Source organism: Ixodes scapularis, unplaced genomic scaffold (genome assembly GCF_016920785.2).
Source record: "Ixodes scapularis isolate PalLabHiFi unplaced genomic scaffold, ASM1692078v2 ptg000178l_1__unscaffolded, whole genome shotgun sequence".
In the NCBI taxonomy this organism is placed as follows: Eukaryota; Metazoa; Arthropoda; class Arachnida; order Ixodida; family Ixodidae; genus Ixodes; species Ixodes scapularis.
In genome coordinates, this window is record NW_024609927.1 from 1,245,410 (window position 1) to 1,389,588 (window position 144,179).

At 46.5% G+C, this 144,179-nt stretch overlaps 1 pseudogene; it reads left to right on the plus strand.

Moving 5' to 3' along the window:
* The first annotated feature begins 21,411 nt into the window (after window positions 1-21,411).
* LOC120842859 lies at window positions 21,412-87,597 on the plus strand (annotated as a pseudogene).
* The last annotated feature ends 56,582 nt before the right edge of the window (window positions 87,598-144,179 follow it).

Here is a 144,179-nt window from a genome sequence, read left to right on the forward strand (position 1 = left end):
TTCTCATTGTTTCCCCGTGCGCCGGAAAATGGCCTTTCTGTCCATCGGACCTCCCATCCGAGGAAGGAAATGCTAATCCTCCATCCGTGGGTTCCACAACGCTGCTCCGAACTTGTGAGATAAGGTGCTTGTCTCCGGGAGGGCTATAAGCCCACGGATTATCGCCGAGGACCAAAATGGCTGCTGGTTTGTCGGCGAGTGGTACTACAAAGGGTGGCGTCACCCTAGCAAAGCGCACATAAAGGCTCCCTAGAGGAGCTTATCTAATGTGAAAAAAGTATGCAAAGAAGATTGGTCTTTAATTCTGCACAAATGAAAAACCGTGGTGGAGAAAAAAGTAATGAAACGCAAGGCTTTAAAATGTTATACATTCAGAGTTTCAATAGTCAGTTCGACTGTGCTTATGCCGCATTTTTAATAAATAAGCTCAATGCAGAAGCATTCAACGCTGCTCAGAAGCATGTTCACCCTGTTACTGATTACTTTGTGAATGCTTTCCACGAACATATGTGAAAGTGGCCATTGTTATTGTTATGCTGCCTGCCATTGACCATGACGCGCCAATTCACTGACACCCTTTTCATAAAAAATCCTGCGTTCATCAAGGCGGTAGAGACGTCCCCTGCTAAGTGAAATGAGAAGTTATCCGCAACTGGTACCTGTCAAGGTAAAAACAGTAAGGCGCTACCGAGATGACCTTACAGTGCCGATTGCAATTTTGATCGTTAGCAGTCGTTAACAGGACAGGGTGAGTAGGTCTGTAAACCAAACCAGAATTCCCTGAACAATAAAGAAGGATATTTTCTGGTTTCCATTTTGCTTCAGATCAATTATGCTAATGCAACTTTCGTTTACGGAAGAACTGTGTAATCACGGTTGACTATATTCAAAGATTGTTTGCTTTTTTTTCGCTTTTTTTTCAGGGTAGAAAAATAAAGACGGCAGTGAAATTGAGAAACCTATTGTCGGAAATGAAAAACTCCGAAACAAATAGCGATCTTGGAAAGCAGTTAAATGCTGCGTGCGAAAAAAAGCTAAGGCATAGGTTTACACGTGACAAGGCTCTACGCTTTTCATCTTTTCTTCAAGGTGATCAATATCAACCCCATCTTCAATCTCACAGTCAACTGCCTTCAATGCTGCTTCCTTCAGTTTGAGGATATTCAAACTTTCTACATGCTTAAGCATAAGCATGTAGCAAGCTCCATTATCTCTGAGGCAATAAACTTAAATTTTACATCGGCTTTGAATCGCTCGAGCACTTCGCCAGTTTCTGCAAATTTGTTCACGAATGTTACAAAGTCGGAAAGAACTGCAACTGAAGCTGCTAGAGGAGATAATGGCTTTCAGGTACAATATTCCCCAAAGCACCGTCAGGAGAATTTGTTCGTCCTGGATAACATTCGTGGTCGAATACCTTGACCACACTCCCGTCTGGCCTTCGCTACAAAGAGTAGACAAGTACAGGCCAGACGAATTTAGAAACAAATACCCATAAATCGCGCAATTCTGGATTGCACATAAGTATTTATTCAAAGTCCCAGCGACATCAGAACACAAAGTGACACGGTCCCGTCCTTTAAGTACCACAACACATCAAAGGGCTTAATTCCAATCACACCAAAAGGGTTCGTATGTTTTGTGAGTGACGTAGCACAACGTATAATGTATCACCGCCGACTATCGGAAGAGTATGGTGTCTATGAGGCTTTTGGAGCAGGGGGATTTTGTCATGGCCGACAGAGGCATTGCGATTGCCGAAGACCTGACAAAACTCGGGAACTAGATGTTCCACCTTTTCTGAACGGCAAACCTCAGCATTCTCTTCAAGAAGAAATTGAGACACGATCAATTGCCAAAGGCTGGGTGCCCGTAGAGTGCGTAATTGCTGAAATTAAGTAATTTTGCATACTCAGGTTCACTTTCCCGACCTCGATGGTATCGGTGCTGAATCCCATCTGGAAAACGTGTACTTTACGCTGTGTATTTTTATAAATGATCATCTGTCAGAAAGAAGTAAATGTTAATAAGAATCTTTTGAACTGTGACACGGAAATCTCGTGGCGCGGCTTATAAATGTCTCGCATATTTTTGTCGGTTTCGGTCTTCTTCAAAACCGAATTCGCGTTTCTGTATATAGATATTTTCTTTCTTCAAGTTCGGTTTTTCGGTACTGGGACAGAATTGTTTCGAGACTTAAAGCGTTTCTCGAAGTCGCAACGTACCTGCTCCGTATTGCGCAATTTTACTGAAAAAAAAAAAAAAAACGCACATAGAAACATTTCACGGAGTGGAATAGCCAAAGTTATTGCAGAACCGAAAATAAATTAGGACTGTCGCAGACTTGTCCAGCCTGTTTTTTCTTTTTATTATAAACGGCTTCGATGCGATGTTTGTGGTCTCCACTGATTCCCAGAAGGCTAATCTCGGTGTTTGCTTCTCGTGGTTTATCAGTATATGTCGAAAACACGGAACTCTACTTACGACGACCGCTACATAAAATAGTTCAAAGTGTGCCATAACGAGCCTTGAGCTGAGAAAACCTTCAGGAGGCAGCACGTTGTGTTTTTATCTTTGTCCTATTTATTTGTGCTAATGTGTGGTAACTGCCCTTTCGTTGTTTTTTTTCATTTTTTTTAAGAATGAAAAATAAAGATATATCTGAACTTAACACGAACACACCTGAAATATTTTTCGATAGTTTTCTTTCTTTATTGGGGCGGTACAGAATGAGCATGGAAACTCCTCCGCAAACGAAGAGAAATATCTCAAGCTAGTCTAGACAAGCTTCGAGACCTCATGAAACGCTTAAGCATTGATTAAAGCTCACAAACGCAGTGGGTAGTCTATAAATAAGGTTTCAATTGTAACAATTATAATTACCACGCAACTGCACCAGCTTTCTGTCACTCAAGAGTTGGAGAGGCCTTTAGCATGATCCCTGACAACGTTATGGAAGATTTCTAAATCCCTAAACATTTTCGTCACATACAGAAACTTGCTGAGTGGTATTTTTGTACAATTGGTACGCCTGCACCACTACGAACCACAAAAGTACACCAGCGAAAACCACATAGGCTATTTGTCCTCGCATCTAGCAGTGAAAATTGTGTACTGGTTTTCGTTTTTTCATGAAGAAAACATCTTAGGCTCTGATGGCTTCTGGTCTGAGTATACTGTGCTGCTTTGCTTCCACAAGTGTTTCTAGTTTAATCGGGCCACACGTTTGGCTTTCCTTATCATACGTAACACCGTCGGGAGATGCACCAAGAAACTGTACGTCAGTAGTTTACGTACAAGTCCTCTGTAAACACGTGCCCATTCTTTAGCGCTTAGTATCTCTCAATAGCTTACTGTTTGTAAGAACACCCTATTCTCATGTACTTCGTGGGAAGCCAGATACATTTTCGGTACACCGTCGCGATGGATTTCAGGGCGATTTTCAGCCCATTTATTTCCCCAAACTGGGAGGCAGCTATTCCTGTGGCCCGCTCGGCATGCCAAAGATCTTTAGAGCGCTGCCCATGTGTTTGAACCTCCATATCTGGTGGGTGCTCCACCGCGATGAAGTGGAGAGGTCAATACAGGATGATTCGAGGAGAGGACAGGCTCTTTAAATCGACCGCAAAATTCGTTTTCTTAGCCTATCGCGCTACGACTTTGTGCAGCGTTGCCCACTGATGGTGCACGTCCTTTTTTTTTTTGTAAAATTCGCAAAGTGCGAACTTACCTGAGGAAAAAGTAAAGAAAGAAAAAGGCTTAGCTCCTATGGAAACGCAGCAACGCCACCGGTCTTCAAGCAACACGGCGCCATTTTGTACGGGAGACAAGAGATGGCGCAAGCGGTCGCGACGCCAACTGCCGCCAACAACAGTTCGTTGTTTGCGAAAGATGCCGTCTTTCGCAAGCAACGAACTGCATCCTCTTGTTGTTACCGGCCCTGTTTTTGTTTCTGCGATTGTCGCCGCCTGCGGAACGCGCGCCTCTTTTGAGTCGAAGAGATTGTCTGCCAAAGACGCCGGGTCTCGGCGCCGTATGCTCGTTCGTTGGCGGCGTACGTTGCGCTATCTCTTGTCTCCCGTGCGAAGCGGCGCCGTGTTGTTGGAAGACCGGTGGCGTCGCAGCGTTTCCATAGGAGCTAAGCCTTTTTCTTTCTTTACTTTTTCCTCAGGTAAGTTCGATATTTGCAAATAAAAAACAAGCACCATCTGTGAGCAACGCTGCACAAAGTCGTAGCGCGATAGGTTAAGAAACCGAATTTTGCGGTCGATTTAAAGAACCTGGCATCTCCTTGAATCACCCTGTAGATGGGTGGAGCTCCTCCCACAAAACCGCAGTCGTCAACTTCACTGGATGCTGCACCAATAAAATCACGGGTGTTGGTTTGAACATCTTCAGAAACGGTAGGCTATGTGCCTCCCTAAAATATCTGCCTGCACTTCTTCTTCTTCTTCGAGGAGAACCCTGTGTTGCCATCCTACTTGTGTAGGGCGGCATGAATTTCTTTTTGAAATTGACTATATTTTATGTCCACCTTCTTGGCTGCATCTTTTCAAGGTTTTTGTTGTGGAAAAACATTTTTGGTAAACTATGTTGTCATCAGAGTCCCCGCTGAGGTTCCTTTGCCAGATTGCTGGGGAGCTTGAGTGCACGTAATTTCATCAGGAACGTACAAGTGTCCACAGCGAAGTACATGCAATCTGAACCCTATTAGAGCCACACATGCTTGCGGACACGAACCAAACCAGAAGGGCAAGTCCCGTGGCCAATTTCCTCACAAGGACGTGCGAGAGGTGCATTTTCGTGCTTGAACGTATTCTCGTACAGCGAGGGTCGTCATGTACCGCAATAGCATGATTGAAAATAGCTATCGACGAAACAAAGGTCTTATAACACTGGAGTACTAGTCTCAGTGGCTTTTCTGTAGGTTGCTAGCGAATGCACGGAGTGAGCCAGTACGGCGTTCAGCGTACACAGTTCGCCGTTGCAGGGAGTTCTCTCACTTTACGTACCAGCATAATCGGAATTGTTTCGTTCTTGGTTGCGTCCGATATGTAGCAAGGAGAAGAAAATTGTACGTACTGCATCGCACGTAAATGTGACGCAATCCACGACAGCATGAGCAATGGCGGTGCGGAGACGATAGGAGACGACAGGCGCAGAAGTCAGCGCAATCGAAACCGGAACTACCCGTTGACGGTCTCCGGTTCCCCTAGTGCACCTGAACAGCTAGGGGCGCTGCTGATTCGCATATTGTCTATTGACGCGTGCCATAGTAGCTTCAGAGCCGTGTATTGGGAGGGTATGGACATTTATTGGTTTGAATATACGAGTATCTGGTGGCCAACCACAGGCAGCGAAACAGCCCCCAGCGGTGGTTTTATGCTGTAAAAGTGAGACTTGAATGATTTAACCCGTTTTAGTTTCGCTAGAGTAGAAAGGTCTTAGTGACTGAAAACCCGGCGCGTATGAAGTGGTCGTGACGTTCCTTATTCAACGGTAGAATAAACGAACCTGCCCTCCAAACCAGAGCAAACTGCGTAGTAACGATCATTGAGGCTGCGAGATAGAACGCTTCTATTTCACGCTTTAAATGTCGTTTCCCATAGTGCGAGGTCGAGGTCTGCTGATCGGTCTACGTTGTGTCGCACTTTTAGTTTACGCTCTAACCTCGGAGAGAATATTCGAATCTGACGGTGGCCTTTACTCCTCCGGTTGGACAAACTCTCCCAATATGAGGCCCTGAGTAGCTTCAGCTGGCACCACATCCGCCGTCCAGACAGCGCAACTGAAAAACTAATAAAAAAAAGAGTCTTGGTCCCATGGCACCCGGACACGCGCTCTTCACGCTTGGAGACTATGATCTGAGTTTGACTGACACTGACTTGAACACCGCATCAGACACCTTTCCGCTTTAGTGCCTTCATAAAACTGCTATTGCCATCGTTGAAGCAAAAATCTGGGGTCAGTGAGGAAGTAGTGTATAAGCAGCATGCCTAGGACAAGTGCCAAGTTCTGCATGCTGTGGTACACCAAGGAAATGACATTAAAAAAAAGGAAGTTTCCATAGGGAAGCAGGGAAAACCGGGCCCGCGACAGGCTGCCATTAGACGCAGAGCGTGGAGCCATCTGGTTGCGCCGCTTATAACTAAGACGATGAGAAAAATATAGTGCAGTTGGCACCCGCGCTGTGTTCGAATATATATGTATATACAGGGTGTTTAAAAAAACGCAGGCCATATCGCTCCTGCGAAAACTACTCATTGCAGCGAAAAAAAGCTTGTGGCGTTTTGGTCCTGGGCCAGGGATGACAGCGCAACCTCTGCTGCGCTGTCATCGCGCGACGCAGCAGAGGCTGCTGGCACTGTCTCTCCACGGGGCGCGTTGCCGCCGGGGCTGAGATGCGCTCTGATAGCAAACCGAAACTTAAAAACCCGTCCATTTTATGTAGTTTTTCAGAAAACCGTAAAATGCTTCGCGTGCCTTCTATCATTCCGCAATTTGTCGATTTAGTGTTTTTTGATGATGCTGAGCAATTTTCTAATTTAAACCATGCCCTTAAACACAATATTAAAAAGTTAATTACGCACAAAGAATTAGCAACTTAATTATCCCAGACTTTGATTATTTTCCTAATGAACCCCTGGCCCAGGACCAAAACGCCACAAGCCTTTATATATATATATATGGGTGGTTTCATCTCAAATCGTGCAGGCAAAAAGGGTCGAATTTTTAATTTCGATGAAAAAAATATATGTTATGGCGCCATTTTTAAAAACGCAGTCGCCGCAGACCGCAAGTTCGTCGGATTTTTGTTCGCGACTTATGAATTTTTAAAGAGGCCGCGGCGAAAAGCAGTGTTTTTCACACCCGTCGTGGGTCGGATGTTTCGCTTGATCTCCCGCCGTGGATTTTCAGTCCACATTATATTATCTTTTTTAAAGCACTCTATGGACACATTTAAAAGGCTCCAATACCATAAAATAATTTTAGGCGTTTTGCTTTTTTTCTGTAAAAATGTCAAAAACGCCCCCTTGGTCAATTGTTGACGAACTTTGACAATTAATTACTGGCGATCTACTTGGGTTACATCAATACTTTTTATGTCCACGGAGAGCCCAAAACACGTTCTTTATATGTATTATAAAATAACTTGGTTGTATAAAATATTCTTTGCGGTACGTTTACGTTAATGTTATGTGAAAACCAAAAAGTACCATTTTTGAAATTGATTTTCTCAAAAAACCCATTTTTTATTTTTTTTATTTTTTTGTTAAAATGTAGATGTGATAGTTTTCTATGCGAAAATCAAGTCTAGAAAGTGTATATATTGTTTGTATGTTTTATATTTAAGCATCAATATCGTACAAAAACATGTTTTTACGGCACGAAATGGACTTACGAATTGCGCGTCTTCACAAGCTTGGAAATAGTTTTTTTTATTTTTTTCAACGTTCCCACATAAAAATGAAATACAGTATTTCCACCCTGTTATATTTATTGATTATTTAAATTTTATTATAGGCGGCAAGCTACATTGGGAGGAGTTCCAAAAAGAGAAAGCAACACTTCTTAACAGACCAGCAGGTGTCGTAAATTTTTAACGTGTAGGAGTCGGCAGACGTCGTATTGATTCGGGGCCCTCATTGGCCTGCATGAACGTCCCGCCCTTTCGGAGCCAGCAGATGACCACGACCTTTCGCGCTCGTTGTGTTAGATGGGACGGCCCGTGACAGTAAAGCGAGCAGCGCACCCTGTGTCACGAGGAGTAAAATGGTACGATTGTGTCGTTGACGCGGCGAACAGTGACAGCCACCCAGGAGGAGTCAGTCAGAGTATTGCACAAGGGAAAACAAAGGAATCGTTGCCTGAAAGGATGAGGACACCATGGCCTTACAATATCGACGGTCAACAACTGTTCTGCCAGCCAAAACAACGCCGCGTGCGCGCTAAAACCGGCGGCGCGGGACAGAAATCCCACAGACGCACCCACGAAGATGGGCCGGTTTCGTTAGGGATGTGGGGAAATTTGAAACCAGCCATCCGTGCATGCGTGAAACGATACCGCCTGTTTGCCCCAGCTTCGAGCGCCCTATCCTTACCTTGAAACGGTCGTGCTGTCTCTCTCTCTCCGGGGAGATCCGATAGCACCGAAGGGTTATCTATTAAACTTGAGGAAGAAAACGAGAAGGGGCTGTTTAAGTTTAATTATCCCCACCAACCCGCTCATTCTGTCCTTATAAAGGGCTATCTCTTTTGGAAACAGCAAAGCCCGGAGACTGACATTAAAACGAGCGTGTTGGTAAATATACTTGTGTTTGTATTTTGCCCGGAGACTAGTCGGGTCGAAGTCAGCCTCCTTGTCAACTATAACCGTTTGTGAAGAGTGGGCTTCTCCCGAGATGAAAAGTCAGCGCCGGCTGATGTGCTCTTTTGAAAAAGGGATGGGGAAAGAGAAAGTTTGAGTAACTGCAGAAACTACCTCGAAAGCTCCTCTCCCGATATGAAGCTTCAGGCATAGTCTCGGCTACCTTCTCGCGCATCGCCTGCTCGAATCTATTCTTCACTTTCTTTCGCACAGCCACTGTTCCTCACAGCCGTCGTGGATGTGCGTAACAGAGGGAAAAACAGATTCGAGCATCATCTGGACACCGTCCTCCTGCCAGAGTTCAGTGTCGTGGGACCGACTCGTGTGTGTTTCTTCGTCCCGCTGAACTTAGTTTCTCGGGTGCGTTTTTGAACGTTTTTTTTTTTTTTCAATGTTTTCTTACTAACTGTTTGTTAGCACTGTTCAGTTGTTGGGTTTATTTTGTCATGGCGTAGCGGCCTAGGCGGTGATGTAGAGAGCGTGTTCGCACGCATTTGGTTGCGTCCCATTTAGGGAATGCCCGGAGGAGTTGGTTTATCTTCTTGCCATGTGCGGCTGAGTTTTCCCGTCTTTATTAAATTATTGATTTTTTTGTTTTGTTTTACCTTTACGTGCCGTCGACTTCTTTGTCTGACTCTCCACCAGGCATGGACCTATCGTCTTGCCACCACTCCAACCTAAATACTTTATTTTTTTAACGCAATTTTCGTTAAGATCGCAGTTGGGCAATTTAATTCCTATTTATTTATTTTTATTTCCTACCCCTCTCCATGACACACTCTCTGTGTGTTGCGGACCGTTTCTGTGTCACCACTTTTGTGTATTACGGAAGTGAAAGGACATTCCCTGGTGACCTGTGCGATGTGCGGTGAACAAACCCCCAGTGTTTGGTTTCGGAAAGAATTGTATATAACATATCGACGGATGTGGTGACTTTCTTTGTCTCAGTAATATGACAGCTATTAGCTAGTCGTGCTAGTTTACTGTGAAAGATTTATAAATCGAAACAATACAACGTCTGTGCCTTTTGGTTATTCAAAGTCTACAAGGCCTGCTGATTTGGTTAGATATGTATCTCGTGGTTCCCGCTCTTATCAAAACATACATAAATATTCAATACCACAAAATTCGTTTATAATTGATTACAAAATGCAGAAGAAAATTCAAGAAAACTTTTTCACAATTCATAGAGACAAATGGGTCGGAATGTCTGACTTGGGTCTTGCAAAACAAAGACGTTTTTTTTCCGATATTGAGGCCTAAATATAAAACATACAAACAAAATATACACTTTCTAGACTTGATTTTCGCGTAGAAAACTATCACATATACATTTTAACAAAAAATAAAAAAAATAAAAAATGGGTTTTTTGAGAAAATCAATTTCAAAAATGGTACTTTTTGGTTTTCACATAACATTAACGTAAACGTACCGCAAAGAATATTTTATACAGCCAAGTTATTTTATAATACATATAATGAACGTGTTTTGGGCTCTCCGCGGACATAAAAAGTATTGATGTAACCCAAGTAGATCGCCAGTAATTAATTGTCAAAGTTCGTCAACAATTGACCAAGGGGGCGTTTTTGACATTTTTACAGAAAAAAAGCAAAACGCCTAAAATTATTTTATGGTATTGGAGCCTTTGAAATGTGTCCACAGAGTGCTTTAAAAAAAGATAATATAATGTGGACTGAAAATCCACGGCGGGAGATCAAGCGAAACATCCGACCCACGACGGGTGTGAAAAACACTGCTTTTCGCCGCGGCCTCTTTAAAAATTCATAAGTCGCGAACAAAAAATCCGACGAACTTGCGTTCTGCGGCGACTGCGTTTTTAAAAACGGCGCCATAACATATATTTTTTTCATCGAAATTAAAAATTCGACCCTTTTTGCCTGCACGATTTGAGATGAAACCACCCATATATATATATATATATATATATATATATATATATATATATATATATATATATATATATAATATATATATTACAGCTAAACCTAGTCACGTTAGAACGACAAGCAGGTACGGACAACATCGTCAAGCCTTAAAGGCGTGCCGAAACGAAATATTTGCACTATTTCTTTGATAATCGTGGCCTAGGTTATGCCGGCAAAACAGAAACACCAGTCTAGGTTTGTGTCCACAAGCTTCCGGCAGAGAAGTAAAAAAAAAAAAACAATTTAAAACGAATTGACACACTTCAATATTGAGTCTGGTGACAGTCTGTGAAGGTCCGTAGAAATGCTGCCAGGTCATGCGTTTCTAAAAACCAGCCCTTGTTTGCGGTAGCATGGCTCGCTCGCCGAGTTGCATAATCCTGAATGCGACACTGGCGAGGAACACTCTAAAGAAAAAAGAGTCTAAAATGGTGTATCGTTTACACCCTTTGTCCCATGTAATACACCCCAATACTTCAATTCGACGTACAGCGCCCTACTGTCGAACAGACGGCCCGAAAGTTTACGAGGGGCTTGATAGCCGTGTGGTACGTACAACTTATTAAAATAGCTAATGTAGGTTTTAATGACAACAACAAAAAAATAATCGGGGTTTTCTTGACCCTACTGTAAAAACACGCTGTTTTCTTTCTGGGGCCTTCGATACGTCCTTTAGCTATTTAAACCGTTGTACCCCACGGCTATCAAGCCCCTCGTAAAATTTCGGGCCGTCTCTTCGACTGTACGGCGCTGTACGTCGAACTGAAATTTTGGGGTGTATTATAAGGGACAAAGGGTGTAACGATACATTTGTTTACACCCTTTTTTTCTTCAGAGTGAACGCTGACGTGTCTACGAAGTTCAATATCTTAAAGCTTCCACACTGCAACAAGGTGGAAAGTTGGGCGAGTTGGTTGATGGTCATATTGAATGGGTTAAAACAGCGCAGAAAGACGAAGGACCAGTAAAAGAAACCACACAGACACAGCGCTGACTTACAACTGAAATATTTACTGCTGCACCATTCAGCAAGTAAACTTGAAGGAAGACAAACATAAAAGCAATCGCCCCGAAAACACGTCATCCTCCACTCAAGCCGACACGTGGCTACACGTATTTCCCCGCCCTTCTGATAAAATTCATTTCATCACTAACTAGAGCAAGTGATGGAACACTAATACACTGGCCTGCGTCATGGTTGGCAATAAAAAAAGCTTCGTCAATCTCCCGAGCATACTTATTTTTATGTCGGGCTAAAATCTTAATTTTATTAAACACTGGAGAGCACGCACATCTGTCACAGTGGACCGCTAGGTTGCCAGACGGGGAGGAGCGTAAGGACAGAGAATGTTCTCTCGCCCGGTCGTTAACACATCTCCCCGTCTGCCCAATGTACACTTTTCCACAGGACAATGGAATAAGGTACACCACCCCACACGCGCAGGCGACAAATGGGTTGCGGTGCTTTACTTGACACTGTGTACCCACGCGGCCACCTCGATTCACGGCTGCACACAGCCGCCCCAACTTAGCTGGAGCCGAAAACACAACTGGCACGTTGTACCTACTGGCAACCTTCTTGACACCATGGGACACCTTGTGCATATACGGCAAGACCACAGGTCTTACCGTTGGTTTTTGTCTTGCCTCAGTACTAGCAGGGCCTCTAAACACCTTAACCAAGGATTCCACGACGCCCATGACAACTCCCAAAGGGAACCCGGCATTTGACAACCTCGTGACTTGCAACAAAAAACTGTCACCACACCTATGGTGGCATGACTTAAACAAGGAGGTACGGAGACTGGACAGTGCAATGGCTCTCTTCACTGTCTTAGAGTGCGCGGATTCATAAACTAAAAGCCCCTTTTTAGACCTAGGCTCATAGGCCCAACACAAATGCGAGGGCTCACATCGAAGATTGATATCTAAAAATTGTAGGGCACCCTCAGAAGTGGTCTCAGCCTTAAAGTTTAGTCCCGGAGAACAATCCGTAAATACATGTAATATCGAGGCAATCACACTTTCAATGTCTGTGTTATCGTTGCTTTTCAGCACAATCAGGTAGTCATCAACATACCTCAACAGGGCAATTGCTGAGCGGCTGGACGATAGGGTGGTCAAAGTGTTGAGGTATGTTGATGACTACCTGATTGTGCTGAAAAGCAACGATAACACAGACATTGAAAGTGTGATTGCCTCGATATTACATGTATTTACGGATTGTTCTCCGGGACTAAACTTTAAGGCTGAGACCACTTCTGAGGGTGCCCTACAATTTTTAGATATCAATCTTCGATGTGAGCCCTCGCATTTGTGTTGGGCCTATGAGCCTAGGTCTAAAAAGGGGCTTTTAGTTTATGAATCCGCGCACTCTAAGACAGTGAAGAGAGCCATTGCACTGTCCAGTCTCCGTACCTCCTTGTTTAAGTCATGCCACCATAGGTGTGGTGACAGTTTTTTGTTGCAAGTCACGAGGTTGTCAAATGCCGGGTTCCCTTTGGGAGTTGTCATGGGCGTCGTGGAATCCTTGGTTAAGGTGTTTAGAGGCCCTGCTAGTACTGAGGCAAGACAAAAACCAACGGTAAGACCTGTGGTCTTGCCGTATATGCACAAGGTGTCCCATGGTGTCAAGAAGGTTGCCAGTAGGTACAACGTGCCAGTTGTGTTTTCGGCTCCAGCTAAGTTGGGGCGGCTGTGTGCAGCCGTGAATCGAGGTGGCCGCGTGGGTACACAGTGTCAAGTAAAGCACCGCAACCCATTTGTCGCCTGCGCGTGTGGGGTGGTGTACCTTATTCCATTGTCCTGTGGAAAAGTGTACATTGGGCAGACGGGGAGATGTGTTAACGACCGGGCGAGAGAACATTCTCTGTCCTTACGCTCCTCCCCGTCTGGCAACCTAGCGGTCCACTGTGACAGATGTGCGTGCTCTCCAGTGTTTAATAAAATTAAGATTTTAGCCCGACATAAAAATAAGTATGCTCGGGAGATTGACGAAGCTTTTTTTATTGCCAACCATGACGCAGGCCAGTGTATTAGTGTTCCATCACTTGCTCTAGTTAGTGATGAAATGAATTTTATCAGAAGGGCGGGGAAATACGTGTAGCCACGTGTCGGCTTGAGTGGAGGATGACGTGTTTTCGGGGCGATTGCTTTTATGTTTGTCTTCCTTCAAGTTTACTTGCTGAATGGTGCAGCAGTAAATATTTCAGTTGTAAGTCAGCGCTGTGTCTGTGTGGTTTCTTTTACTGGTCCTTCGTCTTTCTGCGCTGTTTTAACCCATTCAATATGAACTTCCACACTGCTTTTGAAACGGGCATTCCACACTATCAAGATCGCCGTCCTTTGCAGACGTGAGGTAGGAGCTTGATCTGAAGATACGGGGACCTCTGCCAAATCATACATACCACTAACCCCCCCCCCCCCCCCCCCCCGCCCTCCCCCGTTTTTCCTGGATACGCTGCGAATAGCCTGCTCAAATGTCGGCCCCAGTGAAGACCTTATAGAATTCAGAGCCTGCAGATGTACCCATTGATAAGAACTGGCTGATATTTCTACTTCCTGGTTCCCTCAAGCTACTACTTCTGCGGTGTGAAACTTACCTAGTTAACTTAACATTCTTGGCTCATACAATTCCGGCATGGCTGTGAATTACATTATAGGTAAGCTATGAATAAGCTGAATGGCGTAGAGTCCCCGAATATTACTACTAGGCGAGATTGACGCGCGCTTACGGCTCCACGCTGCAAGGCTCGAAACTCCAGTACACTTGGCCGTGCAGGAACTCTTGACGTTACGCAAGCGAAACGAATTTTGCTTTTTACTTGCCGACTTTGAATTAAGGAGTAGGGAGCCCGCACTGACGTCATTTCATTTCTGTTTACATGTAATCAAGAGCGGCGTTCACACGACGGTGTCTTTGGCAGGTTTAAAATTGCTGGTGCAATCCTCACGAGCACCAAAAGACTACAGGTCCTTCAGAAGTACCTTTGTTTGCATAATTCGTGCGCTTGAGGTTGGTCGGTGTCGGTTGCTTATGTTTGCCGCTCTAGAGGGACTCGGGCATGTCCTCATTCAGTATCACATAAATATTTTTTGCAGTGATAGACGGTGACAGGTTTAATCGCGCATTCACACGGCCGGTGTAGCTGAGTTTTCGAAGAGGTTTCGGATACGGTTCGCGAACGACTCCGTTCACACACACCGAGAGGCGGTTGCCGGACGTCGAGTGGCGGTTGGAGGTCTCTCGGCGATCATGCATAATTTTTTGCCAATTTGTTTTAGCTTGGCAACCCTCTTTTACAATCCAAAAGCCCCTTTAATTCGTGATCCAAAGCCAAAATTTTGCTATTTTGGCATTGGGAAGACTTTTCTACGAGATATTCCCACGCATCACGAGTTCAGGCAACGGAAAACGAGACATGGACGCTCAAAACTCGCCTGCAATTCCATTAAACCTCGCCCTCAAGCATAGCTTACCCTTGCTGACACTAAAGCGGATGACACCGACGCTTTCTTCGCAATGAACCCTTCCCGCATGAATAGCTGACTTTGTTTTCGGGATAGCGGTTCAGTTTTCCTTCTTTGTTGTTAGCTCTTATCATTTCCGGAGTTGTGAGCGGCACTAATGGACCGCGGTGAGGGGGAATGCGTTCGGTGCCAGCCGGTCGTGGCTTCGTTGGTACCGGGCTCTAATCTGGTGACACGCTCGTTGTTCAAGTCTATTATTACTTTTTGATTACAGCGGAGCTGGTGAGGGCTTGGTTCCCCAGGATTGTGTCCGGTGCCAAAGAAATCTTGACACAACACTCTGGTTACCGTCGTCGCTCATAGATGGCGGTAGCTGTCCAGATTTTCTACTATGGCTCGCCGACTTGCCAACGGCCAATACTCGATTCCCACCATAGTACAGCTTCGATGGTCTTCCTCCGTCACCAAAACAAAAAAGCTGAAAGTTTTTTTTTTTGTTTTTTTTTTAGATTATGCTCGCGTAAACGCCGTATGGATTACCTGTGCATTGTCTAATGCGTAGACTTTATTTCGTGACTAGGTTCTCTTTATTCATTTTGGTTGTAGTGAACGTTACAAGTCGAGCTAGCGTAGGTACCCTGCCAGCTCAGCGATAGTGTGTTGGATACGCAATCAGGCTAACAACGTCTCTATCGGCCTTCTTGGGCGTCATGCACGGTGCCAAAAGCTTTCAGAAGTTCACGCGAGTGTCTTGGTGGCTACGAAAGCTAAAAATTCGCTCGATCAGGGGGGTTTTGACGTTATATGGGCAAATACTAACAAGGAAGCTAGGCACGGGCTTAGGCAACGCGAATAATAAACAAATTCTTATCCTATCCAAATCACCAGAGAAATGCCCATTAAGACTACTAGTAAATTCTTTTTGTGGCGGATTCAAGTGACGGACGTGAATATCACGTTGATTCGTTGATTTTTCTGCTGTAACGCTAGGAGTACCGCGCTGTGGACGCCTTACCAGTGACAGATTCCATCTAGTTTCGAAGGCTACAGACGTACCGTTCGCGTCGCTTTGCGACTGGTTGCCGCTCGCGGATTGCAAACGAGGTTGGGGCAAATCGCTCCTGAAGCGGTTTACAAAAACACTCTCCAACCGTGTCCAGTGTGAACGCGCCATAAGGTCCCATTAGACTATAGCACGACCAATCTTAATATATAACAATATGTGGCATGTGTGGGCACAGCCCGGTGAAGTGCAACATGTGCTGGTTTCCTTCTGCGCTTCTGGTGGGAGGGAGGTATTTTAGTTAAAATGATTTGTGTGAAGGACGACAAATATAGAGACAGAACGTTCGGAAATAGTTCTGCTCGACAGCGAATTGCAGAGCAAACTGTCCTACCATTAGCGAGAAGTTCGCAAAATTCAATACGGAAACAAAATACACACCCACGGTGGTGCATGTTTGAATAATAATATTTTACACCTAAATAAACAAGAATAGAGACGCTGAGTCCATGCTTGCACGAAGTTGTCGCGAATGCTTGAAAGGAACAGCGCACAACATAAGTTATACTTCCTCACGAGACTCGCGATGGCGCGCCCTTGTATCCCAGAAAGCTCGAATTCCTCGTGCGCTTGGTTGGCGAGGGGAAGGAGGCGAAACGTACAAAAAAACTAGTGATGGACCGAATTTGCCCAACTTCAGATTCGGCAAAGTTCGGTACATGCCGAACTTTTGAAGAAATGTTCGGCAGAGATTCAGCAAATATTCGGCAAATATCTGCGCACGCGGGAGAGCGCGACGGGGCCATGGATTGGAAATCCATGCTATGCAGTGGTGCGGTTACCGTCGTACAGTGTAGTACAACCCGCGATTACGGCAAGGTGTGGTGTAAACAACACGGTAACTCTGCGTTTGCGATCGAGTGTGGTTCTCTTCTACATTTTCTGCTCAAGAGCAGAATACTGGAAAATTGGTTTACGCCGTCTACTGCGCAAGTGGCAAATGATGCGGTACATTTTGGATAACGTGATCTCCATTTGACCTTTCCAGTTATGCGACGAGGTGGTTCAAACATTGACTGACAATTATATTAAAGCCGTCCTCACAATCATAACAATCCTCTTTTCTGCACAGAAGTAGTTTCTACCAAAACAAAATATTATTGCTTTCTCAATTAGCGTCATTTTCGATTTTAATGTGTCTGCATAAAACTAAACACAAAACTATCATTCTCGACGTTGCACATCCGATATTTCTAACTCTTCCCTTCTTCCAAGACGTCTGTGGGTGTCCTAAGACACGAAACCGGCATTTTGAACGTAAAAACCTAGAAGCTGCGAATATGGGACGCAGTTTCATGCAAAGCTGACGTCGCGTGACTCAAATCGAACAACATGCATATTTGCAATAATATTGTTATCTCTTCTGGTGAAGTCTCAGCAAACGTTGCATTCGTTTCCGCGCGCGAAACGGTTACTCCAGAGAAAGTGAGAACGCAGTGTTATTGCCTCTATTTTAACAATGTAGTACAAATACCTGCCTACTTGCCCTGATGAGGCGTCAAAATTGAAACTCTCGTAGCGTGATTCGTGACTGCGGCTGCTCGTACCTAAAGTCACTGGATCCTGGGAAAGTAGCGCCATTGCCTTCCCTACCTGCTAGCCGGACACAAAAGGATACAAACATACAGGCGACCCAAACCTAGCAAGGCGATTGGCTAATCAGTATATGTTGCCATGGAAATCGCCATCTTGGTCCATTTAAATCTTCGAAGCTTCCAGAGGGTCGTTCTAAACCAGTCGCGACAAGATTACCATGGAGCATCATCGTACTGGAGGGCTTTCTTCGCCAATATAAGGGTCCTTGGCACTCTGTATGCAATCAACTTATTATTCATGCCCATCTCCGTGGATCTCTTAAATTTGTATTGTTCTTCTTGCGTATTTAAATACGGTAAACCTATTTTTCAGTGCCTCCAAGCACCGACACCGCATCTGGTGGTGGTGCGAAGGTGTACGCTTGTTTGGCCGGTGTGTGGTTAGAAATATCTCGGTATACAATAAAACACTGCATAAAGCTACCCGTCACCAGCGAATCTAGATCGGCTCACCAAGAACGGAGGGGTCAAGGAGAAATAGCTTATTTCACGGACCAAGATGGCGACCACACGGGGAGCTTGGCGTTACTTCCCCAGGATCCAGTGACTTTACTCGTACTGAACCTCATTGCCGTACCACTTCTGCAAGCAGTGACTAAAATGGCCAGTAATCACACAAACACGACACCGATAGAGTTATTTTGTAGATTATCACCTTATTTAGTTATAACTTTGTCAATATGACTTAGATGCTGCATTTAAGTTAAGAAGAAAACTTCATAAAACTTTTTTTTTTCGCCAGAAAAAAACTGGATATCAACGTTAAGTCTGGTAACAATGTAGTTTTGCCGAATCTTTAAAGTTCGCAAAAGCTCGGCTTTGCCGAATCCGAAGATTCGGCGCCGAATTTTCGATTCGGCAGAATATCGGCCCGTCACTAAAAAAAGGCCAAACATTTACTCACTTGGCGGCGTGACGGCTGGCGCCAGAGCGGCGGAACACGGCAGGGGCCGCGGCGGGGATGGAAAAACCTTGCAACCTGTGCGCGAAACGGGTGCCAGCGCGGCGACTATGGTCACGGCGAGAGTTAGTTCTGAGTGATCGACGTCGGAGAGTGCGTGAGTTTGAATTCGAAGGGCGTGATTTTGGGGTTTCGGTGAGTTCGGGGGGAAGGGGGGGGGGGGGGGGGCACGTGAGTTCGTGAGTTCGGTGACCTCATAAGTTTGTTTAGTCTATGAGTACCGCGATGGGCGCGGGTTTCTGAGTTTGGTGAGGAGCGTGAGTTCGTCAGTTAATGACTTCATGGGTGCGGACTTGCAGATGAGTGAAGACGTGAGCGTGACGGTGAGTGAGTTTGCAACTTTTTATACTTAGCTTGTTCTGAATCACTGAGTTCAACCAAAATAGCCGACCTCTGCCAGTGTCGAAAGACCACGCCAAACCACCGCGAAGCCAGCCGGAGCCGAGGAGTGCAGTTAAAATAGCAGGCAGCTTTCCTTCTTTCTCATTACTCGTAGAGAACTAGCCGTGCAAGCTAACAACGGCATTACGAAGCGACGGTCGTCTCAGCTTCCCTGGATATGTAGGAAGTTAGACTCGCCCTTCCTCGCCGGTACACGCCAACCCTCACCGCGCCTACGGCCCGTCAGAAATATCTTGCCAAGCCAAGCTCATGAACTCACCTACCTCATGGGCTCGCTTCCCTCACCGAACTCATGAACTCACCGACCTCACAAACTCACGCCCGTTACCGAGCTCATAAACTCACCGGTCTCATGCACTCACGCCCTTCGCCGAACTCATGAACTCACCCAACTCACGCTCCTTAGTCACATTCAAACTCATGACTTTTCAAGAACTTCAAACTCACTCGCCCTCACCTCACGCGAAATCGATGAAGTTGAGTGAGTTGAGTGAGTGCACTAATCAGTGAGTTTTGCCGAGGTACGAATTGGAAGGCTGTAGTGATTAGGTACGAGTGCTGTAAGATTGCAGGGCGTGTCCTATTATGACAAAACTTTTTACTTTGTAATTCCTTCTTCTGTGTTTTTACAAGCAGGCGCTGCAATTAAATTAGCTGTAAAGTGAAAATTAGACAAAAAAAATAATTCCAAACTCGCAACAATATGTATTTCTTAATATTTCTGTGCTTTTGGGTGCCTTTGTATTGACCCACTATATGCGAACGCGCTGTTTCCAAACAAGCCTCCACGAGGTGTGGGCAGTGTGCAAGAGCAGAAACCAGATTCGCGTCAAGTGAAGCCTCTGCACATGCGCCTTTCCAGTCGCAACGCCACCGCAGTGGTGCGAGATCACGGTCGCGGATTGGTGTAGAACCAATACGAGCCATTTTGACGTCTGCACCTTTCTCAATGAAAGAGGCCAGCGTCGGGCGTCCGGGCGACCTAGGCATCCGTCGGTTGCGAGTCCTACCGACGGCGATCTTACATTTTCTACGCCTTTCGGAAGTTCACGAACTCCATACAAACAAGATCTTTGAAAAAGGGCAGAGAATATAGCTTCGAGGGTATTTGCCTTCGACATAACGGACCTGCTCCAATGAGTGAGGAAGCTTCCGACCAACAGCAATCAGTTAGGGGCCGGGCGGAGCTTTGCCTCTCACATGACCATTCTCCCCAACCGAACTTCATCTTTTAACGCGAGACACATCCGCATAAAATACTGCCCAATCCGACGTGCGAACTGTCGGAATGGCGGTCGGTGGCGACGGTTATCGTCGTAACGGAGCCTCGGACGGCGCCTCCGCCCGGCTCCGGCATCCGACCAACTTCCACGATATTCGCAGCACTGTTTTCCGATTTTCGGAGGGCCACAGCCAATGCCAGCACAGATGGCGCGAACGTCTTGTTCTCACGTGGCATTTAGACTAAACTAAAAAGGAGGTGCTACATGGCCCGGGGAAGGGGAAGTAGTGGTGCGCGGTGCGTCACTGAAGTCGTCGTCGTGAAGGAAACGGACGTCATGGAGTTTGCCCTTGCGCACAAAACGAGCTCCTGATTTCGCGCACATGGCAAGCTGGCCTTCTGGGACCGATCGAGGCCATCCAAACCCGAATATTCTCCATTACACCTTACGATGGACAGCTGTGGACCTTCGAGCTATTCCGGTGCCCTGTGAGTGTCACATGAATCTCGAGACAGGCACAGCAATGCGTGGGGTGCGCCGTCACTTGATTTGACCGCAGTGCTCGCTCTGCTGGGATGGCCCCTAAGGTCCGCAGCGGTGCACCGTGCTAAAATGATGTTGAGCAGAAACGTAACTTCATATAAAATCTCAAGACACGCACACTTTACTGGAATATAATTAAAATAAAACTCTGTTTTAAAGTCAGAAAAACCAGGAAGGACGATGTAAGTATTTTAGGTTTCTAGGCTAGGTGGCGCAAGCTACTGCTCGTTATACATACAGCCATTTGCGTCCATCCATACATCCAGTACAGTGTAACCCGAAATCGGGCGGAGCTGTAGGAAACGACGCCGCGACGCCGACGACGCTTCCGGGAGTATATGCATCTCGAGCTGTCGACTGCGGCGAGTCTGAGCAGCCATCTTGCCGAAAGTTGGTTGGCACGTCGGATCGGACAGTTTTGGGTCGGACAGTGCGTGTCCCTACACGCCTTTCGTGCGTGTAGGGACACGTTTTGGGTGACTTTTAGGCCATATTAGGAAGTTTTTGTAGACTGTTTTTCCACCTCCGCAACGCTCTCCGCAACGGAGACGCCACTGGTACACTTGCGGGGCTCTAGCCTTGCCTTCAGAGTCCCAGATCTAATAGGGGGTTGCGGAAAGCGTTGCGGGACAGCGGAAACCTTCTACAAAAACTCCCTATTGTCTTCCTTAGTTATCTTGCCGCCTAAACAGAAAAAAAAAAGCGTTAGGTTTTTCGTGCATCGGCAAAGATATGCGGGGTATTAACCAGCGTAACCTTGTTTCACTGTGCTGCCGTAGAGTCTGAGGACTCTTCAGGAAAACAACAGATTGGGAGCCATGGACCTTAACGGAAATCTCTTCCTCGGAATCGGCCTCTATGCTCCACGCAGAGGCCCCGCGTACGACCACTTGGCATACCTTCTTGAGTAAGTCATTATTTCGGAACTGACGCACGTCCTTCCATTTTATTTTATTGTTTAGTCTAAGGCATGCCAAGCTTTTATTCGATATTGCGCTGAATTTCACTGTTAATATCTCAGACTCTGTAAAAGGCTGCGGTCAAATGACGTGGGACATCGCATCGCAGCAAATTTCTTCCGAATACTTTTACACTTTTACTTGATGGTTGTCACTGATATCTGTTTAGACTTCAGTTTGCACGGAAGCAAGAGAAACTACAATTTTCTTGGGAACGAATGTTTCTTTGTGGAATTGTTTTATGTCTGCATCGCGTTTTCAGCTGCGGCTTACAGATCATGTGCCAATGTAGCAGATTGCAATCATTTTAAATACTTGCACCGTATTGGAAAAATGGTTATATTGTCACGGGTGGTGATTCGTGACCAATAAACAAGAAATAAACAGAAATAAATAAACGTTTAATGTGGCGAACTTGTGCCAAAAATAAAGAAGGAAACAGAAGAAAGCAGAGCGTCGCGGGCGTCGAAGTCGGCGTGTCAGCAGAATCGAGCGCTGGGGCGAGACTGACTCGACAAGGTCGCGGGCGGCCTCTTATCTAGAGTGCGTCGCTATCTCGAAGATTCGGCGAAAGCGGTTCGAGCGTCGCGTGATCGGGGCGAGAATGAACACGCACTTTCTAGAAAACAAAAGCAGGATAAATGATAGAAGTTACGGGCGGTACATGAATAAACGGGAGCTTTCTGGAGGACCGCGACCGAGCGTTGCTTTCTCAGCCTTGCGCGCGGCATTACTCCCCCCTTTAAAAGTGCATCGCCCCGATGCAGTGTAAAACAAATCAAAATAAAAAAGAACGATAAACTAAAGAGTCTTTTGGAGCACAAAAGGTCCACAGTCCTATCGAGCGTAGTACGGCTTCAGGCGCACGACGTGGACGACCTCAGGTCGTGGTGGGCGGCGTGACGATGTTCGTGTTCCGTCGGGCATCACCTCGTAGTTCAGATCCCCGAGTCGACGAAGCACTTTGTAGGGTCCAAAGTAACGTTTCAGGAGCTTCTCGCTGAGACCGCGGCGGCGAATCGGTGTCCACACCCACACCCTGTCTCCGGGCTGGAAGTGGACGTCCCGACGACGAAGGTTGTAGCGGCCAGTGTCGACACGTTGTTGAGCCTGAATCCGAAGTCTGGCGAGCTGACGGACTTCTTCTGCCCTTTGGGCAACCACCTGGGCGTCGTCACTTGCGTCGACAGCCACTTCGTGGGGTAACATAGCGTCCAGCATTGTCGTTACCTTGCGCCCATGCACCAGCTGAAAGGGTGTCATTCCGGTGGTCTCTTGCACGGCCGTGTTGTAGGCAAATGTGACGTACGGCAGCACCTCGTCCCATGTCTTGTGCTCCACGTCGACGTACATGGAGATCATGTCGGCGATGGTCTTGTTGAGTCTCTCCGTTAGCCCGTTGGTCTGCGGGTGGTACGCCGTGGTGTGGCGATGGCTGGTGTGGCTGAGACGAAGGACTTCTTGCGTCAGCTGGGCCATGAATGATGATCCACGGTCTGAGATCAGGACTTCGGGAGCGCCGTGCCGGAGGACGATGGATTCAATGAAAAACTTGGCAACTTCCACAGCAGTTCCGGAAGGAAGGGCTTTCGTTTCGGCATACCGCGTGAGATAATCTGTGGCGACGATGATCCAGCGATTTCCCGACGTCGACGGCGGAAAAGGGCCAAGTAGATCCATTCCGATCTGCTGGAAGGGTGCTGTTGGCGGAGGAATTGACTGCAAGAGTACGGCCGGCCTCGTCGGAGGTTTCTTTCGTCGCTGGCATTCATGACATGATCGCGTGTACAGGTGGACGGTTTTGGGGAGCTTGGGCCAGTAATACTTTTCACGAATACGTGCCAGGGTCCGGCTGTAACCAAGGTGTCCGGACGTCGGGTCGTCGTGGCAGGCTTGAAAGATCTCCTCCCGAAGGTCGGTAAGGATTACCAGCAGCCATGGCGAGTTGTTGTTCCCGAAGTTCTCTTTGTAGAGTACACCTTGTCTAATGGCGAAGGTCGGCAGCGCTCGTGAAAAAACACGTGGCACGGTACTCCCGCGCCCTTCCAGGTGCTCTATTAGTGCGCGCAGCTCAGGATCGTCTCGTTGACGCCGGGCCATGTCGTCGATGTTCACTGCGCCCAGAAAACACTCGTCGTCATCGTCGTCGCTGCTGCCGGAAGGTGTTGCGACGGGAGCTCTGGACAGGCAGTCGGCGTCGCTGTGCTTGCGGTCTGACTTGTAGACGACGGTCATGTTGAACTCTTGTAGTCGGAGACTCCACCGCGCGAGGCGTCCTGACGGGTCCTTGAGGTTCGCAAGCCAGCAGAGCGAGTGGTGGTCCGCGACTACCCGGAACGGGCTCCCGTATAAGTACGGACGAAACTTCGTGATTGCCCAGACGACCGCAAGGCATTCTTTTTCAGTCGAGGAGTAATTTCTCTCCGCCTTGGTCAATGTCCGACTTGCGTAGGCGATGACTCGCTCGGTGCCTTCTTGTACTTGAACCAAAACCGCGCCAAGCCCTGCGTTACTTGCGTCCGTGTGAATCTCGGTTTCCGCATCCTGGTCGAAATGTCCAAGAACAGGAGGAGTCTGCAGTCGTCGCTTCAGCTCGTCAAATGCCTGCTGCTGTTCATCGGCCCATTCGAACTTCTCGGCGTCCTTCGTGAGGTGTGTGAGCGGTGCGGAAATTCTTGCGAAATCTCGAACGAAGCGCCGATAGTAGGCACATAGCCCAAGGAACCTTCGGACGGCCTTCTTGTCTCTTGGCGCTGGAAATGCTGCGACGGCACGAGTCTTCTCGGGGTCTGGGCGGACGCCTTCGTTACTAACCACGTGGCCGAGGAACTTCAGTTCGTCATAAGCGAACCGACACTTTGACGGCTTCAGGGTGAGTCCGGCGGTCCGTATGGCTTGGAGAACTGCTCGGAGTCGTCGCAAGTGCCCGTCGAAGTCGCTGGAAAACACGACGACGTCGTCGAGGTAGACGAGACAGCTCTGCCACTTCAGTCCTGCCAGTACGGTGTCCATGACACGTTGGAAAGTTGCTGGCGCCGTGCACAGTCCGAAGGGCATCACTTTGAACTCGTACAGTCCATCCGGCGTGACGAAGGCTGTCTTTTCTCGGTCCCTTTCGTCGACTTCGATCTGCCAGTAGCCGCTCTTCAGGTCCATTGATGAGAAATATCGAGAGTGGCGCAGCCGGTCTAGAGTGTCGTCGATGCGGGGGAGTGGGTAGACGTCTTTCTTCGTCACCGTGTTCAGCTGCCGGTAGTCTACACAGAACCTAAGCGTCCCGTCTTTCTTCTTAACCAGTACGACTGGAGAGGCCCAAGGACTGCTTGAAGGTTGAATTATGTCGTCGTTCAGCATTTCTTGAACTTGCTCCTGGATCGCCTGCCTTTCCTTAACGGAGACTCTGTATGGCGATCGATGCACAGGGCGCGCGTCGTCCTCGGTAACGATGCGGTGCTTTGCAACGGTGGTTTGGCGCACCTTCGACGACGTGGCAAAGGAGTCGCGGTATTCGGCGAGAAGGTTAATCAACTGTCGTCGTTTCGGGCCCGGGAGTTTAGGGTCAATGTCGAGCTGCGCTGGCGACGCACTGTCTTGCTGAGGTGGCGAGAATTCGTCAGTAATGGCGGCGACAGCGGCGGAGTTTTGGAGTTCCTCGACCTGGCCCACGGCTGCACCTTTTGTGAGGTGTTGCGCTTCGTTTCGGAAGTTCGTGACGAGGACCACAGTGCGGCCATCCTAAAGTTCAGCAACTCCTCTTGCGACGCCTATTCCTCTTCCCAGAAGCAACTGGAGGCTTCCTTCGAGCAGAACTTCGCCGCAGAAATCTTCGGTGATCCCGACGGGTACGAAAACACTCGACCGCGGCGGTAAGTTAACGTGGCTGGCGAGGACTCGGACCGCAGATGACGTCGCTTTGGGTTCCTCCGGTGGTGAAACAGGCTTTCGCAGCGTCAACCGGTTTGCTCCGAGGTCGATGACGGCACCATACTCGCAGAGGAAGTCCATTCCGAGGATAACGTCCCTCGAACAGTCTTGCAGAACGACGAACTTTACAGGGCACGTCTCACCGTGGATCTCGACGCGAGCGGTGCATCGCCCGATTGGTGTGATGAGGTGCCCACCGGCGGTTCGTATTTGAGGTCCATCCCACGGCGTCGTGACTTTTCGAAGGCGGCGGGAGAGCCTCCCACTCAAAACTGAGTAGTCTGCTCCGGTGTCCACGAGTGCCGATGCGTCGTGGCCGTCGATGATGACGTTTAGGTTGTTGGATACCGTTTCAGGAGCGTCGTTTCGGTCTCCGGTAGCGTTCGAGTGGGGGCCCTCCGACGTTCGTGGAGGATCTTGGCGTCGGTCGTCTTCGGCAACTCCACCTCCAGGGGTTGCCGCGCCTAGTTTCCCCGGCGTGGAGCAAGGGGCGACAGGCTTTCACGTCGGGGTCGGTGCATCGGCGAAGCTGGACGTCGTGGTGAAGGCGATCGGAACTCTCGGCGGGACGCAGGCTCGGGGGACTGGGGTCGTCGCAAGTACTCGTCGATCTCCCGAGGGCGTTCACCATACCTGGGACGCGGGTCGCTTGGGTGGAATCCGCGCAGCCCGAGTCGTCGGTATGGGCATCGGCGGTACACATGGTCAGCTTCCCCGCAGTGGTAACACAGCGGGCGTCGGTCGGCCGTCCTCCAGACGTCTGTCTTCCTCGGCGCAGGTCGGTCTGGGTGAACGTGCGCCTGATCTTCCTGTCGTCGGGGGTAATGCGGCGTTGGGGCGTCTCTTCGGGGTGGCGACGTGGCTTGGCGGCGGGCTTGCGGCGGTCGTCGGGCCATTGCGGCGTAGCTCAACATCGGTTCCTCCGGTGCCACCGTGGTGACAGGAACCTCTGGTTGGAGCGCCCGATGCACTTCTTCGCGCACAGCCTCGGCAATGGAGAGTGTCGCTGGACGACTTGCGGCTGGCAGCAACTGGCGGAGTTCCTCCCGGACGACCTCCCGGATAATTTCGCGGATGTCCGTACCAGGAGCGTTCTCGCCGCCAAGCAGCGCGGTTGCAGCGACACTTGGACTTGGATGTCGCTGGTAGTGGGAAGCGCGCGCTTGGAGGGCGCGCTCGATGTTTGTCGCCTCGGTGACGAAGGCTTCGACGGTGCCCGGCGGGTTGCGCACGAGGCCTCCAAAGATGTCGTCTCTCACCCCGCGCATGAGGACCCGCAGCTTCTTGTCGTCTGTGCCTCGTGGGTCGGCACGGGCGCTCAGGCGGAGGACATCTTCTACGAAGCTTGTGACGCTTTCGTCGGGGCCCTGCGTTCGAATTCGGAGGAGATCTTCTGCCTTCTCCCGTCGGTGTAGGGTGGCGAACGTCCGCTGCAACTCGGCCACACAGATGTCCCACGACGTAAGTGAAGCCTCGTGATTCTCGAACCAATGCCTCGCAGTACCCTCCAGCGAAAAGTAGAGGTTCTGGAGGCACTGCTCCGCAGTCCATCCGTTGTGGCGCGCCACACGCTCGTAGTGCTTGATCCAGTCTTCGACATCCTCGTGGATCTCGCCGTGGAAGGGTGTCGGCATACGGGGAGCGGCGGGCAGGTAGACGATGGCAGGAGCGGCGGGCGTCGGCGACTGGTTGGCCATCGTTGGCTTTGTTGGCTGCTTGGTCCTGGGCGGCAGAAGTGCGTGTTCCGGGGGTAGACCTCGGATGCGGCGACTTGACCGGGTCTCGATCTGGTCTTCGTCGGGTCCTCGGGAGGCTGGGTCCGGACTTGTACTGCGGGACCTCGGAGGGGTACGCGGCAGGGGCATGCGTTACCCAGCACCTCCACCAGAATGTCACGGGTGGTGATTCGTGACCAATAAACAAGAAATAAACAGAAATAAATAAACGTTTAATGTGGCGAACTTGTGCCAAAAATAAAGAAGGAAACAGAAGAAAGCAGAGCGTCGCGGGCGTCGAAGTCGGCGTGTCAGCAGAATCGAGCGCTGGGGCGAGACTGACTCGACAAGGTCGCGGGCGGCCTCTTATCTAGAGTGCGTCGCTATCTCGAAGATTCGGCGAAAGCGGTTCGAGCGTCGCGTGATCGGGGCGAGAATGAACACGCGCTTTCTAGAAAACAAAAGCAGGATAAATGATAGAAGTTACGGGCGGTACATGAATAAACGGGAGCTTTCTGGAGGACCGCGACCGAGCGTTGCTTTCTCAGCCTTGCGCGCGGCAATATCTTAGAACTTGCCGTTTATTTTCAAAAGTTGTTCCTTGGATATTACTACTTTTTTCATGTCGCCTTCGCCCAAGTCACGTGAACGAGGCTAAAATCGTTCAATCTTGTTTCACAGTAGCCCAGTCGTGTACACCTGCACGAACAACTTTAGAATCTGGCTTCATTTTGCGAACGTACGCTCACACTTGAGCTGTCTTAGAGGAACACTAAAATCCGCTCAAAAAACTGCTAGCAAATGTCGCGTATGTCCTTAAATAAGCTGTGCTAGCAAACAATATTTTTATAACAATATTTGACGCGAGGTTGTTTTTAATAAGGGACGATTCCTACGCATGTTTTTATTTCGAGATTTCGACTCTGAGAGATAGTTGTATATTTCAGGAATCGCTCTAATATGTCTCACGACGTAAAGATGTTTTTTTTTCTTACGAATTTATTTTGTGACTAATGTGTCATCTCACAAAACTTCAAGGGCAACTCCGGTCAATATTGTTTTACTAACATGGGATCACAAATGCTTTCAGCTAAAAGAGTACCCCTAAATTGCAAGGCACGCATATTTTTCGCGATTGTGCGTGTAGTCTTATAACTATCACGGCTCAACGTTTAATTTCAGGCGTCTGTGGCAAAACCAAAACTATCTGCTAGAAGAATGGCAACACTGATCATCAGCCATAACGCGGCGACGTAACGGCACAAGGGTGCTGCGCCAGTGTTCTTTGACTAAGAGTTAACCCGCTTACCGTTCGCTGAAGAGCAGTTGATTGCGTCTCTAAAATTGGTTTTAAAAAAGTTCACGGCTTCAAATTGACGTAATATTTTGGTTGTCATAATATTTTGTGGTAATGAATTTTCTCGGGTGATGAATACGGGTCACAGTTCGCAGGCTTCCTATGTGCCTTTAAATACAGTATGCACCAGTAATACCCTGAACTTGAGCACACGCGTGAAATACGCAAAATAAGAACTCCCCGGGACGTTCGAGAACTCACATGCTAAGAAACCGGAGCTGTAGTCAAAATAAAGAAACATGACGGCACGAGCGTTTTTGCTGACTTGAGGGTGGCGCCGCACTATTGCCGCACGAGTAAATGAATCCTCCCTTCTAGAACGTGCACGATTAGCATCACGACGCACGTAGAGAATTCAGTTAAGGATATTGCTCTACGCGGAACGATGAGCTTCCATCTCGCCGACAATCACCACCAATGGCATCTTTTTCAGTAGATAGCAGAAATCGCGGCAGGCATGCAACACTCGCGGGTGACCTCTCAGCAGACCATTAATTGGGTTGACAGAGCATGCCTATTGAAAAATCCACCAGACCGGTTTGGTGTGCACTAGTGTTTTCTGGCGTTAACATCAGGCCGGTCTGTTTTGTTCTGGCGCACACATCAGGCCCGCCTGGTGTGTTCTGGTGCGCACACCAAACCAGCCTAACGTATTCTGGTTTGCCCCCAGAACACGTCAGGCTGGTTTGGTGTGACCGTCGCACCATCCTAGTGTGGTCTGCACACCAAAACACACTAGGCTGGTCTGATGTGCACACCACAGCACACTAGAATGGCATGATTAGTGCCACTAAATAAGCTACGCTTCAGAGTAACGACACTTGGCCATATTGTGTCTTAAAATCATGGTTGCCAGTTATCTGAAGCATTATCTGAAATCATAGGAAACGCTTTTCTGTCCTCCACAAATGTTTAGACAGTTCGCGGCAGAGCAAAGCAATATTACATGACCTTCCTAACACCGAATCTAATGCTTAGGAAGTCGCACTTTCGAATCATGGCGATCGGCAGTTGCGTCTGCTCTGCATACGAGCCAAAATGGCGGCGCCCACAAGAATGTAGGGGAACGGAGTGCCGATACTCTAAGCGCACCTTATTTAGTGGCTCTAGGCATGATGTACACACTACGCCACACCAGACTGCACATATGTGCAGTCTTATTTTCTTCTTGCTTCGTTCGCCGCACGATAGATTTAGGTGACGTGCTTTCGCACCGCAATTGCATCGCAGTGAAAGGGCAGAGAGGTTTTAAAGGAAACAAATTATAAAAGAGTCCGCGTTTTCTTAAAAGTTTTATAGCGAAACAATTTCTTGGGTTCTTCACTTTTGGGATTTTTCACACATTTTACGACGTGCGGTTGATGAAATTGCATTTGAAAATCGCTTCATGGAACCTTTGGTTCCTCCTGAAAGGCACATCTACCTCATCGTTTTGGCGTCTTTCATACCGGGTTGAGTTGGGAATGTTTCTGAGTAATTTGACCCACAAACCATAAGGCCGCCTGTCCGGACGGCCGTATGCGCAACATTTTCTGCTATTTGTCTCCTCAAAAAACGAATTTCTTTAGACATGCGTTTAGTTTTCGTAAGCCGGGACATATTGTATTCGGAGCACTACAGTTGATTTGGATACGTATATTGGAGCAAACTTTCCATGACAGTGGTCGGTGATTAACTCTTTCAGGTGTGTCGGGCAGTGTTGGGCAAGGTAGTGTGGTCGCTCCCCCACGCGACTTAAAAAAGCCCCATATCTCCTAGGGGACAGCAACGGCCGCATTGAAAGCCGCTCTCTTACCTGGTCATGGAAGGACGTGACAGGGCAGCGCTGAGCATCTCGGTTAATTTTATTTTCTAACACTGATTGCTACACTTCCAAGAACGATAGACAAGCGCGAGAAATCTGTACGAGTTGCGATTTTCGCTCCTTATCATTAGTGTCAACGGACAACAATCATGGTGGGAGTAAAAACTATAGTGGAATCTTAGAGTTGCCTCATTGTTGATTTAAGACACCGAAAATTATTGTCAGATACTGCTCTTATTTCAATACATCAAAAATAAATTAATCCGAAGAAAAGAGACCTGGGAAGTGTTCCGTCAATCGTGCAACACATTTTGTAGCGCACTTCTCGGGAAAGGGTTCTATTCACCTCCATTCCTAGAGTCATATTTGAATTTCAACAGCTTACTTGCTGTTACCTCACAGAGATGATCAGCCGCTAAAATGGGTGATAATGAATTAGCTGAAAAATTACATTCTCATCATAATATTGACGTCTATAGAACAATATAACCTGTCTTGCGACAGCATAAATGATGTGAAGCGTTTAAATAAAAGGAAGAGAGAGCGGAGGTTAGTGATTGCAGCGCTCATGCACTACAGCTACTTAAAGGCGTCTGTATGTCAAGTACCGAATAAGCGCCACGCCAGAAATTTTCTCTGCAACAAGTAGGTCTTCAACATTGATCACAACTCAACAAACGACACAAAAGGCCATAAAAATAAGAATAAACTTTCTATTATATTTCTTCGTACTTTCTAGAATCTTAGCAAGGTTTATCAAAGTCAGAATCTGCTAATTTGTATGCGGGATAATATTCTATCTTGTTTACAGTACCATTATTTCTCAACTGATAAAATTTGTTGATATTGCCGTTTTGTGTCTTACGAACATGCATTCTTGGCTACAGATTCAAACCTTGTGATAAAAATGTAAATGGCCGCGATATGCGAACAAGCATATATTGAAGTTTGGATACCTTGTGATGACACCTAGAGGCGGTGAACTGGTACTGCGAAATAGTATTTGCCCATTTCGTCTTTTTCTTATATTTTAATGCACGCCTTACAAACGAACGTCGAGCACTATAATTTACCAAGTTCTGCGCGTACTTTCAAAATATACCAATCATTAACTGTTGCAAGTTTCAGATGTAGAAACGTAATAGTGATAGAGAGTGCTCGTGCATTTCCTTCCATAGAGCCCATATTTCAAAAGATGTGTCTTTAAAAGAAAGATGATATTGGTAAAGAAGTACCACGGATATGCAAAAAAAACTCATTTAATGTACAAGTCTTAAACATTGGAAGGAAATCGGTCCAACCCTAATCTATGTCCATTTGTATTACCGAAACATGTACTGCCGAAAACGCCATTTGTCACGTGTTCCGAACGACCTAATTTTAGATTTATTCACACCTATTTTATCTCAAGTTGACTGCCATATCCTGTTTTATACAGGGGTATATATGCAATATTTTTTTAGGAGTGACAAGTGCTGTAATAGCAATTAAGACACAGTATTATATTGTTATTGTTCATGGCCGTCGTGGAGCATCAGCCTTTAGAAAAGTGTTTTCGAGGGACATTAGTATCATTTTAAAGGGGCGACGCAACGATTTTTGTATTTCGCGCAAATACCGCTTAGAACGGATCCCTGACGTTAATGACCTGTAAAATACCCGTTCGTTTTTCACCACACGCAATCGAAGTCGCAGAAAAAAATAAAGAAAAACGAGAAAAGTTCACCCCCGCAACTCGCAGCCAGAACAAACGGCCACGTGATCTGGAGCCGATTATATGCCGCCAATGTTGATCATAGCCATGCGCTGGGGTTGGCAAGGCGCAGGACAGGCGCTACGTTCCAGACATTGTTATGGTTCGGCTGTTTTCGTAATTGCAGCGATTGGACACAGGGCACTACCCGAATGCTTCTCGTGCTATAGATTATCACGAGCTCAAATCGAGTGCCCACGCAGTGCTCGGGTCCAATCTATGAGCCGCATTCAAATATCGTCACTGGGCGGTACTGCTACCGCCCAGCTACGTCATCAGGTTTTTCGAAGGAGAGATTGAATGAAAACGCTCGGTTTTGTCCTCGAAATTACAGCGCAACAAAGGAGTTTCTTGGCTAGTGCCGTTGCGTGCGAGTGTCCTTGAGTCCCACTAGTGCCAGTAAGCTCGTGTAAAGTGAAAAACATTCCAATTGAATATCGTTGCACCGCCCCTTTAAACATGGCGTGTGTCAACATGCTGCAATGCACGCTCATTGAACTCTCTTCTAGAGGACTTTAAAAAATAAGAAGCTAAGTAAAGCTCCACCTTTAACGGAAGTTTTTTTTTTTTCTTTTTTTTTTCCCCGTCAATAGATCATCGGTATCTTATGAGCTACCAGAGTTCGCGTGCAGATAAATCACGCCAAAAAGAAACCAGCAGGCGGGCAGTTGGCCGAGCTTCTACCGCACTCTTAAAGAGTAACTCCGATCAAAAGTCGAAACAAAATAAATGACTGGTATTGATTCAAAGCAACTAAATACGAGCACTGCCAGAGTGGGTGACTAATACAATAACCCGATCAACTCTAAAACTGATATCAAAGCTGCTACCACCAGGCTCTGTGCGGGCATTAGACAGGCTCGCTCTACTCTGAAGCAATCCTGTGTCCAGCCCTCATGCTCGGAATCAAGAAGGCCACTTGCTGGTTACTGCAAGTTATTTCGCTATGCCTTTCTGCTTCGCGGATAAAAGAGAGCAACAATAAAGGCAAGTAGAACAAGGACAGGGCAAAACACCCTCGTAAATTTTTGCCGTTCATGTTACTTTCCTCTTTCTTCGTAACCTTACCAGCTCTCTCTAATTTGCCGTTTCTCATTCATCTTCAGCCGTCTCAGTGGACTACTTCAGCTTGTTATGTTCTGCTTTAGCGGCAGTCGTTTGGAAGTGCTCGTTTGCGTAAGCGCACGAAGATAACTGGTTTCCTGCTCGCTTAAGTGAGGGTGCCGAAGTGCTAAGTGCTTGCGAAACTAGCATCTTTGCCCAATGCCCAACCCGCCTTCTTGTGCCTCTGTTGGCGCAAACGACCCGCTGGGCCACCCGAAGGCGCGTTTTCACCATTTCCCCCAAAACTCCAAGGTGAGATAGACATGGGTCAACGAGGTTCGTCGAAGAGATTCGGGAGGCCTTGCACTCGGAAAACTTTACAGGCGGCCAAACGCGAACTGAGAAGCTTCCCCAACGCTTCTGTAACGTGATTTACAAACAACCAAGATTGTAGTTCTTCTCAGAAGAATGGGGTTCGTTCTGAGCCTTTGGAGCAGATCCGTGGCCAATTTTGCCGCTGAATGAATATCACCTATTTATCGTAGCAAACTCGCTTTTCTGCCGGAATTGTGCGTTCATATTTTTTACGGATGGCTGACTCCTGGGGAACAGAGCAGTAAAATATTCATAGCACCTTACCTGTCTGATGGTAACCGCTTCTGCATGTAGGCCAGTCGTACGGTTTGCAGAACCTTGTTACGAAATTTGCGCAGCAATACGGCGCTGCAGTTGATCACCAGGGTTGACATCTTCTAGAGCCAGTAGTTTCGGTTTCGCAGTAGACCCCTGAAACAGAACTCTGAGATAAAGATATCTAAAGAACTACATATGATTTCGAAAAAAATATATTATACCTGGCAATTCATGGACACTTACCACGGGGAAAAAACTGATCGTAATCCTAAGATCAAGAAAAAGTACCTGAGTTGCACTCTAGCATGTCACCGACTCTTGGTAATATAGAGCTATCACCACGTGTCCTAGAGGACTAGCCGGCTCCATAGTTACTTCACTGTGTCTGAACATTGCACAACACATTTATTAAGATGACTTAGTAGGACTCATATTTACAAGCTAGCTGTGCCACTGGCTGGTTTTTAAATATCAAAGGAATCAGGAGCTTTGGTACAAACAAAAATACGTGAGCACGTGCTCAAGCAAGCGCGGGCACTCTCCCGACTGAAAGAACTAGATTGTGCTGCCACCAATGTGCTGCAAGGACCTATATTCGGCTACACGAGTGTCCCTTTTGTGGGTTTTCTGGTTTATGGCTTGGCCTCCAAGTTCGCTCTAAAACGCTTCTTCCCTCTGCTTTCTCATGCGTGCATTGTTTCAGGCTGGAAATTGTTTCAGTCCGTTTTCCGCAAAGGGGCGACAGTCAATTTTAAAATGATTGAATGGGTCTGCAATTTTATTTATAAAAATTTCAAAATATTTGCAAGCACATTTTGAGACTCATAGGCTGTACAGCATCCAGTTGAACACCTAAACAATTTTGGCATCCTCGTTTGTTTCTTCCACCAGGAATGCGCCGATCGATGTGGTGATCCTCCGAACTCATTTCGAAGATTCTCTCGGTGAGCCTCACTGCATTGTCATCGGGCCGAACGTCTACGAAAACCCTTTGCACAAGTATGAAGTGTCAATGGTGAGACATATGCCTGTAACAAACCCGTGGTACTTCTTTAAACGCCTTAATGATAACAGTATTGCAGCAACCTTAACTCATTGATTTCGAGTATGTACATCTAAGGAGGGATTGTTTAAATTAGTTTCAACGTTATGCCGCTCGGAAAAGAAGTTATCACACCCGTTAAAGAACGCAATTTCAGTTCCTGAATTAAATATTAAACAGAGATATAACAAAGTTGTACCTACTTTTTTTTTATTTTCCCGGTCAAATTTTTTGGGGGAAATTAAGTGCGTGTCGAAGTCACGCGATGTCACATTTGGAGATTGATGAAGTGGGAAAACTAAATTGTTTTATGGGTGAGCTGCCGTGACTTTGCCAGCTAGTTTTTGCGAGGAAAACAAGCTGGCATTTAAGCCGGGTGATGTCAATTTTCTCGAGAAATTTAGTGGCGAAATGCACTGACGGACAAAGAAATTTCTGTTAGGATTGAGGGTTTCGAGAACATGTGTTTTATACTCTAACAGAGCAAAACATGGGCCTGCTGAGCCCTTTTCGCCGATTGGTCTGATTTTGATATCTCCCACAAATACTATGTGGTGGTCCCTTTCTAATCCAGTTTATTTTCCTTCGAATCGGGGCTGTTTTTCAGGAGTTTATTTTTCCTCATAGGAATTTGGTGGTCATAAATGTCAACTTTTTGCAGTCAGACAAAAAAAAAGCGGTGTTCATTGCGGCTTTTGTTGATGAAGCGATGACGCAGGTATGGGATTCCCCCAACCTACAGGGATCATGCGCGTGAGATAGATGCTTGAAAAACTTCCCGTCGGCAATAAAAAGCATGAAGCAAATAAGCTAAGGGTCGTGGTTTCAAAGAAAGAAGTATTCTCGTGTAGAGTTCAAGGAAGCTTCGCTCCTGACTAGCAGAAAACAAAGCTGTAGATAAATATTTCCTACCTGTGACGCTTGGGCACTCCTAATTGAGGAACAGCTTCAATGCATGAGTACGGGTTCGCTGGGTCACATTGTGCCGTCCGGGTAGCCAGGATCGCTTGAGATGACGAACTTTGTTGTAGGCAGCTGGGTAATTCTCGGAAGAAGTTGCTTCTTTTGTCCGACGAGCACCAACTCATTTAGCTTGAGAGTTTCATTTCAATAAACAATTAAATACATTCGTAGCGAATAAGGGTACATCAGCGAAATTATTCAAGAAAAGAAAACTTCTCCTGTACAGAATTTGGTAGGAGGTGCTCGGGTGTTAGTTTACCCAAGCTCGGAAGTTGCTGGCTCGGGTGATTAAGTTTCTATTACGGAGACCTTGTGCCTCGGCATCCCTCGACCGGGCTCGATTAGAGAGCTTGAGATCTCCAGCTCCAGCACAAAAAAGAAGCCACCTGATACTTTTCCCCCCAAAAATCACTCGTTGGCCCATCCCCTTTTGGCAAGCGGCCAATTCTCAACGCGTCGTCACACAGGCCTTTCCCACCGGGCGAAAGGCCAACACCGATCGCCTCGTTTTCTCGCCATTGGGGCAGTGCTTACATTCCTGCGTGAGACCCCGCGATCTGCGTGTATCTCACGGCTAAAGGTCAGGTGGGTTTGGATCCATGCACATTATACCATGAACTACAAGGCCAGTCAGACCACCGACCCCTGTGTGGATCATACCTCGGCAAACCTCACTCTATAAAGGCCCTCACTCACCCTCATCTTCAGAGGTGAGGTGAGGGTGAGTAAGTTTCTGAACCAGGAAAATTCATGAGTGTGAGGGTGAGTGAGGGCCGTGAGGGCTATAAGGGCAGAGAGGGCTGTGAGGTCTGTGAGAACCATGAGGGCCGCGAAGGCGGTGAGTGCCTGAGGGGCGTGAGGGGTGTGAGGGCCATGAGTGCGTGAGGGGAGTGAGGGCGGTTAGTGTGTGAGTGGTGTGAGGGCCATGAGTGGGTAATGGAGGTGAGGGCTTAAAGTGCGTGAGGGCCATGAGGAGCGCGAGGGCGGTGATTCTGTGAATGGCATGTTGGCCATGAGTGTGTGAGGGGAGTGACGGGTATGAGTGCGTGAGGTCCGTGAGGGCGGTGAGTGCGTGAGTGGTGTGAGGGCCATGAAGGCGTGAGGGACGTGTGGCTGTAAGTGCGTGAGGCCTTCTTCAGAAGGAGCAACGTTTTCAGCAGTTTTGGTGTTGGTGGCGGGTTGTTCCCTAGCTTTCCCCAGATCGACACGAATTGCTGTGATCGGGTCCGGTTAAAAACAAGCGAGCAACTCAGAGCACTTCTTAGACGTTTGAAGTGGCTGCATCCAATCAAGAACGCGATTTTTTCGCGTAATTCCTCGGGCCGGTGACGATGACAACGCAAAAATTGGTTCTGGTTTGAAATTGATTGCTTTTTGTTGGAAATCAACTCTTTCAGAAAGAAGCATTAATATTCTCAACGAGATCTGAATGCATAAAAACATGTTTATAGCCCGTAATTGTGTGTCTAAATAGCACAAGCCAAATTAAAATTCCTTGATGATGATGGCAAATTGCAGCATTTGGTTGCTGCGTGCGAACGCTGGTGGCCCGTGCTGCTGGTGTTCCGATGTCATGTTTCTGACCGAAATGGCCCCGTCTGAAGCGGGCCTGAGTGGCGTGTTGGCCATAATTGCTTGAGGGGCGTGAAGGGTATGAGTGCGTGAGGGCCGTGAGGGCGGTTAGTGCGTGAGGTCCATAGGGACGTGAGGGCTATGAGGTCGTGAGGGCCGTGAGGACGGTGAGTGCATGAGGGGCATGAGTGCGTTAGGGGTTTGAGGGCCATGAGTGCGCGAGGGGTATGAGTGCGTGACGGCGGTAAATGCAGGGGTGCGTGAATGGCGTAGAGGCCATGAGTGCACGAGGGACGTGAGGGGCACGAGTGCGTGAAGGCGGTGAGGGGGCGTCAGGGCTATGAGTGCGGGAGGGCGGAGAGTGCGTGATGGTCGTGAGGGCCATGATTGCGTGAGGGGCATGAGGGCCGTGAAGTTTACTAAGGGTGAGTGAAGGGCTGAGGGTGAGTGGGAGTGTGAGGATGAGGGTAAATAACGGGCAGAAGGTGTGTGTAACTGTGAGGGTGAGGGAGAGTGAGGGGCTTAGGGGAGTGTGGCTGTGAGGGTGATGGTAAATAAGGGCAACCTAAAATGCCGACCTCTGATGTGGATATCCCCGGTGTACCCCGTCATTCATTCCTCCAGACCTGGTCAGGTCTTGCAGCTGTACCGTGAACTCTAATACACGGGCGAGGAAGAACACACCGATGTACACAGCTCCCAACAGTACCTCCGCACTCCCCCTGCGCGAAACGCAAGTTCTGATACTCTCAGCTAAACACGCACTATCCAAACCTCGCGTTGTAAAGTACTCCTGGCCCCCAACGTTTCTCACGACGGAAGGTGTTCACGCCTACGCTTTTCTTCCATAAAGGTCCCTATGGTGCTAACGGACCATCCGTGGAGCATTTGTCGATCACTATGACATGGTTTATCTATCTTGCTTGATTTCTTTATAACCGGCTCGGGGCGTTATATTGCAGGATTTATCGGTATATAAACCGACCACATCAAACTTGTAGATGACGTATATGTTCTACTTTGTAGTGGCGAAACACCTAACACTCAGATATATATACTCTATTTGATTTTTCTTTTTAATTTACTGTAGAGGAAGCTAGGAGGTTTTAAGCAAATATAATGTGTAGTGAATGCAACACGGTCTTCGGAAGGCGTGCAGCAACACGCTGGGTGCGTTGTTACATCATGCGTTAGCGCCACTGAAGTGTACCGCACGGCTCGTAGCGTCTGCTAAGGCTAATAGTAAGTGGAAACGGTTTTTAGGCGTTTGCGATTGCCACACCTTCTGAAGGATGCTGATCGTCTGATATTGAACACTTAGTTGATAAGGTGTGCTTTCGGTGGGCTAGTCATTCTCCCAAACTCCGAATTTTCTACCCATGATGGCCAAGTTAGCTTTTAAAACGTGGTTGTTTGCAAGAGTCTATAAAACTGACTCTTTGTAAAGGTGTGCGTATACCGGATCAAATCGAGTGTTGCTTTGTCATCCCTTGATTTAACACTCCTAAGAAAACGAGTTGTCGCGCTACTTTGCTTTCACTGTGAAGTTTAAGAATGTCGCAGCAGTATTCGATTCAGTCCGGTTTTCGCACACCCCTAGTAATGAGCTGTTGGGTGCCAAGCGTCGGAACGTGTTAGTCAGTCTCACTTAGGCTAATATGAATCTCGATACATTTGTGTAGGTACAGGCTTTGGACTATGTAAAAAGCCGATCGGTTCAATTTAAGAACCGGGCACTCACCGTGTCGTTTTCAATGGCCTTATTGATGATCGAAACGTACGGCACCAAAATTGATTCCTCGCTCTTCCAGTATGGAAGAAACTGCAGCTCTCTTCACCAGAAGAACATCGCGGAGGTAAGTCACTCGATAAGAACACTCCCGGTTTCTTGCCGCGTCCGGCTATCAAATCATTGCGAAATCTCATACACTGCACACTGCTCCCCATTGTTACAATGCCGTGTGTAAATCTAGCGTAATTACTACTATACTCCGCGACAACTTTTCTTGGCAATGCAGTGGAAGGTACAAGCACATGTTCCCTCTCTCATTCTGAGCGCTGAATAAAGCTGCGCGCGGGCTCTCCTCCTCTCCCAGGAAATGCCAAGAAAAGTTGTCGCGGATTATAGTAAAGTTTATCGGAAGGTGTTCATTAGACCTTCTAACGTCTTGTGACACCACGGTAGCATGTGTATCCATGACGTCATGGAAGACCACGAAATCTTCTGAAAATAAATTACTGCTTCATTTGGCGCACGATACCTAAGCTTCCATATTGAAAATACACTCTTCAGACATGATGTGTCATGGGAACCTCTCAGCTCTTCAAACTCCTTACTCCATCAAACCCCTACAGAACAACAAACACATTAGCCCGTCGAACCCTTTAGCCGGCCAGACCATTCAGCATAAACCCGCTCATTCCATCAACTCTTTAAACGCCTAAATGACCGTGAACCATAGAGTCAAATGGCAGTTTAAAAAGTTATTAGATATTTATTTCCGACATTGAGTGTCACATGCATGCTTTAACTTAGAAAGACGAAAAGAATCAACCTTTGCTCAAACCCGGGCGCAAGCAGCTGTGGACGAAAGTGATTAGATCAAATAGAAACAACCGCGTTCCTTGTCACAAAAACTATCTTTCAAAGTATTTCGAATGCCACAGGGTCTATTCCTGATATACCTTAACTCAACTAATAAAAGCGAGCAGATACACCACACGGATGTATGCATACTGTCAGCAAGCACGTTTTAACGAAAACCACCAACGCTAAACCGACATCGGCCGCCCTTGTAAACTCCTGAGCGAAGTGACGGTGTCGTCCATGATGCCGTCGCAGCGGCGTCTCCGGCGTATTTTTCAATCGCCGGATGCGTCTAAACCCGGACGGGCGAAGGGGCGTAAGGAACAGGGTCGAGCAGCGGCCGTTTTCTGCCGTCTAGGGACCCGCAATGCCATGACCCTGATGCGCAGGCACTACATGCGGTGGGACGCTGACCCCGACCGCCAGGTTTGCGGCGGGTGGGCCGACACCGGCCACACCTTCCTGGAATAAGCCGAACACGATGACGTTTGGGCGGTAGAGGGGTTCCCGTGCGGGACCAAGGAAGAAACCGCACGGATCGAAACAGACCTAGAATGGAGCCCTCAAATGTATGCTCACCTTCCTGGATGAAACCGAATTGGCCAAAAGTCACTTTAGTTTTTTAAAGCCAATCAAAATCAAAAACCAGGGTATTGAGCCTCCGGAGCATGGCTGCCAACGCGGAAAGTAAAATTTGATTAGCAAACGCCTGAAATTTTTCTATTTCCCACAAAATTTACTTCCCTTGCCCAAATAATTACATAAAACTATTCTTTGTTGTTTTACATCACTTCTATTTTTACGATAAAATATATAATAGCTAGACTTTACGCCTTATATACATATCGCTAAGATAAGTTCCTCGTTTCAATACCGCGGCCCAAGCAAATCTGGCAAGGGGAAGTGTTACAGGGAGTTTTAAACTGACGAATGAAACTCTGTCTTCACCTTAGATGATATGCATGCAATCAGACCTTGGTACAGTTGAATAACTTCAATAACGCTTTTTGTAATAGTCAGTCTAACACAAAAGGTGTAACACAAGCGCGATTTCATGTGATCGAAAACAGGGAACACGACACACAGTAACTGCTGTTTGTTGCACGACACTTCAGGATGTAATATTGTAATGATAAATCTGTATCTCCAGCCATCGCAGTGTTTTTTCAAATACAGTGTAGTTGTTGTTCTTTTTTTCGAGAAGACACAGCAGCCTTTTCAGAAGCTTCCACTTGGCTGAGCTCTTCGTCAATACCTTTCACGGGATCAATGAGAAAGAATGAAAAGCGATTTCGCCGAAAAAAGTTCTTCGAGTGCCGAGTGCTTCGAGAGTTCGCACAACAAACCGCAAAATGGCTGGAGGGAATAACCTAAGTGTAGCTAAAGCAACTAAACTTCGATGTTATTTCGATATAAAATCGTAATTGACTTATCAAAATCCAGATATATACGGTGCCCAAGATTTCTCTCGAACTTGCGAGATTTCCTTTATTATCAAATTTCCTTCGGGTTGGCAGCCCTGCTTCGGAGCGTGTTTTTTGAAAGGCTGCACTCTTAAATTTAAAAAAAAAACAAAAAACGCGTGTGGACTGCTGCGAAAGGTGAAGGTCAGTCTAAAGAGCTATTAAATAAGCTAGACTCGGGAGAATCGACACTTCATCCGCCGTGGCGCTTGAAATCACTGCACCCTGTTTTTTGAGGATTCCTTTTAAATCACTGGAAACACCTTTTTGTCCTCTAATAATGTTAAACAACTTGCCAAAGAGAAAAAAAAAAGCGCGAGCCCTTCTAGTTTGTGAATTTGGATGACCAGCGAAGCTCTTTAGCACACGACAGAGACGTTACACTGCATATTGAACAAAAATACGAACACATTATTGCCTTCATTCTTGGTCCTCGTGACGAAATGGTAGGCACATGCTAAATTATTCAAGAATTAAGGAGAATGCAAGGAATGATCTTCCACTCGCCGCACGTGCCGGCGTCTGCAGCGGGCCGGAAAGGGGAGGGCTGGGCCGCCACGGGCCGGACTCGGGCCATCAGGCTGGCTCGGGCCCGTGCAGTTCTCTACAGCAGTACACACAGAGGGTTGGTCAAGGATTTAGTCCGCCTAAACCAGTGGCCGGGATGGTCTAATAGGCCAATTTCCTCACCTCTAATAAGCGAAATTCGCAGGTTCGATTCCCGTTCCTGGCACAACCTTTCGCTAGCTCTCTTTGCCTTTCCCTTGCCCAAACATTATTGAAGTAAATTCAGTAATCATTCCCTCCCCTTTTCGGTCACTATAAATTTTATATGTATAACCATGGGTTGCACGTTTTCCTGAACTACCTTATGCAAAAATAAATTGGCCTCCACTTAAAGACCGACGACCAATACGCGCTTTCCACTTTTCCCCCGCTTCCTCCTCTCACACTTTTACCCTGTCCACCTTTGCCTGTTTCCTTCTTCCCCATGGTGAGGAGGATCTTCTGCCTTGCAGAATCTCGCGTCTGGTCGTCGGCCTTTAAAATGAAGCGAACATCGCGCTCACTATTCGACTCATGGCCACTGCTTTGCTAAGTTAATGGAGACGCCAGTTGCCCAGAGACAGAAAATTCGCTCCATTTCAGGTGCAAGCCGATTTAATTTTGCTGAAAAATATTTTCAACTTTGGTCGCTTCCCATGAAAATACAAAACTTAAATTGATGGCGCCAGTGCAACTCTGTGTGAAGCACTCACAAGAAAACTTAACGCGCTCAGTTGCAAAAGAAGTTAGACGTGCGAAGCAACCTTTAGGTGCCAGACATGATACCTGCTGTGTTTCATGAACGCAGATTTGCCACACGGTCACCCATTTGAATCTCACACTCATTGAGAATCGCCACGTACAATTTCTGGGTCTATCGAACAACAAATCTATCGCGACATTCGACAGCCCCGATACCATAAAATGGAAAGTAAGTACCACAACAGTTATTGTGAATCTCCTTCGCTCATTTGAATCCTAAATGTCAGCTCATTGTTACGTTTACTTTAGCTACCGTTAGAACGTTGTGCCTTAAGTAGATACTGATAATAAACCCCACAAAGTATGCTTTAAAACGGTTTTCATTCAAAACTGAAAAAAGCCGAAAGGATAATCGCGAAGCGGGGTCACCTCTGAAGGAGAAAGTAATCTTAGGAAGAAAGTTGTGGAGCGCTGACTTAGAAGATACTGCGGTGTTTTGGTTTATAGTCCCCGCATTGCCTCTTAATTTGCTACACACACCAACGAACATTACGAAAGTATAGTAATCCAAATATTATGTCAAAATAACTTTTTGCGAAGTTTTTTTTCATTAGCCAGTCTGGTCCTCACTACGGTTTTCGAAGTGACAGCACCTACCGGCAAGAATGATGAAGTGACGTCAGGGGGAGGCATGCAACCAACGCTGCTAGATGAGCTCAGTTACGGAACTGTTCATAGACGCTGCGCCCACGAGCTGTACCCCCCCTTTCTCTCCTTCATCCCAGTTCGCTTCCCGTCGTTCGGCGCGCGGCACGGCTGCTCTGCTAACTGCGGTGTATTATTTTATTCATTTAATCCCTGCTACAATCCCTGTAGTGAATATAGCAGGGATTGAGGTATAAGAACAACAGAAATATACAATTTAAGGTAACGAAGAGTAAACAGAAAGAAAGTGCCACATTTATCTTGAAAATTATATAACATATCAACTCATATATATTGACAAAAAAGTTAGTTTTCAATGGCACCGATGAGCAAGGGAACACTTTTATAAATAAAAAACAGAGTATCTACTTTCTTCCTGTCTCTTATATATGAAGAAAAAAGAAAGTATCTGAAACAGTTTCAATAAAGGGAATACTCAAGGAGTGTATTGCTGTGCTTGTTTCAAGTGTTTTCTTCTTTTTTTTTACTTCTGAAAGCATTACATACATTGTATTGTCAGTTTCATATACGTCGTTATAAAAAATTTCAATCCACCAACTTTTTCTTGATCAGCAACGGACATTTGTACAGCTTTTTCTGAAAGCTCTGTTGGCGATTAATAATGACCGTATTTGTGAAAAATAAATTCTGTAATTTTTTTAGCACTTTCAGTAATACTTTCATTATTTTGTATAGGAAGAAACCAGGTAATATCTGTATAGTATAATACAGGGAGCAGCGAGGGAAGAGGATGGATAAAGCTTGAAATCACGAGTGTAATATTTTAACGTTCTTTTTAGAAAAAGTGATTTCACAAGGGCTTTGTTTTTTTCAAATTTAAAATGTGTGTTCCAGTTCAAATACCATATTATCATGACGCCAAGGTACTTTTATGTAAAGGCTCTGCGCAAATTCACAGTGTTAACACTATAAGAAAACTCGAGAACATTTTTCTTCTTTTCCGTTAAGCGCATAGATAAGGTTTTGTCTAAAGTTAACGTCATTTCCCAGCTGTCGTACCAGTCGTCCACTTACTTTAAAAATCATTTCTTAAAAGTTCATCGTGTTGGCCTTTGATCTCTCGATAAATAACACAATCATTAGAAAATAGATTTATATTTGCTTCAATTCCATCTTCGCTGTTATTTATAAGCAGCTGGAATGGGAGTGACGCCAAAACAGAACGTTGCGGGACAACAAAAATTACTTCATTTCTTCCCGAGGTGTGCGCACCGTAAAAAAAAAAAAGAAATGAAAGCGATTTTCTAAACACTTTTTGACCCTGGATCCTATCTGACCCTCTCCTCATATGCAGGCTAGTTTGTTTAGGAGTTTGGTATAAACAACTCGGTCAAACGCTTTCGATTGGTTTAAAATGTGTACATATATCATGGCCAGGAATCCGAGACATTTGCTTTAGTTCCATTGCGCGACGACACGTGGCGTCCAAGCCCGAGTGGAATTAAAGCCCTTGTATCCTGGGAAAAGTCGCGTCATTCATTGTTGCAGAAATGCTCGAGGCACGTGTCGCGCGCCACTCCTGGTAAGAACACGGCGTCTGAAATCTAGCTCAGTTGTGCGTTGTGCCGCCATGCATGATCCTCAAAGGCTGCACGTTGCACGTGTGTCCTTCAGCGACGGATTGTGCGCTACTTTTAAAACTTGATGGGGCTTTAAACGGGGGGGGGGGGGGGGGGGGGGGGTGCAGCGATTTTAAGATTAAAAGTATTTGCATCTCGTCATTTTCACGTTGTTCATCATGTTCCAGAGGATACAGAAAACATCTCATTCATTAAAAAAAATGTCGCGATTCCGCTGCATAATCGCAAAGCCAAAGTCAAGTTTTTTCCCCACCTGCAGCCGCGAGTGGCAGCCGAAGGAACTACAGCGAAAGGCTTACGTGGCCTCGCTCGGCTCTAAGCTGCAGCATAACGCCCGCTAATGTCAGCAGAGAAGGGGAAGTAAGCGTTCTCCAAGCGAGTATACGGGAAGCTACACGGCACCCCAAATTTTGTCACTAGGAGGGGGACCAAGTGTGACCCTGAAGACTGGTAGTGAGTAGAGGGGTGCCAGAAATGCCAATGTTTATCTCATTTTTTACACAGCAACTAGGACACGCAGGCGAAATAAGTTTTCTGTTCTTTGCTTTAGAAGTGTCAGAGGGTAACTTCCACAAATGTTTGACCGAAGTCCTAAAATCGTTGCACCCCCCCCCCCCTCCTTCTTAAGCAGAACACCTTTCCAATTTCCTATCTGCCTTTTCTTTCCGCCTTCTCCGCCAATCTTCGGATCCGAAGAGGAGGCATCATGTAATGCCGCAAGGGCGTACTATGGTAAAGACGGCTCGGGACCTCGGAACCTTTCAATGCCAGAGCTGAGCGCGCATAGCGCGGAAGCGCTAAATGTTCACTTGCTTCGCGCGCTTGAAAAGCGAATTCGCTCCTGCGGCCAGTGCGCATTTTAAAGAAAAAATATAGACGCTTTACACACGCGCCAAATTACAGCCGCCATAGCCGACCTTCTCTTGTCTTACCGAGATGCCGAGCAACTGAAACGGTAGTTGACGATCCTCTACAAAGGCCGATGCTTTAGAAAAGGACACAGTTGAATCTAATATCACAATAACTTGGCCTGCTATGGTAATGATGAAGCGAAAGAAACAGAATAAGAGGAAACAAAAACTGAAGGTCAGTTATGGCGGCGTCCATGCACAGCTGCTGCAAAGCGTCTATACACCATAGAGAATTTTGTCTTGGGTACGTCCGAAGTTGAAGCTAGAAGCGCGAGCCGAACGCGCTGGCTGTTCCTACCTCGCGCGCCCGCTCGTGCAGAAATTGTTTCACGAAGCATGATTGCGCGTGTAGCTTCTTCGGCTTCGGTCGCACATAAGGTAAAAACTTCAGTGTACTAAAATTCGAGGTACACACTAAACTTTGTAACACCCATAATCGTGTAAAAAGGGTGTAAGAAGGGTGTAGGTTAGGAAAAACACCCTTTCTACACGCTTTTTACACGATTTCTGAATACCGGTGGGTGTAAAAAGGGTGTGCTGACGTTTTACACCCTTTACACGCCCTCTTTACGCCCCACTTGCAGCGATGGTGTCTGAAATTGTGTAAAAAGGGTGTATGGGCTAATTGTACGCCCTTCATCCACACGGTGTGAAAGGGGCGTGGTGGTGATGCTGTCAAATACACCCATGATTTCATAGCCGTTCATATTTATTGCTTTGGTGAAATTGTTGTTGATGTACGGCGGTACAAACATCGAGTATAATTAATCGCCACACGGAGTCGCGTATGATTAGGAAGCGCTAGAGAATAGTTTTTGCAACTCCTATTGAACTCTTCGTCCGACACGAGCCTAAAATTACGTTTCGCGCGTGCATCAGTTTGATCGGTTCAACCTTGATTTCAAAAAAAAAAATCATCTCCGCTCGCAAAAAAAAAAAAAAAAAGAACGAAGACGTGTAAATATACAACCTAGGCAGCACACAGTATTGCGCTGTTATGAAATTAAATCGGAATGATTGTGCAGATATTATTTTGGTCCAGCCAATATCTGTGAAAAATGGGATGGGTTGCGCCGACGATATATCCTGACATACCGTACGTGGCGCCGTTTTTGGTTGACTGTCAAGAGTGTCCTGCGTGAATCGGCTATATCGGCGAGGTGTTTCTATTCGTTGACTGCCTAAAATCCGACGTTAAAAAACAAAACAAAGCAAGATTAAGCGAAATAGAATCTGCGTACTTTTAACCTGATAAAGGTCTTTTAAACTGAAGACTTGAACAAACTGCGGCGCCCTCATTTCGGATATTACAAACTCACCTGACTGGGTTTCGCACTAATTATAGCACCTTCACTGAGACTTTATTTCGGGGTGAATCTCATGAAACCATGCCGCAAAACAATCGAAAGTGCTGGATTAATGACACCCCCAGGGACGTGTTTCTTATCTCTCCGTAATGATACCAAAATATCTATACTTCGTTTCAGCTTCCGTCCGAGCGCAGCCCAAGGCTGAGGGGCGGTTCGCAACTTGGAGAAGAGCATTCCTACGCACCACAAAGTAGTTCACAAGAGCAATTTATTTTAAAATAACTGTTTTGTGCGTAAAAACTGCACAATGTTCGAGATGTGTACTGCTGAGAATGATTTTCAACTAAAGGTATCAAATCTCTGAAGTTTATGTTTCTATTAATATATGGGAATGCATGTGGTTTGGTGAAAACACGTATATCCGCTGGCAACACGGCTGGCCACTACAATTCAGATACGCGGCGAAATCAGGGCACCCCTTTACCTGCCGATCACATTAAACGTCGAGAAGCCGGTGGAAAGGACTGCGCCTCGAGTCCTGGTATATCCAAACAATACAAGGAAACATCAATGGCCGGGTCATCGGGGACCTTGCAATGTGTACTTACATCTCGAAACTATGCCGAACAAGTTGAAAGCTCAGACACAGATGCCAGCGGCCAGCCTACGTACTGACATCCCCTGTGACTAAGTTTCAGAACGTGAAAGGACACTTTTTAAACCTGTAGCAGACGATATGGTTGATACACCCGTAGCAGACGAAATACTCGGCTAGCGCGGGCGGCGCGCCGACCGGCGGCGCAGCGGAGTGATACATAAGTGCAGGTGAGATCGCGTGACCTATTGCCGGCGTGTGATTGGCTCCGGCCACACGTAGCTTTGGCTGCGCTCGGACGGAAGCTGAAACGAAGTATAGCTTCCCGGCGCTTTTTTCTTTTTAGAGCGCAGCTCTTAGGGGCCCGTTCCCGGCTTGAGCGGCGTCGCCGTCGCCGTCGCCGTCGGCGTCGCCGTCGCCGTCGGCGTAACCGCGCGGTGCATTATGGGTAAATTTCTCCGCTAAATCTAGCGGAAAAAATTTCCCCGCTAAATCTAGCGGAAAAATTTCCCCGCTAAATCTAGCGGAAAAAATTTCCCCGCTAAATCTAGCGTAAAAAATTTCCCCGCTAAATCTAGCGGAAAAATTTCCCCGTCAAATCTAGCGGAAAAAATTTTCCCGCTAAATCTAGCGGAAAACTTTCCCCGCTAAATATGGCGGAAAAAATTTCCCCGCTAAATCTAGCGGAAAAATTTCCCCGCTAAATCTAGCGGGAAAATTTCCCCGTCAAATCTAGCGGAAAAAATTTTCCCGCTAAATCTAGCGGAAAACTTTCCCCGCTAAATCCTAGCGGAAAAAATTTCCCCGCTAAATGTAGCGGAAAAAATTTCCCCGCTAAATCTAGCGGAAAACTTTCCCCGCTAAATCTGGCGGAAAAAATTTCCCCGCTAAATCTAGCGGGAAAATTTCCCCGCTATAGCGGAAAAAATTTCCCCGCTAAATCTAGCGGAAAAAATTTCCCCGCTAAATCTAGCGGAAAACTTTCCCCGCTAAATCTAGCGGAAAAATATTTTCCCGCTAAATCTAGCGGAAAAATTTTGGTCACGTGACCCCCTCCCGAGGTCACGTGACCTCTGAGGGGGCACGTGACCCCCCCCCCCCCGAGAACACGTGGCCCTCAGTACCCTCCCCTCCTCCTCCTCAAGAGCTGCGCTCCAATTCGGCGTTACAGGGAGTGGTAAACGGCTTTCACTTTTTTTTTCAGTTTTTCTTTGGTACACGTGAAACCGCGTGTTCGACAACGTTCAAAATTGTTTTTCGTATTTATTTTGTGATCTTGCGGTCCGCACCAGAGCACGCGCGTCTACATGAGTGGCAGTTTGAGACGCTCAAGGTTGTACTACGCAAAGCAAGTCCTGACGGGTCCGATTTCGCGACCTTCCCATGGGCAGGGCCGGTGGCAATACAAAGCAGCAGAGGGAGATTAGCGGCTTTGTCCAACCCCCTTTGACCTCGTGTTCTGATAAGCCCCCAAACCTTCTTTTGTGTCTTCGTGTTGCTGTGAGCGAGTGCGAAGGCCGCTTCTAGCAAATCACAGGGGTGGCGCTAAACACGTGACTGCTCTCTGTAAGACAAGGACGTTTGGACGAAAATTTGTCACGTGACTCGCTCTGACGCGCTGATGGGCTACTGGGGCCGTAGTCTTTGCCGTATGCCAAGTTATGGTGAGTTGTAGGGGCCACGTAGGTCCGATTTACAAAAAGGGGGGCGCCCGCGCCCGTCAGTGTATTCCTGTTTTTCGTGCGTGCAAGTCGCGGCCGTGATTTTTCGTCGTGAACGGCCGGAATAGATCCATGCCAACTTTTCAGAAATGGTCGTTTATTTCGTCGGAGTCCATGGAATTATTGTGCTGTATTTGTTGGGCGCGTTTCGACAAAGAGCGGCTCATCGGCGGCCGCGAGACTTCCGTTGAATGTGATCGACCGCCTTCAACCTCGGCATGGTGTTTGCGTTGTTTGTGCTGCCCGAATCGGATTACGCATCTATCACGACAGAGAGGTGCTCATCGGCGACCGCGAAATTTCCGCTAAATGTGAGCAACCTCCTTCATCCTCGACATTGTGTTTGTGGATAGTTCTGTGCTGCCCGAATCGGATTATGCATCTATCACGGATTACATGAGATCGCTGTTTTATTTGTAAGTACTCTGCAATCATGCTTCTAATAGTAGTCCAAGGGGCCATGTTCGACAAATGTTTCGTTTCTCCTACAAAGAAATGGAAGTGACGGAAGCGACGATATCGCGTTTGATTGGTTAGAAGGTCAAATGGCGAAAATAGATAACTTTCGTCATTTGAACCTCTAACCAATCAAACGCGATATCGTCACTTCCGTTTATTTTTAGGAGTAACGAAACATTTGTCAAACATAGCCTCCCTGCTTCCGTTTCAATAGACCATTTTACGGCTTACAAACATGAACTGCCGCTTACGTCCCAAGCAACTCCCGGTCGTACCGTCTTTGCAAGCCTCCCAGTTTTGTCCACGTCACCAGTGCAAGAAGGCATAAACGTCACAAGAAAAATACAGTTGGAGATTCAAATAGGGCCTTCGGTTGTACAATTTGAAGGGGCTATGAAGCAATATCCGGTTGAAATATTCTTGACCTTACACGCACGGACCGCCACTGGTTTAGAAGCGTCTTGGTCGTGGTGGAATCGCGATGATAAAAGGAACTATTTCTTTCAGTCTTTCCTTCGCCAAGTTTGATGACGTGCGCGTGAACGTAGCTTTGCCCTTTGGCACGCTTGTAATTGCACGCACTTGCCCGCATAAGCAGAGACATGGCTGCGGCCGAATGACCTGCTCGCAATCGTCTATGGAGAATTTTGTAGAACCTGTTAGAACCTTGATTAAAAAATAAAAAAGTGAACCAGGCATTTGCAGTCATTTTTTCGTGCACTCTTTTGGGTTTTTACGCCCTACTTTATTGGTGTTGGTAATCGCGCCTTTTTTTTATTTCCCTTTCTGGCGGTGATACACACAATTTAGAGGACGTACTGCGCAGACATAACGCCCTAATAAAAAGGCGTACAGTGGAATCACACCCTAATTGAAAGGTGTTCGGAGTAACGCCGTCCTTTAAGGGTGTTAGGGAAAAACACCCTATTTTAGGGGCGTTAGGAATAACGCCCTTTGTTTTTGGCGTTTTGCTACACCCAAATGGGTGTTAGTTATAGGACAAGCCATTTACACCCACAAGGGTGTTACGATGTTTAGTGTGTAGTCAAGGGACCGGAGCGGCTCGTGTGAGGCGTGTGGTGTAGATCGCGATAGGTTTTGACGCCGGCGCATCGACAGTAATGTCAATATGGTGATGGTTGTGCGTGTGCACCGCGTGCACTTGCACGTGCGGCGGAACGTGCGGACTGCAGTGACTTTCTGCAGCCCTATCGACTGCAGCGCCGCGATTGCTGATTACGCGAGTAGCCTCACATGCTCCCATTGCCGAGCCGCGCCGGTTCAAACACCACCCCGTATTCTATTACACTGTAGTAACACGATGCTAAGGTTGCTTTAATGTGCAGGTGTCTATCTGAGGCTGGGCTTTCTCATTGTTCTCTTTGGGGTGTGTTAGACAGGGTGTTCTGGATCGAGCTGACGTTCGTCTCACCCACGGTGGAAGAAATACATTTAGGTGATGACTCTCTGTCTCGCGCGGCGACCACATTATGTTCGGCGCACCGAGCGCGCTTCACTCGCACGGGGATAGATGGCGCACCCGTATAGAGGGGCTTGTGAAGGCTTGTATACGCCTCGCAAGTGGGCTCATTTTCGTATTCTGCGCATGAGAAAGGAAGTAGCGGTGACGTCAGAACGCCGAGCCCTGATTGGCTGATCGCGACCCCCTATCTGAGCGTCGTCTGCACCTTTGCAACGTCGTCTGCGTCTGTCTTACCTTTCCTGCGACTTTCGGAAGTACTTCGCCTTTCAGAGTGGGCAGACAAAATAACTCGAGCGGTAGGTTGTTTTTGTCTAACAACTAGAAGACGCGCATCAAGGTGAGAAGTCAAAGGACTCACTGACGAGGTGTCCCGAGGCGCCGAGGTTTGTTTGCTAAGAACCGAGAGTGAGGGTGGTTAGTGCCCGCAAGTTCCCTCCCAAATACATTTTCCCTCCTTTCGTGTGCGGCGAGACTTCTCACACTTTAACGGCGTCGGCGTGTTGGCGCAGTTAACGTCGTCTGCTTTACGTCTGCTAGTCAAAGCGATGGCTGCTTTACCTTTCCTGCGTCTGTCGGAGATTCACCACTTTTTTACCGGCGAGAGTCACCGTTACCTCGGAAAACAAGGAGATGACAAGAGGAAGAGATTGACCTCTTAATCTAAAATTGAGGTCAGCGATCAAAGTACAAGACGGGAAGGGTTCACAAGGGTCGCGCGGGCATATTACATTCAGCACGCCAGCCGGTCGTGGGCAGACGGTCGCCGAGTCGGAGTGCCTGCTAGGCCCATCTGCCGTGCTCACTTGGTCGTTGTCGGTTGAATCGTGGCCGTTGGAGCTTTTCCCGGGTGTTTGTGGATCCAGCGTTCTTGTTCCTCGTGGTCTGTTTCAAGTACTTTTTACTTTTTTTCTTGCCGCTTGAAGTCGGGACGCGTGAGAAGCGCGTAGAAAAACAAACGTCCGTTGGTCGTCGCTACCGCGACGCTGTCGGCCATGCTGATTTGATTAAGACAGCTTCGGAGCTGTCGTAGGATTTGGTCGTAACCTGCGCAAAACCTACGAAAATTTCGTTTCGTGACTACGAATTTGTTCTCAAGTTTTGTCTTACGCATATTTTTGGCGTAAGATCGTTTCGTGAACCTGGCTTCTGCACGTTCTAAAGTCGCAGGAAAGGTAAGACAGACGCGGACGACGTTGCAAAGGAGCAGGCGACGCTCAGACAGGGGGTCGCGATTAGCCAATCAGGGCTCGGCGTTCTGACGTCACCGCTACCAACTGCGCAAGGAGCAGACGAACTTGCCCTCCGCACAGAGGGGCTTGTGAAGAAAATTATGCATTCTTTGCTCGGTTCCGGTGTACTGCGTAGAGACATGATGGATTTATGTTTGCGCACTGGCAGTGATTGCCTTTCCCCCGTGCGGTTCCTGTTTTTTTTTTGTTTTTTTTTTCAAACGAGAACATTTTGATGATTACTCAATATAAAACTTCCCGGCATAATCTACTGAGAATTCAATAATTTAGAGTAAACACCTGGGTCATGCTCGAATGTTTTGTCAAACATGTTTGGTAACAGTTCCATAAATTGTCTACACACATTGCGTGGCTTTATATGAGATCGGGTGATTTTTTCCACCCTGCTCCTGCCTTATTGAGAAAAAAAATTATAATAATGTTACATAGTGGGGCCTAAATATTTCTTTACATGCGCATAAAGGTTTTAGCATTACAAATGGTTTATACATACAATGTCAACTTGTACTGTGGAACATACAAACCTTGTGAGCAGAAAAAATTCCTATTTATGATGACATAGTGACTGAAACGATGACACCGGATGATGACATACTGACTGCCATGATGACACAGTGACTGAAAGTAAAACAATAGTAGTGGTTATAAGCCATAAATCACTTTTCACCTATACTCACACAATATGGTGTCACCCCGTCTTACAGGTCAAAAAAATACCTGACAAACATTTTGGCTTTAAAATGTACATAAAAGCTGAATTCACTGCATACTACCAAAAAACGCCATCTGCTACATCCTGTGTTTCTTGCCCATGCCCTTAAACTAAGACGAGCGCTTCTTTGTTGATTTCTTTATCTCTTGAGCTTGTTTGTTCCTACTCATCGTAATATGCTTACAGTGTAGTCGCATTTGCATGCTGAAGTAGTAGTGGAGCAACTGGGCAATTGTTTCTTCTTTGTGTTCAACGCATGGAAACGTTATTGTGCATGTGTCAAGAACACTGTCGATTGTGTCTTAGTAGACAGTCTTGTGGCTTTTATTTTGCACGAAGAACTGTTCCGCTTTCTTCAGTAGCTGCAAAAGGTTCTTGTTGGGGTGTGTAAGGACACCTCTGTTCTTTACGTGTGTCAGTGCTGCTTTAGTAGAAATGTTCTTATCGATGCTGAAAGCGGATCGGCATGCAGGGCAGCGTGTAGCTTTTTTTTTTTTTTCACGCTCAAAAGCCCAGTTACATAATATGGCATGCAGTCTACAGCCTTGGTTTCATGAGCCTTTTCTGTCCAGACATCTTCGCATTCCCAGTCTTCGACAGAAATTAGACTGTCAAGCTCGGTCTTCACTTGGTCAACGAGCTGAGGAGACTAGGTAGTAACTTGCGTTCGGCCCTCGGGATCGCACGACGCCACTGCTACAGGCGAGCGTCAATCGATGGAGCATTAAACAAGGACACTCGCTCTGCGCAGTTCCGGTACCCCGAATTGCAGTTGGGAACAAAGCACGTTTTTACCATCCTTATAGCATAACTTCTTCTTCGGGTTAATGCTCATCTTCGTGCACGATGGTGGCACCGGTGATTGACACAGCACCAAAGCAAAACATGAGGCCAGCCACTGACCGCACACCACCACCACACCGCCATAAAGGCGAGCAAGCTACGCCCCCGACTCCGTGGCCGCCGAGGAGAGACCTCACACCCTCGGTGCTTAAAGCCCCTTGATAAAAGCGTTTTTTACAAGTACCGCCAACCATTGTTGTGGAAGCGCTCGAGACACGTGCCATGAGCGGGTGCTCCGCCTCCATTCGCTTCCAAGGCCCGCTCATTTCAGTGCTGCGCCGCCATTTGCTTCCAAGGGCCGCTCGAGACATGGGCCTCGTGCGCTCGCGCATTTGACGCTACTTGCAAGACAAGCGCAAACACATCGAGGGGCTTTATCGGTGCTCACACCTCAGCGCCCTCCGCGGCGGCACAGAACAACTGCACTTCGTTTCACCCTATGTTGTACCGCAGCGAAGGCTAGAAGCGCGAGCTCATAGCGTTGGCAGCTGCTCTTAAGTCACGAGAGCTTGTGCCGCCGAGATGTGCCCAAGAGCAAGAAGCTCGCGCTCGTAGCCTTTCCTGCGGTACATCATGAGGTAAAACAGAGTATACTCCTTGTTCGAGGCTAGTTCCGAACACGATCTGGTCGCTCGCTCACAGCGGGAAGAGCGGCCAGAGTCACCACCTAAATGTATTTCTTCCACCGCGGTCTCACCTTAGCATTGACTATCTTTAGCCATGCACGGTAAAGGCGCGAGCTAATTGCTTTGGGTCACTCCTCAGTGGCTGCGCGAGCGCTCGTGCAGCGAGGGCCTGTCGGGGCGGCCAAGGGTACCCGCGCACACGCGCACAGCCTTTCGAGTGAGTCCATGCTAAGATTGGAGGAATCGGTGGCCGAATTTTTCTCCCATGTCATTAAAAAGAAGAAAAAAGAAAAAAAAAGCGAATCGGTGGCTGAGTGTGCTCGAGCACACCAGCTCGGAGTACACGGAGCGAAAGCTCGCGCTGCAGAACCCAGGATCATAGGTTAAATCCCTACCCCTGCCCCTTTAGATCTGAATGAGCATCGTACCGGCGTGCGGTCGTGCATCAATACTGCGTGATGCACGCTAAAGGCTCAAGGCTAGCGGCTGTACTGCACTGGCTAAATTTCTCATCTACAGCTGGGAGACGCGTCGCCCGTTGAAGGAGACCGTGTTCTAAGCTGTATAAACATACATACACCCCAATTGTTTTCCCATGCTAGGATGAGGCGAATTATAGCTTTGGCCGTGAAACGGTGGCATAATCGTGTCAGCTATATATTTGTTTATAAACAAGCTCGCAACCGCCCACTATTGGCAAACCCCTGCGCGCTTCCGGTTATCATCTTCGTTTAATAATTTTTTTTGCGTCCTTTTGTTTCCTGTAGAGCTCGGAACGCAAGCACGTTCATATAAAGGTATAATCCGTAACGCGAAGCACGCTTTGCATTGCAGATGAACAAACAAATACATCACCGGAAGTCGACTGGGGCATGAAGCACTCTGGCGCTCTCGTAATATCAAATCATGCCGAGCGCGCGGTGAATAATCGGCATTAGGTGGTGCAGAAGGCACCCAGGTGGTGCCAGGGGCTGAATCACAACAAGAAGGCCAGCAGGAGAATCCCCGCCTCCAGCTCGTGCTTGTCACTCTCGGTGACAAGCGCGAGCTGGAGGAAACGCAGACGCTCGGTTTTTATGCTGCGTCCCATTCGATTAAGCATGCGACGTTAAAACCACTCAGCTATTTTTATTTATTGCACTTAGCTAAAACTTCATGTGGTGTTGCGAGCTTGAAATCTCGTCACGAGGCACCTGGCATTGGGCACGATCACGCGCATATCATAAGTGAGTGTGTAGGAGTCCAGGGGAAGAAGTACACTCAAGTGCTTCGGAGGAAACCGACGACGCAGCGTGCTGGTGTATAACAACTCAAACCACAAGACACGCCAGATATGGCTAAAGCGCGAAACACATGTACGACGAAACCGTCCGACCCGGCGTCCTATCAGGCAATACGACGGTCGGACGCAGCTTGTTTGGTTGTGTCGCACGCAACGTCGGAACGGCGGTGCGGCATGCGACCGACTGTCGATGGGTGGTTGCGGTGGTCGGATGGCCGCGGCGAATGACGACGCAGGTAGCGGGAACGTCATGAGGACGTCACGTTTTCGGGAGCGGGCTATTCAGGAGCAAAGGATCCGGCTGTGAGTCCCTCTTTCTTTTCTTGGCATTTCTGGGGAGAGGAGGAGAGCCCACGCACAGCTTTATTCAGTGCTCAAAGTGGGAGAGGGAACGTGTGCGTGCCTGACCCTTCCACTGCAGAAGGGCGATCTTAGGAAGTCAGGCAACACGCACTGGCCACGGAACAGTGCGAAGCCGATCGGAACCGTCAGAACGACGCGTCGCAAGCTCGGTCGGACGCATGTGTCTCGGATAATCGTTTGCGGCGAGTCGGAGCAGCGATCGGACGTCGGATCGGACGGTTTCGTCGTACATATATGTTTTGCGCTTCACGGCCGGTTCAGACATTAGGCAGTTTTCGTAGAAGGCTTTCGCCGTCCCGCAAAGCTCTCCGCAACACGCTACGCTACCCGGATCTCTACAGTCAAGGCCATCGGCTTGCAGGCGCATTAGCGGCTTCTTCGTTGCAGAGGGTTTAGCGGAGGGGGAAACCCAGTCTACGAAAACTCCCTATTAGCGTTCGACTGCGTTGCGTCCGCATGCGTCTTTTGTAAAGATATTACGATAATCTCCGAACAATGGTAGCTCGCGCCGTCTCAAGCGCACGCAGTGGGGGTTAGCGCAAGCAAACGCCATGTCTGAAGCGCGCCTAAAGTTCCATAAGCACATCTGTGTTTGAGCGCGGTGCGTCCCGTAGCGGCAAATGGACGCGTTGCGTTGCGAAGAGCGCTTGTGCCAGGCTTGTACAAACAGTTGCGCTGACACGCAGTCAACCGCAGTCAAGAGCCCATGAGAACGCGCTATCATCGCTATCGGCTCAGCAATAGTTAGCGAAATCTACGGCAACATGGCGGCGCCCAGCGACAGCGCCAATGTGTTCGATCGTGGGACAATTCCGCTGGCTTCCCCGACATTTTTTCGAACTTGAACATCGCATCCTTGGAAGAACCAGTCCCCACCGCTCCCCAAAACGAAAACGCAAGCACTGCGAGCGGAGAACAGGATACGTCTCGCCGAGTAGGCTGAGTGGCGCGAGCGGACACGTCACGTTATTCAACTCATAGATTCTGGATGAGGTTTTGACTTCACAAACTCATCACCGAAACCCGCGCATACTCTTCCTGCCTGATTCCCCACGGAGCCCTGGCAGTTGTTGGCTGCTGTTTCAGTCGTGAACCCAGTTGTATTTTCTTTGCTTTTAAGACGCACAAATTGTGAAGACGCGGTATGTAGGTGGATGAAGATAAAAGTCTAGGACTGTTTCAAAATGACCATTCAAAACTATTTTCATGTCCATCGCTAGCATTATTCGCAGCAACGAGTTTGCCATCAACCATAAAAAAATAATATTCACAGAGTTTATAATGAACACTTTTACATATTTTCACATCTCCACAGCCAGAAAAGTCTAATGACAATCTGTTTGCTTTTGCTTCAGATGGTTTTTCGGAATCAGGGATACATACAGAAAATTACGTACTTTGAGATGAAACAACTTAGCATATACAAGTTAAGTATGTACAGCAAATAATCAGATTTATGCTGTACGAAATATTCATAAACTCACCACTACAGTATTGGACAAAATATAAAAGTACTCTCCAAGTCAAATTTGGGTGTTTTAAGTGCCAAACCAACGACGGGAATCTGGCACGCCCGAGCGGAGGACTAAGGATTAATTTGGACCAGCTAGGGATCTTTTGCCGTGCAACCGAAAGCTCGGTTACACGGCGCCTCCTCCGCAATAAGCCTCCGTCAGATTCCGGGCACCTTGGCCGGTATTCGAACCCGCGACATGGGGATGCGTAGACCAGCCCTTTCGCCTCGAAGCCACCGAGGCGGCTTTAAAGTACTCTCCCAGACTAGCGTAATATATGCACTCAGCTACGCTATAGTGGCAACTGAAGCTTCTCAGGCGAGTTTTCTGCCTTTCTGAGCAAAAGGCAACTTGCCAAAAATGTCGTTAGGACTTAGTCCTCGGAGCGAATACACGCGGCTTGCGGTGCGACTGACCAGATTGAAAAATGAATAGAAATATATATATATATATATTGTTACAGTGCTGGAAGGAGCGATGGGAACGGGGTGCCCTCCGAACGATAGGTTTAATTCAAAACTGCCCGCTGCAGCGGCTGTGTGCACGAGCCACTGCCGATGGCCTGTCGTTGTCTTCGTCGCCGTCTATGTATCATTACCCCCGCCGTTGTTGGCGGTCGTCTCGACCGCATAGTGGAGGGGGAAATTTGGTGCAGAAGAGGGGTGTTCTAGGGCGAGGGTTTGATTGGGATGATGGTAGGGTTTGATGCGTGTGATGTGAACGGTGTCCTTCGAAGGTGTTCTTCGGTCAGGTGTTGGGTGCAGGAGCTGTACCTGGTAGGTGAGGTCCGACAGCTTGGCAGTGATGCGGTATGGGCCGGCGTACCGGTGGAGGAACTTGGTGGCCTTGCCCTGTTGCCGACGTGGCGTCCAGAGCCACACAAGGTCGCCGGCGGTGTAAGACGCAGGCCGATGTGTCTCGTTGTAACGTTGACATTGGCGCTGCTGTGAAGCCATTGTGCGTAGGCGGGCGAGCTGTCGCGCCTCTTCGGCACGGCAGACAAGGCGGGCGACAGTGTCCTCTAGCTGTTCATTATGGTTGTAAGGAAGTAACGCGTCGAGAAGTGTGGTTGGGGATCGATTGTGTAGAAGAAAAAATGGAGTGTAGCCGTGTGTGTCTTGGAGAGCAGTGTTGTAGGCGTAGGTGACGAAGGGAAGTACACTGTCCCAGTTCTGATGATCGGACTGGACGTACATGGAGATCATGTCTGCTATTGTGCGATTGAAGCGTTCCACTAGACCGTTCGTCTGGGGATGGTAAGCTGTAGTAGGTTTATGTACAGTTCCACAGAGCCCTAACAACTGTTGAACCACTTCGGACAGGAAGACTGTGCCTCGGTCGCTGATGAGATGCCGAGGAGGTCCGTGCCGCAGAAAAACTTTTTCAGAAGGAAAGCGGCGACATCTTCAGCATTGGAGGTAGGCAATGATGACGTCTCGGCATAACGCGACAAGTGGTCAATTGCGACAATAATCCACCTGTTGCCTGATTGCGTAACAGGAAGTGGACCTAAAAGATCAATCCCCACGCGTTCAAATGGATAATGGGGAGGGTGAAGAGGATGTAGGCGTCCGGCGGGCGCAGTGGTGGGTCGTTTCCGGCGTTGACATTGTAGACATGATGCAACGTATTTGAAGATATCACGGTACATGCCCTGCCAGTAGAAAGTGTGTCGGACACGCATGTATGTCTTGAAGAACCCCATGTGTCCAGCTGTGGGGTCATCATGGAGAGTACGCAATATGTCGCCACGGAGATGCTTAGGAACAACATACAGGAGTGGCGCACCTTGCGGGTCATAGTTCCGGCGGTATAATATTCCGTGTTCCAATGTGTAGATATTGGTAAGGCGTTTTTCCTTACGTGTCTGTGGACACTTCTGTAAACACTGAAATACTTGGCGGAGGGATTTGTCTTTTTGCTGTTCTACAGCAAAGTCTAAGCTTGAGGTCAAAGCGATTACATTGATGGGCGTATAAGGGAGTGATGGGTCTGAAGGTATCGGATTTCTAGACAAGCAATCAGGTGCTTCATGTTTTCTACCAGATTTATAAAATATAGATACATCGTATTCTTGAAGTTTAAGGGCCCATCTGCCGAGCCTTCCTGAGGGATCTTTCAGGTTGGATAACCAGCATAAGGCATGGTGATCTGTGACGACCTTAAAGGGGCGTCCAAATACGTATGGTCTGAACTTGGCAATTGCCCAAATAATCGCGAGACATTCTTTTTCTGTTATTGCATAATTCATTTCAGGTTTTGATAAAGCACGGCTCGCATAGGCAACGACATGTTCTTTGCCTTCGTGTTTTTGAATGAGGACAGCACCAAGACCGTATCCACTAGCATCTGTGTGTATTTCCACTGGAAGCGAGGGGTTGAAATGGGCCAAAACGGGTTGTGTAGTAAGCGCGGTTTCGAGAGCATGAAATGCACGTTGTTCGCGTTGAGACCAAATGAAAGGGACGTTCTTTTTCAGAAGGTGGTGCAGGGGGGCCGATATTTCAGCGAAGCCACGAATGAACCGTCGGAAATAGGAGCACAGCCCGAGAAAAGAGCGCAAAGCCTTTTGATTCGTTGGTGGGGGGAACTGGGAAACTGCAGTTAATTTCTCGGGATCAGGGGATATGCCCTGGGGGCTGACCAAGTGGCCGAGGATCTTAATTGCAGTGTTTCCAAATACGCACTTCTTAGAGTTCAGCTGAAGACCAGCGTCGCGAAATATTTTCAGCACAGCAGTCAGGCGAGACAAGTGTGTGTCAAAATTGGACGAGAATATTATAACGTCATCTAAATAGCATAAACAAGTTGTCCAACGCAAGCCTCGGAGCAAAGAATCTATCATTCGCTCGAAGGTAGCAGGAGCGTTACACAATCCGAAGGGCATAACACGGAACTCGTAAAGGCCATCAGGAGTAACGAAAGCTGTCTTTTCGCGATCTGTTTCGTCTACGCTGATTTGCCAATACCCTGAACGCATATCTATCGAAGAAAAGTAGTTGGCATCGTGTAGGCTATCAAGGGCGTCATCTATGCGTGGAAGAGGGTAAACGTCTTTCTTGGTTATTTTGTTGAGGCGCCTGTAATCAACACAGAATCTCCAGGTGTTATCCTTCTTTTTAACCAGTACCACCGGAGATGACCAGGGACTGGATGAATCCTGAATGATATTTTTGCGCAACATGTCACTCACATGATTTTGCATAACTTCGCGTTCTTTGGCAGAAACACGATATGGACGACTGCGTAAAGGCTGGTGGTCTCCCGTTGCAATGGTATGTTGAACAATTGATGTTTGTGTCAGGGGAGTAGAGTGAAAGTCAAAGATATCAAGAAAAGAGCACAGTAGCTTATGCAAGGCGTCACGTTGTGACTCAGGCAAATTGGCGTTAATGGTCTGGCGAAGCAATTTGTGGGCATCCACGGAGTCGGAAATCAAAGGTGCGTTGGACGTCAAGCCGGTATCGCTAACAGCATTGATGTATATGACGTCGTGAAGCGTCGTTGTAGCAATGCATGAGCCAGCTGGAAGGATTTGGTAGATGTTTGTATCAATATATATATATATATATATATATATATATATATATATATATATATACGTAATATCAAAATGACTCTCCCGGGATATATAACTAGGCATACAGAGGTACGTGATAGGGAAAAAATTAGTCTTGTCAGACGATTTGTGTGGCTTGCTGAGCGAGGGGCAACTGCCCCAAAAACTCGTTCGGACTTAGTCGCCCCAGCGAAAAGTGCCGACGTTCGTTGCGAGAGACCAGATTGAAAAATTTATAGAAAAATAAATATAAGTAATATCAAAATGCTCTCCCGGAATATATAAATAGGCATACAGAGGTACGTGATAGGGAAAAATCAATCTTGTCAGACGATTTGTGTGGCTTCCTGAGCGAGCCGTAACTGCCCAAAAGACTCGTTCGGGTGCCGACGTTTGTTGCGGGAGACCAGATTGAAAAATTTATAGAAAAATAAATATAGGTAATATCAAAACGCTCTCCCGGAATATATAAATAGGCATACTGAGGTACGTGATAGGAAAAAAATTAGTCTTGTCAGACAAATTGTGTGGCCTCCTGAGCGAGGCCCAACTGCCCAAAAAACTCGTTCGAGTGCCGACGTTTGCTGCGGGAGACGAGATTGAAAAAAATATAGAAAAATAAATATAGGCAATATCAAAACGCTCTCCCGGAATATATAAATAGGCTTACAGAGGTACGTGATAGGAGAAAAATTAATCTTGTCAGACGATTTGTGTGGCTTCCTGAGCGAGGCGCAACTGCCCAAAGAACTCGTTCGAGTGCCGACGTTTCTTACGGGAGACCAGATTGAAAAACGTATAGAAAAATAAATATAGGTAGTATCAAAATGTTCTCCCGGAATATATAAATGGGCATACTGAGGTACGTGATAGAGAAAAAATTAGTCTTGTCAGACTATTTGTGTGGCTTCCTGAGCGAGGCGCAACTGCCCGAAAAACTCGTTCGAGTGCCGACGTTTGTTGCGGGAGACCAGATTGAAAAATTTATAGAAAAATAAATATTGGTAATATCAAAATGCTTTCCCGGAATATATAAATAGGCATACAGAGGTATGTGATAGGGGAAAGGGGAGGAAGTGGCCCAGTGGATTCTGTTTCCGACAGCCGATTGGAGCGGACGCAGGATGGCAGGCTTCCACGGAGCTGCGATAACGGTCCACGCCGGCCGCGGTGACTCGGATTCTTTTGCTCCGAAGGAATATCGTATTTCTTTGCCGCCCTTGCCACCAGGTGATGCAATGAAGAAAGCAGTTGTTCTGCACTGTGACATTGCCAGAAGACCGTACCGCATTGAGGATCTTCGGCGGCCGCTGGAAGAACTGGGTGTCATCAGGGAAGTGGCTGGCATCGGGGCATATCAAATATCCCACGTCTGGCTGCTCAAACTTCATACCGACGTGGCCAAGCTCAAGTTGGTCGAAGCGCGGCGGCTCGAAGTCAAAGGCCGCACATGCCTCGTCGTCGACCCAACGAGGCAGGAAGTTCGAGTGAAACTTCACTGGGTGTCGTTCGACGTCTCAAACGAGGACATCCGAAAGGCCTTCACGGATTACGGCAAGGTAAAGGACGTTTCCTTTGACCGGTAGAAGGTGGCTGGCCTCGAGGGGGCCGAGTCCACCACCCGGATTGTACGCATCGTACTTCGGGAGGGAGTCACCCTCGAGCGCCTTCCGCACCAGTTGCGTTTCGGAAGCGGCACGGTACTAGCCGTAGTGCCTGGACAAGCTCCGATTTGCCTCCGGTGCCGCAAGACTGGGCATATCCGGCGGGACTGCCGGGCCCCAAGGTGTTCTGAGTGCCGCGCCTACGGGCACGAGCAGCAGGACTGTGTGCGATCGTACGCACGAGCTGCGGTACGTGGTGCGGGTGATGACCAGAATGACCTCCTCATGGACGAGGAGGAGGCGGAAAGAGCGGCGGCTCCCACTGCGACTTCGACCGAGCAGCACACCCCGGTTGACAAGGGCAGCCGGCAGACACCGGCCCGATGGAGGCGAGCGTCGTGGGAGCGAAGCAGCTGGAGACTGCAGCCTCTGGTCCTGCTCTTGAAGACTCGTCGACGTCTTCTGTGCCAGAAGGCGATGCAAGGGACGTTGCCGCGACGGACAGCGAGCCCACCGTCTCTGAAATGGACCTTGACAAGACTGCCGTGAAGCGTCACCATGAAGGCGGTGCTGAGTTATCTCAGGAACGGCTGCTACGACAGCTCGAACGGAAGTGGAAGGTGGTGGCGGGGTGGAAAGGCGTCGACAGTCCGCAGCGGTCTTCGTCACCGCATTCCCACGAGAAGCTGTCCCAATAGGCCACCACTGTGAGAGAGGACTGCCGTGTATGAAGACGCGCCAAGAGGGTAATCTCCGTACGCTGTGCCTGGTCCCACTTCACGATAAACACGCTTGAAAAGCCTGTACGTATAGCGACCTTAAATGTACGGCGGCTCGCTGAGAGAAGAAAGCAAAGGCTGTTGTATCGTCTAGTCGTAGAGCTGGACCTCGACATAGTCGCTTTGCAAGAAACGAATGTCGAAAGGGAGGACCAGACAGAGCGTATGGTGTGGCCTTTTACTGCTAACTATAGCGTGTGCGTCAGTCATGCAGTAGGAGCATCGGCAGGGTTTCTGTTGTTAGTTCGCGCGAGCCTGGGAGCGGATGTGCAAAAGTTTACGACCTCAGAATCGGGTCGACTGATAGTCTGTGATATGGCATTTTTGTCGCACGAGTGGCGAGTCATTTGCATTTAAGCGCATAACACAGCCGAAGAACGAAAAAAGTTTTTTGAAGATATTCGTTCTTTCTTTGCGACGGAGCGTAATGTGATCTTTGTTGGTGATCCAGCGCATACCCGCGTCCCACCCTCACGTCAAACATCTGCGCATACTGGATGACGACATTAGACCTCAAAGCGTGACGTTGTACCTAACGATAGGCCTGACGTCGGCCCAGCGCATACCCTCCCCACCCCCTCCCCCTTACCTCTGCGCCGCCAGCAGTTTGGCTGGCTCCTCGTCAAAGATGAGCCCGTTACTATGGAACCACATGACGCGTCGCACCCAATGGGAATTTAGGTGACGTCTTTCGCCGGCTTCACTCCATGGGACAGTTAATGCTTTCGCATTAATACATATTTAATCTGTTGAAATAGTAAATATTCGCAAAAAGTTTTGAGCGGGAACTCCGTGTTAGCCCATCCATGTTTTCACGCTATTGCAAGCTCTCGATTATCATGGAACTTAAGACCTCGATAACTTAAGATTGAAGGTGAATTTAAAAATTCTCTCCTAAAATCAATTAAAGCTGAGATTAATAAAATAATAGTATTTGACCCGAAGTGTCTGTGGCGCGAAGATTTTCTTCGTGGGAAGTTAATGTCATGGTCTCTTTTTTAATGGGGGTCTATAGGAACCAGTTTATTGATTCAGGAAGAAAATATAATGGTCGTGTGGCGTTGAATTTCTTAAAATAGGCGGGCTATTAGGTCAATATTATAATCCTCCGAATGCAACAAAATCGGCGGGTTCTCTACTGAATTACAAAAATATAATTTTTTTTGCCCATTGAGTTAAGCTGGGGCGCTGTTCCAAGAGATGGCGCAAGTTGTAAGCAGCAGCGTGTCCCGGATTCCTGGGGTTGATGACTTCTGTTATTTATACCCCACACGATTTCATGGAGAGCATCAGCTAGGTGCGTAAATACCGACATTCCGCGCCTGAAGTGATGCTTATTTGTACATACAATATTCCTTTTCTCAATAAGTGGTGTTATAAATTTATAGGGACCATGAAATGACTTTTTTTTACTTTTGCCACGTAACGTTTACATTAACCTTTAATTTTCACTGGACGCCACAGAAGCCTCCGTTGTCGTTATCATTTTATTAACTTCTACAGAAAACATTATTTAAGTATCGAGTTTTTTGTTTTCCCTTTCCAACTTACTGCAAAAAACAAGCCGCGGCGTAATTTTGATGGTAGTGACGTGCACTGGCACCGGAACCGGAAGGTCTCTCGGCAGTAGGAACACGGGAGCGTTAGCGGCGAGCTGGTGGTGTGCCTGTAGGTTTTACAACAATTTTACTGCGCTGATGGCGGCGTTGCCACGGACATATTTTCTGACTCGGCGCCTCTTATGACCACGATAGCCATGGAAACATCGCAGCTAAGTGAAATTCAATTCGATATGTTGCGCTACAGTGACAGCAAGGAACTGGTCGCATACGCCGGTACGCATGTTGAAAGGTTCGGCAGACTTTTCCGAGAAAAACTCGAGTTCCTCCTCGAAATCAGACAGGAATATTGCCAGCAGAGCACGCACGGATAACATTAGACCTGGGTAGCTAAACTCGTGGAGCAAAACATTCTTCGCTTTTTGACGTAGCGGGGGGAGTGACCAAAAGAACGCCGCAAAGTTTCCTCCTCCCTGCGCGCGCTCAACTTCGCAACTTTTGACGAAAAATCCCCCGCGATCCCTAGGCGATGCACGAGAGCACGAGACAGCGCGGGGAGGCGAGCGTTCACGCCGCTCGCTATACGTCGTCTTTGGGCTCTCTAGCGCCGACAATCCCGTCATGCCTCGCCCAGGCGAGGAGCGAGAGCAGACGACGAGAGTTCGTCTGCTACGATGAGGCATTCGCACAGCGGAACTGAAAGAAAAAGTTGGTTTTCTGCTCGAAATCGCGTCCCGCGGGCCGCAAACTCAAACGCGAGCTTGAATTGTAAGCGTCTGATATTTCACGAAGGGAGGAATCGACGGCCCGTCTTTTATTCGCGAAATTTTAGTCGTTTTGTAGCCGTACAGACGCTGAAACCTACCAGTGTGCAATGAAAGCCCCAGAACAACCACAGGGGCCGCGAGATCTAGCATCATTTGTGTATGGGTGAAAAGTGCAACATTTTTCGACAAAGCTCCCACAGCAGAAACCTGCGACGCATTTACTCAGCGTCCGGGAAGGATAAACATGGAGACGTTGCCCGAGACTCAAGCAAAGTCATATATGAATGGCAGCTATCTCGCCCCGTCATATTTTGTTTTGAGAAAGCTCTGGTTCTCAATGCCAGGGAAATAAAAAGTCTTACGAAACGTATTGCTAGCTGTTCCAAAGAACTAGATTTAAGCCGTATCCTTTCAGTTATTCACTCATAATATTATGCTTAAAACGAAGCAAGCTCTTGCGCGTACAGTGCCATCAATTTCCTCAAGCGTATGCTGTTTTGTAGTCAACTGGTTTCGGAAACTTACGCCGTCTGTAGATCTCTCTGACTGCCGAGTTGCTTAAGTGGAAGTCATCGCAAATACAAATGTAAGTTCCACGTTGCAGCAACCAACGTTTAAACGATGGCAGCGACTTCACTCTCGCATTCCCACCCATCACGTCGAACAAAAAGGCGCTAGTTTCGGTTTGAGGTCGGTACTTTTCTACAACATCTATGGCGACAGCATCAGTCTGCACTGGGTGCATTTGGCAAGTTCATTCGGGGCCTGTTCTCCGTGCAGCACCCGGTGGGTGTAATGCATTAGAACTCTCACAGCGCAAGTCTGTATCGCGAATTGGGAGCCCGTCACTGGCCTCACCGGCGGCCATTGCTTGACGACAGGCAATATGCCGCGTCCTGTCTAGTTCTCCTTTCATTTTCGTCCTTGTTGCTTTGGCATTTTACATCATGAGGCAATTCACGCAAGTCTAAGGAAGAAACATGCAAAAATTGGAAGCTTGTACGCGGTGCTCGAGGGCGAGCATTTTATGATGTGCTGCGATGATTATGTCGGGTTCTTGGAGATCAAATAGACATTCGTCAAGCGTTTGAACATCGATTAAAAAAAAATTGGCCGGAGCACAATTGACTTTACCGACGTCGCTTGCTTCGGTTGCTAAATAAATGGCACGTCGAGCGACTGAACGGCACGCTCCGAGTTTCAGTTTGTCACGGAAGCCCTCACAGGAGTTCAAAGAAAAAGCTTTCACCATGAAGCACTATGTACAAGCGGTCAAAACGATGCGAAAATCCCTAGTAAAGGCATTCTAACTTATCGTTTGCTGAGCTTTGATGACTCCGAAATCACGGATGACTCCACAATAACTCTCGGTAGCCCTTGTCTCATTAAACACATAACAGTTAACGCCCAACAAAGTAGCCCTGGACCCTCAACCACACAACATTTAGTTAAACAAGATTGGTATTCTAACGCGTTTGATATTCTTGCCCACAATATTAACTGTTATTTGCGGAAACATGATAGAAGTTTCATGGTAGAGAACAATTTACTAACGTAATAAAATTGAGTTGTGTCAAGCGATGACTGCCGGTGGTGCCGCTCGACCCCAGCAATACAGGCCTCTATCCACGATCTAGCCTCCTAAGAAATCAGTGGTGCTAGTGCTATTAGACATAAATCGTTTATTTGCATCGGTACTCCCATACCTGCCGGATGTAGGGACGAGGCGCAAAACCGTACATCCGGCCAATATTGAAGCCGGTTTTCGGGCGATATTAGGGAGTTTTCGTAGATCGTTTTCGCCGTCCCGCAAGGGCCCTCCGCAACCCGCTACGATAGCGGGAACTCCACAGTCAAGGCTATCGGCGCGCAGGCGCAGTAGCAACCTCTTCGTTGCGGAACGCTTAGCGGAGGGGGCAGACCGGTCTACGAAAATTCCCTATTGCCTCGACACTCGCCAAGAAGCAACGTGCTGTTTCGGCGACTCGTTTGTGTAATTTATTTGTTCAGTCATATTAATGGGTCCCGGGCCACTGTGTACACCCCAAAAAAGAAATGTACTGTGGTAATTACACCTTGAGGAGAAGCAGGCACGTAGCCAGATTTTCGTTTAAGGGGGGGGGGGGGGGGGGGGGGGGCCGCCGATGACAAAGTGCTTTATGAGGAGGAGGGAGGAGAGGAGGACCCAGCAAAATGGAAAATTTGGGGGGGGGGGCGGGAAGGCCAGGCCTTATGCCCCCCCCCCCTTTCCCCTTGGCTACGTGCCTGACGAGAAGGGCTATTGTAGTTTTACATCTTTATAAAAAGGTGTAGGCATTATCATACGTTTTAAGAAACGTGTTTAAAAAATCACCCATTTTTAAAGGTGTGAAGTTTGCATTTTTTTTATAAGGTCCATCGCTACACTTATTTGGGGTGTTAGTTATGGGACACCCCACTTACATGTTTAAAGGTGGGAAAATGCTTAATCTGTATATACCTCTAACGGAAGACAATCTCTTTCATGTGATTACATCGCGTGCCGATGAAACGATCTGTCGATGACACGTCGTTCGATGAACTGATTTGACCGCCAATGAGTGACGACTGCCAGGAGAATTTCGGGGAAATAATTCTGCCGGCTGCCGGGAGACTCGACCCTACCCAAGAATAACCCCGGTTCTTGTTTGTTTTCCAAAATTCTGAATTGTATACCAGCTTATTAGTACCTCTTCGGATATTACAGAAAAAATAAAATAAAAAAAAAGCGATGGCAGCCGAAAAAACTCTGACAGCGCGGTTCACAGTCATGTGGGAGACTGACAGGTGCTCGTCAGTCGCCACCATGCCTTGAAAGCTACCGGTTCCGAAGAACCGGAGCGCGCAGAGAACTTGTTGTTCCACGGTCCGAGGCGGCGAACGAAGCGCGTCGCAGAGTCAACGCAGAACGGCTTTCGATAGCCGGTACTGTCGCCGAAAGTCGTCGTCGGGGAGTTGGAAGGCGTCCCCAGTGGTCTCAGTAGCGACGCCGACGATGGCGGAAGATAAGCTCGGCCGCAGCGCACGGTACCGCCATGTTGACAAAGTTTAACTTCGCCTCGATTCGAAGCGAAGATCTCGAGCTCAAACCACGGCTCTCGCAAAGTTCGGAAACGTCACTTTGACGTCAGCGACAACTTCGACAAACGAGGTTTCTTTTTAACACAAACTTCGGAGGGATTTTGAGCGTCAGCAGGTCGCCTAGGGACAATTTGCAAAGCATTAATTTTAGCTTGGCGTAGGGATGTAGGGACAAACGGGCGCTACGTCATCGGCGAAGCCGTTCAATCAGCGGGCTCCTCACGCCCCTCACGCGCCGCACGCGCGCCTCGATGAACTTTGCTTCGAATGATTGACACCTCGCTCGGCGCGACGTCAGCGTCGCGAGAGTCCAATTAGCGCGTTCCGCAACTTTCGGACACAAAGTTGTGCTTGACGAGTTTAGCGACCCTGGTGTTTCTTAAACCGATGATTCTTCATCTAATGCTTCGACGTAGTTCATCGAGTGACAAGCGGTGAAACTGCAGCCGTTTCTTTTTAAGCTCTGGACTGCATAAACTATAATTAAGGCACTTGCGACACGCGAGTTAGCTATGACTGCGTCCATTTTGACCGGAGCGACCGGAACCACCACTCTGCGCCGATTGTACACTCTAAGAAAGAAGGAGGCGTGACTTTCTCCCTCATGGATGCAAATACGCTGTCACAACCATTAGTTCCCCAGAAGAGCAACGGTAACGGGAGCAACCATTGCTCCTGTACTGTTCGTCCCTCAAAGCACACGATATAAAAGAAAAGGAACCCCGTGCTTCATGTTTTTTTTTCTTTAACTCAGTTTTGACAGTGACATTTTTAGACCTGATTTGTTTATATGAGTACTGGGCCCTGACCTGATTTGATAACAACATTTAAAATGACACCGCCCACCAAAGTGCTTGTATTTTGAATAGAACAAGAGAACAAGTACACTGTCGTTCCCGTTACTCAGTTAACTCAGAAATGAACGTATTTCTAAAAAAACATTCAGTTCATTTGGCAGTTCTTTCTTTCTTGAAAATTTCTATTGCGCCTTGCAAGTGGGCGCATTTCGGTCTTCTACGCATAAGAAGGGAGGTGTGTAGACGGTAGAGGGGGTTATACTAAGCTCCGCCTCCTAGGGGGGGGGGGGTGCACGGATGTAAACACCTTGGCGTCGGCAATCGCGGACGTGCTGTAGCTGCTGTGGCTCTAGCCGTGAGTCCTTCGCGTGGTTGCTGGTTAAAAAAGAAGAAAAGGTAAAGGAACACTCTGCTTCTGTCCTATGTGATTTGGAGGTATGCTGCGATCAGGCGCTGTCCAAAGGGCAGTGTTACGAGGGGCAATAAAAACGTGCTGCGTCTTGGGATGTGATGGGCGCATTCATGACGGTGTGTCGCATTTTAAATTTCTGGGAGGATTGACAGATTGAGATCTCTTTCTTGATTCGGTGGATGGTGGTGCATGGCCGTTCTTAGTTGCTGGAGCGATTTGTCTGTTTGATTCCCATAACGGAGGAGACTCCCCTACTGAAAAAACCTGTACAAATGTATACCGGCCTATACCGGTTCACACCGGAGTCCTGTATTCTCACATCGGTAACCGGTAGCTCTGTACCGGAGACCTGTAACCACGTACTGGCGAAGCCGATACGCCGTACCGGCTGCCCATACCATGTACAGGCGGCCGGTAAACACGTACGGGAACAGCCGATAGGCCACACCGGTAACCGGTAACCACGTACCGGCGAAGCCGATACGCCGTATCAGTTGCCCATATCATGTACAGGCGGCGAGTGAACACGTACAGGCGAAGCCGGTACGCCACACTGGTGGGCCGTAATAACGTACCGGTGGCCAGTAATCGATGCGCGGCTAACAGCAACCACGTATCGGAGCGACCGGTAACGCCTTACCGGCGCCGGCACTTAAACCGGCGGTCCGTAACCTTGTACAGGCTCTACCGGTATACACAATAGACCGATCTCACTAAGCGTTGGGCGCATGCGTAAAGCCGCCATAACTTTAGTTCACAGGAGGCAGACGGCCGTGCACGCGAGGGCTCGTGCCTTCTCGTGCTCTGCACGCGAAGAGCTCCAGCGAGGTTGTCGCACGTGCCCAAAGACTAAAAATCCCTCGCTGCATTGCGGCAGCGGGGGCGTAGTCAAACTGGCCGGTGAGATCGGTCTATTTAACGCGACCAGAAATTATCAGACCTCGACGGGAACGCACTCACCACGAAACTAAACTGTGATATTTTTTTCAATAAAGAATTTTAATCAGAAAATCACATATTAGGTCATTTCAGTTTAACAGTTTCAGCTATCAAACTCAACCATTTTATGACATGCATATTTAAAGTCATAAAATGAGAAAACCAAATCCATGGGATGCGAGGCCGAGATAAACGAGAGTTTGCTTCATAGCTTTGAGCCCTGTATCGCGGTAGTTTCGGTTTCGGTTTATTGACGTCGGATTGGATTGGATTTCGTAGCTGCAAGTCAGAGTGCAGAAAAACAACCAACGACGGACAAACAATGTTTTTCTTAACAATAAATAAACTTAACATGGTAAGTTTCTATGTTTTTAAATGTTCTAAAACTATTTTGAGTAATAATATTATTAATATAAACTAAGCAGATTATTTCTTTAATCCAATCCAATCCTTACATACCAGCGCCGCTGGCTAGCCGGCCAGTGCCAGCCAGTGCTGTGAAGCAAAGCCGCATTGACGTTAGGTCTATCTCGATCGGTGTGTATCGGTGTCGATATGTACTAAGCGTACGTGATTTGTATTGATGGCGCGAAGGCAATAGTCAGCGTGGTGAACCGTATCAAGAAGTTCAAACCGGCGAGCGTTGGCGACTTCGACCCCGACGTGCCGAAAAGCGTCTACTGGGAGGCTGTTGGAGCGTGCGCCGGGGAATGGTAAGTTGTTGTCTACGCATCAGGGGCTCGAAGCACAACGTATACTGCAAACCGTTAATAGGGAGCTTTCGTAGATCGTTTTCGCTGTCCCGCAACGCCGTCCGCAACTCGCTATATACCCGGAACTCTATACAGTCAAGACTATCGGCGGGCAGGCGCATCTTCGTTGCGGAGGGGGAAACGCGGTCTACGAACACTCCCTAATGTTCGCCAGCCCCCGATTTTTTGCAAATTCCACGCGTCCAAAAATTAGCGAAATTTAAGGACACGTGGAAAGCGGAAATTTCGTGGGCCCCCGTTCCGGCATCCCCCGTTCCGGCGTCTAAAATTCGCGACATGTGGTGGGCACGAATATGTCCTTGCGCCCGATTCGGTCCTTGCGCCCGATTTGTGAAGAACTGGGCGGCAAGAGCAAAGGGTTTTACGTTGTTCAACTACAGGGCGCTCCAGACGGTAGCCACGACACTCAAAATAAATCACAACAAATCGGCTTTGTAAGCTCGACAAATTTACCACATAAGTTCGACTAGGTGGTGCATTTAATGTGTAAAAATATCGAAAAAAAAAATAATTTTTGAAACAAGGGTTATAGCGCAGGCTGGCTGGTGAACGGTCATATTTATAAACCCCGATACAAGAAGGGAAAGGGAGACGAACACGACGACTTTGAGATGTAATTCAGTGTGCATGTTTTGTTTTACAGAGACACGAGCTGAGCTGGTTGCTGCTTTGAAAAAGAAGCACGTGGCCATCCCTATGATATTGAACTCAAGGTTCGAGGTTTATGTGTGCCTTTAGGCTGTTTTTCTTACCTCATCTTCGACTCTGTTCAGAAGGAGGGGGTTCGTCTTTTGTTTCCCTTTTTCAAATCAGCAGCATACTTCACTTCCGTTACCAGTGGGCAGTAATTGTGGGTAAAATTGAACGGTTAGGCTAAAGAATATCTTGCATTTTGTTCGCTTTATGAGTAATTGTGTCCATTCATTATGGCTGGTCAAGACTATTTGTACAGACACTTTTTAAATTGCTTGCTATTCTGGTACACAGATCCGGTGGGTAGAACGCTCTATGAAAGCGGACCACAAGCCGCACTTTAACACACAAAGTGCCGCAGCTTGGCCACTCCTGGTCTCGACTGTGATGTAGCTGCAGTTGTCCCTCTTCAATTTCAAGAGACACTCTCCTGCTCGTTTCTCGACCGCATTAAATCTGAATTCGACACTCTTCAGTCTTACGAGATGTGCTCACCTGCTCTAAGTCAAGTCAAAATCTCGCTGTACACGAAGTTACATCTCTTCTCCACTATCGCAAAACGTCCTCATTTGTTTGGCGTCCTGCTTGCGTTACAGCCGAAGTTTCCTCTCCTTTATCTTTTCCTCCGCTTCAATGGTCCTCTTGTTGCTACTTGCCTCTCCAGCTTTCAACAAACATGTTTTATGTTGTTCCGAAGTACCCTAGGCACTTTGCTTTCACTGTGCCTCAGCACGCTTGCGTAATGTACCTCTGGTGAGACCTGCTTTCGCATACCGACAACGAAAGATGATACTCAAGTCTGGTTCACAGAGCTCTCCTCAGATGTGGCTATGTGCGACTGCGACCAGATGCGGCGCATATCGCTATGGCAACAACGGCGTTGAGTCACTGGCATGTGCATCAACGCAGCTCTTGCCTGCAACCAGTAGCTCTTTCGCAAATGCTTACCCATATTTGCTCGTAGTGAAGCGGATACGATGCCCGGCTTAGACTCCAACAGTTGTGGGTTTGAGGCGCAGTGCCGGCGGCATGTTTTTCTTTTCTGAATTATAATGTGCCGGCACATGCTGTTTTCAAAAGCAGTTACAAATCCTCGGACCAACAGACGCCTAAAGTGCATATGCTTTGCTTATAGATGCTATCGTATTTAAAAGCACTGAATTGCAAGTACAAAGCAACTGAGAGTTTACGTTCCTCATAGAAAGTACACTGGGTGCAAACTAGTATAATCATATTTTACTTTCTAACTAACTTAGAAGTACCTTTTAACACAATATTTTATCATACTATTTCGTTTACCTACACAGTGTTTTCTGACAACAGGTATCGTCCTTTACACACTAGAGCATGTAAAGGACGATATACCAATTATTTCCTGTACTGACAGTGAATACCGGATATCTTGTCAGGGGCGTCTGGAAGCATTTCTTCATGGAGGGGGCAATCCCAGGTATAGGGCTGAAACCTGCACCCAAAAAATAAAGGGGGGGAGCAATTTAATGTGAACTATGTGTGTCCCAATTATGTGTTGGAGTTTATATTAAATAAATATTACAACGCCTGGACCTTTTTCTTTTCCAGATTTTGATGTCGCCATCCCCTGCAGTGGGTGGCAAGTACAAGAAAAAAAAAAAAGACAGAGGACAGGACGTCCGCTGTGTCGCTTGGGGAGCATGCCCGACTGGTTGAAAAGCTGAGGTCGGCAAAGCAGAGGGTGCTGAACCTGGAGCAGGAGCCCCAGATAGAGAGGACGCTATCAAGAAGCAGCTGCTGGCACTACTAGGTAAGCGTGGAGGCACTTTCAGTTGCTTACCTCACACACTACACATTATGTGCTCACACTTTATCTGAGGGATCAAAAGTAATTTTAATTTTTTTTTTTGGTCGCAAACAGAAGTAAGCATATACTACAGGGATGCCTCAATGTATCAATGAGTTTAAGAGGTGTCTATAATTCTCTTTTCTTCTCTTAGGGTGCAAATGGAGCTTTTAGAGTTTGTTTCTTGTTGCTGATGGCGATGAGCCCGTTTTGCTCGGCAGCACTTTTGCTTTGATTGAAGAAATATTTTTCTGGTTCTGCAGTATGTCAAACAATTATGTCATACCAAGACACCATGGTCTGTGCGCATAGATGAGGCTTGAAGTGAAAGTTTGTTCTGTCAGTCAAAACATTTTAAATATGCGCTTTCTGATGAGCCCGGCCAGCACACATCCTTTCGTCATTGGGGAGAAAGGAGTTCTTTTTGTTGAGGAGGAGGGGGTGAGGAAGCTGGTCGTACGCATGACCACAGCACCAACAAGGCTGAACTTTAATCGGGCGGCAGATTGTGCCTAGCGACGCAACTGTGCAACTGGTTAAAAGGTGAGCCGACGATCTGCTACAGCATTGGATTTCGTCAGAAAGATTGAGCTTATATCTCGCAAACCGTTGGAAATGCTTGGCATGAATATTCATTAGCTATTCACCGGTATTTTTTTTGTAAACTAAACAACCTCTGTGCCGCCCACTGCCGGCGAACTTGAGCGCATTTCTTTTCTTCCTCTTTTTCTTCTTTGGTTCTGTTTCTCATCTTTTTGTTTTGTGTCCTGCTCGCGCTACTTTTCCAGTCCCGGTGTGTTACGGAAAAACAAATAAGCACACTGCCGGTAGTATTCTGTGGCATGAAGTACCATGAAGCCCTCATGCCATCAACGAACCAGGAAAGTGCTGAAGTCCGAATAATCAAGCTTGTCTGAATTTTTGGCGTCCGAAAAATTGTTTGACTCCCGTACCGTGTCTTGTTTCTAAAGAGTGTTTTATTATGTTGCAGTGGACAATGTCCCGTCTGGCGGTGTTGGGTCAGCTCCTCCAGCTTGCCCAGCAGTGGTTCCTGCAGCTGGCGCTCCTGCTTCAGTTCACGTAGTGCGAGCTGGTGTGGATCACGCTCGACCTGTACCGGCCGCTGGTGCTGCTGTTCCAGCAGCGGATCTTGTAGCAGGCCCGCCGGAGGCATTTCCCGAGTGTGTGCCAGTGCTTGCAGAGGCTGATGACGAGGTAAGTTTAGAATTTCATGGAATATTCATTCCAGATATTGGGCAAGTGACTAAATTTTATTGTTTCCACAGCTCCTTGAATGAGGTTATTTATATGCTTCCTTAAATTGAACCATCGGGCTGCTTCAAAATGCTGATGAATGTAAAGAGTAGGGCCGGGCATTGATAAGATATTTCTTCCCAATTATTTGCCACTTTTCTGAAAGATTTTCTATCTAGTGTCCTAGTCTTATTTCGAGCTTTTTCATAAATCATGTACCAAGTAGCCCAATTAAAATTGTGTTATAATTGGTACCCTTCTTTCGCTTTCTCTCTTTACTCTGAACTCACTTAAACGGACACTTACACCCCCCAATAAAAGTTTTCATTTTTTGTCAGCCGATTTTTAATGGTGTCGAAAGACTACCAAATTAATATTTTGCAACAGTCACATATATTTTTATTAAAGCCAAAAAACGCAACTGCTCAGAACCGAAACTGAAACCCGCGCACGGAGGTCGGAGAAGTGGAGAGGAGAGAGTGAGTGGGCGGAAGTCACGTGGCTACACCCGACCGTGAGCTTTTTTGTTTTCCCCTCCGTGTTTTTTTTTTTGTGTGTGCATTGCAGACGACATGCGTGGCTGGAACTGTTTGCTATGCGATTCTTTTGCAGTTATGTTTGTTCCACTCTCTGTTTTGTACTTCAAGATGAGGTGTTCTTTACACTGAGAAGTTGGAGACGAGTAGTGAGTGCCCGTGGTGAATTTCTGTGATTGGCTTTGAAAAGAATACCCCCAAGATGTTGCGTGAAGAGTTGCCTTGCATGTCCTGCGTCCGAAAAAAGTGGCATTGTGCGGCAGACGTCTGCACAGGTTTCCGAAAGATCAATGAGATCGGGACCAATGGCTGGCTGCATTTCCTGTAGAGCATTTCTATTTATTTCTAGGTTCACCTTTGCCATGGTGTCTTGGTGGAAAAGGACAAACTGTTCTACGTGAGGGGAGCCCGGGGAGACTCCATGTTGGTTAAAGAGGCCACGAAGTTGATCTTCGGCAGGGAGAACCTGCATGGGCGGGGTGTGACTGGGGTGCTATGCCGGCGCTTCAAGGGCGCTGTCGCCGAGAGGGCCCTGACTCCAGTCAAGTTGGCAGCAGTAAGTGCCCACTTCTCACAGATGTCTCATACTTGGTGAGTCACTCAAACCTTATGGCTTCTGAAGTTGCAACCTGCTACGACAAAATGAATGTGATAAAATATTCCAAGGCTTTCAGAACTTTCAGTGTTATAGGCTGTTGAAAGGTCTCGGTTCGACTAGTTCGAGCTTTAGGAACGTGAAGCTCTGAGCGCAAAACCAAAATGAAGAAGCCCTATCTCCCTCTTTGTTTTTAATATATGAAGAAAAGTAAAATGACCTTGTCACGGTCATCTAGGTCCCTTGGTGCTTTCTGATGTATTCACACTGAGGAGGTTTTACAGTAACATGCTCCGCATTGCAGATATCTGCTAATCCCTGCAAGTTTTGGGGGAGGTCCATGATATCAGTGGCCTGCTTGCAGGACCTTCTGCTGAGGCACTTATTTTTTCTTTTGAACGAAAAGCTGGCACTAGCAAAGTTGTGAAAGTGAGTCTGTTTGTTCACTAGAACTGCTACAACCGAACTATGTTTGGCTCTCTCCTTTGAGTACTGCCCATTTCTTCTGAACCGCCTTCTCACCGTGGGTGTTCCTCCTTTCTAGTGCTCAGTTTTCTTACCAGGGAACTATCTCGTATGAATAGACCATTGAACGGTCGTAACACGGATATTAAATTAGTTAAATGGTTCTTGATATCAAATCTGTGTTGTCAATTTATATACATGCCCAGAACAACAATTGCAGGTCAAAATCTTTCTTTCGCACTAAAACTGCCGGTCGAGAATTGTGTGTTCAGTGTTCCTTTTACTTGTTCCCATGGTGACATTTTTGGGCATGAAATAAGTTAGAGGTTGTAGGCAATCAGAGGCCCATGTTCACAATTAAAACCACGTCTATCCTGGTTAAGGATAGACGTGGTTACCCGGGAACGTGGGGAAAAAAAGGGTCAGACAGACACGAAGCTCTGGTGCTTCGTGTCTTTCCGTTCCTTTTTGTCCCCTGCTCCAAGGTCTATAATTTTCATAAACACTGAAATGCAAGGAACACACTGTTGCAAGCAAACTTTAAGTGCATAGTTGTGGAAAGTCACACTAGGTCTTTTCGATTTACTTGAACTGGCCGATCTAGTTCAAATAGTGTAAGAACTGACTCATTAGATTCAACCGGAAGTTGCATGGACGCTGAACTGGCCTGTTCGATTTATTCCAGTGCTGCACGAGCTCAGCCTCAGTTCCACAGAATCTTGCGCTGGCCGAAGTCAGTTCAGCGTTCATGCAGTAACAGATGGCAACTCTTCGGTCTTTCGGAAACCGATTACAGGGTCGTTTGTAACGCTGCAGCTTAAGTTCACGCAGCCGCAGCCCGACTTGCGCACTGCTTCTGCACTCCTCTGAACTCAGTCTGAACTGGTTCAAAACTTTCGGGCCGAATCATGCATGCCTGCTCTTTTAAGCAGACTGCGTAATCGTAAGAAGTAACTCTTGGGGTCTACATGGTATCACAAGATATTAACAAAGCATAAATTGTAGCGGAGATTGCTTACTTATAATTGCTGGAAGTAAAATATTAAATTTTTCAGGAAACTGTAGATATACATGACTTATTGTTGTATTCTTTTCCCCTGCAGATGCCTTCAACGAGTACCTATGGAGGCATCCTCGAGAGGCCTCTCCAGGGAAGAGGACAGCTCGGGTGAATCTACTGCAGTATGCAAATTTGTTAATATCCTACTGCAGGATATTAACTAGAAGTTTGACTTCTAAGCTTGCTTAGAGGTTAAGCTTCTTGTTGGTGTTCTGCAGATGCCAATTTGCGTTCACTAAATACACGTATAACCTGAAATGACCTGGCTCATGCTCATTCTTTGCATGACAAATGCATGCGAATTGTTAAACCTGCAAAGATCCATCCATCCGTTTGCAAACGTTGGACACCATGTTGATTCCTATTACTGCGTCAGAACGGATAAACCTTTAAAGATATAGGTTTTTCTATCTGAACAGATGAACATAATAGTACCTTTATGTTCATCTGTTCATGCATAAATATTGGTTCCTATATCTAAATGGGTCAATCTGTAAGGTACGGGTTCCTATATCTAAACGGGTCGACCCGTACAGGCACGGTTTCCCTTACCTAAACGGGTCAACCCGTACAGGTACGGGCCCCGTATCTGAACGGGTTCCTGTATCTGAATGGGTCAACCTGTACAGGTACGGGCTCCGAGTATCATACGGGAGACCCGTATCCCATAACACCGTATGAGATATACGGGTCAACCAGTATGAATATTTATACGGGTTTTTTCAGTAGGGTCTAGCTTATTAAATAAGTGCGTGGTTCTCTGTACCTTGCACCCTTCTTAGAGGGACAAGCGGCTCCTAGCCGCACGAAACAGAGGAATAACACGTCTGGGATTCCCTTAGATGTCCGGGGCTGCACGCGCGTTTCACTAAGAAAGCAGCGTACTTTTATCCCTGTATGTTGAGACAGTAAGCTTAAAAAAAAGTGGCTTGAGCAAATAAAGAGGGCTAATTGAGCTCCATCGGATTACCCCCGAGCAAGTGTTCGTATTTTAGATAACAGGGCATTGAAAAATAAGTTTCTATAAAACTTTGCCGAAAATAAAAACAATAATTACTTCTTGGTATCGACGAGTCTACGACCTAAGTTCCGCGATACGCACGGCGAAGCTCGGGTAGCTCGACCGATCTTGCTCGGATTTTGTTTGTTTGTTTGTTTGTAAACGTCTTTATTGGGCCTTTTCGAGGCTGCTCTTGTCCTACGGCATCAGCAGCGGCGGGGGAGAGACACGGGGGATTTCTTTCCTTGGCGGGCCGTGTAGAAGCAGGGCTCCAGGCCCTCCGTCTGCGTGGACGAAGAGGCAGAGGTGCTTGGACGAAGAGGCAGAGGTGCTTGCTCGGATACTCTTCCACGGATTAGCACAGGTTTGCAGACTGTTACCACTTAGGTGTATGCCCAACATGCATACCCGAATACGCTGATTGACAATAGCCTTTTAGTCGCGCGAGAAAAATGTGTCAACAAGCAGCGATCGAGCACTTTTGAGCTAAGATGTGCTCTGAGTAGCGATCGCACAGCCGCGTTTGTTTATTTCCAGGCACTACATCGGGTGTCATCTGTCTTTGGTTGATTATCTTTGAACAACACATCGAACGCGAGGTACCATTCACGAAGCTCGTGCAACTAAACGTTTTAACATAGCAATGAAGTATGCTCCTTAGTTAACTGATCGAGCGACCTGCCGCAACATGCTACGCTGGGGGCGCTGCAGCCACTGCTGTGGAAGGTCCGTCTTGGACTGCGCACTTATAGCCACGTAAAGTGCGGTAGCCATTAAGTGGCTACACTTTGCGGTCCCGCAATGGCACTCAGTGACTCTCTAAAATTTTACCTTTATAGGAGGGCGTCATTTATACCGCGTAGTTACAATTCACAAAAGACTCCTGTACATTCGCTACTAGAGTGGAATACTTCACCTCAAAAGAAAGGACGTGTACTTCAAGGTATTTTCCTTCGCCTTTCTCGAAGGCCGCGTGCTTGTCTGTGAAAACCGGTGAATCTCCTACAGACTCAGGAAAGGTAAAACAGCCATCGCTTTGACTAGCAGACGTAAAGCAGACGATGCAAGCTGCGCCAACCGCGCCTACCCACCGACGCCGTTAAGGAGTGAGGAGGTTCGCCGCACACGAAAGGAGGGAACTTGCGGACGCTAACCACCCTCGTTCTCGGTTGTTAGCAAAGAAACCTCGGCGCGTCGGCCACCTCGCCCGTGAGTCCTTTGGCTTCGCTCCTTGATACGTGTCTGCTAGTTGTTAGACAAAAACACATCGTACCACTCAAGTTATTTCATCTGCCCTCTCTGAAAGGCGAAGTAGAGCTCGCTCGTAAAGGTAAGACAGCTGTTGATTAGCAGACGACTTTGCAAAGAAGCAGACGACGCTGAGATAGTTGGCCGCGGTGACCCACTATCTTTCCAATCGAGCCAATCAGAGCTCGGCGTTCTGACGTCACCGCAGCCTCTGCCCAAGAAGCAGACGAACTTGCCCTCCACATTACAACGCCGCTACTTGTCTTTCAATGGTGACATTTTACGGGGAGGCTGTTTACCTCTAGCAGCTGAGTTTCGTGTCGTCGCTGTAAGCAATAAACTCCCGGCCAACAATTGAAGGCAAAACAGCATATCTCCTTTGAAATCAGGCATACAGCATACAGCTCAATATCTGTTTCAATAAAGAAAACCACAAAACAAGCATCAAAAGGGCATGATGCATGATAACGCGCGTGTGACCAATAGGAACACCCTCCCACGCGTTTTGGTAAAGATTAGGTTTGCAGCAGCTTCAAAAGGTGTTGACGTCATTCGAGGCCTTCGTGTGAAATGCGAACCGCACAATGGATGATAACGGCGCCTGCTGCCGCGGCGACGGCAGCTTGCGACGTGGGGAGTGACGTCACTAGCCTTTCACATATAGAAGAAGAGCCCGCCTATACCCCGTTACACCTGACGTGCGGTCGCAGCAGATGCCCTACGAGCTATCTTAGCCAATCCCATTGTGGAGACGTGGCCCGTGATTCGCTTTCCGCGGGTCGCTGTGCCCCCTCTCTAAGGTCACGTGACACACACGGCCTCCGATTGGCTCCGATGGCTCGTAACATCCGCTGCGCTTAAACGTAAGGTGAAACGGAGCATAGCAACTGATTTCATTGTTGCTGCAGCACCGCGATGAATAGGCCACGCATAGTTAGGACTCCCGAGGAGCAGCGTCAATACTAGGAGCGGAAAAGGGACAAGAAACGGCAATACGACCAGCGGCGGCGTGCTGCGACCGGCGCGGCGGCATTTCGTATTGTGCAGTAGGCAATCGTTGCACGGGATACCACAGCTTCGTTGACCAGCCACCTTCACAGCGTGGAGGTGGCTGGTCAACAGTTTTTAAGGCTAGAACCCCGATCCCGTAACCTTATCCTCGGCTGTTACTCCTGGTGACCAAGAGTTCGCGCAGTCGAGATGCATTCCTCAACAAAGAACTCGCGCTTGGAGCCTAGTAGCGGGATTACAAATAGCTGGGAAGCAAAACATAAAGTGAAACAAAAGGAAAATGAACATATATAAGTAAAAACTAAAAACATAAAAAAGTAGCTTTGCTCAAAAAGAGCGGAGCTACATTTCAAGCGAAAACTAATCTATGAGACCTGTAGGTACAGTACAGTTTGGAAAGGAGTTAAGCATGCTTGCTTGCGCTCACCAAGGAATGAGGACAACATTGGACTTCGTCGCTTTGTCTTTGTGTTATGAAATGACGTCAGCAGCTCGCCTTGTTTCGAGCGCTGTGGTGTTTCAGTGCTGGACGTGAGCCCTCTGATAAAGTTCTCAGCGTTCCGGTGGCAAGCGTCACCGACTACGTCTGCGATTGCATTATGCCAGAATGAGTGTAGTGAACACTACGCGGCGCACATGCCGTGGACGCGCAGCTCTCCTGTGGAATTCGATCTGTGAAAGCTGCTGGCGCACGGCTCAGCGTGAGATCCAGAAATGAGCATCCGGGAAAGGACACCAATAGTTGCATTGACGCAGTGGCTACCACTCACAAGAGCGCAAGAACAACTGCGAAAGGTACGTTCAGTTGGTATCTTCAGACTTGTGAAAAGTAACCACTGCAAAGCCAGCCCAGTTGTTTCCAGTTCGCTCTGGTGACACGGACGTTGTGAGCAGCCTAAAACAGCGAGTGACATACGCTATCTACCATTTGATTCACCAGCTTCTGGAGGCTGATATCAGATCCGGGTCACCAATGCGGACGCACGCCTCTTCACTACAAGATGCGCACATTAAAAAAGAAAAGAAAAAGAAAAGCCTTTTATCTTAATATAACCCACAAAAGTCAGTAACTTGAAGGATGACGTAGTACCTTCTCTTAAAATGTCTTTAACTGGTCATATGTTTGCGACAAATTTTAAAAACCGAACACCGCGCACAAAGAAAGTCATTGCTCGGTGACGACCAAGAAATATGCGAGCATGACCGACTGCGTCTGTGATTCCATCGTTCAATCACCCGTGCTACGTGTTATTCGCCCCATTAACATCGACGAGCCGTCTCTTATCGTCGATCGTCCTCAGCCGGATTAGAACGCTAAAGCAGTTCGTGTATTCATGCAGCGGGTCACAAAATCGGTGCCCCTGAGCTTTGTCGACGCAGGAAAAACAAGCTCCATCGTGCCTGTGTCTGAGTCTGGTGCCATGTCTGCAGGTATATCGATGCACCCAAGATGTGAGCGAGCTCCGCGTGGATTCATTGCAGTTTTAAAATTCGAATGATTTACGGGCAGTTGCCGTCGTGAAGCGTTTAAATCGAGTTCTTGGCATTTCTGACAGTTGTGAGCGTGACCGAGACCCTTTGCAAATACATCGCGTTTTTTTACTCAGGCTAGGTGGCGCGAGCTACCGCCCGTTAAAAAGTGCGTTGCAAGGGGCCAGTAACATCCATCCAATCCTCAGGGTGGCGCCGGCTTGATAAGCCGTTAGTATGGTGTACTAGAACTGGGCAGTGTGCCGTCCGCGCCGAGAAGCAACGGAGGGAGGAGGTCGGCGCAGCGATGACGGCGCGCGAGGAGGCCAGGGGGCGCTGCGGGTAACAGGCGTGCTCCTTCCCGCTCGGATTGCCGTGTGGTCGTACTGCTTGTGATCGCGTGGTTCGCGTCGTCGCCTTGTTTTGCTGCAGTTTTATTTTTTTTTTTTTTTAATGGTTGAGTGAAATGGATTGTGATCGGTGCCGTTCAGTAGGGTGTAGACAACGCGTGCAATGACAGAAAAACGGCGGGACAAGAGAGACGGGACGTGTTTTGTGTCGGGGCAGTGATTTCCCTCCACCCCTCAGCGGGGGTGTACTCCCCCCTTGTTTTTCCGAAAGCACCCTCCCTAACCTCAATTCCTGGGGCCCGTGCCGGGTTGTATACCGGTCCTGCAAAGAAGCCCGTTCCCTTTTTCGTGCCCCTCTCGAGTTCAATCGGCGTCAGTCGTCGTCCCGCAACATTAAAAGGAGTGACAGGGAGACTCTGCTTCATGTAATGCAGGCTGTCATGACAGTCGTCCTCTACATTTTTTTTTCCGGACTTTTTGCACTCTAAAGTATCTGCTAAATCGGTTTTATAGACACTGGTTTGGGCACACCGAAGGGTCCTGTGCACGCTGACCGCATTAGAAAGGCTTGGAGAAGTGACTTTGAAAATATGACGTTAAAGGTTATGGCCTCACATGAGCAAATTATTTTTTTTTCCTAACGGGTTTAAAGATATGAGGGTTGGCCCAGCACTCCGTCTCTTCAATGAAAAGGTGCTAAGAGGCCTCTTTTTTTTTTTTTTACCGCAAGAAACTTGAAGGGTCTTATGGCCCAGCGGAAGATACTGAGTCATTTATCTTGAAGTTGTCGAAGCTCATCAAGATCATGACCTCACGTTGGAGAATGCAGAGGTACAAAACGCCATAGGCGCCGACAACGGGGGAGCTCGGGAGCCCCCCTCTCCCGAGCACTTGGGAAAAGCAAGTATACCATCGCCTCCAAAATCCTTGGGTGCACCTCATTAATCTCATCTGTGCGCTGGCGCCCAGTGTATAATTAAAAATTTATCTGTGTGCCCTGGTGCCCACACATATCAATATAGCTGGTGCTCAGTGGATAAATAAGAATATATATACACTGTGGTTACTACCAGAGCTGGTGAGTGGATACATTTTTCTAACTATTCGCACAATCCTGTTTGAAGACCCCACGTAGTAACAGCAAATACGATAAAGGCTAGTACTGGAAATTCCTTCGAAAGCCCGTGGAAGTAGTTGCGTGAGTCGGCAGTGGCACCTCCATGCAGCCTACGGAAGTAGACGATATAGCCCGTTTTGTAAGCCCCATTTTGTTTTCCCAAACATTGAAACAATTCATTAGGGTAGTGAGCTTCAACCACGGAATTCATTGATCGCAACTACAGTGACAGCGAAATTATAGGGTCACAAAAGCACACATTTGTTTAGGTATCACGCCATCAGCATGCTTATCCTACGTTATCCAGGGGATAGCACACGTTTGGGACGTCTCTTTCAAAAGACTTCCCCAACGTTTCCCTGGGGCATGGATTTCCCGCAGCTATTCAGAACGCAACATTGTCAGCGCGAACAAGCGATCGCCGGTTTTTCTATGAGAAACCAAAGGATCTCAGCAAAGTTCGAATTGCTGAGGGAAAAGCTCATTCGGGTCTATAATGCAGGTGATAAAAGTTCGTCCTCACTAATGCTCTTTCGAAGTAAATCCGAGAAAGCGCCAATGTCTTGTTCGCGCTAGCAGTGTCGGGATGCGTACTGTGGCGTCCTGCCCGAAGATGCACGTCTCGGGCAAAGCATTTGGCAACGAATTAGTGTGATAAATAATATGTGAAACAGCAGAAATAAATAATACCGTAAAGAGTTAGCCAAACAATGCGAAACAATCGAACATGTGCGGAACGCCAAGCCAGCCAAGCGCTACCGCTGCCTGCGCTCCGCACTCCGGCAGCACGCCTACTACACGTTGCGCCCTCTCGCGGCCACCGATCCGGTCATCGCTGAAAGAGCCCCCCCTCCGCCGGCGCTCGCTACACTGCCCAGTCTTCTAGTACACCATACCGTTAGTTTTGTGTCGTTAAATAAACCAGTTTCTTTATGAACATTCAATTATATTACTTCGAAAAACTTGGCATTCAGAAGGGGGGTTACCGCTGAGGCCTTTCCGGAACAGTGTAGCTGCGACAGCCAAGTTCACACAAACGAAAGTGTGTCTTCTTCACGGGTGGTGGTGCGCCTCCATTGTTTCTGCTACCGTGGAGAGAGCGTTCAGTCTTCCCGTTGACTCGACGAGAAAGCACAGCCATGGCCGCGGACCGTGCACTCGTACGGACCCTAGCGTCGCAACTGGGTTTCGCATCGGTGACCGGGACGCCGGACTTGACGGCGTTGATTCCCGCCTTCTCTGACTCGTCGTCGGCAGCGAGCGCCATGAGGAAGTGCGCGGGACTGGGAGGCGCATATTAACACGGTGGCGGCGCAGCGCAGTCCGGGTGGAGCGATGGAATAACGCTCGCTGTTGCGTCATCGAAGGTGAGCGGGACGGCTTCAGTGGCATCCAACGACAGGGAAGCGACTGGAAACTTGGTCGAAATGGGCAAAAGAACTACAGATGTTGTTCCCCGATGATGACAATTGGCACTCTACGAGATGTTGCTCCGGCGGACACAGGAACCGGGTGAGTCCGTCGCTGAATATTTTTTCGACCAGAAATTCCTCTGCTCGAAGTGTGACATCAAGGAAAAGAGTTTACAATGGCGCAATCTTATGATTGCGGAGCTTCGGAACACGAACCACGCTGTGGTCCTGCGACTTCAAGCAGTGACGTTCGCAACGTCTTGCGAAATTTTGCGAAAACTTACTCTTCTTTTTTCTTGAAATCACTCGTTGCTGAAGAAACAGTCCACAAAAAAAAAAAAAAACTATAGAGGCCAAGCTGCTCAAAAAGCTTTGCCAGGAGCTGTAAGGTCAAAGATTACGTATAAAAACCTTCTTGTTAGAAAGTTAGTTTTATATAAAGCATATCAGAATTCATGTAAAGTTACCATTTTGGTGCTTGGTTTTTATAGGTATTAAATACCAAATATCCAGCACCAAATACGTTTTTATACGTATTTGGTGCTAGATCTTTTTATCATCTCATTATTGCTTTTCCAAATGTACTTGTCATTTATTCATTCAGGTCAACTGCAAGCTGTTCAGACCACAAAGTAACTGGAGACTGTAGATATACTGGTTCAGTAACCTTTGCACTGTCAGGGCAGATGACATATATGTTATTTTCCTCAGCATTAGAAAAAGTTGGTGGACAACGGGAATGCAACTTTGCAGGTTTGTCAGAGGTCACTTCTGGGAAGCAGTTGCTTTTGACTTCCAATGTTATACTTTGTTGTAAAACTCTAATAATCTATCATTCCTCCTTATATTCGCTGTTTATAGCTTGGTGCATCTTCTGGGGACCCTGAGGACGTTGCATCACAAGCTCAAGGGCCTGTCGCTGTACCTGCCCTGGCGTCTGCTGAAGAGGTCGAAGCTAGGTCCAAGGAGGCCCGGATAAAGGAGGGCAAGACCAGGGCTGGCGAGACCTGGGCCAACGATGTCGAGACCAGGGTCAGCGAACCTGAGATCGGGGCCGAAGCCAGGCCAATAAGGTCAAAGCCATGGTCAACGAGGCCAAAACCAGGGCCATGGCAACGAGGTGGAAGCCAGTGGCAACGAGGGCGAATCCCGGGCTACCGAAACTGAAGCCAGGATGGAGCAGGTCAGGACCAGAACGGACCTCACTGGGAGACGCTGAGGCTAGGGCGACCGAGCCCAGAGCAGAGGAGGCCGAAACCGTGACGTAGCGTCCTCTGCATCTTGGTATAAGGTTAAACAGTATAACAAATTTGTCCCAGACCTAGCTGCCCGATTTCTCAAATTCGTGACATAACAGATCTTTTTGCTTAGGAGCTCATTTGTACCAAAAATAACTTTAGTAATCGATTATACATACACGTTTGGAGGTACGTCCTCTGCGTGCTGTAATTTTCCTAGCTGGAGAGAGCGTGAGCTGCGCCATTATCCTATTAGGATGTCCTCAGAAGGCGTTGTAGTCGGATTATGGCGCGGCTCAGAGCGCACCTAAATACATCCCAGCAATCAAGATGGCGGTACATCGAGGCCGTACTTACAAACATGTATACAAAGCAAAAATAGTTTAAAACAGTTTTTTGATGGACACATTGCTTTAATTTCCTGCGTTAAATGGTTAGCAAGCTTCTTCGTATCTCGAAATGAGTAGTACTGCTGCTACCATCCTCTGCGATTCCATAAGTTTTTTTTTGTGTTATTTAAGCTGAATGCAGATACAGGAAAGACTTTTTCGAAATCAGGGTAGACAATATCTGTGACAGTGAAGCAGTGAATTGTGGTGATTTAGCCAACCGTGCTTGGGGGTTTGGAAGTCTACTGTCTCTATGTTTAAAAACATTGTCAATTTTCATGCTTCAATTTGCTGTTCTGCTTACAGGAATAGCATGGGCATTGCTCTTTAAAGTTGCAGCTGCACATAAATAAAATGAGGCCGCTCATAGTATGATATGGAGTGGCAGCAGCAATCTGTCTCGATTTGGAAGCTGTTTGCGAAGCGGCGTGTTGACGGTGAGTGCCCCCTTTGAAAGTAGTGAAATATGCACAAAATCACTGAATGTGCACTAGAAGCACAATTTTGAAAACAAAAGTAAGACACTGAACTGAGCTTACTAAGGTCATGGAATGAGATCTTAGGGGCATTCGAGTGCAAAGCAGCCTGAATGGAGAGCAATATTTCTAGAGCAAGTCAAAGGGCTCGGGTAACTTTACAAATGTTTTTTTTTTTATGGTGAGTATACACATGTCAAGCAGAGGATTTACAACTTGTATTTCACAGCTCCATGCTTTTCCACCATTTCTTTTAAAAGTTCGAAGTCTAGGAGCAAGTTTGGTGCAGAATCTGCATTAATCGTGGGAACTTTCAATTTTCCTTAAAGTTAAACCAGATGTAACATATATGTAACTTTAAAAGTGACTATGATGCCAATGTGGACTGTGGTTAACCAGTAATTTTCTCATAATTTGATGCTTCCTACCTGCAAGTCTGCCACCGCTTGTTGAGGCTATAGAGGCTCGTGGAGTGGCGGGCCCCGTGGTTCGAGCGGATGTTGTGGAGAACATGGTATGTAACAATTTTCTTTCTTCACATCGCGTTGATAGGTGTGCACCTATTATATTGTCTTTTTTCTATAGGCCTAATGGCTCATTCACACCAAAATTGGACGCCGGGCGTCAAAATTTGAGCAGATTACTTTGATACTCGAACCACAACCGTAGACTTTTAACGCCGGGCTTCAGAAGTCTGTGGAATATCCGGTGGCAAGTGGATATGTCAGATACTTTTTTTTTTTCTGCTGGAGAAAACTTTCGTTTCATTTCAGAACGGAAGGGAGAAATAGTATTGCCAGATGTCACACCAGGGAATGCCAGCTTCTGTACAGCAAGAAAACGAATTTGGGCGACCCGTGGAAGTCTCGTGCAAGGCTCAGTCACATGCCTCCTCAGCTTGCAATGGCCTTGCCGCTTGCTTCCCTTCTCATGCTCGGCCTTTTTTTTTTTTGTCGCCAGCTACAGCCGGTTTGCGAGAGCACGCTGCCTTTTGGTGCCAGCGGAGGCCGGTGCAGCTTTAAAAAAAAAGGTCTATTCCATCCTTTATGATATAGGAGATATTCACAGATCGTTTTAAATCTCACTTAGCAGATAACACATCAATGTCTTTATTGTTGTGTTTTCGTCGGTGATTGACACTTCATGGCAGGCGAAACCAACACAACCTCGACGAACTCGAGGCCTTAGCACCGACTTTCCATGTCACCTAAAAGGAGTCAGTGCGAAGCGCGGATTGAACACGAGTGTCATGCCAGCCTTGACTGCCCATTAAGTGAGAACACGAGTCGCAACTGAACGATGATGCTTCTGTAATGTTTAATCTCCAAATTTGTGCTCTGCCTGGTCACCCTTTGGCGATAGAAAATCCAGTGCTAAGTCTTTGTATCTGGGTGGCGTTGAGTCCTCAAACTCTTTTCCTCGCACTGGCAGGCAACGTGTTGGCAAGCATTTTTTTAGCTCCTTCACTCTCACCAAGACGAAAATTGGACCCCAGTGTTGTGGACAGCTTCCGTTCGATGGTCACATATTTCTTGGTTGTCAGTGAGCAAGGAGCATAGGTAACCTACTCGAAATAATGCACGGTGTTCGTTAAAAGCTGACTTCCTAACCTAAACATTGCTAAAATGTGAGGCCCAAGTGTCCACATTCCACTAAGATGTGCAAAGAGGTAGGCATTGAAATCTATGAGGGAAGCTTAGTAATGTTAAGGCATCGATAGGGAACGGTTCTTGAAACTGTACTAACTGTATTGTTGGTTTCATTCCTGATTTGTGTCGTGTTGTCTCTGTCTCTGTCGTGTCCTAAAATCTCAGTGATTTGCTTTTTTCATGGTTTACAAGGTTTCAGCAGACCCTTCCTTGTTCGTTAAAAGGTATTTCTTTTATTAAATGCTGTATATGTCTTTTCATACCGGCTTAGGTCATCGCAACAATGCCAGAACTGCTTTCTGTTGATCATTTTCATAACCTAAATAGAGTTATGCTAGAACCCAGGGTACAATGTCTGCAACTGAGATATCCCTAATTGCACTTTTAAGCACGCCTTATCAATTCAGGAAATTGGATGCAAATAGTGTATTGGGTTCACTATCTTTCGTTGATATTCCAGGTGATGCTGCCGCACTCCACGAATGCGGCGACCGGAAGTTCTCATTCGGCCACTTTAGGGCACGCATCATTCAACTGGGTGAGGCGTTTTCAAAGCAGGAGGATATAGTGGTGCCCCGATTATGCCATTCGAGAGACTGCGCGAAAACATTGGATAATCTGAAGAACAACAATTGCAGTGCGCAGCCTCATGCGATATAATCTGCTGGAATCTGAAGATGATATTGGATCTCAAAGGCTGCGTTCCAGAACTTACTCGATTCGACTTTGGAGTGAAGATATTGTTCACTGGGCGTTCGAAAACCTACCCGCGTCTCTCGTTGTGCTGCCTGTGTTGTCAGGTGACCTGACCCGTCGGAGTAACTCTGATTGAATCCAGTAATATTTAGAACACAGCCAAAGTTTCGTTTCGATGACACGCCGAAGCCGAAACTAGCGGCTGTGCATGCTGGCATCGCTGTTAATGAGCTGCGCGTCGATGGTGTGACGTAATATTTGACGTCCCGCGTTACCCACGACCGACTCAGTTGCACGAGGACTTCCAAGAAATGTAAGCGGCACATTTTTTTTTTATTTCTTTTTTTTTTCACCGCTTTGTTTTGAAAATATACATCAAATGCTGTAAGATTTAGTTTGCATCTATAATGTTGCTGGTTGAAAAGCGAATTCGACTACTATCAATAATAGGACGCATTCAGTTCCGTCGCAGCGGGCGCAACGGGTGCAGCGTGTCGCTGCATTTCGAGACTTGCTTGTTGCTCGCACGCAAAAAGAAAAAAAGGATGGTGGGCAGATGCTGTTCACAAGCAGATTAGCTTAAGCAGGGTGCCTGGGATTGATCAACGACTGTTGATGTCGCGCAAATTTCATGTATTTCAGTGTGTTTCCGTAGGCGTCCAAGATTTATAGCATATTTAATGACTTCCTTGGTTTCCATTTGATTTTTCTATTTAATTTATACATTAATGATATCGTTAACGTAAATAAGCACGCAAAATTCGTGATATACACGGATGATACGAGCGTATTTTTTTCTTCCGATACTTGCGACGATTTAATCGATATGGCAAATTTGACCTTATCAAAGATAAAAAATTGGGAAGATAGCAACTTCTTGAAAATCAATATTCATAAAACAAAAGCTGTGATTTTTTGTCCAAAAACAAGCCTGTGGTGCTGTCTAAAGTGCTCACTTTTAGCTCTACTTCAATCGAAATTGTTAGTTGTTTTAAAACTCTTGGAGTCATTTTTAGTGAGGGTATGTCCTGAGATAACCATATAAATTATCTTATTCCAAAGTTAGCTCGAGTAGTGGGTATTATAAATCGATACAGACCTGTGTTACCAACAAATGTTAAATTATTGCTTTATAAGTCATTATTTTTCTCCCACTTAACGTATTGCCACCTTGTTTGGAGAACGTCAACATTTACCAATATTGAAAAACTTTTTAGGTTGCAAAAGAAAATATTGAGATGTATATGTAAACGTGCCACGCGACTTTCATACCGCTGATTTATTTAAGATCTTTCAAATAATCAATATTCACAAGTTAAATCAGTATCGGCTTTCTACTAGTTATAAAAGTGAAAAAATAAGACATGTCTTTTGGAAAACCTTGCGTCGCTGAGGAAAACTTCTCCTCCTTATCCTACCCGTAACCCAGAGAAATGGAAGATGGTCTCGCAGCGAACAAATTATGGCTCTCAAATGTTAAACTCCACACTCCCGCATTTGTTAAACAACCTTAACAGCAATAACAATGATCTAGAAAGTCTAACCTTTAGAGACTTGCGCTTATTATATGCTTGTACATGATCCTCTACTCTCTTAACATTTGCAAAAGGTGCTTTTAGTTTTATGTACTGATTTCTAACATCATTGCCTCTAGCACGCTATTATGTTGCCTTTTGTTTGTTTTCCCACATGCTTCCTGCTGTGCATTTTAGGGGCCCAGGGACTCGTCAAGCTGCTTACTGCAGGTTTTTTTTTCTTGGGCCCCACCATCATAAAGGTTGGAAATAAAGCATTATTATTATTATTATTATTATTACTACTATTATTATTATTATTATTATTATTATTATTATTATTATTAAAAAAACAATTATAAAAAAGTTGAAGTATGTATAACTCCAGCGATTTCAGAGATATGAAGAACAGCCACTCAATCGGAGGCCGCAGCAACTCTAGCAGGAGTACACTATAGGGTGCCTTCATGAGCGCACATGAAGGCACCCAGCCTTCGTGTTTCTGCGTTTTTCGTGATGTCCGGCGCCCTACGCCGGCACTGAACGCGTCCTATTATTCATAGCAGTCGCTTTGAAGTTGGCAACTTTATAAATACATAACAACGCTTACTGAATTTGGTGTGCATTTAGGAGGCAAAGCGATAAAAGAGAAAGAAATGAGCTGCTTAATAGACGTCTTTGGAAGTCCTCGTGCGGCTAAGTCGGCCGTGTGTACTGCGGACAATTACGTCACAGCACCAATGGCATCTCATGATTAGTGTTGCCAACGTGCTAAGCCGCTAGTTTCAGCTTCGCCGTGTCACCGAAACGAAACTTTGAGATGCAATATCTACAAAGCTATACACACCAATAAAAAGCAGAATATATCTTGTGATTCAGGGTTGCCAGCTTGGTTAAAATAATGAGTTACGCTATACGCACGACTCGATGGTCGCACCATTGCGTCCGGTGTTCTGCCTGAAAAAAGGGAGTAGGGACAGAACGGTAGGTGGTAGCTAGGTTAACTAGCGACAATAGAACAGCACGTCGTTTTACGCGGCGGCCGGTGGCGAAAGTGAAAGTTTGCGTAAGCAGTCAGTGCTGGCGCCGAATAACCGTGAACATACTCTTCGTCGTGTACGTAAAGACTTGTCGAACGACAAACCGTGGAGTGGGTTCCTCAGCAACGGCGTGACCGTCCATGTGTGTTATGTATCTTTTATGTCACGCCACTGCGACAGAGTGTGTCAGTTCGCTTTTGTGCGCCCTATCGAACCAGTGAGCTGTGTGCAGCGTTACCAAACGAAGGCAGAGCGAGCGTAGCTTGGGCGTAGCACTGCAATATGCTTCGTTTTGGCGGAAGCTCGCGCCCATCACATGGTGCCTGTAGGATCTTCTGGTCAAGCTGCACGACGTGGTGTATACAGCATTACCCTAATATCAGTTTTATCCAATAATTGTAAAAAATGGAGTGGAGTTGCCCTTTGAGTGCAGTTTTGGAGTTGATTTTTGTCTATGTTCACAGTCCATTAAGGCATTCTACTTTCTGGCAGTTTTGTTCATTGCAGGGATCTAGTTATCGCATTATACACTCCGTGCGGGAACTATAGGGGGCGCTTTGAAAAACGCGCGCAGCGCCGCTAGCGGAGGAGCTGGCGTTCGACTGCGAGGCGCGTTCAGCACCTGCGGCGTCTTTTTGCATGCCAAGCTGTGGCGGCGGAAGCGCGCACGGACAAAACTTTTGCTTTTTGAGCCGATACGTTGAGGGTGACGTTGCATGAGTGCTGGGGCAGAATGGCATTTAGCTGTTCTCTACTTCTTATATATTGAGTTTGAGTCGTTATTAGGGGTAATTTCTCTAGTTGCGGCCGAAAAAGGAGTTGGAGCAATTTTCCGAAAAACATGACGGCCGCCACCATAATTGCTCTGAGTGGGAAATTTATTTCGCTCGTCGCTGTAAACCTAGGACTGCTGGAATGATAATATTTGGAGGCGAGTGAGATGTTCACTAAGTTTGTGCACGAAGAGTGCCAAGTTTCTTTAAGACAACAGGTGGGAAAGTTATGTTTCTAACGAATAAAGAAATAAAGCTGTACTGGATATCCAATATTGGACCCAAAATGTTGTGTTATAGCGGGCTGTGAAAAGTGCAGATTTGGGCATACAGGTGCTTGGGATTGACAGTAACATGACACAGCACTTATTATACAAAAGAAAAAGGTGGCATTGGGAAACCAGGTGAAAATTTGGTTTGGGCGGCGTAACTCAATGGGAACCGGTTTTGACCATGAAAAGGCTGTCAAGAGAATACCACTGGTCGGGGGAGGTGGAGACTTTAAAGGTAGGAAGGGACTAGTGGACTGTACTTCCAGTTGAAACAACTTTATGAAAGGTGGTTCCAAAGCCGAGAAAACAAAGTTGACGGCCAACACATGGTTTGGCCGCCAAGGGCTTTTGCAGTCAGCTGTTGTGTAATAACCTGTTGTGCAAGGTGCTGATTTTCGGCGCAGAGGTACATTGACATGACCGTCACTTGGCACGGCACTTATTATAACAAAAAGAGTCGGCATAGCGAAACCAGGAGGAAATTTGGTTTGGTCGGCGTAACTAAATGGTAACTGGCTTTGACCGTCAAAGGCTGTCAGATAATATTACTCATTGTGGGAGGTGCACACTTTACAGGTAGGAAGGGACCAGTTGACAGTACTTCCAGTTCGAACCACTTTGCGATAGGTGGCTCTAAAGCCGAGAAAAAAAAATGTTGTCTACAGAACTCGGTGTGTCAGCGTTTCCACATCCAAAAGGAGGCTGATCAAGAAAGAAAGCACACCATGGACTTCCATTCTCAAATGTCGATTCTCCAGTGATTCCGAGTTTCATTGTTGTTTTCTTTAGATTTATACTTGTCACTTTTTTTACCGTTCTAATCTTTCTTCATGAAGTACAGATTGCGTGCCATATACTTGTCCGGAAATATCATCGACACGTACGATGAGGACGAAACTTTTTTGGAGGGCATTCCTCCTGCATACCCGCGAGTGTGGGATGGCATTTCAGTTCGTCCCATTGGCGCTGACACATGTAGGCATTACTGGTACGAAAACAAACGCAGAGCGCAAAGCGGCAGTGTAGAATATGTCAGCCGTGCCGACACAGTGGCAGACATGATCGGGAGACCAAATTTCTCGCGTCGTACGGCACGGCTCCATCGTTGTCGCTGTCACACAAAACATCGGCGAGGTGAAAAACTGTGAAACTTTGTCCCCACGAGATACGACGCATAACTGTTGAAGCACTTAATGACGCAGCACAGGCAGCACTTCATGTTGTGAACCCAACGCAACCGCACCACTGCGACTTCAGTGCGTACCAATGTACGCGGCGTGGTTTCGGTTTCGTTTCCTCTGGGGTTCTCACGACCTACCTTCGGTACCGGCCGCGCGGCGGCGCGCCGGTCGCGTCGCACGGAGTGTATAGTCACTCAAGTGTAACACGACTTCCAAAATGTTTCCGCCCTGATGTTGCTTTCCAAATTTAACGAAACAGCTGTAAAATATTGTGACGTGGGTATACTTGAGATGGTGCTCCTTGAAACATCTCTGGTATATTAAGCCGATAGTTACTGATGCTTTTTAAGTGGAGTTGTTTTTTGCACAAGATGTCTTTTAAAGTGACCATATTGTTTTTTTAATTAAGTAAGCAGAAATGTGACTATTGACTACTTCATTTTAACCCAGTATCAGTGATGTATTGTAAACAAGCTGCAGTGAGTTTTACAACACATCAATGCATTAAAGAGTGATCTTTCCTTTCATAAGGAACAAAGAAAAATGTAACATCTGGCCAGCTTCGTTTTACTCCTGTTTTACCGCGATATTTTCTAAATGACCTAAAAAAAACACTGAAGTGTTTTTTCACCAGTGCAATGTTTTTTAAAAATTTGATATTTCCTTAAAGAAACCATGAAGTTTCCTTTTAAATTTTGCTAGATAAATTTTCCATTAAACCTTCAGCGTTCACTGAATACCGAACAGGCATCCCTTTTTGTCTCGGTTTATTACCATCTACCCAAAAAATTAATAAAATATCGACTTTTACTGACCGCAAAACACGTTGCGCTGTAATCTTGAAGGTCGTGACGTCCTCTGGCACAGGAACCGGAAGTTCTCTCGGCAGTAAGCGAATGGGAGCGTTAGCGCCCGAAGGAAAAATCCATCAATGTAACCCTGTTTGGCAGTCAATGTTTTCTAGTGGACCGCTGGCTGTGCCTGACTGTACGTCAAGCATGTCTGATTGGCCAACAAGTTACTCTGACCGACAGTCAAACTCCAGTCAGACCCGCTTCTCGGCTTTCTGATGGTTTCCTGGTGGCAGTCGGCCGCCGCGAAATGCCATCAGGATGTCTTGGTGGTGATTCTGACTGTACATCGATTGTCTCTGACTGTACGTCAGAAAGCTTTGACGTGCAGACAGACGTACGGTCAAAGGACGTAAAGTTCGTTCGGATACCACTATTTCGTCAAATCTATGAATACGAAAAGTAATCTATGCACGAGAAAACGATTTTGAAACGTGAGCCCATAAAACCGCTGACGTTAGAGATATGACACGCAACCGACCGACAACCTTGATCAGAAGCCCGCCGAAGCGCCGAACACGACACTTCGTACTTCGCTTCGCCCATAGATGCTTCGCCGAGCTTTCATGAACGATCGCTCTCGACTCGTTTTGTTTGCCCGCTCGCTCCAACCTGTCGATCCTGAACGGGCTCTACAATGTCTTATGTTTTAGTAGAATTTCTACTCGACAAGACCCAGCCTGTTGTGAGTTCCGACGATGTAAGGGACTTTAGCGGTGTAGTTGAAGACGACAGGGTGTACCAGGTCTACTGGGCCGGTGATGCGCGAGCAAAATGATCGTTCTACGACGCGAAAGTACACACACAGCGAAAAAGTACACCCCTGGACGTGTAAACCGTTGTCCCAGGGCGGACTCCCCAAATGGTGTTCGTTTTACACGCGAGGCTCGGTGTATTTCGTTTGCACCCGAGGTCTCGTGTAAATTGAACATCTTTGAACGTGTACTTCGTTCTGCGATCACACGTCTAGGGGTGTTTTTTTACAATGGCGGCCGTTTGACGCAAGACGGGTTCTACGAGCGAGGCCCAGCGCTTTACACGGCTTTTCGCCGCAGCGAAAGCGTAGTTTGCACGTGTTCGTTCGTAATCGTCCATACGTGCTGAACTACCGCAAGCATTCACCCCCAAGCGCCGACGCCGTATCCATTACGGCGATTACGCGACAGTGGGAGCGACCATCGACTGCATCCAGCAGCGTGCTTCCCCATCGAGCAGGTCTCGTTCGCGTGGCGGTTCAGCCGATCGCCGAGGCCTCAAGCCGGTTGCATTGTCACCGACGCCGGGTAATTTCCACAGCAGTTATCTTTTCGCGACCACAGACATGAACTTTATTGAAAAAGCCCGTTTGCCGCGAGCGACGACGAATAGCTCCGACACCGACCCCACCCGACCCTACCCGACCGGCGTTACCGACGTCCCGCTCACCTCTTTACCGCGAGCAAAGTTGTACGCGACGTTTCGACGTATCCACTCATATCTCGTGTGTACGCAAATTTTGCGGCTTTCCGGGTACGAATCGGCTACCGAAACGGCCAGCGAACGAAGACGAACTGAACGCCGGCGCTATGCGCCATTTAAACACGCGGTTACTTTTCTACTAGACTGTAGCTATGTGGTGTGGTTCCTTACACATAAATGGACTATGTACAAACAGCTAAAATAAAATTGGGCGGCTGCTTGCGCCACCTAGTGAGTATGCGGAAAACTACAAAAATGAAGGACATTTTGGCATTTGCGGAAGTGACACGCTGGAACACGGACGGCAGCATACCAACACACACACATCACGGCACATACTACAAGATCAACATACAAGCATCTACATACACAAACAACGAACAGAGGCACTCACAACCCGACACTCCTACTCAATTGTAATAGAAACCCGCTCGGTATATATAGCAGACTTTTTGTTTCAGACGAAGGTCCGGTGACACCCCCCGTATTTTATATGAACGTAACGATATTACACAATTATTACTTATATAGTACGGCGACATAAATATAAATTGGGAAGGTACACATTTCTCTTAGTCTAGATTATAGCTAAAAGACACCCTATATTTAAAAAAAAATGTTTCGAGCTAGCCAAAATGTAGCAAAATCTGGTTTCGTTTTCGGAAGTTCGAGCGCTCAAGGCTGGAATGCGCTAGCGAAGTGTGTGCTTGCTCCTGTCAAACTATAATCCATTGTATGACGCTCTCAAAACTGCTGGCTGCAGCCCCCGTCTTGGTTTAGGGTTTGATTTACACGTGCTCCCGTGGAAATGAAATTATGCGCGCTCGAGTCGATATTATTGACAGCGTGAAGTATAAACCGAATGTAAACGATTTTGCGAGCGACGAGAACAGCGACGGCGACCCGCTTCGCTGACGCTCGGTCACTCGCGCGACGACGCAAGCCGCATGAAGCGGAACGATGTTTTCTAGAAATCCAAAAACCGAGTGACGTGACGGGCGATAGTAAGAAATCTTCGTAATACGTCGCTGACTCGTCGCTGTCGCTCGCTAAATCGCTTTATGCAGTTCAGCCTTTATACTCACGCTAGTGCCGACCTGCATTACCCGCTGAGCCCAAGCAAGCGATAAGGATATTCAAATATGTCACAACAGTGGCGTGCATGCATTCGCTAAGAAAACATATATCTCAAATTCCTGCAGTTTGACGTCGGGATCCGTTACTTGTTCTGCTGTCACCTTGGCGAAACGGTCACTAAAGAGAAACTAGTCAGTTTGTTTTATCAGAAATTATAAAAACCTTATCTAGCCACTGTTATGCACAAAAGCACTATGGAATTTCATATAAATAGTTTAGAATAAACCGAACACAATCGGTAACTTAATTTTCCAAGCATAATAATAAAAAAAATCTTAGAAAACAATGTATTTTTAAGGTGTTTCAAATAAAAAAAACTGAAAAAGGAGCCTTATTTCAGCTGCACTATCACGTAAATACTTTGGGAAAAAAATATCTATTGAGAAGTAGGTTTTGCAATCTCTAATTTGCTTCTTTCAACTTTCCAGTTACTTTATGCGTACTTGCAGATTGTATCCTGAAAAATCTAGACAAAATTGTATAAAAAGTAACAGTGTATATAAAATTTATAGCTTAATTAAATTCACATTTGTTTGATAATGTTCAATCTTAAATATGAGTTCTAAATTTCACATGTATTATTACAAATGATATAATTACATGCTGCTTGATGCATGCTGTGCTGCCCCCCCCCCCTTTTAAATATATATATCCTGTATATTTGCTGGTTAGTTGTTGTAAACCTCTTAATGTCGTGTTATTTGTTTGTTGTTGTCGGTGTGTGAATGCATATGTTGTACCCCACTCCTACTTGGGCCTTCAATGGCCAGTAGTATCCTCTAAATAAAATTAAAAAAAACAAGTGAGCAGTAAAAATCTGGAAGACAAAAGTAAACACAGAGCCGTGCAAAAAGGCATTCAGTATATGAAACAGATACAGATATGGGCCTCTGGCGGTCCATCGGTTCAGCCTCCACACCGCCTAAAGACGGCAGTGTTGCAATATTACGAACCAGCGCACAGATAGACAGTTACCCAAAATCCAAACACAAAAAACTCACATCAGCGCTGTGCGAGTGTATATTTTTGTGTATTTGGATTTTGAGTAACTGGTCTACCTGTGCGCTGGTTCGTAATTATGCCGTACCAACTCGCCCAATCTGCCGTATTAATAGTGTTGCAAAATACTTAGATCAACTATAATGCTAATGACTGCAGTGTATAAAAGCAAGCTACTCGTCGGAACGAGCTTGACGGTACGAGAATAAAGAGAATGTTTTCACAGTTAAACTCAGAGTCTGTTGCACCGTCTCTTCCGTCCTCAAGATCGAAAGTGCTACAGATTGGTGACCTGGACATGATGATTGACTCCGAGCACCTGCTATCCAGGGGAATGTTCTTCGTGGCCAAGGGCACGGCAATGGCTCTGCCTTTTCGGACGAAAATGCAGTAGGCACATATTCAACTTTCTCAGCCTCCACATCTGCAGCGCCTCCGCGACCACCTCTGCTCTGTCGCATCTAGCACCGGCATCTCCCAGCAATGGGCTGCAACCACCTTGCTTGCCCCACCGGCTTGGCAAGTGAATATTCATTGACATCTTCACACTGTTCACAAGGCATGTTGCTAGCCGACCAGGGTCTCCTCATCGTTGCCATGTCAGGCATTCGCTCTCAGTTCGGTTCCTCATCTTAGGGGATGTTGCATCGGCCCCGCAGTCGACCGGCATCCCCCTTTCAGTCCGAGGCTGTACACTCCAAACTGATTGAGCCGGACTGAAAGCACGACAGGGTCGATTTCCCCCGTCTGCTGCCTCATTTCCTGACCTCGGCGTCAACTACCATGCACGGCTTCCAAACGCTCTCTTTCCTGCTCTCTAGTATGTCATCCTGATTGCGGTACATGTCAACAGCAACGACACCTCTCTGGAGCCGCAATCACTTCAACAAAATCGTGCCATTCCTCACAGTGCAGAGCTGAGGGCGATAGCTCTGCGGCAGTCTATCGGTTCAGCCTTGGCATCGCCAAAGATGACAGTGCTACTCATACTCGTCACCACGAGCTCAACGACATGAGAATAAACAGAATATTTTTATTGCTCGGAGTCGGTCGCAGCATCTTTTCCGTCCACAACATCGTATACTCTATAGGTAGTAAGCAAGAGACACACTTCAGATGAAAAGAACAAATGCTCAGATCACACATGCCGCGGGTGTCCAAAATTATCCATCATGTTGAATATTGTTTTGGTTTTTTTAATTCTAACAGAAGACAAACATGATTATCGCGCAATCAAAATGAATACTTACAAAACACCAAAGTCGCAGTGCAAGTGCTCATCGCTGAGCTGCGGCTGTGGCATATATGTATTTATTTAAAAGTGCACCGATGATAAAACCTTCAGGTTTGGCAACAATACCGAGATTACAACGGTTGTTGTCAAGTATAAAATACAAAAGAAATAAAAAATACCGGAAACAATGCAAGGTACAAATCTGCACAACAGGCTTCCGAATTCAACTACTTCGTCGTACTGGAGTTTGTTACAGTAATAACAGCTTTGGATGGGCTGTGATCGAGGACAGAATTCACACTGAACTGGGTGCCTTGGTGACTCAGTGTTGAGGAGTTGCCACTCCAGAGTTGGAACGATTCCGCACTTCCACAACCCTGGAATCGAATGCAAATAAAATGATGGCAGCACTGGAATGGAATGGGAATGAAATTAGTAGTTACATTTTGCCCAGAATAGAGTAGGAATGGAATAGGCTTTGTTCTAATGCGAGCTGCTTAGATGCCGTCAAAGGGGCTTTCGAAACGGCATTATTGCACTTAGGTAACTGACGGTTTGGTTATCTGACTGCTTATGTTCCTTCGAGGATGAAAGTGGCAACCCCAGTGAAGCAACCCAAACTGTAGAGTTGTAGGCTGACAAGGGCAATTTACTCGATCTTAATCCAGGGTAAGGGTTTTGTACCTCAGCGTTCCAAAAACTACCCGTGCCCAGCACTTTTCAATCTGTGTTGTCACGTGACACGACCCACCGGAGTAACTCGGATCTATTTGGGTAAGATTTGGAACACAGCCATAGTGTCGTTCCTGGTGCTGCGAGATGCAACCATAAGGCTGTTGGGACCATGTGTGATTACAGCACCGGTTGCAGGCCACCAGGCAGGGACAATGTCACACCGCCCGCACTTCGTTAATACACGTGACTCCTCACTTATTATGTATCTCGTAAAAGTGGAGGACATATACGGTTCTTTTGTGGAAAAGATGGGCGACTTAGTTTTCCTCTCTGTTACGAGGCTTTTACACCTGGTGGTGCGATCAATATCTGCAGTGCCCCCATACCAATTGCCACTAGTGCTATGTGCGACCAAAGCTCAACCTAGTAAAATCAATGATTGCGGGTAGGGTTTTGAATTTTGCAGTTGTCTACGCATTTCACAACGCCAGCTTTACGCCGACGTTATTTTCCGGTAACTTAGTACTAGCTGTCAAGTGCCATTTTCACAATTGGGAGGGATTGAGAGGAATGGAATGCAGCAGTTCAGCCATTCCAGGAGTGGGGATGGGCCCAGTTTTTCCTTTCCAGGAGTTCAAAGGAATGGAATTAGTATTAGAAAATTCCAATTCTCTGCAATGGAGTTGGGTGGAATGGGGAATCTTTTGTTTGTTTGCACGCCTAGAATGTTTGAGATGACTCGAGAATCTTGTTTGTTCGAGCTCGGAACCTTCTAGATACCTACGGGCTTACAAAAAGAGCTTCGCATGGCTGCTCGAGTCAGTCGTCCTTTTGTCGCTGTCAAAGTATGTGCGGTCTTTGTTACTTTATGTTTCTCGGCACAAGTTCGCTGCATTTAACATTGATCTGAAGTTTTATTAATCAAGTTTGTTTTTGTTCATGACATATTGGTGGATGTGCAGGGTAACGCAGTCTATGCCCATAAAGCGTACCATCTGTGAACACGATAACTCTGAAGACGACGATCGTGAAGGCGACGTCCTTGAAATCATCCGAGGACGACTCCAACTCTGACACCAACGACGACCTCAACTATGGCCTCGGAAGCGACCCGGACAATGAACTTGACAAAGCCCCTGGCTACCACACTTAGACGAAAACATCATGACGACTTCTACGCTGATGATGAAACGGACGACAACTCCAAAGACCAAACCCGGCTACAATGTCAACAACCAACCTGACAACGGCCTCGATGACAAACAGTCTTCAACCGTGGTGACGAGAGTGATGACGTCACTGATGATGACCCAGGCGAAGACTCAAACAATTTCATAAAAGACGATCCCGACTACGGCTTTGACAGTTATCCAAGGACAATCCGGACGATGACTTTAAAGTGCAACTCCGGCCAAAACTCGAAATTAAAGAAATTACTGGTATCGCTGTAGTGACACAAAATACGACCCCAGCCAAAATATTACGTCCGTGGGATGCCGCATTCTCAACTAATGCCGATAATAAAAATGTGACCCGCCGCGAGCCGCTGCACCTTAGCGGTCGGCTAGCGGGTTGCCGATCACTAAAGCAACATTGGGCCGCGACGTCAGTATCGTTCTTTTTTCCTCCAAGCGTTACGCGGAGTGCGCTTCTTTGAGCCGCTGCCACCGCTACTTGGACTTGTGATTGTCATGTTTAGCCATTGCTTTTATCTGTAGCCCGTGTAGCTTCGGTATAGCCTTTTGTTTATTTGCTTGTGAGGACTCAAAGACTGGTTTTAGCGAGCAACTCGTAGCGCCCAAGACTGCCCAGCTGTTCCTCGAAGGATGCCGAGTAGAACTTGTAGTGCTGTGGGCTGCTCAAACAACCCGCTGCACAACCCGGAGGTGCTTTTTCACAAGTTTCCAACGTACCAGAAATTGAAGAAGGTGTGGGTAAACGCTGTTCGACGAGTGGACTTTGGCTTTTACGCGCCCAAGGAAAAAAGAATGCAAAAACAGACATGTACAGCCCTAACGCAGCAGCCCGTGCCGGAAAGCCTCAAAGCTTCGTGTCTGTTACTGACCCGCAGCGCAAAAGCGAGAGGGCCCCCAGTACTGTACTTCACTCGCAGCGCGTCGTAGAGCAACGCCGCTCCATCCACGGAGCCCCGATGACAATTTAGGCCTAGCGACAGAGTACGGAAGACTGCACACACGGCAACAGCCGCTGAGTACGGTACTGAACGAGTTCACTCGTTTTCCAGTCGCTACCTTTTGGGTATACTAGCGACAAATACGGCATGGCACACGCACGGCGGCAGCGGCCGCCGAGTACGGCACTGTACGAGTTTACGGGTTTTCCAGTCACTAGCTTTTGGGTATACGCACTAACTCTTCCTACATGTGCTGGATATCTACCACATATACAGAATTAAAATAAAATCAGCTTACCTCCTACCTTCAGACGGCTAGCGCAACAGAAGTAGCTGCTGATCAACCTGCGTACTCGTTGAACGAGAACGATCCTGACGTCACGTTCACGTAGCGGCTGATTTCTAGTGCTGCCAGGGCCTCGAGCGGCTAGTTTCGGTTTTGTTGGCCGTGCCCCAAACAAAACTTTGAGGCGTCCATATCTTTAAAACTACGCACAATAACGAGGAAAAAATTACACCTTGCAATTCAGGGACGCTGACTGCACTAAAAACAGTCATAATCCCAAAATTGAAAGTATGGTCCGGAGTTGCCCTTTAACGACAACCACGACTACAAACTTGACGGCGACCTTGATGATGAACCCGATGACAATACCTACGGCAAGTGTGGTATCTGTCACGAAGACGAACAGGACGACGACGCCTGGTATGTCACTCAACGAACGGAGGAAGTTTGCCAGCTTGGTCGCATTTTGATGCAAGCCACAACTTCCTGACGATGACTGCTACAATTTTTGTCACCACGACGCCCAGTTTCAGCCTGGCTACCCACTGTGAATCTAAACACCAATTCATCGTCGCAGCAAGGAACTGTTAAAGTGGTGCTTCGACCTCAAGGTTATTCGCTACATGAGACCTAAGTTGTAAGTCGTTGGCCAATGGCACATCAACATTGTCACGCTGCCCTCTGCGACCCGTAGGCGATTCACGTCTTCCGACTCAACTGAACTAGGTATGCTCGGTAGGACTGTGAAAATCTGCTATTTACGAGACTCTGTATTTTGACCTAGTCTTGTTTAACTGTTAATTTAATTTTGTGTTGCATAAAGACGATGAGTCTTTCACAAGAGGGGAGTAATGCCACGTGCAAATAGCCGAGTCAGCAGCGTGATCGACTCACATGCCGCTGACCCCGCCAGCGCATGTCCTTTCTTTTGTTTGCGTGACTGGAATGATGAGACGACTCTAAATTTTTTTTGTTCGAGCTCAGAAACTTTTAGATACCCACGCGCTTACAAAAGTACCTTCGCTTGGCTGCTTGAGGCAGTTGTCCTTTCGACACCATCAAAAGTCTTTGTTAATTTATGTTTCTCAGCACAAGTTCGGCGCATTACACACTGATTTTAAGTTTAATAAAGAAGTATGTTTTTATTCGTGACAATATTTAGATGAATTTTGATAATTCAATCTTCTGATATTTCAAACTAAAGTGTGTGGCTTCCAGCTCCCGTTTGCTCAAGCGCTAACCGCGGCTAAAGTTAACCGCAGTACCTAGGAGAGGGATTTTGAAATCACGTGACTGGCTCGGCAGGAATGCAGGGAAACATGGCGGTGCCCCGGTGAGTGAGCGCCGCTCGCTTTGAAACTAATATGTCGTTGTAGCTGCAATATTGGGCGCGTTTGTCAGCAATGAATGGTGCCAGAGGCTTTCGCTTTGCCTTACCTCATTTAAATCGCAAAGCATGAGCATATGACCTCGCCGCATTTTTTAGATAGTCTTTCGATTCTGGCCATTCCTAAGCCTAAATGAACGCGATAAATGTTAGCATGGCAATGTCTTTGGAAAGTGGATTGCCTTGACTCAATCGGCCGGGTATTAATAGCACACAAAAGCAGGCGTCTGAAGTAGTAACTGTTCTAAAGCAAAAAGTCTAAAACAAATTTTGTCTTGCACATGCGTTGGTCAAATATTTATTATGATTATTTACTTCGAATCTTTTATAAGAGGAAGGCCAGTGCGCGCGGACCGCAGAATTATACTTCCAGCGTTCTTCTCGATGCTTGGGTAATTTAGAAAAAGGTCTATAAGGATGCTGTTTGCTTTTGTGTGCAATCAATACCCGACCGATAGAGTCAAGACAATCCGCTTTCCAAAGATGTTGCTAAGCCGACAATTACCACATTCATTTAGGCTTAGGAATGGCCAGAGTCGAAAGACTATCTAAAAAATGCGGCAAGAGCCTTGCTCATGCTTTGTGATGAAGTGAGGTAAGGCAAAGCGAAAGCCTCCTGCACCATTCGTTGCTGACTAACGCGCCCGGTGTTGCAGCTACAACGACATATTAGTTCCAAAGCGTGCGGCGCTCACTCACCGGGGCACCGCCACGCTTCCCCGCATCCCTACCGAGCCAGTCACGTGATTTGAAAATCCCTCTCCTAGGTACTGCGGCTAACTTCAGCCGCGGTTAGCGCTTCGAGCAAACGGGCCCTGGAGTTTGAAATATTGAGAGTCGACTGTAAAACACCATTTTTGCTACCCCAAGTAGCAATTTATTTTAGTGTAATTTCTGGAATCTTTTATTCAGACCGAACACTTCTTTTTCAATAAGCTTGTCGACATAAAATTTAGACTATTTTTTATAGCCTAAACGTAGCAAGCGTTCAAAACAAATACAACCTAGTGAATCAGATACACAGAAAACACAATATTAGCAAATGCTACTTTTATTGAACACATCTGGGGTTTCTGTTGGATACATACAGCGCTGTGAAGAAGTACACCATTCTTATATGAAAATAAGCTTCCCACCAGTGAAATTTCTCAAGTTGGACAGCCTTGTTGTAAGTCAGGCACGTTAAAGAGAACCCTGCCCAAGTTTTCATAGACACTCTTACAAAGTTGTTTCATCCGTACAATAGCGACTTCAAGGTATATGTGTAGAAACTTCCCAAAGTGCAAACATTATGTGAAGAAACTGCATTTCAAAGTTGACGTCCTCGCAACCCCCCTATCGGTAGCTGCTCTACCGGCAACAATGAAAAGAACTATAGAAAGACCGCTGAGGCCACATAACGTAAGACATGGTGTCCAAGATTCGCCATGGACAGCATTGTTGGTAGTTGGACTTGTTTGTGCTCACTCTTTTACCCAGTCTGTCGATTGACAGCTATTTAGAGTGCATGATAGGAACTATTTGTGCTGTAGACATAAAAACATGTACATGTTGCCCCCCCCCCCCCCCCCCCCCCTTTGAATCTGGCAGGCGAGACCACTCGAAAATGTTTGAGAGTAGCTGTGTAGAACTGACATGTTCTAACATTCTGATGACACAATTATTCATATTAAAAGGTATGCTTAACCGAAATTCGAAGCTTGCAAAACAACACTGGGGCGGTAGGCGGGACGCTGCGAAACCCCCAAAACATCACACATACAGCATTATTTCTAACGGATGGCCGTATTTTTGGAAACATGTGGGATTCAACAAGGCCGATGAGACATGTGATGTCGCGATTCTCATTCCCTCTCCTCTAGGCTTCATCCCCTTAAGCAGGTGAACTGAAGCGGGAATAAGAGAAGCGAGGCCGCTTCCCCTCATTCTAAAGTGTACCAGGAGAAGTATGATGTCACATTTCTTGTTTGATTGTGCCCTTTCCTTTCCAAGAATACGGCCATCCGTTTGAGATATTAATGTATGAGTGATGTTTCGGAGTTTGTAGAGCTCCCATTCAAAGCTTCCGCGGCCTTATTTTATGAAATCAAAATTTTGGTCCAGCATCCTTTTAAACAAGCTTTTTCAAATATTAGCATAATGAACATACAATTGGACAACTTGCTAGCTCACAACAGCATCCTCCCGATGATGCCGTACAAAGGTTCTGTCACACGCACCAACCGAGGGGATTGCTGCAAGTCCATCCACCCTCAACTTTTAGTCACCTTTGAGACTGAAGAACTGCTGTATGAGGCCCGTCCAGCCACAGCGCACACAAAGAGAAACACTGGAAATAACACTCAGTGACAAGCAAAGTCTCTGGGCGGAAAGCCCTCCATGACAAATGAGCACTGTTGGGCTACGGCAACGGCGTAATACACAGGTTCTGCTTCTTGGATGCCTTCACCGCTGCGGTGGGTGGTCGTAGCTAGTCGTAGCAGATAGTGTCACGTTTGTTGCTCATACCAAAACACCAAAGCCGTGTAGCATTCTTGTTGCCGAAGTTCATAAGCCTACGTTCCTGGTCTACACACACTACACAAAGCCAGCCACGAGCAAAGCTAGCTAACCCCGTTTCTGCTTCGGCGACAAGCCGCCAGGGCGGTGACACCGCCACTGAAACTTCTGCCTCGGCTCTTCAAACCAGGGCCCCTCAGTGCACAAGCATGACACTTGCTAGGCTGCTCTGCCTGTACCAAGTGACACGCGCCCGCATGTTCCCCCTCATAATTCTTCTGACTGTACGTGCCCCGTATTGTACACGGCCATACTGTGCACATGGCAAAAGTTCCCTTTTGAAAGTGCTCCACGGTCGGCTTACAATGCTGCGAACACATAGCACATGACCACTATAGGTGACGACACTTGGGACACTTGCCATCCGTCGTTGTGGCGCAAAGTCGCTTTCTCAGTCGTCCTCACAAGGGGCAAGGAAAGGCAGGCACTGCATAAAAAATCAATACATATTAGAACACTGGCTGTGGCAAACTAGTTTCAAAGATGATACAGTCATGTCTTCTTAATATGGACACCTCCGTACTATAAAAAGATTTTTTTTCTATAATGTAAGGTGTTTATATGAGAAAATTAAATTTAAAACAAAAATTGGATAACAAGCATAACCAAACAAACAGTTTATTCAGCTAAAAGATAATGAGATGTGCGTTTGCTCTATCGCTTTAGAGTTGTTTAACATGTAGCACTACTGTCGTTTACAAGAACAGATACCCAGGCTGTAAAGTGATGATCGGCTGAATAGGAAAAGATGTTGCACTGTATGCACAAGCCGGATGTAATTGACACTTAGCTGCCGGCAGTTAGGATCCTATAATCTTATGATCGCAGACGGGAATTACATCTGGTGCCTACGGCTGGAATAATGTCTCGCTTCGTAATAGAAAAAGCACAAAAAAAACACAGGATGGAGAAACCGGGTGTCACAAATTCAGGCTTCTCTTCATTTTTTTAAATACTTTTATGATCTTTTTTTTGGACCACTTTAAGTGTTGGTACGCTCAAAAAGGGGGAGTGTGGTGCCATTTTTAATCTCAGTTCGTCCCGTCGTAGTTCCTTTCTAAGTCCCCAACGAATTTGCTCGTTTGCGGAATGGGTTTTTGTTAACGGGCGACGTAGATCATCCCAGGTCACAGTTTGTGGCTTTGACCTCGCGGACGGAGGGGTGCGTATGCTGGCTCGCGTATGGTGCCGATTTGACATGCAGGGGCGCCGCCGGGATACAAAGATGTTTACACTGGCTAGCGCGCTTTTTGAAGGCGGCGGCTTTGCTCAGTCTGCCGCCTGTCGTGTTCTATGTATCGGCGATAATTGATGTTTTTGGACTCGTACGGGGGAATGGATGGGCACATATGTTTGGTTGTCTGAAAAATGTAATAGGTTTTGCCATTTGGGTCGTTGCTGTGTAGCTTTGTTTTTCTTGAAAGTTGACTGACCCGAAAGGCGGGGAAACGGGAGGTTGGTCGGTAGACGAGCCTATAAAAAGGGGTTCGGGAACAAAGAAGGTAGTCCAACCCCAGAGCTGGCCGGGTCGCTACTCAACGCGGTTACTCCCTGCAGATGAGTCTTGGAACGTGTAATTTTTGGCTTCTGCCCTGCCTGTCGGACAAGTGTTTGAGTTTGTTGTGCTGAAGCGTGTGTGGCTGTGTGGTGCGCGGTGTCGACCTCATCAAGCCTCTAATTGGACCGCTGGACTTCGAGACGCCGTTCTTCGGCCGACAACTCCAGACTACGGACTGCTCTCGACTCGGCACCTACCGGAAAGCTAAGCCTGGTTTTCTAGGACTTGTCTACTGCATTCTCTGGCTCTGAAGTATGAATTGTTGAATGTTGGGAAGATTTTTACACAGTGCTACTTTCTGTTGCAACTGTTTTGGGGGATTATCCCATGTGTGTAGCGGTAACGTTCGAGCTCCATCTCGGTTTGCTCTCGTTGTTAGTGTCTGGTTTTCGTCACTGTTTTGTTCGCTTATTCCGGTTTTATGAGCGTCGAGTCTTTTTAGTATTAGTTTCTGGCTCGCAGGGCTCCATAGCTTTGAGCTGGAGTGTGGTTTGTGTTGAGTGCTCTATTGCCGTGTACAGCTTAGTTTTTCACTTCATTAAATCTAATCTTTTGTTTGCTTATCCTCCCTGTGTCATCATCTTTCTCTACTGATTATACACCAGGCGTGGACCTAGCGCTAGTCAATGGTCGAACTTAGCTCTCTTGTTCTTTTCCCGTAATTTCTCGTTTATTCTCAGAGTGGATCATTGAATTATTTTTATTAATTTGAACCCCACTCCGTGACACCGAAACAGATGGGAAAGCACCACAACGTAATAAACTCGTCGAACATTAAATGTTCTTGAATTATACCTCACCCATGCTTGCTACGTGATGAAGCCCAAAGGTTAGTTCAATGCCAATCAATATTAAATGTCTTTAGATGGGCACCTGCTGCCCGATCATGGCCTTTATTGCAAAGCACTGTTCACACATTTGCGAGTCCTGCAGTGCCTTGTGGAAGGGTGGGCGACACTTGCCGTTCCGCAAGGCACTGCAAGACAGATCAGGCTCAACTTTTGAATGTCGACGTGCTTACGGAATGCTGCAGCAAACCAATCATTCGCCGAGGGAAAAAGAAAGGAACTGCATGCCTCCGTGTGCTCATTGCCAGTGTTTTCTGCTCTGCTATGTACCCTGCTTGTGTGCTGTGATTTGCAAGCCAGTGCGGGATATATTTCCTTGATTTGTTTGTCTGTTCAGCTGTGCGAGGTTGTGATTGAAACAACCAAGAAGTATAGAGCGCCATTCTTTTCATCAAGCTAAGGCTTCGCTCATCCGAACCGGGGACGATGACTGCTGTTGTTTACACGATTTTCGACAGCTATGTGGAGTGGCTTTGTGTTTAAAATTGCAATCCTAAGTGCAAAAAGAAGTTATTGCAGACTATATTGTTAAAGGTTGATTTCAACTGGCAGGCTCTGGCTACAACCACCTTAATATTCATTCAACATTGTTTGCATTTCTACTTACCCGTGATCGCTTCATTTGCCAAACACGTTAGTGGCCGGTCACCTTACCAATGAAACTAATGTGCTGGTGTCTCCGGCGAAGAATTCCCTCAGGGCTACATGCAATGCACAACCCAGTTTGTAGCCCGTTGTGACTGAAAGCTTTCACACTGGGGAAACGTTGTTGTCCCAAACGCAGTCAAAGAATGCGATAGGATTGAGGGAACAGGGGGATTGTCCAAGTTGACTGACTGCATGAGCATATGTTTCTATCGCCACCGTGTTTCCTCCACGCAGGCGACGGAGAAAACGACATAGAGACTCCTCGCGCTTGCCAATGCCAAGTTTCTCTAAAACGTCGAAATACGAGACACCCAGCAGCGAAGTGTCGATATTGCCGGAGAGAGCGGCGGGACAACGATCAGCGCAGGATCGCGACTTCGCCACTCTTATGCGACGGTGTCTTCGGTTTCCGCTCTCTGCAGCTTCCACCGGGACGCTAGCCGTGTTTAATTGTGCTAGCTTTGAGCACCACAGTTCATAGGGTTCACAGCGCCCGAGCGAAAGCTCGCGCAAAAGAACCGGCGAGCAGTCGAGTCGTTTCCAATCGACGGGGTGGCTAAACGCCGGTTGTGTGAATCGGGCTTAACGCCTGAGCCGGCTTGCTCAAAGCAAATCTAACGTTCTTGAATGTCATGTAATAAAAATCTGAGACGTGCTACATTCTATACAAACTTGATAAAAAAAGTCAAACACTCACCTTCGGCTGCTACGTCCGCCGTACCGCTTCAAGGCAGAAGCAACATGGCGCTCGACGTTTTGGGGTGTTGGGCTGGGGTGTTTTCAGTGTTGCTTACACGCCTAGACGTGTAAACCGAAACCGAAACACCAATTTTTACTACCCCAAGTAATTTTTTGACGATTTATCACTAGCAGAGCGTGTAAAAATATGCTAACGAGTGAAAATGGGGTGTAAACAGGCGAAATATTACATTTTCGCTAACAGTGTACTCTACATGGCAGGTGAGTAGAACTGAAGTACGGCGAGTGATGTACGAGTGCTTTGCATAACATGCTGACGGCTTAACTGCATTTGCAGCCAAAGCATTTCGTATAAAACGGATAGTCAAATCGAGTTTCTCTAACGGTGGCGTAGCATAGCGGTTAAGGTGTCCGATTTGTACGGATGTGGTGGCGGATTCGATGCGCGGTGGTGCTGCTTTTTTTTTTTTTCTGGAACATTTTGTTTGATCGAGGCATTTGGCGATATTTATGAGTGCGTATAGCTTTACTCTTATATAAATGCTGCCCTTGTTGATGAAATTCCCTTGGCAGTGGCAGTCAGACGTCATCTGATGGACCATCAGATGACGTCTGATGGTCCATCACGTTCCACCAACGCTGCTGACTGGCAGTAAGTGTCCCAAATTACGTAGCTTGATGGAATTTTCAATAGGGCGGCTGCGAGTTGGGGGTGCGGCGGTAGGTTTTACCGCGCTGATGGCGCTGATCTCACCGACGTATTTTCTGAATCGGCGCCTCTCATCGCCGCGATAGCCATGGACACATCGCGGCTGAGCGAAATTCAATGAGATATGTTGCGCTAGAGCGACAGCATGGGACTAGTTCCACACGCCGGTATGCCTGTTGGGAAGTGCGGCGGGTCTTCCGGTGAAGAATCCAGAAGTCAACCAAACTGTCCTTGTTGGTAAAAGGCGGCCCGTGTCAGTCGTTTGCAAAGCTCGTAGATGGAAACGAATTGCCGCGGCGTTTTTCGCGGCATGGGCGATGTAGGAACGAGCCGACGTTAAAAACGATACGTTTGAACTACGACAGTGTCGGCAAGAGCCACGTAAATACCTGTTCACAATCGGAGCGGACGCGCGCGTTTGATGGAAGTGCTGTATTCGCGTTGTTGGCAAGCGCTTCGGGACCAATCTTTTACGATTGCAACTCGATACTGACGCGACACTCGGCAAAGGAAGGTTGGACCGGCATTTCACGTAGCTCCCACGAACTGTTCTAGCTCGACAGTAACGTGTAGTCGTGTCAGAATAAAAATGGCAAACTAATATCAAAATGTACATACCGTGTTACGAAGGTAATCCATACGGCGTTTATTTGAGCTCTATATCACACAAAACAAGAAGATAGAATCGACGAGAGTCCCTCTTCGAAAACAGTGTTCGTCACCACTGCCTCGGAAAACAAGGATATGACAAGGGAAAGAGATTGACCTCACCTCTTAATCTGAAACTTTTTATGTGATCGCTCTTTTCGTGTACGGCTAGGAACAACACTTTCCGACTTGTTCGTTTAGGAGAACGGGGTTCCTCTGGGTGGAGTCCTGAGTGTTACTCTTTTTGCTGTAAAAATTAATTCTCTCTGTCAGGTCATACCCTCTTCCGTGTCGTACTCCCTATGTGTGGATGATATTCAAATTTCTGTGGCATCTTGTAATATGTCTAGCTGCCAAAGACAGTTGCAGCTAACCATAAATAAAATGACTAAATGGGCAAACGAAAATGGTTTTAAGTTCTCTTCAGAAAAAACAATCTGTGTCCCCTTTTCTCTGCGGCGTGGGCTTTTGTTAGATCCGATTCTCAGTTTAAATGGAAATAGCATTGCTGTAAGACCAGAGCATAAGTTCCTGAAAGTGGTTTTCGACCGTAAACTTAGCTTTGTATCTCACCTCAAGTGGCTGAAGCAAAAGTGTATGCAGGCTATGAATATCCTAAAAGTTCTCTCTCACAAGTCTTGGGGCTACGATAAAAGGTGTCTTCTTCGTCTCTATACCTCTCTCGTCAGATCACGTCTTGATTATGGTGCTATAGTGTATGCATCTGCTCGGCCGTCTGCATTGAAGATGCTTGATCCAGTGCACCATCTTAGGTTTCCTCTAGCAAGTGGTGCTTTTCGAACATCCCATATCCCAAGCTTGTATATTGACTCTAATGAAATGTCACTCGAGAAAAGGCGGCAACTCCTTAGTCTAGTCTATGTTTAGAACGTTTTGTCGGATTCTAGTCATCCAGCTCACACTTATATCCGAGAGTCCACATTTTGTCGCACCTTTGACCATAAGCCAACTGTTGTTCGACCCTTGAGTCTTCGTTTTAAGAACCTGCGTCTATCCCTTGGCCTGCCTCGTGAAAATGTCTACCTCATAGAAAGTGCAAGTCACACTGCCCCATGGGATATCAAGCCTATAGCTTGTGGTTGGTACTTCACAAAAGTTAATAAACATAATGTCTCGCCACTTACTTTCCAACAGGAATTTCTTGCACTGCAAGAAAAGCACAAGACTTATCATCAATTTTACACTGATGGAGCCAAGTCCTCAACGTATGTAGGCTCAGCTGTTCATTCAAACACGTTTACGCATGTGACACGGCTAAATAATGTCACTAGCAGTTTTACTGACGAGCTATATGGCGTGCTCTCAGCACTTGACTATATTATCCGGAGCAAAGTGATGAAAGCAGTTCTTTTTGTAGACTCCCGGAGCGTTGTTACTGCAGCATGTTCACTTAATTCAACCAACAACAAGCTAACTTAACTGGTACGTGCTAAAGTTCAACTGGGCCTTGGAGATGGGAAGGATATTAGGTTTTGTTGGATCCCGAGCCATGTGGGCATTGCAGGCAACGAGGCTGCAGATGGACTGGCCGCCTCCTCGCGCAACCTTCACACGCATGCATTCGATACCAAGACCTAACAAGGCCCATACGGCTTGCACTTCTAAAACTGTGGCAGTGCGAGTGGGATTTGGCTGATAACAACAAACTTCATATCATCAAGCCAAGCATCGGTTCCTGGGAAAGCTCCTATAACCTGAGCCGTTTCCATGAGGTTCTTCTGTAACGGTTGAGGATCGGGCACACCTTCCTCACCCATCGATACCTACTTGTTGGTGAGGAACCACCGGAGTGCGACCACTGTGGAGACACTTTGTCCGTTCTACATATTTTTCTTTGCCCTGGTCTTCTACAACAACACAAGTTCTTCTTTCCTGAGCTTTTCAAGTACAGTATCCCTTTCCATCCTACCCTTTTCCTAGGGGAGCAACCTCTAATATCAATTGACCGTCTCTTAGGTTTTCTAGAACATATAATAATTTTACACAAACTATAGCGGAAATACTTTCTTGGTACACCGTTTCTAGTTCAATTTAATTTACCTAGTTTGGCGCAGCATGGCCATCGTAGCTCTTGCGCCATAAAACCCGCTAACAACAACAACAATCTTTATCTGAAATTGAGGTCAGCGATCAAACTATTATACGGGAAGGGTCCACAAGGGTCGCGGGGGCATATTCCATTCAGTACACCAGCCGGTCGTGGGCCGACGGTCTTGGCAAGGTACCGTTGAAGCAACGCTGCGCCGAGTCGGATTACCTGCTAGGCCAATTCGCGTCTCCAGCTTGTTGCTTGTCTTCCCGCGGCGGAAACGGGAAGCGCTCAATTGTGGGTCCCCCGGTTCTCCTCCTCACTGGGCACGGCGAGACTGCTCGCGGTCATGGCTCGCGAAATGTCATTTCTGAATGCAAACAACATTCATCACTGTGCCAACGTAGTGCTGCAGCCGGTATGACATTGTACCTTACTAGAGAGTTTTAGTATTGCTTATATAAGCAAACGCAAGCGGTGTACGTTTGCGTTAGAGTTGCGTGCCCCACGTCGTGCGTGCCCCTCATGGCCATGCGCCCACCCAAGACCGCAATTTCGGGCTCCGCGCGCGCGCAGTGTGGAACACGCAAAGCTCACGCTAGTACAAAGCGCTTGCGTTCGCTCATATACGGAATACAATGTAAAATTACAAACTCAACTGTTTGACCGGCCTCCAATGCCAACGAAACGTGCTGCAGTGAGGAGGCGTGAAAGCAATTAGGCGTTCCTTCGAACTGGAAAGGCTGGATTGGCAAAACGACGGAGCGTAAAAATGAAAGTAACTAAATTTAATAAGAACATTGGTATTAGAAAATAAGATGTTTTATTTTTATTTTTTGCATTTTGCGTCATTTGGTCTGGAAGGGTATTGGCGGCGACTTTGGACGATTTGCCGATTGTCGAAAGTCGGAACTTCGATAGCAATATGTACTTTACCCATTTTTAATGTAATTTTACATGAATTCCTCATATAAGCTATACTGTTTTCATTGATTTTAGACGATTTTTATTATATTACTTTCCAATTAAAATGCTGCAATTGGCACCAGTGATACTAATTAGCACACTTTTGATTGTCATACTTGTTCGCGCGTTTGAAATTAGACCATAAGCCACGAATTATGTTAGAGCTTCAAAAACTACGTATTAAGATATCTGTATTTTAATATTAATATTATTAACACATTTCGCGGCAATGTATGCCCCCAATTAACGCCAAGATCACGAAAATACGCTATTTAACCAAAATAGTCTTTCAGAAAGGTATAACTTTTTTTTTTTTTTTAGCATATGAAAAACTCCGACATCGTTATCAAGATCGACAGTCAAAAACTGGATGCAATATGAAGTCCGTTGCTATAAAAAAACACACACTCCAGCTATCTGACTCGGATTTCGTTTTTGGGTTCTGGTAGTGAGAACAGCGTTCATTAATTTATACGTTTAGTGGACATATTGTAAAAATTGGATTTATTCTGTTATTCTTGCGCTGAGAATAATGTTAAACCAATTAATTTTCTAAATACTCCAAACTCATTGAAATGCCCGCAGTTCATTATTTCCCATGCCAAATAACTTGGCGAAAAAAGGCAGCGAAACGTAAAAATATCAGCACTGATTTTATCAACAACTACAATATTCTATGTTAACTTTAAGGTCCATGAAAGACCCTCTTTTTAAAGGGACACTGAAATCTCCAAAATATTTTGAAGTGCCTGGATCGAGCATGTATGTCACTGAACAAAGTTTCCACGAAAATTCTCTAACTAAATAATTACGATGTGAGACACATCTTGAGTTATGAAACAATGCAAAATGAAGACCCCCCGCAGGTGACACCTGAGAAAGCAGGTGTTTGGTGAGGGGCGTCACCACGAACCCCGAGCCGTGCGGGTTCACCCGCCCACGTCTGGCTGTGCGTGGCTTTCCTGTGTCCAGGAAAAAGGGCATCCTGGTGGTTGAGCCGAGCCCGGGGTATGTTTGGACCCTTCGGGGCTCCCTAGGTGAGGTAATACACCACTTTGGCCCCCGCTTCTCGTAGACGGTCCTGGTAAGGCCCGGCCAGAATGATTCAGTCTAGTCGCCTTTTCTTCTACTATCCCCTCCAATCTTCCACATTTACCTTTCCTGTTTCTTTTACTCCTTTCTCAGTTCTCTTATTCCTTTTTCACCCCTCTTTAGCGGCAAGGGCTAACCTTGGGCGGCAATAGACTTCTGTCTTGACCCACACTTGGGTATAGTTTCCAGGCAGCACTGTTAGCGTAATGTCTCCAGCAAAGCCCTCCTTGATATGGTGCGTTACCTAACCTCTTGTTAGCTCGGTGGTGGGCGGTTCACCGCGGATTCTGAACATGCTTTGCCCTCTTATGGCACCCCTCCGTTCTAAACCCTCTGATCGGCCCCTGAAAAGGGGTCGGACCGAAGTAAAACTGAATGATAAGTCTTCACCGGTACAGAACGCTTTTAGCCGATTCCTTGTTATGCACTCCGAACAAGAAAATAAACCTCTTGCGAAGTTGTCACCTTTTCTGATCGCAAAAACCCTAGAAACCCTTGTAGGCAAAAACTTCAAAGCAAAGAAGCTTGGTGGCTTGCTTGTTGCAGTGGAAAATGGCACACAGAGTGCTGCCCTTTTGGACCTAAACAAGATTTCTGAGTATAGAGTCTCCGTCACTTCACATCGAACATTAAATAGTTGCCAAGGAATAATCTCCGAGGATGACTTGCTTGAGTCAAGTAACGAGAAGATCTTGGAAGGTCTTTCCAGTCAAGGATTAACGGCAGTACGACGAATCCTGCTTCGTAAAGACGGAAACGAGCGACCAACAAAACATATAGTACTTACATTCTCTTCCACGGTGCTGCCACAAAGTACCTCCATTGTAAGGTGCGCCCATGCGTCCCTAACCCGAGACGCTGCTTAAGTGTCAACGGTTTGGTCATGGCTCTGCCACCTCCCGCGGAAAAACAACCTGCGCAAAGTGTGCATGCACAGACCACCCAACAGATACGTGTGGTACCTCAACCCCTAAGTGCATCAACTGCACTAGTGCCCATCCTGATTACTCGCGATCGTGTCCAAAGTTGAAAGAGGAGAAAGAAATTCTAACCTTAAAAACAGAGGAAAACTTGACCTACCATGAAGCGCGAAAACGCTTTTCATTCCTTTAATGGAGGAACGTACGCCCAGGCGGCCGTCAGGGGGACTAGGTTGCTGTCAAAGGCATCAGTGGGTACTCAGTATAGACTTCGAGACACTGAGTGCTCACCCAGTCCCCTCACCCCTACAGAGACTTCTGTGGGATCTCAGACGCCTGAAGCCCCACAGAAGCTCACGAAATCCAATGCGTTTCCGCAACGCCTGGCCCCGAAGGTTCGGGTGATGCTTGACCTAACCCGCTCCCAAGTTCGAAAGGGATCCCCTGCTTCCTCTACACAGGGGGTTGAGGAGGCCATGGAGGTCAATGTGTCTCTGACAGAATCTCTCCCATCCACCGAGGGAAGCATGAAAATTGCCACCCCTGTGCCTTTATGTTCGAAGGCAGGCAGTGTTTCCTCTGCACCCCTAAAAAACCGGGGCAGGCATCCCACGTGCCTGCCGGCACGTCAGGCAGAGGCCGGGCACAGCCCACTCGCTTGAACGACAATCCGAGAAAGCCGGGTCACTCTGACGAGGCAGTCTCGTTGAAGGGCCCACAGGTATCAACGGAAGAGAAAATAGAAAAGGTTAGTCCAGCTTTAGATAACGACTTGCTTCCTTCGGGAGCGGAGTCCTTGTCTTCTTCCGCGGGTGAGCCCGCAGAACGACAAAAGGAAAATGCTAGAAAAAAAAAATATATTCCTCGGATTTTAGCTCCGAAAGAAAATGAGGTTAACTATACATAGGTATCTTTTTAACTTTTGGATGCGTTTTTAGGGGATTTCACTAAAAGGCAGCCACACCGATATTTTTATGCACTTTTGCCCACAACTTTTTATTGATTTTAAATAATTTTTATGGGTCATCTCTCTTTTATGCAATGGAACTGTCGAGGTCTCCTACGCAACATTGAAGAAATTAGTTCATTTTGTAGTGAGCTACGACCGATAGCTCTGGCTTTGCGGGCGACTCATTTGAATTCCAGTCATTCACATGTTTTTACGGTCCTATCACACGTTTTGTAAAGACCGCCCATCATCTCATTCAGCCGGTGGTGTGGCAGTTGTTGGGCAGAGAGGGATGGTATGTGCCCAGGTGCCCCTGGACACTCCGCTCGAGGCTGTGGCTGTGAAGGTTCTGACCGACCGTTTAATCACAGTTGTTTCATTGTACCTTCCGCCACAGATCACGGTGCACATGCGTGAGTTTCAAAAGTTAATTGCCCAAGCTGCGAGCATTGCGGTGAACCTTTGACAATTTTGCATATTTTGTGTGCCTGTCCAGGCTTTGAGCAGAACCGGCTTGCCTGTTTTCTGGAGCTTTTTACATATCAGATTCCTTTCCATACAACACTTTTTTTAGGCGAGCATCTATCATTCCATTCAGTCGGGTCCTCAACTTTTTGCAAGCAAGTGGCCTTCTACACAAAATTTAGGTACTGCATTTTCTGTTCACAATAAATATATAAATCATCAGCTTCATGTGTGCTCTCAATGACCGTTACTGTGAGTCGCATTAGTCTTGTAGTCTAGCGCAGCATGGCCTTCGTCGCGTTTGCGACATCAAACCGTTAATCATCATCATCATCATCATCAAAATGAAGACCTATGTCGAGAAATCAAATTCAAAATAGACTTTAATTTTGGTTTCGCTCCAAAATTAAAGCTTGCATCCTTGCGTAAATATTACGCTAAACGCTGTTTTTGTTTTCAGGATAAAGAGGTGACCTGCGCTCATAACACCCTAGCTTCCTCGTATTACCAGAAGTAATTGTTTCGCTCAGTGAAGCCAGTACACTAGACAAGATCAGCAGCGGCACGCATTTCAGACCCTCACCATAACCGCCATTTCGGAAAACAAGTGGCGCCACCTATAGTTAGTTGGAGTCGCGAGTATTCTGCCGATTTCGCTTGTTCGGGGTGGGTGGATTCGTGGCCGATGTAGCTTTTCTCGGGTGTTTGTGGATCCAGCGTTCTTGTTCGTCGTGATCTGTTTCAAGTACTTTTTACTGTTTTCTTGCTGCCTGAAGTCGGGACGCGCGAGACGAACACGTAGAACAATAATCGTCCGTTGGTCGTCGCGACCAAGTAACTGAGCCACTGAGCGACGCTGTCGGCCCTACCAGCCTTACTGCGCTTCTTGCTTCGTTTACCATACGATAGATGGCGCTTGGCTCTCAGCAGTATCAAATTTGACCATTATCGTCACATCTCTAGATATGGTACAAAATGTGAACCTTAATAATATTTAACAAAACTTTTAGGAAAAATTCGCCAGCTATTCATTGTTTATGATCGCGGTCTGGTGGGGTAGGCTCTTACCCAATAGGCGACGTGAATTCGGCTGACGTGTTGCGGTTCCGCGGATGCATCGCAGTGATAAGGCAGAAAGCTTTCGAGGAAAAAAGGCGCAAAAAAGTCCAATCTTCTTGTAAAAGTTCTGTGGCGAAGAATTTTTTTTTGGCTCCCTATTTTTCTGTATTTGTGCTTCTTTTCACACCTTTTCGACGATCGGTGGATGAAATTCGATTTCAGAATCGTTTCATGGCGCCTTTAAGAGTCAAGTAAGAGTATGCAACCACTATAGGTCTGCCTTATTTTAAGCCTCGCCTTCAGTCTGATCCTATTGGACATCACAAGCCTTCCGATTCAATTCAGCACCGGGAGAGGATCGCAAGGTTTTCTGGTTGGGGCGGATTGACTTGGGGAGGACATAGAACACTCTCTCAACGCTGGTTTGACTGGGATAGCTCGTAGCGTCCGCTGCTCTCTCGCTGAAGGGGAAAGGGAATATAGTCTGCTTTATTTTAAGCTAGTATCAGTGTGAGCTCAAGTGAATTTTACACACGAGTGAGAATAATAGGAGCGTGTACAGGGGCGGATGCAGGAATTTCCAGAGGTGGGGAAGGGGTCAGGTGTTGGTCAGCGTACCATATGTTTAAACCCTCCCACCACTCCGCCGTGTCCACGCCCTAAATTTTTACGCATGCAGAAATCGAAAGGGGCGTCCGGACATCCTGACCCACCTCTAAATCCGCTCCTGAGCGAGTAACTTCTATACTCCGTTTCATTTTCAGTCTGAGCGCAGTGGACACTACGACCCATTCTACCCAATACAGCGCCGGGAGAAGATCCCGTGACTTCACATGAACACTCAACGCTGGATTGACTGGGATGCCTCCTAGTAAGATCCGCTGCGCTCGGACTGAAAGTGAAATAGAGTTTAGTCTACTTTATTTTAAGTTTGTATTTGTGTGATTTTTCTAATGAGCTGAAGTGCTTTTTACACAAGTGTAATATCTTAGTAAGTGTCCCTTTTCCTTTTATGAGCAGTCGGAGAGTAACTGCTCGCTGCTTTATTTTAAGCTAGTACCTAGGTGATGTTTCCTAAACGAGGTCTAGTGCTTTTACTTTAGTGCAGCTTTGATGTCTTATCAGGTGGGATTTTTCTATGGGGCAAGTAGCTCTCAAGGTGGATAGTTGGAAGCAAGGAACTGGAACGTTCCGTCTTTCATGATAGACCATTGAATGTGTGAATTGCCATTGATGAATGTAGTTTGTGCTTCTCTACAATAAAACGCTTCTGCAGCACTTCATTAGTCCTGAATTTTAGCCCATATTCACGTGAGTTTCTGTGAGCTAATGTGGTATTTGTGTGATTTCGACATCAATATTATTTTATAGAAACTCTGATCTGAAATGGGCCTTGCACCTATGCACTCCATTAAAATTTATGCTAAGCACACTTAGGGGTGTACTCAAAGGACACTATTTAAGGTGTCTAGAAGGCGGCTTAAAAACATACTAAAAGACTATTCTGAAGTAGGCTAAAATGACGCATAGAAGTAGATTTTTAGTATAGTTATAAGAAGACTAAAAGGCTGCTTTGAACTAAGTTGAAAGGGTGCATACAAATAGAATAGAGTCTGCATGCAAGGAGCCTAAAAGGCTGCTTTGATGCAAACTAAAATGCTACTTTAAGGTAGACTACGAGGACGCTTCGAACTACACTAAATGACTGCTTTGAAGTATAGTATAAACCGGCCAATTTAGAGCAACAAGCATACTCCTGAGGCGAAGAGAAGTACACTTTAAGAGACCCGTTTTTTCGCTAAGGGTAACACTAATCACTTGTCTCGGGTGGTGAAAACGCGTGAACATTCGCATCCTTCATTGACCACTTCAAATACAGTACGTAACAGTAATACCATGAAATTGAGCGCACGCATGGAGTACGCAAAATAAGGAATCCGAGCGATGTTCGAGGACGCACACGCTAAGAAATCACGCCTGTAGAAGTAAAGAAACACGACGGCACGAGCGTTTCTGCGGTCTTGAGGGTGCCATGAATCTTCCCTGCGAGGACATGATGGGTTATGATTCATCGGGACAGATGACAAGTATTCAGTGCAGGACAGCGCTCTACGCGGAAAAATTAGCTTCCATCACGCCGACCACCTCACATTCTAAGAAAAGATGACTACCCTGGGCAGTCAAACACGCTTTGGAGGCTTTTACTACCGCTAAAGCCGAGTTACTAGCCTTCGGGCAAAGTGACGACCCCAAACCGCTGTGGAATGAGCACTTTCCTGCAGGTGACGACAGGGGAAGGGGGGGGGGGGGTCACTTTGGAATCCGATATTCACGTGCAGGCAGTCGTAATTGATATTAATAACTTCGATAACTACAGAAATATTATAAAATATATTCGTCATTAGCCTTCGTGATCCTTTAGGTTCCGCCAAGATCACATCTGTCGTGCAATTTGCGTAAATTGGTGGAATAAATATTTTGTCACCGCAAGCAGCAATACAGGTCTCAACAGCGATGGACCGTAGTATGGTGTACTATACTTCGTCTCACCCTACGATGGACTAAAGGCAGAAGCTACGGACCGCCAGATCCAATCACGAGCCACTTACAAGTTGCGTGGTAGTTTGCTTCGATGCGCGTATCGGCACCCGAGTGTCGAATCACTAATGGGGAGGGGCGGACGGTAGTTTGGATTGAATACCCGAAGCGATGGGCCCTGATAAAATTTCCCCTCGGGTTCTAAAGAGTTGTGCAGACGCAATAGCGCCTTACCTTTTCATAATATTTAACAAGTCATTACTTAATGGAGCTTTGCCAGGGGACTGGAAATTAGCTAATGTTACTCCTATACATAAGAAAGGTCCCAAAAATGATGTCACGAATTACAGGCCGATCTCCTTAACGTCGGTTTGCTGCAAGTTGTTTGAGCACATTTTATATTCCCAGATAATACAACATCTCACGTTTCAGAACTTTTTTATTGATTATCAACATGGATTTAGAGAGGGTTATTCTTGTTCTACACAACTCACTGAATTTTATCATGATCTTGTTACTACCGTTGATAGGGGTGAGCAAATTGATTGTGTTTTTCTCGATTTTAGAAAAGCGTTTGATACAGTATCGCATTCCCTCTTAATCCAAAAATTTGCACTTTTGAATCTAGATACTTCGGTACATAATTGGATACAGGCATATTTGTGTTCGCGTCGGCAATGTACGGTTCTAGATGGTGAAACATCAGATTTTGTTGAAGCTACCTCTGGCGTGCCACAGGGGTCGGTACTTGGACCTTTGCTGTTCTTAATATTTATAAATGATATTCACGTTGGCGTGACCTCTCAGCTAAGATTGTTTGCTGACGATTGTGTTGTATATAGATGTATAAAAAACGATGAGGATTCCACACAACTGCAGGCTGATTTGGATCAAATTGAACTCTGGTGCAGTCTATCAAAATTGCAGCTAAACGTCAGCAAATGTGTACATGTCACCTTCACCCTCAAAAAAAAAATAAACTTCACACTCAGTATTATTTAAATAATGAACCACTAAAAAGTAACGGTAAAGTAAAGTACCTGGGGGTGACCTTATTAGCAGACTGCAAGTGGAATGCGCAAATTGACGATGTCGTCATGAGGGCGGGACGGGCACTCGGTTTTATCCAGCGTAATCTAAAAAGGTCTACACAAAAAATAAAAGCACTTGCATACCTTACCTACGTTCGACCTCTTACAGATTATGCTTGCACTGTGTGGGATCCTGCTCAGCAAAATCACATAGAGGCTTTAGAGAGGATCCAAAATCGTGCGGCACGCTTCGTCCTGGGGCTGTACGACCGCTTTTCGAGCGTCACGGACATGAAGAGTACATTAGGCTGGGATTTGCTGACATTCAGGCGGAAAAATTTGCGCTTAAAATTTCTATATAGCATTTATAATAAACACACTGGTATTAACGGTTTTTATTACCTTCTACCCCCTTACTATATTTCCCAACGTAAAGATCATATCCACAAAATACGCGAATATTCCACCAGGACGGAACTGTGCAAAAATTCTTTCTTTGTTAGGACCATTAGGGATTGGAACAATTTAAGTGTTGAAACTGTTTGTGCCGCAAATGCAGAAATGTTTTTTTTATGTTGTTCGCCCCCTGCAATAATGCCTCAACGGCGCTGCAGGAGCTACCTGAATAAAGAATAAAGAATAGCACTGGGTGACTCAAGAATTTTACATTGCAAAGAAAGCTATGTCATGCAGGCTCTTTGCAGTATCGAAGCTATAAAATGATGCAGCGCTTTTGGACTCGGAGGATCATTCGTCCACCCCTACCCAATGCTAAGCGTGTCATATTTCAGCTTGCAAAGTAATTGAACCTTGCGGCCCGTGGCTTTGGCCTTTAGTCCATCGTAGGATGAGACGAAGTATATCTGTGGCATCATAACAACAACGAACGACGTGCGTTTTACCGAAATAAGGTAAGGATATTTGTTTGCCGTATTTTATTGCAAATAATATAAAAAAAAATAATTAGTTGTATCTCTTATTGTATTGAACACTAAGACCGAGGATCGGCTGGGTAAACATGCTCAGAGGTATGTGACAATGTCACCCATAGTGCTTTCCTCCATCTCGGACTGGTTGAATTTCTGAGCTGCACCAAGAGTGGTTGTGATCTCCTGGCTGGACGCACGTAGTGCGCGAACCTTCCAATTCAGTAGCAGGTCACAGTTCAGTGGCAGCGTAGTAAACGACATTTATAGATTGTTGCGTCGTCACGGGCGCTATTAGTGTTTTTACAAGCGCCAGCGCGAGCCCGAACTTGTACCTCTTTCGACGTATGCGTTCTTTAGTTTTGATGTTCGGCTCTATGATTCATTAAACCTATACCTAAAAGTCAATCACTTCACTTCACTTTATTACCTTAAAGACCCCCCATCAGGGGGTATTACATAAGGGGTGGGTACACATGGACCAGTTCTTGGGTGCCATAAATATTCAGAGGGAGGTATGAGATGCTACATTGTCCATGAAAGTTGATGGGCAGGTTACGGCAGCGATGTTGTGGGAAGGGCCGTTCCAGTCTGAGGCTGCTCGGGGAAAAAATGAGGAAAGAAATGTGGCAGTACGGGCGCGTGGGCGTGCCACTTGGAGCGGATGACCAGTGCGTTGAGAGATGCGTGCCGGCGGTATGATGTAAGGCATGGAACCAAGCGGAGAATAATAGAACTTGTGAAACAAGGAAAGCGTGGTGATGCGACGACGGGTAGAGAGGCTCTGCCTCTCTACCTCTACCTTACCTCTGCCTCGTCACCCGTCAGGACACCCCATAGCGCTGCCCCTCTACCGACCCTTCCTGGATGTCTCCTGCTGACAAGTAACAGCTTGATCGTCGAATCGCCATCACTGTCGCCTCTCCACCAGAGAATCACAACATTTTGGTGCGTCAGCTACCACTATATTTCCGCGCGTCAGCTACCGCTATATTTTGGTGCGTCGGTCGCTACTACGTTTTGGTGCGTCGGCCGAACCTGTCGGCCTATCCCGTTCTTTCAACGGTTTTAACTCTTTTCTGGGCACAAAAGGAGCCCCCGCGGTTTTTCACAACCTTCTTGCGCTCGTGGTCGTTCAGTTCTTTTAGGGCAGTAAATAAGCCCCCGAAGTTCTTCACAGTGTTACAACGCTCGTGACTGTTCAGTTTACCAGTCTGCCTTACAAGACGTGGCCTTTCAAACCTTCTGATCTTTTCCCCTTGGCCGGTCGCTCTGCTGTACCCGGTTTTAGACTTTACGAAATTTCAATGCATTGAGACCTGTTGCCCTATACTCCGTTCACCCCTAAGCTGAGACAAAGCTATATATGTAGAAAGCTTGGCGCCGAGGTCCGGGAATCTACCGCCCGAGCGGTCACACTCTCTCCGAGCAAAAGAGAGTCGAGTGGCACATTTGTTTCTTACATCTTTCTGCATGATCATGATCGAAACGTCACGTCCACCCTATTTTCAACCATCAAGGGTCACTACACTTCACTCTTACGCGCTCATTAAAACCATACACCAACATAAACCTATGAGTAAAACAGTTTCTCACTACCACCGCTAGAGATTCTTTTAGGTTTCAAGTTGTGCAATAGAGCATGTCAAGCCCACTTTCTGCGTCTGGTGCACGTCCTGGCTCTGCCCGCGCCTCCCATTGCCCAGACTCGCTCTATACACGGCTCTGAGTTGAGAATGCAGTGGAAAATACGTGCCCGCGGAACCAACCAACCGCCTCCCTTTCATCGCCTGGTCCAGTCCTTGGTGTGTTCTTAAAAGCGGGAGCGCGATCACGTGGCGAAAGAGTGATGTACGTCTGGTCGATTGAGGACGAAGCTTCCACCGCAGTCTCAGCTTAGGGATGAATGGAATATAGTCAGCGCGCAAGATAACCAAACAGCTGCGGCCTCCCGAGAAGTTGGTCTTTACAAGACGGCCGCTGTCCTCATCGGCCTCCTCGCTCGAGACCCTATGGCTAAGAGCCAGCGTGCACCGGCACGCGCCACGAAGCTTCATCGACGGCTGCCCGTACGTGGAACAGCTGGCATACCACCTCCGTTCAAAACGGGTGCTTTTGGTGAATTGCATTGCTGTAAAATTAATTGTGTCTCTCTCTGTTTTTTTTTTCTCACCAAACGTTTTTTATTTTATTTTATTTTTTTATAAATGCCTGTGATTTTAACAGCAGCCGTTAAGCTGACATTTTACTCTGACTGCAGCTATCTCAAATAGGACAAACTTTCCTCGGATAGGGAGTTTTTTTAATATCATTTCTCATTGAAGACTTTTGTGTATTGGAAGATAAGTTTTGTGTTCTGGATATTTTGTATTATTGCAGTCTCCCTGTAACTAATGTTAAAAAAGATACTTAGAAAGGGAGAGCAGCAGTTTTTAATTGTGCTTTAATGGGGTACAAAAGCGAAATTTTAGCATCTATTCCCCTGTATAGACATGGTCTCCTTCATGACAGCAGCTCACAAACACCAGTCTTTCGTCTGTAAAAGCAAGAAAAGCGATTTTGAAACCAATAAAACAAAATCCTAATACCCCCTGGTGCACGTCCTGGCAGCCGCCTCGAAAAGTCGGTCTTTGAGGTCTGAGCTTCGTTGGAATGTCTCACATCACGGTGTGGCGTGTCCGATGAAGGCGTGCGGAAGCGAGCGGCGCTTGGCGCACCTCTCAGGTCTGGTGCACCGTACCTCGGACATTCCCACCTGGCACAATTGTAACGCGCTGACGATAAAGCTCGCGCCACCTAGTGACGACGATCGTAATTACTGTACCCTTGGCCTCGTATGGGCCCGTGTCATTGCGAGCGTGACTTCACGGTCAAATATACCGAGATGCGTCATGCCGAATCGATGGCTGATATTGAAGCGCTCGCCAGAATTTGTCAGTTGGAACAAGAAATATAGCCATCTGCTGAAAACACACGGGTGTGATTATCATTTGCGGATATCATAGATCATATTTCACTAATTTTGAAGTGTTTCTGAACATTTCTAGCTAACACAGCTAACACCTTCCACATTACTTACGTGACTTCGTAACAGTTGTCACCACAGAGGACCCTGGCCGTTGCAATTCCTCTTTACATTCTCAACTTTGAAGACAAACCAATTATGCAGCCAAACCAAAGCATGCACTACCTTTCAGCATTTTAGCACCGCTTCTCGGCATCATTGTCGTTGTTGCAATGCCATGTTTATTTGTAGTTGAGGTGGCGATATCACAGCATCTTCTTTGTCACTCATGGTGCTTGCGGTAACTTCGCAGCACATGAAAACAATCAAACTTCATAGAGCTGACACTGCAGTGGAATAAAAAGAATATGTGGTTGCGATTTCTGCTTGCGTCGGCCAGCTCACCACAATGCTTCATTGGGACGTGCCCTGTCACACTGTCATAGGACGCCAGCTACGATTGATGTGGGAATCATCATACAGTGGCTGTCTTGATCGCGCATGTGTTTCACATCTACTTTGCCAAATGATGCAATGAGAAGATTTTTTGTAGAAGGCTATCGAGTTGGCAGGTTACGACCGCTTGAGCAGTCAGCCAATTGGTGCTTTCACTTAGCTACTCGTTTCAACGAAATATCCAATCTTGATTCCGTTTGGCCATAATCTATTTATTGGCTGGTTTGTACGAAAGGAACTCAGTCGGTCTAAGAAAGGCTTAAGAAAAAGCTTTGCTAAGGCTTCACTAGCCTTGGCAATTCTTTTCCTTGAGACCGAGATCGTGAACTCATGAGGCTGGAATGGCAGCTATTGCAACTTCAAGATGTAACAAAATTTCAGCTGCTCGTCAGACCACGGCCAGTCGGTGGAATGGATACTCAATTCCTTGAGGCGTTGGTTCAGACCGTGAAACTTCCAGAATTGTGTTTGCCTTGCGATGTCAAAATGTTGAAAAATATTTTTTGTGTGAAGCAAGCCTAAAACATCTCGGTTTGCAACACTGCTACAGGTTTGTCACCCTCTTTGTTTTTTATAGTGATTTAGAACTGATGTGGGCAACACCTGAGCCCACCGCCGAGCAGAGGACCTCACGCGGCAAGCACGAGCAAAAAGACGCGAAAGAGGGTTAGCAGGCACGGCCCTTCATGTAATCGATGCCACTAGCCCAACAGCCCTCAAGAACAGGCATTGAATGCAATAAATCAGTTGTCGTCGTTAACCTGTCTCAACCATGACATTCCGTCAGCGGGGGATACAGTGTCGCCCATGACAAGAGCAAAGGCTATATAAAAATGATCGATGAGTGAACATTGCAGTATGCGCTTCTGCTATTTGTACTCAGTCTTGTACACGTTACTAAAAAAAAGTAATTGATTACAATTACTATTACTCTTGGCTAAAAAGTATTCGATTAGTTTACTTGATTACTCGACGGCAAAAGTAATTGGACATTACTTAAAGAAGTAATCGTTACTTTTCCGATTACTTTATTGTGTGAAGACACATCTTTAGCGCTCATAACAATGAACTACTTCGAACCTATATTTCACATTTGCGCAAGTATTGAAAAAGAAAAACTGGCTCCCTTTTCGTGGTCGTTGCACCTTCACAATGCGGACACAAGCATAGAATTCGTTTGATGACGTTTAATGATTTGGGCGTTCGCCAGTGTGTGTGTGGGGGGGGGGGGGGGGGGGGGGGGGCGGAGGGGGTTCTAGATCTTGTTAAGCTTGAGCAAGGGTTGTCGCTCAAAGTTTGCGTCGCTCATTTTATTATTCACATGTGGATGAGCTCGCATGTTATACAAAAGAGCAGCAGCTCCAGGATTTGAAACGGATCATGTGTAGTATCCATTAGCGGAAGAGATCGCCCCGACCACTTCTCAACTCGAAACATTGCTTGTCACAAAGACCACGTATGGGAAATGGGTAAATATTTCAACTGCCTTTGTTATATTTTGCATCGGCTTTAGGCATTCTTCGGTTCTGGTTCTCCTACGGGCTGCGAGTAGGTACCCTAAGCAGGATTTTTTTTTATTTTTTATTTTATTTCTGTGTGTGTGTGTGTGAGGGGGCTAGTTTGAACGAAGGACTCACAAAGCCACATTCTGCTTCCTCAAACTTCGCCCTGAGTGGCCTTTGTCACGCACTGTGGCTTCCCACTCCCAGTCCCAGCTAAAAAAAAAAAACAAAAAAAACGGACATTTCACAGAAACTGTACATAGAAAGAGATTACCTCGTTTCCTACAGCTCCGCAAAAATCTTTCTTTTTTCCGTTCAAAAAAAAACAAGAGCAAATTTTATTTTTGTCATTTTATAAAAAAAGCTGTGTGCCGGGAGGGGGGGGGGGGGGGGGTCCCGTGGACAAATTGTAACGGTTACAAGTAATTTTATTAGTAGTGTTGACGATTGGGCTAGTTGGTCATTCATATTAGCGGAAAACAAACAGCGCAAGGACAAGGACAGAGTAGAAGGCGGTAGACACACACAGCGCTGACTTACAACTGAGCTTTATTGGCACTGACAACCTGTATAAATACACAATTTGCCCTGCCCAAAAGCCAAGAAAAGAAACACAAGAGGAGGACTACACGTGTTCCTAGAGTCATCTGCAGGCGCCGTTGCTCTCCGATCTGAGTAGAAAAATACACTCCTTTTCCGTCAAGGCAAGTGACGGGGCACTAACACACTCAGAGCCCGATTGTCCAATGGCGCGGGCTTCTATAATCTCACGTGTCAGTTTATCTTTTTGTTTACTGATGACCGTGCATCGTTCAAAAACCGGAGTACATCCGCAATCGCGGCAATGCACCCCAAGGTGCCCCGACACAACCTGAGACACATTATATCGATGCTCTCTTAAACGCTCATTAAGAGCGTTTAAGGCCGGAGATACATAGGGCAGACGGGACGTTGTCTTAATGAGCGTTTAAGAGAGCATCGATATAATGTGTCTCAGGTTGTGTCGGGGCACCTTGGGGTGCATTGCCGCGATTGCGGATGTACTCCGGTTTTTGAACGATGCACGGTCATCAGTAAACAAAAAGATAAACTGACACGTGAGATTATAGAAGCCCGCGCCATTGGACAATCGGGCTCTGAGTGTGTTAGTGCCCCGTCACTTGCCTTGACGGAAAAGGAGTGTATTTTTCTACTCAGATCGGAGAGCAACGGCGCCTGCAGATGACTCTAGGAACACGTGTAGTCCTCCTCTTGTGTTTCTTTTCTTGGCTTTTGGGCAGGGCAAATTGTGTATTTATACAGGTTGTCAGTGCCAATAAAGCTCAGTTGTAAGTCAGCGCTGTGTGTGTCTACCGCCTTCTACTCTGTCCTTGTCCTTGCGCTGTTTGTTTTCCGCTAATTTTATTACTTCAAAAAGTAATCAGATTACTCTTTGGATTACTGCCTAATAAAAGTAATGAACTGATTACAAAATTACTCCAAAAAGTAATCGATTACAAGTAATTTGATTACTTGTAATGCGTACGGTACAAGTCTGTTTGTACTGCAGCCACCGACAGCTTGTCAGCTACACTTGAATAAACCCATTTCAAAAGTGTGCACCATTTATATTATTTTCACCCTGCCGGACTAATCAGCCGCCTCCCCCTCTTATCACCCAGTGATGTGATTGATGCGCCAGACTGCCACCATAGTGCTTATGCTGCTACACTTGCTACAATTTACCGAAATGTGAGGAATTCGCGCCAACATTGCTCCAGAACTTAAGTTAAATTAAATAATACTGAAAATATAACAGCTGCAGGCCTCGCTACCCGGGCGAATCGTTAGAGTAGGCCGTGCAGATTTTCAGGACGTTCGATACTCGCCTCAAACAGCGGACTATTTGATTTGATTTCGCAGCAAGCACTGACAGTACTCAAAAGTTTCGCAACAAGTCTCGTGTTCATGGTCTGTTCCGGTGGGTTCGTTAGCTTTGCTGAGTGCGCTTCTCACCGCATATTGGTGTAATGCAATGAAGCAACAATTGCGACCTAGGCGTCGCGCTGTTGTGTGTCGTGCTTCGCCGGAGCGCAGCCGCATACTAATGCGAAAGGTACTCCTCCAGAGCGAGACGTGTTGCTCTGGAGGAGTACCTTTCCCTTGTAGGTTTATTTTTTATGTTTTTATTTTATCTTAATTGCAAATTGCAGTTTTAGTACGACCCCCATTAGAACTTGAAGGACACATAAATCTAGGAGCTAAAACTGATTGCATTTTAACATTTCTTCACTGGGATTACGTACCTGAAATAATCATTCACGACAATTTTCGCTGTGCTTCATCTGTCGTCTTCTTGTTTCCGTGTCCACTGCTTCCCCAAGAAACTAAACAACTAGTGTTTGTCCTCCTAAGATTTGCCGTCTCTCCTCCTCACATTTGCAGGGATATAATTGAAATTCAAGAGTGCGCTTATGCTCCAAAAGCTCTTTTTGCTTCTCCAAAATGAACTTATGGCTGCTCCAACAGCTGCTCCAAAATGACTACGACCAATGACATCACTGCTCTTATGACCTGACCCGGCTCTTTGCGCGTGTGTATGGCCGGGAGCGTGATGACGTGGCGAAAGAGAGGCTTATGGCTGGTCTAAGAAGGATGTAGCTTCCACCGCAGACTCAGCTTAGAGGTGAACGGAGTATGGTACCTACAGCACCAATTATCGAAGTCTAAAGTCTCATCTCAATTAACCTTATGCGAAATTGTTTGGTAGTCTGACAACACTGAGAACGCCGCTATTTTAATGTTAGCAAGCGTTGTCCGTGCTGAAGCACGGTGGAGGCATTGGAGACAACCGTACTGGTTGTGTGCGATGGAGCGGCAGCTGTGTTTTCCGCCTTCTGACCATGAAACGTGGACGAACACTTTAAACAACCTACCGCAAGAGCCTGACGAAACTTTCGGAGGCCTTTGCACAGGCTGGCAACAACCCGCGGTGTGTAAGCTTCCACAGCGAAGGCGTAGGACTTGCTCCGCTGCTTCAACGAGGTTGTTGCCAGCGTGCACAGGCCTCCTAGAGTTTCGTCAGACAATTGCGGCAGGTTGTTTAAACTGTTCGTCTACATTTTATGGCCAGTAGGCGGAAAATAGCTGCTGCGCTATCGCACACTGCCCGTACGGCTCTCTCTGATGCCTCCACCGTGCTTTGGTACCGACGTCGCTTGCCAACATTAAAATGGCGACGCTCTAAGTGTTGTCACATCACCAATTAATTTCGCATGTCTATTGAGCCGATTTGACTGTTCGCAATTTTTTTTTCTTTTGTTAAACATGGCATACTTTGGAAATTTTGGGTAGAGTGAATTATACCAGGGTGGATTGCAAAAGTAACCGGAATGAATGATTGAAAGGCGGACTGTTAGTATTACCAGCTTCCGCCCCTAGCAGCACTTTGCAGCACCCCTTCCGAGTGAGTTTGCCGACTGGCATTGTCTGCTATAAGTATTTTTTTTTCCAAGCGCTTCAAAATCTTTTTTTTTTCAATGTCAAATATGAAGGAACAACCTGCAGCTGTGAAATATTTCTTTATTAAAAACTGTGCTGGAAGCTCTTGCAATTCTTCAGCGAGCTTACAATGACGATGCTAATAAGAAATGGCAAGTCTATGAGTTTTTGTTATTTAAGATCGGTGAACTATTGATCGAGGATCAACCTCGTTCAGCGCGACCCTCAACCTCCTCAACTGATGAAAACACAGAAACATTTGGGCATTGTTCCCTCCGAGTGTGTTTCTCTTGGTGAATTTTTTAATCAGGTGTTTTACCTGGGTATTTCGCGACGCCTGCAAAAATCAATAAGGCAGATACGCCCCGATATGAAAGAAAGGGGGAATGATAGTTTTATCACAACAATGCCCCAGCAAACAATGCTATGTCAGTGTAACAATTTTGTATCAAAAATGCCATGACGCCGCTTCTCCACCTCATGACCTCGTCCCGTGTGACTTTTTTTCTGTTCGCCCCTATGAAAAGGCTTGAAAGGAAATCACTTTCAAGTCAGACATTGCAAAAAAAGGAGGAATGATTTCGACGCGCTTGGGAAAAAAATTCACATGCTGCTAGATCCTTAAAGGGGCCCTGCAATCATATTTAAGCGTCCACATTTTTGGCGGTTTCCACGTCTCTTGGGGTTCGGGCAAGCCAGCGGGCTCAGAAAGAGTAACTAAATATCAGTGCGTCATATTTTAACCGGACGACGCGGAAACCTTCTCCACCGACGAGGGCGACCCGCGGTACCGAAAGCGCGCAAAATGTGACGTCTTTGGTCCTGGGCTTACTACTGGTCAGAGCCGCTCAAAGCTTCTTTTTAGTCGAAATACAAAATATAAATGGCGCGAACCGTTTCAATTATTTATAAAAGTAGCTTCTGTTCAGTATTTTAGATAAAAAAAAGAAACGAATGCAGTTAAAAAAGTACGGAAACAAGAAATGACCCGCCAATATACCCGCCACCAAGCGGTGGAAAAAGCGGCGCATACTAGAAAGGAATAGTGGGATCAGGCGCCGACACGGAAAGGTCCCGGATGTACGCAGCGGCGCTGCGGTCGTATACCGGCTCGAGGATCCGACCGGTTCCAAGCGTTCCCAAGGCTCTCGGCGCGGGCTTGGCTGGCGATTTAGCCCTTTGGCGGTATGAGAGCGCGAAGTGGCTCCCGTTCTGAACTTATCTTTACCCCGTGTTTGCTGTCGTTTGTGGCCAATGAAGTGTCATGCCAAATTAGTATTTAATCGCGCGGCAAATGCAATGAGAGCCGCTCTGGCTGCCCGCTGCATACAGCCTATCCAGAACACGCTTCAATGGCGCCCTCTCGCGCCGTCGACTCGGAGTGCGGCAGCCGTGAGCGCTCGATGAGCTCGCTACTTCTCCTCTAGTTCACGGCCACTTTCAAACAACCAAGGACGTCATGAGGGAGGTTATTTTTTGCTTGTTTTTGTAATTTTAATTTGCCTATAACTTTTAAAATAAAGGAAATTTCGAGAAAAGAAAAGTTTCACTAAGTTACTACGTTCAGTGCGCTCAGGTTCGGTGCAAATTAAATTTAGTAAAAAAGTCATTGCGGGGCCCCTTTAACAGACGACGCCGGTTGGCAAACTGACTTGGGAGTGGTTCCGCATAGTGCGGCTTGGGGTGGATGCTGGTACTGCGAATGCCCGGCCTCCTGAAATTCATTCCGTTTATTTTTGGGAACCCCCTCATACTTTTTTTTTATTGTTGAAACTTTAATTCCATGGCCCAGTATCTTGTTTGGTGTAAATCATATCCCTTTTTGTGTTATCCGTATTTTCAGCTATTTTTTTATGATGGTGAAATTACTGTGAGGTTGCCTTTTTTATTATTTGATATGTTTGTAATGCATACATCACAATGATTTTTTGGTTAAATCTTAGCTGTTTTTATGTAAGTTTATTTGATCGCTTCATATGCAAAGGTTCCAATAAGAAGGCTGCAAGGTCGGTTCTGGTTTCCGAAATTAGTAATAATGATTGTAGTTTAATGGTCCAGTGCTGGAAACAGACTCCTTTTTAGATTTCCATTTCCATAATGTTTCAAAGGTACCTGCAAAGTTTTCTTTTTAATATTGTTTTAAAAAATAAATTTTAAAGATAAAATTGTATAATCAGGTTTGGAAAATAAAAGAATACAAACGATTGCCACCTGAACACTTTGTCTTCAATATAGCCACTTTATATACATAGAGTATAGTATTGGTTGTAATGCACTAATGTTTTGAGCTTAATACACTGTTTTTATGAAGTGTCCCCATGCTTGGAAAGTGCCAGCCTTTTGTTGTCTTCAGAAAACTTAAAGATTTAAAATAATTTGAAATAGGTGTGTATGTTATCCGAATGCAGCGGAAAAAAAAAAAAGAAACCTCAATTATGCTAGTTGTTCTGTTTCTTTTACATGTACCTCAATCCTTCTTTCGTTTTTTCCCATAAGTTCAATTTAAGAGATTTTAAAAAAGGAGCGAGTAGAGCGACTCATCGGTCACTCGACCAAGACCGGAACGCTTGCCGCCAGCTTTTGCTTGCTACAATTAAGTCACCTGGTGTAAAGCACCGAATTTAAGTGAAAGAAGAACGAATTAAACAACAAAAGACTAGGAAAAACTAGGATTACTGACTAGGAATGCAGATATTAAGGCAACTTTTGCTGCTCTTACAAGCGCGGAACGAGCATGGGGCAACGTGGCTTTAGCAAGTTTATCGCTGCGTGAATCTGAAACCGAAAATGATCGCCAGCATGCCGTGCCGTGTTGCTTTAGCCTATTATTTTCATATCATGTTGCCCTTCGAAGCGCTAGATTAAGAGTGGTGTCTAGCTTGCCAGTTTAAATGTACAGACCACTTCCATACCAATCATAGTTGCAAAGCTGTTTGTATTCATCTAGTAAACAGTGGCACCCACTTCCGTAATTCTTGTCAGAATATGGTAAGGCATATATACGATTCAGTTTGATACGGTGGTTAGAGTAGAGAGTCGCGGACGTGTTCTGTTGGAGTTGTTTCTGCCTTGTTGTACTGCTGACATGTGTGTGCCTGTAGAAGTGTTATACGCGTGCCACACGGGCAAATCGAATGCCATTTACATCGAATGACATTTGTGTGAACGGCGAATCAGCTCGCAATCTGTCACGCGTGGAATACGCTACGCCCGGAGTGTCGCGCGCTGATTGGCCGTCCGCTCAAATGTCATTCGTGTTAAATGGCATTCGAGTTGCCTGTGTCGCACGGGTATGAGGTGGCTTGGTTGGAGTGTATGTCGGCGTATGAGTTGTTGTGCGAGTATAGTACATAGTTCAGTAGTATGAATTGGCGCATTAACTTCTTTTAAGTGTCATCTAGTGGTTACTACTCCACTTCCTAGGTGGCGCAAGCTGCCGTTTTACTCAATAAGCTAAGTGTTGAACGGTTCTGTAGCTACTAATTACAAACAGCTGGCGTGCGGTCCACTGGTGCCTTTCAGTTTGAGAACAATAGTAATAATTGCGCCGCTCAGCCACCCAATTGATTGTTCTGTGTCGGGGAGCTGCAAAGTGCAGGCAGCAATGGATAACCACGTCGGTTGAGGTAGGCACAAACAAGAGATAGAAAAAAGAAATAAAAATAGCGGTGCGTTGGTGCGAGTTGAACGCCTCCCGTCGGTGTCGACGAAGGTGACTAGCGATTCATGGCCGCATACGACAAGCATACGTCGTCTTCAATAAAGTAAGCATGCCTTTTCCTCGCGTTATGAATTCTTTATTGAGCGTTCTCCGCCGGTGGTAAAATTGCAGTCGATCTAGTGAGATGCCGTCGGGTGCAATCGCGGTGATTCCGGTACACACAATGCCGTCCTTCCGCCTGGTAGGTACGGTGCCGGTGTCTAGAGACGGATGTTTAGAGTGTCTGATGGCGCCTGGAAGACGTCGAAGAGACGTATGTGCCCTATTTTTTCACTCGGCCGAAAAACCCTGCTTTTCGCTAGGCCTTACAGGGAAATCCGAGCCTCGCTAACCAGCCAGCATGTTGCTTTAGGGGCTGGTCAAATTTGACTACCAGCTTTTTGAGTACGCATGGGGTCGTCATATTTACCCTGGGCGTCTTTATATCTAGGACAACTTTTTACCACCGCAAAGGTTGTGGTAAAAAGTTGACTCTAAGGGGTGTTAGTTATTTGTGACTACCATCCCTTAGAGAGAACTATCACCACCGACGCCATGTTTTTCAGAAGATAGCAGGAACCGCGAAACAGCGCAGGCGCACTCTTGTCTTTCTCTTGCTTCGTTAACCTTATGATAGACGGCGCATAGCCTTGAGCATGGTAAAATTCTGAAATTTCCGTCTCATCGCTAAATTTTCTTTAAAATGTTGGTCCGAATATTTTTTAGCAAGACGTTTAAAAAATATTCGCCGGCTATTGTTTTTTTATCGCTGTGCCGCTGAGGTAGGCTTTTACCCAATAGGCGACGAGGATTTGACTGACGTGCTTTGGCACCGCGGATGCATCGCGGTGAAAAGGCAGAGAGCTTTCAAAGGAAAGAAGATCTAGAAGAGTTGGCTTTTCTATTAGAAGTTTTATAGCGAAAACATTATTTTGGCTCTCCATATTTGTGTTTTGGTTTTCTCTTTCCGTCTTTCACGACGTGCGGTGGATGAAATTCAATTTCAAAACTTTTTCATGGGCCCGTTATGAATAATGTGCTCAAGGAGTTTTCAGCACGTACGTGTTAGTGATATTGAGCTATAATAATAATAATAATAATAATAATAATAATAACCTTGTTGGGTGCCCTAAAATGGCCGAGCGACCTTTTTTTAGGTACACCAACTCGTGCAATAGGAACTCTCAAACAAAAATCCTACTCATTAAAAAAAGAAATAGATATGCATATACACAGACGCGCTATGAAGTGACCAAAAGTTCGTCCAACTGACAGCGAAATGTAGGCAGGGGTGTGGTGATGTCAACTTGAGGTGGCATAATGCTGTTATATAATGTCTTTAAACGAGAAAAAGGTGACACGGCTTGATGAACAAATATCAAAACAGGTGAGCTGTCTCGTTGCGAGGAACGGAACATGGAAATTGATTTTACTAATAAGCCATGAAGAATCAATGGCACCATTAATGATCTTATGCAGGAATACCAAGTCAAGAACTGTTCTTTTGTGTGATAAAAGCTTCACCGAAATTCTATTCAGTAAGCCTTCATAGTTACAATACACGCGTCGTCCAATCTATATATCATAAACAATTCGAACAAATCTTTTTTGCACACGTTCTATGTTCAAAGCCTGTGTTACAGATTTTGAATTCCAAAGGAAAGAAGCAAACTCAAGGCTTGAAACCACTATGGAATAAAAAAGGTGTAATGAACAACGGAGCTTTTTAAAATGCTTGGTCAAACGCGATATAACACCTAGAAATTTCATTTCATAGACATGATTTTTAAAAGTTAATCCGCAGTCAATGAACACACCAAGATCCCTTACAATTGACACTCGTTCAATCAAATTTCCCTCAAGATGATAAGTGTTATTTATGATCGCATGGCGTCTGCACAACGATATCACTTTTGTTTTTAAAGTATTAAGAAATAACTGATTTTGTTTACACCACTGTGCTATATCGGACACATCATGTTGTATCAGGTCTCAATCTAAAGGACAGTGAACACTCTTGAACAACTTGATGTTGTAGGCAAATAAAAGCAGTTCAACGTTCTTTGCACATGAAGCTATATCATTTATAAAAATTAAAAACAGTAGAGGACCTCAAATTGATCCGTGGGCTACGCCTGATATTGAAAAAAACTCTTTGGGATAATTGTCAGCGACCCGAACACTTTTTGATCGAAAAGAAAAATAACTCTTAAACCAGTTACACAATTCTGCACAGACCCCATTCAGATGTAACTTGGACAAAAGCAACACATGACTCACTTTATCGAAGGCTTTTGACAAGTCAAAGTATATTGCATCTATTTGTTCTCTATTTAAAACAAACGGCACACAGTAATCTAAAAAGGTACACAAATTTGTTTCCACAGACCTACCTTTTAGAAAACCATGCTTTAAGGGCGTTAATTTTTGACGGAAATAAAAAGTGATCCTGCTATGCAAAACAATCTCAAAAACCTTGGAAAAACCACAAAGCAGGGAAACTGGATGGTAGTTCGCAATTATAGATGCGTCACCGCCTTTTAAGTTAGGAACAACAACTGCTTTTTTCTGGAGCGAAGAGAAAATGCCTGAACTGAGTGACATATTAAAAATGTGTTTCAAAATAGGAATAAACAGCTGACCGCAACCTTTGTTAACAAGGCCTGGTACGCCATCCACGCCAGAAGAAAACTTGGGTTTTAACTTTCTTATCGCCTCGGCAATATCAAGAGAGTCCACTCTTATGGAGCTCAAAAAATCGTGACAAATCAGCTCCTTATCCTGCGGTTGAACTGGTCGCTGATTGTCAGAGAAACATTTGGCAAAATAATCAACGAAAACATCTGCAACTTTATGACGTGATGAAACATAACCCGGGGCGTTATCTGAACAGGCACGTAAGCAGATGATAGGACTAACGTCACGTGTATGTTGCTTCGTGAACTTCCGAGAGTCTTCGGGCTGCGAAACAAGCTATTTTCTACGCTGTCAAGATGCATGCATTTATCGCGCTTGAACAGTTTCTTCGCCAGGGCCCGATATAAACTGAATTTGTGTACATAAGTGAAGAGTGACATTTTTTTATAAAGACGGTGGAAATGTTCTTCCTTGACCAAATAATATTTTAAATTCCTGGAAAACCATTCAGGATATTTGGATGGCTTTGTTGAACGATTCGGTACAAAACTGTCGATGGCATCTTTTACAATTATTGTTAGAGTCTCGGTAGCACAATCGACATCAGACATGGCGAGGACGTTAGACCAGTCGAAAGTTTCATTATATTTATACAAGCCAAAGGTAATCTCCTTTTAAAAAACTGTAGGCTAATGACTTTGACGATATCCGGGACTTCCACGGAAGAGATGACTGGACTATTAAAGGTCGATAAAACTTATCAACTTGTACCAAAGGATCGGAAGAAAGATTTAAGCTTAGAATGTGGACATTTGAAAGAACAAGATCTAAGATACTACCTGCGCAATTCGGTATTGAATTTAGTTGTTCTATACTACCCAAATTAATTAAAGACAACAAAGGAAATCCCTTTCTAGCTGTTAACAGATTATTGTTTGAAGCTCGCAATGGACCACTCTACACCTGGAAGATTAGAATCTCCGTATATCTGAACACGAAACTTGCCAAAATCGATCTGGTTACCGAGAAACTCAAAATGTTCAATAAAAAGTGGTTTCATCAGATAACGGGGGAAAATAGTACGTTCCTATCAGGTAATTCAATTCGTCACCTGCCTTAGTCTGGATCCAAACACGTTCTGAATAAGTTTCGAGATCAAACCGCCTATGCGATGCCAAAAAAAACTTTAGTTGCAATTAACACGCCCCCTCCCATCGTTTGCCCCGTACACAAGTAGTCTCTATCTCTTCGATAGACCGTGTAGTTGGGGTTGAAGTAATTAGAGACTGATATACCATCACAAAGCCAGGTTTCAGAAATACATATAATATCATGACTTAAATTAGTTGAATTTTACAAAAACTCGTTGGTGTTAGTCCTCAGGCCTCGTATATTTTGGTAAAACACGCTAAGTTTGTGCGTAAATAACGGTTTCTACTCCGTCATCAGTATGAACACGAGACTTGTCCAGTCGACCAAAGAACTGATAGAAAATGCTTCCTTCAGGCCACACCTCAGATTCGTTAATTGCGACGAAAACTGACTCGTCACCCGAGATGTGGAAAGAAGAGTATGAGTCAAATCGAGTAAACATTTTTTAACACAGGACCTGCCTCCCCGCAACAAGAGGTTCGATATGTGCGAAAACACCGTCCACGCTCGTATCCGGATCTACCCTAGATACAAAAAGTGCCAAACGACGATTCTTCCGAGGGACAGCGGTCACCTTACTTGGTTTAACAGTTCCAGCTGACGGCTTGGTTTGAGTCGGGGCCCCAACGTTGTGTAGCCGTCGTCCATAGCGTCCTCCCCACCCGCAGCTCTCGCACCCTTTGAGGAACTCGATTCCAAGCCAGCCCCACCCAGATTCGCCCTCGAACTGCGTTGAGAAGCGAATCTGCATCTCGAAGTCTTGACACTGACGTTGGCGCAGCAGGCGGCAGCGCTGCGACGGACGCGTACATGGTTGATGAAGAAGACGGAAGCGGCATTCCTTCATGGACACTTTTACGGAGATGAAGCACTTCGGAGCGAAGGCTGTTGTTGTCCGCCCTAAGGCACTTGAGCTCTGCCGTAACCATGTCCAGTTTGTTTGACAGGCTTTCGATGAGGCGTAGCAGAGCGGGCGGAACGGAGCCATCATCGAGCGTCACATTCGATGATTCGACGAACGCCACAGGAGCAGAAACCACACCTCCGATACCAGCAGCGGCGTCATTCCTCGATGACGCACTACTCCATCGGGTGCAGCCCAAGCACTTGAAAGCGCTTGTGCCACTTTTCATGTAGAAATTGTACTCTTCATGGGTGACGTTCAAGCACTTACAATGGAAACGGTGATTGCATCCTGCTGAGCAGACAAGAAACTGCTGCTTCGCGTAGAAGCGAGCCTCGCACGAGCGTGCACACACGTCTTCTTACGGAGCGCAGGCGGACACGTCCTTCCCGTGCTCCGTCATTCCGCAGATCTTGAGTCTAGTGAGCTTTCGCAAGATTTGTGGATCAGAACAACTTTTGAGATCTTCTAGTCAGTTGGCACCGAAGGTTGGTTTAGAGATTTGTTAACATTAATAATAAATGCCTCCTAACCAATTCAGCATACCGTTTTAGGAACATATTTGGAATTTCATCCGCGCAACTGTTTTTTTACCGTCTAATGCAAGGAGTAATGAAAGTACACCTGAGGTTGCAATTAATCCTCCCAACACTTCACTGTTTTTATTAAAAGTTTGAAACGTTTTTCTTCTGCCAGTGTCAACCGTAAAAACGAAATTAAAGTTTAAAGCAGGTTCTAAATTCATCTGTCATTTACTGTTTCTCTGAAGAGCTTAAACTAGGATTTTTTACTCTTTTGGATATATGTAGTCCCAAACTTTAGTGAGTGATGTTTTCATAAACGTTCCATAAACAGTCCGGCGTGTTATTTGAAGGCGCCGAACGGCTACCCTGGTGGCTGCAGTGAATTCTATGGAATACATAAGTTTCGAAGCACGGCTTCTAGATGGCGTTTAAGCTCTGCTCTGTGAAACGCCACTGTTATAAAACCGAATTCTACATAGCGCTTCGAACGACCAGAGCTGGATTGAAATGAGTGACGGACTTACCCGCCTCCACAAGTGTTCGAGAACTGAAGTAATCTGGTAACGTTTGGCAGGGGTGCATCCTTTAAACTGCAGAGTTTGATCCCAGCTGATTACAAGCAATTTCATGGTGTTGAATGAAGGCTTTGGACGCTCGTTCCTGCGCTCGCGCACCAACACGAACCAAATGTTCGGCGCTCGACATAGTCTATTTTTAGACTGCCCGCTCGACTTGTAAGCCTGTCTTCCACTGACCTCACGGCAATGAAAGCGCAGTTACATTTGGACGTTGGCTTTTGCATTATTTTCACTTGCTCATTTCACAATAAATATTTCGAATTTCTTGGTACTAAGTGCCATACCAGAATGGGTAAAGGCCGGTGATTCCGAGCAGGGTTGGGCAGAGGTACTCAAAATGTATTTGGAAATACAAATACTGGGATACATTAAAATAGTGCTAAAATACACACTAAACATTTTCACGCCCTTATTGGTGTAAATGGCATGGGTCACAACTCACCCCCTTATTGGTGTACAAAAACGCCCTAGAAAAATGGTGTTATTGCTCACACCCTCAAAAACCGGTGTAGTCCCTTACACCTTACACAAAAAGGAGTGATTCTGCTCTACACCTATTTATTAGGGTGTGATGGCAGCAGTACACCCTACCAAAAACGTGTACTGCAGCTAGAAGAGCATGGTGGGTAAACCTCGAGACTAGTGACAAAAAAATTGGGAAAACACAATACTGTCTCAAAATGTCTTGAGACGTGTTGTGTTGTCCCGATGTTTTGTCCTAGTCTTGGGTTTTTTTCACCATGATCCTTCACCAGCTCGCCTGCGCAGTAACTCTCACTTCATTCAGCTACAAGAAGTTATACTAAATGTGTAACACAGCACTTCATCAAAAAGTATTTACGGAGAAATGATTGCTAAC